This window comes from Myxocyprinus asiaticus, chromosome 11 (assembly GCF_019703515.2).
Source record: "Myxocyprinus asiaticus isolate MX2 ecotype Aquarium Trade chromosome 11, UBuf_Myxa_2, whole genome shotgun sequence".
In the NCBI taxonomy this organism is placed as follows: domain Eukaryota; kingdom Metazoa; phylum Chordata; class Actinopteri; order Cypriniformes; family Catostomidae; genus Myxocyprinus; species Myxocyprinus asiaticus.
The window spans coordinates 4,732,106-4,852,796 of record NC_059354.1 but is presented as its reverse complement, the minus strand read 5'-3'; the positions used below and the strand labels follow the sequence as shown (position 1 = coordinate 4,852,796).

The 120,691-nt window shown below is 38.3% G+C and overlaps 2 protein-coding genes and 2 pseudogenes across 7 annotated transcripts; 2 read left to right on the top strand and 2 right to left on the bottom strand.

The window, feature by feature from the left end:
* Window positions 1-2,138: 2,138 nt before the first annotated feature.
* On the bottom strand, window positions 2,139-16,219 carry LOC127447728 (plasma membrane ascorbate-dependent reductase CYBRD1-like; annotated as a pseudogene).
* On the bottom strand, window positions 15,975-19,199 carry LOC127448080 (DDB1- and CUL4-associated factor 17-like; annotated as a pseudogene).
* Window positions 19,200-20,131: 932 nt separating this feature from the next.
* LOC127448075 (tRNA N(3)-methylcytidine methyltransferase METTL2-like) lies at window positions 20,132-41,854 on the top strand. The gene is made up of 10 exons (XM_051710356.1): window positions 20,132-20,265; window positions 21,417-21,567; window positions 23,611-23,702; window positions 23,791-24,068; window positions 24,177-24,226; window positions 35,542-35,602; window positions 38,094-38,233; window positions 40,666-40,772; window positions 40,900-40,965; window positions 41,056-41,854. The coding sequence occupies exons 2-10, from the start codon at window positions 21,431-21,433 to the stop codon at window positions 41,199-41,201; spliced, it is 1,077 nt and encodes a 358-aa protein (XP_051566316.1). The 5' UTR covers window positions 20,132-20,265; window positions 21,417-21,430; the 3' UTR covers window positions 41,202-41,854.
* A 2,168-nt stretch (window positions 41,855-44,022) lies between these two features.
* Window positions 44,023-115,452, top strand: LOC127448062 (serine/threonine-protein kinase tousled-like 1-B). 6 transcript variants are annotated; one of them, XM_051710334.1, is made up of 22 exons: window positions 44,023-44,349; window positions 71,755-71,876; window positions 75,365-75,436; window positions 81,386-81,424; window positions 82,260-82,335; window positions 83,859-83,902; window positions 84,169-84,264; window positions 85,462-85,548; window positions 88,426-88,518; window positions 89,069-89,179; window positions 95,383-95,519; window positions 95,969-96,157; window positions 96,840-96,906; window positions 105,979-106,076; window positions 106,592-106,673; window positions 106,764-106,855; window positions 107,176-107,265; window positions 107,358-107,527; window positions 109,261-109,396; window positions 109,488-109,599; window positions 110,421-110,528; window positions 114,500-115,452. In XM_051710334.1, the coding sequence occupies exons 2-22, from the start codon at window positions 71,760-71,762 to the stop codon at window positions 114,638-114,640; spliced, it is 2,157 nt and encodes a 718-aa protein (XP_051566294.1). In that variant the 5' UTR covers window positions 44,023-44,349; window positions 71,755-71,759; the 3' UTR covers window positions 114,641-115,452. The 6 variants fall into 6 exon arrangements, with proteins under 6 accessions (XP_051566294.1, XP_051566296.1, XP_051566297.1 ...); XM_051710335.1 differs by lacking the exon at window positions 44,023-44,349 and adding an exon at window positions 60,088-60,229; XM_051710339.1 differs by lacking the exons at window positions 44,023-44,349; window positions 71,755-71,876 and adding exons at window positions 72,013-72,070; window positions 77,820-77,901.
* Window positions 115,453-120,691: the final 5,239 nt, after the last annotated feature.

Below are 120,691 nucleotides of genomic sequence, written 5' to 3'. Positions count from 1 at the left end.
TTGTGTGTGTTGTCTACTAAACATCTTGGAAATAGATAGTTATTTTGCATTTCAGTTCAATTTTTGTGTTAAAATGTCTTTTGGAACTTTTGGAAAGAGACATTAAAAATCACGACTCTTTACTTCAGGTTCAACTTTTCGTCAGGGGTTCCCCCTCCTCGACTGTTTTGCTGCTAAAATATGGGGCAGTAATATGAATCTACATCAGAATATTTGGAGATCATTAACATCATTTGTAATTTCAGTATAAAATGAGGAAAATTCCCAGCTTTTGTTTGCAAATCTGTTGGTTGGCATTAAACTTTACAAATCTTAATGCATGAGGAATAAAATTTTCCTTTATCTTTTAACATGTAAGAGATCATTGTGCTATAAAAAATATACTGTAAGTTTCAGAACTCAAAACTTCCTCCTCACTGCAAAAAGAGCATTTGATGAAACGGAGCATCCAAAAAAAACTCGTTCTCTTCTTCCTCCACATTGTGATGTCACACTGTTGTAGACATTTGCATCTGACCACCTCCACAACAACACATCAACGCCTACTTTACCTTATCACTTCCGTAGCCCTGCCCAGTAGCGGTGAGCAGTTAGAGAGCAGGTCAGTCAAGAGCAGAGAGCCAGTCAGAACAGTGGGTGTCCCTGACAGAGGGTCAGAATGAGGGTGGAAACTGATTATGTTTTACAAATATATGACTGTTTTGTGCAAAAAACTTTACTAATATTATAAGTGAACCTCAAGGAACATATTTAAATTATAAAAAAGGCATGTCATGACCCCTTTAAAATACTAGAAATGTTATTTCATATGTTTTCCTGGGGCCTGAAGAAATTGTCTTATTCTAATAAGGCAAATAAAAGAAATAAATATTTGAATGGCGCTCAATATAGTAAGTTACAAAACTACATTTCTTCTATGTATGGACTGCCGTTTCTTTTGCCAATTCTGTAGATCTGCTGTAGTCTTGATAACTGACACATAGAAGGAAAATTATTGCAGACAAACAGGAAACAGACATCTTACCATCTGTTTGTCTTCTGTTTCATTGTTCAGTTCACCGATCGGCACTAATACAACAGAAAATAAAACAATAAAACTTCTGCATGCTTTGTACATTTACCTGGTCATCCAACCATGAGTTTGGCTTTCTAAAGAAATGTAGGTAGCACTTTATAATACAGTTACATTTGTTAACATTAGTAAATTCATTAGGTATCAGGAACTAAAAATAAACAATATATTTTTACAGTATTTATTAATCTTAGTTAATGTTAGTTAATAAAAATACAATGGTTCATAGTTAGTTCATAGTGCATTAACGAATGTTAAAAAGATACATTTGATTTTAAAAATGTATTAATATACAGCATGTTGAAATTAACATTAACAAAGATTAATAAATGCTATAAAAGTATTGTTCATTGTTAGTTCAGGTTAACTAATGTTGTTAACTGATGTTAGCAAATGTACCTCATTTTAAAGTGTTACCAAAATATGGTACAAAATTACTGTATGATGCCCCTCATAAAATTTTCACTGAATAAAAAAATATATATATAATATGCTAAAATATTTAATGATTTTGAGTGCAGTTTCATTCAAAAATCATTATGTCAAATGATAAATAATTTTGCTAATAAAAATGAAGTACAAATCTTGGTTTTGATATGCTTCGCAGATATACAAAATAGCAAAAGTTTTACACAATTGTGTACATCTTAAACACAACCTTATGTGTTTAAACAAATGGCCAATGATGAGACATATAAATACTGCAGGTTATGACTGTAATAATGCATTATAATCTAACTGTAATAATGGAGAACAGTCTGTTGAATGCTGATACAGTGCAAATACTTAGAAATACCTAAAAAAAAAAAAAAAAAACGTTTTGAGTTTAAACAGTATACACAGCAGAACCCCTGTCAACTTTCTAAACATTACAGTACAAAAACGTAGTCAGACTAAAATGCCCTTCAAAGACACAATCAATTTGACTTCCACAATAACAAAAATGTTATCATTAGTAATAAGGTAATCCTTAGTCTGCTATAAAGCTCTTTAGAACAAGCTTTCAAATGTTTGGAAAATGAATTTTTGATATGAGATGATATTCGCTAAAATCCATAGATTTGTTTCAAAGCTCGTTTCCATTAGGTGTTTCATCCAGACTCTTCTGTTTTTCCATTGTGTCTGCGTGTCTCAGTGCGATTTGTTCCCTTGGCCTCTTCCAAGACGGGCGATTGGCAATTCAAACAACAAGAGCACCAAACGCAGCAATGAGTATCCCAAGAACATTAACCAGAACGGCCTCTGGTGCAGAGTCCTTATAACCCAGGTTTGTCCTGTAAGACATCACAAACAACATTTAGCAACAACAGCATTTGTAAGGCTGTGAATATTGGCTGATCTGCAACCTACAAACAACCTCTTACAGTGCAAATATGAGTTTCTCTGTGATGCCTATGAGAGCTGCGATCACACTGGTGAAGATGAACAGGCCACTGTAGATGTGTACAGGCATTAGAGCAGCACACACATACACTGGATTCACAGGTCTCAAATAGACAGCGACGCTCATAACTATCTAATTCATGAGAGAGAAGAGAAAGAGTTCACGACAAGAGAGCTCTGATCATACAAATGTTACAATGCACAATTTAATAAACTACATATGGGTGTTTCACCAACTTCGGGCACTTTTAGCACTGTGGACATTGGACTTCCTGTTCCTGCTGCTGCCGGCACGCTGCACGCGTCTGTGTTTGTAGCTTGCTAGCCTGCTTAGCATTGCTTATTCTTCTTATATGTTCATTGTTTAATCCTTTACCATTTTACCACGTGCATCATTTTTTCCGCTTTACTACTGTTTCAAATGCATGTATTTTACCTCGCGCACCCATTTTCGCTCTTTTTTATTTTCTTTTTTCACGCTTGTCTACATCTCGCCGTCTCAACTGCATGCATTCGTTTTCTCCTCTGTGTTTTACACGGATTATTGCATCAATCTCAAACCTCTGCTGATCAGGAACGACATCAAACCACATTGATCTCAATCCCTCGCCACTCAAGAACAACCATAACAACAACAAACAATTGCGCTAAGTCATGGCATCCGCTTGTGTTATTTCTTCCTGCATTGCAGACACATGTCTACTATAGCTTCTTCTATCAGCAGTGAGGGGTTTACATGTGATAAATAAGGAATTAGTCAGGTTGATGAGTTAGAGACATGCATCCGAACGCTAGTGGAGGTCAATGAGAAAGAGAGCCAGTAGATACTGTTTCGGATGTGGGTAGTACAGTGAGCAACACACACACTTTGGTTATGGATCTAGAGCCCCCACAGCAGGGCGATTGGGTGACATCTCGGTGGCATACTCGCTCAGAAAAGCGACACCACTCTCCCGTTCCTGTTAGGGTTTCCAATCGATTCTCCCCACTCAGTGATGCACCCACTGAGATTCATTTAGAAAGAGCCTTGGTCATAGGTGATTCTATTGTAAGAAATGTGGAAATAGAGACTCCAGCCACCATCGTTAAATGCATTTCCGTGTCTCGAGCATCTGACATCAGATCAAATTTACAAGTGCTGGCTAATGCTAAATGTAGATTTTCTAAAATTTTTATTCATGTTGGTACTAATGATGTCTGGCTTTGCCAGTTGGAGATCACTAGATATAATGTTTAAGAGGTGTGTGAACTTGCAAAAACTATGTCAGACACTGTAATATGCTCTGGCCCCCTCCCTGCTCATTGTGGTGACGTGGTTTATAGTAGATTAGTGTCACTGAATGGCTGGATGTCTGAGTGTTGTCTGGTGAATACCATAGGATTTATAGACAATTGGAGTTTTTGGGGAAAACCTGGCCTGCTAAAGAGAGACGGACTCCATCCCTCCCAGAAAGGTGCCACTCTCCTCTCTAGTAATTTGGCTCATAGTCTTAGGTCAGGAAGCAGACAAACTGGCTAATCCGAACGTCTGCAAGCTGCCTTGAGACGTCACACAGGTTGCATAAACTACAACACATAGAGACTGTATCATCTAGATATTACATAGAGACTGTGTCTCCTCCCCGAACTACCAAACACAAACCCCTCACTAAATAAAAAAAAAAATAAAAAATTATTAAGGTCAAACTTGGAAAAAAAAAAATTGAAGATAAACATCATTTAAAAGGTAGGGCTACTAAACATTAGATCTCTTTCAACCAAAGCCCTAATTGTTAATGAAATCATTACAAATCATAGTTTGGATGCGCTCTGTTTGACTGAAACCTGGCTTAAACCATTTGAATATATTAGTTTAAATGAATCTACTCCCCCAGGTTATTGTTATAAACATGAGCCTCATCTGAAGGGTCGAGGAGGAGGTGTTGCTACAATTTACAGTGAAGTTTTTGCTGTTACTCGGAGGTCAGGATATAAGTTTAAGTCTTTTGAACTAATAATGCTTAATGTGACACCATCAGATACAAATAAAAAACTCTCTGTCATTTTTTGCCCTTGCTACAGTATATAGATCACCCAGGCCATATTCTAATTTCCTTGGTGAATTCACATAGATAACGAAAATGACACATTGGGATTAGCATTTATCGATATTCTCAACTCTCTTGGAGTCAGACAAAATGTGACAGGACCAACTCATCGCCATAATCATATGCTAGATTTAACTCCGTCATATGGATTTGATGTTGATACTATAGAAATTCTACCGCAGAGTGATGACATCTAAGATCATTACCTCGTCTCTTGTTTGCTGCGATCTGCTAATTTCACTCAATCTACCCCACACTATCGTTCAGGAAGAACAATTCTTTCAACCACTAAAGACAGCTTCACTAAATATCTTCCAGAATTGTCTCACATACTCAGTAAGCCAAAATGTCTTGAAGAACTTGGATGTAATAACAGAAAATATAAATACAGTCTTCTCTAGCACTCTGGATAGTGTCGCCCTACTTCGATTAAAAACATTTATGAAAAAAGCCCTGCATCATGGTACAATGATCACAATCACGCTCTCAAGAGAGCAGCTCGGAAAATGGAACGCAAGTGGGAGAATACAAAAACCACAACAATCCTAGGTGTTTATTCAGTACTGTGGCTAAATTGGTTAGGAATAAAGCATCGACTGAACCAGATATTCCGTCGCAGCACAAGAGTAATGACTTCATGAATTTTTTTTACTGATAAAATAGAAATCATCAGAAATAAAATTGAAATTATGCGATTGCATAACAGTCACAGCACCTAAGAAAACAGTGTCTCATCATTTTCCTCATGAGCAACTTCAATCCTTTGCTGTCATAGGTCATGAAGAGCTAAAAAATCAAGTCACAACATGTATGTTAGATCCAATACCAACCAAGCTCTTAAAAGAGATATTCCCTGTAATCTCAGAACCTCTTCTTAATATTATTAACTCCTCGCTATCCTTAGGACATGTCCCAAGAAACTTTAAAATGGCAGTTATCAAACTGCTTATTAAGAAGCCTCAGCTTGATCCTGGAGAATTAGCTAATTATAGACAGATTTCAAATCTCCCATTTATGTCGAAAATACTAGAAAATGTAGTGTCCTCTCAACTATGTTCTACAGAGAAATGGTATATATGAACAATTTCAGTCAGGATTTAGGCCCCATCACAGTATAGAGACTGCATTTATCAGAGTTACAAAAGACTTGCTCTATTCATCTGATCACGGCTGCATTTCTCTTCTAGTGGTTTTAGACCTTAGTGCTGCCTTCGACACCATAGATCACGACTTTCTCTTGAATTCTCTAGAGAATTATGTTGGCATTTGTGGACTTGCATTAGAAAGAGAGAGAGAACTGCACCAAGTTTTTGCACCAAAAACAGTTAATGAATTATTCATCTTAGAAGTTGAATAAAGGCTACAAAAGTGTATGATATGGCCCAATTAAGTTGATGCGTTAAATGTAGCAGTGTATCAGTGAACCTCTACCTGTACTGGGTAGAGTATGACAGCAGTCAGACCCACCCAGCTGTGCAGGCTGTACATGTTGGGAATATTTTTTGCATTGTGAAAATCAAACACAGCCATCACAGAAATGATTACCAGGATGAAAGCGAGAACATTCAGCCCTGCGTGGATGAACTTCATCATCTGTTTACTGCACTTCCAAGTCCATGGCACTCTGTACACCACAACTGCTGAAGAATAATATTACTAATAATACAATTATGAATTACCAAGTGTTTTTACAGGCACTTTTCTTTCTAATCATAATACCTAATCATTAGGTATTGATTCCTATTGAATTATTAATTAATGATTCTATTTTATATACATAACATGAAGTGATTCTCTTGTTTTCACTCGGGCAGGATTGTTCATGCTGAACCCAGCTTAATATGTCATGTAGTGATTATTGAGAGCTCATACTTGATGTTTTTGGTTGACATGTTTTTGTCATTTGTGGGTAAAATATTGAGGTCCATGTGCACTCAAAACAATAACTTTAAGATTTACACATTTCAGTTTCTCCGGTGTAGCTCAGAGATTTTAGATTGTGAGTCGTGATGGGAGTATTACAGCATTACAGCCGAAACATACTTCACGCATGTACGCAAACGCAGATGCAGACGCGAGCACTTGGCCAACGCGTGGTCCCGTTGTACATACATTACGTGCGCTCTTGCATTGCTCTGGCGGTTATAAACCTCAGACCACAAGAGGGCATTAGGTTTTTTAGGCGTGACCACGAAACCGGTGCTGCATCTGAAAACAGGAAAATGCTGCCTTCGTAGACTGTATATGGCGGCAGGATGAAAATAAGGAGCTTTTCAAACTGTTCGGAGACCAGTTTCCTTAAGAGTTCCATTCATTAAAAACAGCTGTTCGTTAAGCCATTAACTGATTAGGCAGCAAGTCAGCTGCCTACGTTTTTGGATGCAGCCTGTATGTGGTAGATGAGTCGATAGTTGAGGAGTGGGGAAGAGACATGGAGAAAAAACAAGTTTTTTTACATGGACCGGGGACAAAAAGTCATATAACTCAAATTGCTGCCCAAGTCCACCATGACAGTTGTTGATTGAAAGAAGAAAATCCTCTCTTGCACCTCTTGCCGCAATGCTGAGAATGCAGTGCGGATTTGCGTTGTGTTATGAATTGAGCGTTGACACATTTCACAATGCAACAACGTGTGAAATCGAGCAAACCTGTATATGCACACCAAAAAGAAACAAGCATTCAAATACACAATGGTTTTTACTATCAAAGCTATCTGCAAATGGGTTTTCAGAAATGTTTTCAGTTCATTAGTATTCTTTTTCTGTCTTTCACACCAACACAAACATAGGTTAACAAGCTTAATGTACACATACATGCCACACACAGCTAAGAAGGCTGTAGATAGCGGACACACACATACCTGAAGATATTACTACAGCATATTTGAGATAAGAAAGTTAAGTTGCATTTTTAGAAATGCACTGGATCTCTTTAGCCAAGTTGCTGTCTTTGTCATATTGCTGTAATTTGGTTAATATTTCAGTCAATATTAAAGTACTAAAAGAGCTATTAGTGTCACATTTGGGTTTTTTTTTCTCAGGTTTGATTGGTTTTAGAAAGTAACTTCAAAGTAAAGTAATTAGTAATCTAATTACTTTTCAGATTAATTAGTAAAGTCATTAATTTTTTCCCAAAAGTAATTAGTAATAAGTAGTGGAGTACTTTTTTTTTAAAGTAACTTACCCAACACTGGTGCAGATGGGTCCTGTAACAGAGCATCTCTGTGTGGGGTTTGTGATGCGCTGGCTGGGGAGGCGGAGCCAGGGCAGTCTACGTCAGTTCCGCGTCGGGATGACGTAAGGGAGGGGGAAGTCTGCTTTCCCAGCCCTTAGAGGATTCCCCGCCAGGGATTTCCCTCTGGAGCAGACGTGAGAGGAGACTCTTAGACATGCCTTTGACCAAGTGATAGTGATTGATGGTCAACGTCTTCAGCCAGACATTGCGCTCTCATATCCGTATTTTTACATTATAAATTATCTGTTGTATCAAGTGATGCAGGACGCTCAAACAAAAGAGGATACAACCCAGTTGTTGATACTGAAGAGCCATCAGGAAATGCTATTCCAGATGGCTCATCATAATCCGATGGCGGGTAACTAAGGGCGAGAAGAAACACTAAACCGTCTAATGGCCCATTTCTATTAGCCGGGCATTCATGGAGATGTTCGCAGGTGGTGTGCGGCATGCCGTTAATGTCAGCTGTTGAATCCACTGGCCACCAAGAGCGCCTTTGTGCCTGCTTCCTTTGATCAAGGTCCCCTTCGAAAGAATTGCCATGGACCTCGTCGGGCCATTAGAGCGGACGGCACGTGGGCATCGCTTTGTGTTGGTTCTGGTGGACTAGGCAACGTGATTTCTGGAAGCAGTGTCTCTACGCAACATCTTATCACGTAGTGTTGTGGTGGCATTCTTGAAGCCCAAAAATGCTGTCCAAGTAGGCAGCTCACTAGGTTTTAACCCCAAATTTAGCTCTATGATGCCTAAATTTCCTGGACATGCTTATGATGCCCGAAAATGCTTTCAAGGTAGGCAACTCTCTATGCTGTGACCCCAAATTTACACCTATGATGCCCAAAAATGCTGTCTAGGTAGACATCTCACTAGGTATTAACTCCAGACGTTACACCTATAATGTCTCTGAATCAACTGAATGTCTTCTCTTTATCTTATACACATGGCAGCAGAGTGTGTTATTTTTCTCCTGGAAAGTGTGAATAATAGTGTCTCAATCAAAATACACCTCATGACTGTACAGTGCATCCGGAAAGTATTCACAGCGCTTCACTTTTTCCACATTTTGTTATGTTACAGCCTTATTCCAAAATGGATTAAATTCATTATTTTCCTCAAAATTCTACAAACAATACCCCATAATGACAACGTAAAAGTAGTTTGTTTGAAATCTTTGCAAATTTATTAAAAAAAAATAAAAAAATAAAAAATCACATGTACATAAGTATTCACAGCCTTTGCCATGACACTCAAAATTGAGCTCAGGTGCATCCTGTTTCCACTGATCATCCTTGAGATGTTTCTACAACTTGATTGGAGTCCACCTGTGGTAAATTCAGTTGATTGGACATGATTTGGAAAGGCACACACCTGTCTATATAAGGTCCCACAGTTAACAGTGCATGTCAGAGCACAAACCAAGCCATGAAGTCCAAGGAATTGTCTGCAGACCTCCGAGACAGGATTGTATCGAGGCACAGATCTGGGAAAGGGTACAGAAAAATTTCTGCAGCATTGAAGGTCCCAATGAGCACAGTGGCCTCCATCATCCGTAAATGGAAGAAGTTTGGAACCACCAGGACTCTTCCTAGAGCAGACCGCCTGGCCAACCTGAGCGATCGGGGGAGAAGGGCCTTAGTCAGGGAGGTGACCAAGAACCCGATGGTCACTCTGACAGAGCTCCAGCATTTCTCTGTGGAGAGAGGAGAACCTTCCAGAAGAACAACCATCTCTGCAGCACTCCACCAATCAGGCCTGTATGGAAGCCACTCCTCAGTAAAAGGCACATGACAGTCTGCCTGGAGTTTGCCAAAAGGCACCTGAAGGACTCTCAGACCATGAGAAACAAAGATTGAACTCTTTGGCCTGAATGGCAAGCGTCATGTCTGGAGGAAACCAGGCACCGCTCATCACCTGGCCAATACCATCCCTACAGTGAAGCATGGTGGTGGCAGCATCATGCTTTGGGGATGTTTTTCAGCGGCAGGAACTGGGAGACTAGTCAGGATCGAGGGAAAGATGAATGCAGCAATGTACAGAGACATCCTTGATGAAAACCTGCTCCAGAGCGCTCTGGACCTCAGACTGGGGCGAAGGTTCATCTTCCAACAGGACAACGACCCTAAGCACACAGCCAAGATAACAAAGGAGTGGCTCCGGGACAACTCTGTGAATGTCCTTGAGTGGCCCAGCCAGAGCCCAGACTTGAACCCGATTGAACATCTCTGGAGAGATCTGAAAATGGCTGTGCACCGACGCTCCCCATCCAACCTGATGGAGCTTGAGAGGTCCTGCAAAGAAGAATGGGAGAAACTGCCCAAAAATAGGTGTGCCAAGCTTGTAGCATCACACTCAAAAAGACTTGAGGCTGTAATTGGTGCCAAAGGTGCTTCAAGAAAGTATTGAGCAAAGGCTGTGAATACTTATGTACATGTGATTTTTTTTTCATTTTTTATAAATTTGCAAAGATTTCAAACAAACTTCTTTCACGTTGTCATCATGGGGTATTGTTTGTAGAATTTTGAGGAAAATAATGAATTGAATCCATTTTGGAATAAGGCTGTAACATAATAAAATGTGGAAAAAGTGAAGCGCTGTAAATACTTTCCGGATGCACTGTATAGTTAAAAATGAATATATTGTTGTAAATTTTGAACATATGTTATAAATCCAAACAAACAATTGTAGACATATAAATGAAAAAAGTAATACCTTTGAATATATATACTGTATGAATAAAAAAGAATATATAGTAGTAAATCTGAATATATGGTTAGATATCCAAATCTATTGGTAAAAATAATTTAAATAAAATATATCTATATATTCAGGATTTACATTTATATAACGATATATTCAGATTTATAATTATATACACTACTGTTCAAAAGTTTAGGGTCACTTATTCTTTTTTTTTTTTTTTTTTTTACATTTTAGAATAATAGTAAAGTCATTAAAACTATGGAATAACATAAATGGAACTATGGGAATTATGTTGTGACTAAACAAAATCCAAAATAAATCAAAACTGTGTTATATTTTAGCATCTTCAAAGTAGTCACCCTTTGTCTAGAATTTGCAGACATGTACTCTTGACATTTTCTCAAGCAACTTCTTGAGGTATCACCCTGGGATGCTTTTTAAACAGTATTGAAGGAGTTCCCATCTATGTTGGGCACTTATTGGCTGCTTTTCATTATTATTTGGTCCAAGTCATCAATTTCAAAAACGTTTATTTTTTATTAAATTTTAGTTTAGTAATGAAATAAATTAATATGTTGGCACAATTATATTTTTGTCTACAAAACTAATTTCAAATATTTAAGCATACGCCTTCAGATCAAAAGATTTTTAAGATCATGAGAAACATTTCAGTTAAGTGACCCCAAACTTTTGAATGGTAGTGTATATTCAGAATTTATAACTATTTATTTTGGATCTATATCTATATATTCAGATTTACAATTGTATAGCCTACTCTAATTTAGAACTATATATTCAGGATTTATTCATATACATTTGGATTTATTTTTATTTTTGAGAAGCAACGTCACAAAACTGAAAAATATTTTTAGATGTAAACGAGCATTTACATGATTTTGAGATGGAGATATTAGTATATTTAACAGGTAGGTGACCAGATTCATGCTTGTGGAAAACGGGACAGCCCCCTCCCAGCAAAAATGAAATTGACGTATCTTTACCTAGGCGCAGATCAATGCGAAGTAGAGGATGCATTCGCATCTGTAACTGTTGTCACCTTGTACTTTTCGCTGGCAGCAATTTTTCTCAGTGTGCACTTGTCTTTCAAGAGATTATTGTAAAATGCAGAGCAGTCCAGTCCAAAATTAAGACCTACGAAAAGCATTGCCTTCATGACTGTTACACTGAGTCGAGATTTATCCGGTGCCCATGCAGTGTTCATTAATGAGAACACACGCTCCACAGATGCAGATGTCCCAGGCAGGCATAAAACAAACTCCACGACCTTGGCTAAGACTCCGAAGTTGATTGTCTTGCTCTCTAGCTCACGAAAAATGTCTGTCCATCTCTCAGACAGGGCTGTCTTTTTCATGTTCCACTCAGTGATGCGACGAGTGGCAATGTTTTTCATGCAAGCCCACTCATCAAAGAGCATGGTTTCATCAATCAAACTGAGAGCAGGGATACTGGAGTAGAAGTGTTTGAGGCTGCTCTGAATGTCTTTCCACTCTGGGATGTCGCTCAGTAATTCAAGTTGTTCTGTTTTCTCCAATGAGCGGCTCCAATTTTGGAGGTAATCCACCGATGCTGAATAAAAGTTTCTCACTGCACAAAAGAAATCATCTGCTCGCATGTCACCAGCTTCAACCAGGGCATTCAACTGCTTTTTAATGTCAGAGCGTATGAATGATTCCTCCAGCCTGGTCTGCAAGTCTTTTCTCAGGTCATGAATGTGCAAAGCCACTTCTGTGGCTGATATGTGGTCTCGCTCTACTATCTCCAGTGCACGGTTAAAAGAGGCTGTTTACTTGAGTACGAAGCCAATCCAAAGTTTAGTGCAAGGATCGCTGAAAATGTCTCTTAGAAACTTTGGGCATTTTTCTTGAGAAAGAAAGTATGCACGCAGACCACTGAAAATGTATAGTATTCTTTCAAGAGCTGGACCAAGAGAGAGGAAACGTATGTTGCCATGCTGCAGTAATTTCTGATGGTCCAGCTGCACAAAAGCGGGTACATTGCATATAACAGCTTCAGATTTGGTGCGGGCAGAAGAACATTTCGGATCATACAATTTCGGACCAAAAATGCCAATTTCGCAGTGCAGTCAGCCGATCGAAAACTATGGCCGTGCACAACAGTCCTTCAGATTCTGAACTTTGCTTCACAAAAAACACTTGGTGTGGTACACTTACATTTAGCAGCATCCACATGCTTTTTTGTAACATGCTGCGCAATATCGGTGGGCCTCCATGGGCGATGGAAATGTGAGCTCCACAAATCTCAAAGCTCATTTTACTAGGCTCTGTCTGTGACTCCTTTTTTAAAAATGTAAACTTTTTGAAGATCCTCATTAAATGTACATGCATGCTTCCTTTTCCAGATGCAATTTAATCTGTGTGCTCTTTCAAACTGATTCTTCAATCAGTTCACTAACTGGACATCTATTGATTGGGGATTGTGAATGGATAGTTTAATCCAATAATGTACTTCAAATAACATGGTGTGATTTTATTGGTTTTACAAGCCGTATCTTTAGCTACCTTTCTCACGTGACTGAGAAAGCCGCATAGGCGAGAGAAATTTTAGGAGAGGGGAAATACGGGACAAAACACGATTTTTCCAGAATAAGTCAGGACACTAGAAAAAGGGCTTAAACACGGGACTGTCCCAGGACAAACGGGACGTCTGGCCACCCTATTTAAAGGGGTCATGACATCCTCTATTTTTCAAATTTTATTATTTTCCCTGAGGTCCTCCTATAATATTAGTAAAGTTTTAATGCACCACAACAGTCATGATTTATATACATGATCATTTTAAACCCTGTCTCTGGTTCTGTGACTGAAACGCTCGTTGTTTGACTCTGTTCCTCTTTAAGACTTCAATTAAACACCCAATGTTATGCTACAGCCATACATATACATTTTAAAACTCAATCAGAAGAGAATAAACCAGCTCCACGACAACAAAAACTAAATTTCAGGTTTTACACACGCCACATCCGACACAAAATATCAATAGAAACAAAGTCAGTGAAATGCATTGCATCTGAATTTATCAAACAGTTTCCTCAAGCCCGGCTCCACATTACACTTTGAATATCAAACAGTCATGATAAATGAAACATTCATGAGTTAAACTGTTCTTACGGTTTTGTGGTCGGGTCCAAAAGTGTTTTTAACTGGCCTTAATCTTGAACAACAGTTCCCCAGCAAAGCCTGGTTCATAAGCAATCCACGCTACAATGAGCCGCAAACACACAATTCTGCACTGATTTGATCAGGAACTGACATGAGGAATAACATTTTCCTTGGTCTTTTGACATATAAGAGGTTACTGTACCATAAAAACATACTGTAAGTTTCAGAACTCAAAACTTCCTCAATAGAAAAAGAGCATTTATTTAAGTCAGGCTCCAGAAATGGGCTGTTTAGAATTTGTGGAACTTGTGATGTCACAAGGACCAAATACATCTGCATATGACTGTCTCTTCAGCAAGACATCAATGCCTATTTTTCATCATGGCACCCTTGGCCCCACCCACTGGTGCTCAGTCACACAGGTGAAGAGGAGAGACATGGGCCTGTCATGGGAGATTCATCTACACCAAAGGGACACCTTCATGTGCCAATCTGGATTTAAATGTTTTTCTACACTAGATGAACAGCTTGGACCATTATCATACACCTTGTACCGCTTTTAAAAGACACGATGTCAAGTTCTAACTCTAAAAAGGAGACCTCCATTTGTTTCATTCAGCTGCACTGTTTCTTGCTGTTTTGAAGGCATCCTGGACCATTTTTGCACCCATTTGTGCTAGATTTAATTTTGGTATTTTGTAAACGTGCACTACATGGACGTCTTTGATCGTTTTGATGCGTTTCCGGTGATGTGCGCCGCATTTTAAGAGCGGTACAAGCGCAACTTTTAAAAACGTGTCTCATTCTGCTGCTGCCACTGTCTGGGAGAAACACATGCCGTTCTGTGTGTATACAAACACATGGAAGATGTGAGATGTGAAGACCAGCATCTCTGCTTTGCCCTGTTGAATCACCCAGCATCACCATGGATTGTATTATGTTTGCGTATTCAGAACATTTCAGCATGGACTGTATGTTTTTTCGGCTGATATGAGCGTGGATTGCTTGTGAACCAGTCAATACACGATTCAAGCTTTACAAAGGAACTGTTACTGAATAAGCATTATTAAAGATGGGGCAGTTAAAAACTCTATTGGACCCCCCGCTAAACCGTGAGTAAACAGTTTCATTCAAATATTTAAAATGTTATGACAGTTTTATAGTTAAGGTTCCACTGTGCTAATGTGTTCGGATGCAATGTACTGGGTGTACATTATGTGTAATCCCTGGAATTTAATTTTATAATGTTGTGGAGCTTGTTGTTCATTTTTTTCCAATTGCGTTTCAAATATGGCTGTATTTGAGGGGCTGCACGATGTTAGCCAATCATAACAGTGGATGTTTACATTGACGTTTAAAGGGCCAGAGAGCTTTAAACCGAGCGTTTCAGATAGAGGGGCAAGAGACAGGGTGGAAAATGGTTATATATTACTAAATTGTGACTGTTTTGGTGGAAAAAAAACTTTACTCTCATTATAAGTGGACCTCAGGGAAGATAATAAAATTTATATACATAAAAAAGAGTATGTTATGGCTCCTTTGTATTTCAGCCACTCTTTCCTGATGTTGGGATGCTTCCACAGAGGCCAAAGGAGAGACACTGGTCTTCACAGCCACATCATCCATGTCTGTTTAAACACAGGACAGGATGCTTTTCTCTCGCTCTTAAAACGCAACGTACACTGCCAGAAACGCATCAAAAACTGTCAAAAATGTCACTTTAGTGCATGTTCAAATAGACCAACAGTTAAATCAGCACAGATGGGCGCAAAAATGCTATCAAGATGCATTTATACTCAAAACAGCAAGACGCAGAATGGGGGTCTCCTTTTAAAAGTTATAACTTGAAACAGCGTCTTTTAAAAGTGGCGCGAGACGCATGACAATGGTCAAACACGTTGGTCTAGTGCATGTTAATATATACAAATAATTCTAAATAGTCAAGATGGGCACAAGAAGGTGTCTTGTGTAAGTCCCCTTTGGCCTTCAGGAATAGTTAGTAGGCCACTAGACCTGTCTGTCCAGCTCTCTCTCTGTTTTCAGTGTAAGTGATGACAGTGATGATGTAAAAGTAGGTGTTGCTCTCTTGCTGTGGAGACGGTCATGAATTAATGAGACCCCGTGTGATGTAGAAAGGTTGCAGAAATAGAGAAGTATTTTTGAAGCTTGGTTTCAGTAAATGCTTTATTTGCATTGGGGATGAAGTTTTGAGTTCTGAAACTTAGAGTATGTTTTTATAGTACAATGACCACTTATAGTATGTTAAAATATCAAGGAAAATTTCTCATGTCATGGCCTCTTTAAGTGAGCACATTTGTATTGGCCGTCTCTTGTGTCACATGCTTTTATGTCACTTCCCCCCTCTTTCCATTAATATTTTGTTGCATTATTCGAAACCGTTGACACCAGTCCTGTGCTGAAAGGTCAGAACTGTCATTGCACGTAACTCTACAGTAAATATATATATACACACATGTGTTTACCAGAGCTCCATCAGTGATAGCACAGATATGATGTGTTCCTCTGTGTCTCTTGTGGTTGGGAATGTAGATGTAGTGCCAGGGATGACCTCCGATCTGAACCCCGTTCTCGAAGTACGACATCTCAAACAGAACTGGAGGACACTCTGGATAGATGCACGTGATGGCTCACTTACAGTGATAACGCTCATTCATCTGTTATTGACACAGCATCTACACACCACCCAAACAAAACCCCACATATTCAACAATCAGTGAATTCAATATCTAAAATCTTCTCAAATGTAGTTCAAACTCACTCCAACTCTCTTCAATACAAGCATTACAGAGTCTAAGTATGCATCTTTGAAAAATGAAGTTACGCCTTTTCATGCATGTTTCGAACGGTTCAACAAACTAGTCAACAAAACAACTACTTCTTGCTTTTATTTCAGATAATTTTGGAAACGTTAAGCAGTTAATAGTAGCGTTTTTTACATTCGGGACCTCATACAGTGGAGGTAACTACAGCTTTGTTACATTTATACAGGATATTGTTTGTTGACCGGAATCCCGTAAGGAGCTTCTTCTACAATTCCTCTCGCACCATTCAGATCACGCTGCTGTCCCAGAGCCAACTCCTCAATCTTAAACTAAACAAATCACTATATATTACATGTGAAATGACAGTACAAACACTTTCAGTACACAAACAGGGTCAAAGTCAATAAACCAGGATAAACATCCAATTCAATTACCTTATTAAGAATGTACTCTAAACTGTAAAGCTTGGCGTGTTTTGAGCTGTGTGACACTGCTAAGACTCCCTGTGACAGATATTACTCTTTTATTTTATCTCCAGCATTCCTACAAGCTCCAGAGGAAAGACTTGAAACATGGCCAAGCGCATGAGGATGTTATTATCAACACCAGCCTGAGGGAGAGGAAGACCCAACTGCATATGTAATAAATAAATAAATGAGATGAGCACAGAGCATTGATGTCTAACCTATCGTTCTAGAGTCGTCTGTTTGCTCTGAATGGATTTGACATAAAATGTCTCTGGGAAGGAGTCCCAACTCAAAGACCTGTTAATGGACAGTTATTAATACAACAAAAATAAAACACACTCAAACTCATAGACTTTCCAAAATTGGAAACAGATGGCCTTAGTTCATTTCATATGGTGCGTTAATAACATTACTGTAAATGCTTTTGGCAGAAATTAAAGCGCAACATTAAAAAATAAACAACTTTTTATTGTTACCAAATTTATTAACACTACTTCCTTTCTTTAGAACTGAATCTTTTATATTCCTTTTCTCTAGTGTAGGTGGAACTGTATGGTGCTTGATTCAGCCACAGAATAAAACAATAAAGTTATATTATACAATATAGTTAACAAAAAACTCAGTGGGAAAATACGCTGGCTACCACCCCTGGAGTTCGCTAGCTCGCTAGTTCGAATCCCAGGGTGTGCTGAGTGACTCCAGTCAGGTCTCCTAAGCAACCAAATTGGCCCGTTTGGTAGGAAGGGTAGAGTCACATGGGGTAAACTCCTCGTGGTCGCTATATTGTGGTTCGTTCTCGGTGGGGCAACTGGGATTTGTCCTCCGCCACACGGACTAAGGCGAATCACTACCACGAGGACTTAAAAGCACATTGGGAATTGGGCATTCCAAATTGGAAGAAAAAGGGGAAAAATCCCCCCCAAAAATAAAATAATTAATTACAAGGTATAAAGTCGCAATTAAGTGATATAAACTAGAAGAATTAGTTGCAATTGTGAGTTTAAATCTTGCAATTACAACATAATTACTTGTGATTATTTATAATGCACAATTGCAAGATTATACCTCGTAATTACGAGAAATAAAGTCACAATTGTAAGATGTAAACCCACAATTGCAAGAAATAGTTGCAATTGTGAGTTTAAATCTTGCAAATTGCGCATTTCTTGTAATAATGAGATAAATTCACAAATGTTTATAACTTTTGTAATAAGAAATTAAGTCGCTTGTAAGTTTATATCTTGTAATTACAAGAAATAAACTCATAATTGTGAGACATGAAGCCGCAGTTAGGTGATATAAACTCGTCTTTGCATGAAATAAAGTTGCAATGAGAGTTTAAATCTTGCAATTGTATGTTTATGCCTCATAATTAAATAATAAAATCAGAATTCCCTCTTCTATATTTTGAATCAGTGGTGGAATCCGCCTTCTATAATAGTGTCAGGACCAAATCACCTGAATTTAAAATGAGAGGAGAGGTAGACCTGCTGCAGAGTCTTTCCTGTGTCTGCTGAGAGCCCATATAACCAGTTGTTAGCTGTAAGAGCCAACAGACATGGTTTCTGGTCTGAAGCATTTAATAAAACACTGTCCTGCAAAAAAATTTAATAAATTGCACATGTTAGACAAGTTTAGTGGTCCTATTCTCTTGGATATGTTCATGAATGATGTGCAGCAGATGGTGTAACTCACTAGAGGACACTGGCAGAATAATGAATCTTCAATCTTCTCCGTTTTGGGAGCTTTACGGAGCTCGTAAAGCCATTCTGGTTGTGGCAAGAGGCTGTGATTGGTTGTAAAAAAAAAATTCACTTATAAGTAAATGAGAACAATGACAATATACAGGTCATATTTTAGCATCAAAAATAAGTAAATAGTTCCATAAATTGCTAAAAGAAAGTATAGATAATGAAATCAGGCTTTATATTTTACCTGCTATAACAACATCTGTAATTATTAAAATCCACCCACTTTCATAAGAAATGACAGACTTGGAGGTCCAAACCTTTATGAATTCTGTGTCATCCTATAAAGTCATGATATAATAAAAAATAAAAAAAATAACCTCAGGTAAATTATAAAAACAGTAAAAGACATTTAACAGACATTAATGCTCACCTGGTGAATAATATTTCTAAGGATCTTAAGATTTGCTCCCAATATTTTGCCAAAGTCATTGGAGGAGAGTCCATTTGACCTTAAGGTCAGGTGTGCACTCATGTGGGTGCTGCGCCCATGGAGACGGGAGCGCACACATGAGCAAGGATCCCTGGCTGCAGCTTGCAGAATGGGGCGGGGCAACACATTGAGGCGGGGCTACACATGTTGCTCCACCCATAACGTACTCTCATTGGCTCGGTCATCTTTTATTGGTGTACATTATAGGAGATGCGTTTTTAAAATTGTGTAGCCCCATCATTTTTATTATAGTGCTGTGGCTCGTAAGTGATATGAAATTGTGTTGTACCTCATGGTTCATTTCCCGGTTTCTGCCATAACAGCTCATCATCGTGAGTGATTATTTTGCATGATTAATAATAGTTTCTTTCACTGACCAAGTTTGCTTTATGCACGCTGTCTGTATCTGATCGATCTATTGATTACTCTGCATTTTAGGAATTTAGTCATTTTAATTTATGCCATCAACAATAGCAAACAAGAGGCTGATGAACTATTGGAAATTGTTATGCCATTCTTGTGATAGTTGCGGTGCTTTCACTCGTATTCTATATTGTTTCTTATTAATTTCTTTGAATGATTGTAAACGATTATCTCTCCTCCTCGTTCAAAAAGTGTGTGCTTCGTTATCTCGTCTGCCTAAAAAATACTTTCTAACTGGCATGCACACAGAAACCAACACCAGTCAATAAATAGTCCGTTACAGTGGAAAATAAGGAATATTGCATGAGGCATACAGGCATGAGCACCAAACCCAAAAACACATAAACATGATTTTCAGTTGGCATTTGTTTAAGAACATTTTCACGTCAGTTTCAGCCTTTATAAATACCGATTTGTCCCTAAATTTTAACGTATGGATAAAATCCATGGCATTTAGGATTGAATATCACATACAAGTACTAAGCACTAAGATCAAATGGTTTGGCTCAACTATTCAATTTCTCTCCAACGATGATAACACACCAGTAACGATGATCACATCTCCTATCATGCATGTCTATGAAAGATGAACGAGCCAATGAGACTATAGCTTATGTTACGGGCGGGGCGACACGTGTAACCCTGCCCCATGTACAGCCCCGCCTCATTCTGCAGGCTGCAGCCAGGTCCTTCTCCACATGAGGGAAGATACTCACGCCCATTCATTTAAATTACACTGGATCTCACAAAACTGAGCGGAATAAACTTTACAGATATCATCTTATTGAGTGCCAGGTAAAATAAATTCTTTAACTTAGTATACACCGAGCTTTGCAATCATTGCAGTGTTACTCAAACTTTATATACCAATTACAACAACTAACTAAAACAAATGTAGTGCAGCACATTTGAGTTTAGCGATTTAAACAATACGTAACAGTCGTGCATATGGTAATTGTTTACTCTTATTAAAGGTTTAGAGACAGTACTTGCTAAAATGCTCATTTCCATTGTTTCAATACATCCGCGTGTCAGGCATTTCCAAAACGCATCTGTGGCTGAATTATATATAAATTCACAGAAAACTCACAATTGTCTCTCCTCGAAGTGGCACATTTTTTTGGTTACTTTGAAATTATTGGATAAACACTGCTCACATGTGTTTACATACATTTCCGGGCATGCGCCGTCTTCGTCATCATCACATTGCATGCTGGGAAATGTAGTTTTATGTACAATAGTTAATATTTATAAGAGAGTTCTTCATTCATAAAAAATAAAATGGTCCGGCTCCAAACGATTTTTTTTTTTACTTTAAAAATTATTTCAAACAATATTTGTTGTGTTTTCTATAAATGTAAAGGCAAATATTTTTAGAGCATGTAAAATTGTTAGTAGGTCTAAGTACCCTTTTCCTCTTTGTTGTTATGAATTGTTTTTTTTGTTTTTTGTTTTGTACTCTATCACCTGTTTATTGATTGTTTTTTGTTATTTTACATTTGAATGAACATTTCTCTTTGCATTGTATGCAGCAATAAATGAAAAACTAAATGATTCACATGTATCTGATATTAGTATTTCTCATGAAGCATCTGACAGTGTGTGTTTGTGTGTGTGTGTATATATATATATATATATATATATATATATATATATATATATATATATATATATATAATTTAATTAATAGAAATTCAATTATAATCATACCACTTTGATAACAGATGAAAGCATAACAGAATTTCTATGTAATTGATACATCCTAAAACTTTTCTTAGTAATTTTACATCATAAAATTTTTGGCGATACATTTGTAAAATTTTCTTCAGCTTTCTTAAATTTTTTTGGTTCAAATTACTGTAGATTTTGAATCTGAGATTTCCAATGTGAGACATTTGGACCCCACTGTAGTGTGTTTAAAAATCATTATCAATTGATCTGGTCAGGTGAATGTGGAGAGATGAGAGGGGTCTTGAAGCTGACAGTCCGTGTTGTGAGCTGTATTCACTGCAGGCTGTACTGTGGACGAAGACCACCAGCCCCGTTAGGAGGAAGAATCCTCACCAATCCTGATGACATCTTTCAGCATAACATGTGGTACAGATTTCTATGTTTGATGCATCATTCTCATTAGCTGCACTGAGAAACCTTTTTTTTTCCTCCCCAGTTAGACAGTATAATTTATTTAAAAAAGCTTAGAGCTAATCAAAGTACTAACACTAACAGAAAAGTACCAAAATGTATTGTGGTACTACCATGTTTTTTGGACATGTACTGTGGTTGTACCATAGAATCCTTTAAAGTACTATGTGGTACATTAAAATGGTATATTAATTAGAGGTTGATCGATAGTGAATTCTGCAGATAACGATAACTAAGGTGATGAAAAAGGCAGATAACCAATTAAACGGCAGATAGTTAAAAAAATAAATACAAATCGTAGTCTTTCCATACTGTGACGGGTAGAGGCTACAAGAGTCCAAAATAAATAAAATCCCAGATGCAGTTTATTAGTAAACCAAAATCCCAATAAAAAACAGGGGAAAAAATCAGATTTGGTGCATAACACGGGATTTTTAACTAAAGACAAGCCTGAAAAACACACCGGTACCCTTAGTTTGAAATGACAGAGACTTGGCTCCTTTACAATGCTCTATATTTAAGTGTTTACCCAATTAAGCCTTTTATATATTCACCAGATGATGGGTTTTGTGTGTGTGTGTGTATATACAGTATATATATATGTATACTCCGATCAGCCACAACATTAAAACTAATATTGTGTAGGTCCCCCTTGTGCCACCAAAACAGCACCAACCCGCATCTCAGAATAGAATTCTGACATGATATTCTTCTCACCACAATTGTACAGAGTGGTTATCTGAGTTACTGTAGACTTTGTCAGTTCAAACCAGTCTGGCCATTCTCTGTTGACCTCTCTCATCAACAAGACATTTCCATCCGCAGAACTGCCGCTCACTGGATGTTTTTTGTTTTTGGCACCATTCTAAGTAAATTCTAGAGACTGTTGTGTGTGAAAATCCCAGGAGATCAGCAGTTACAGAAATACTCAAACCAGCCCATCTGGCACCAACAATCAACCATGCAATTATCTAATCAGCCAATTGTGTGGCAGCAGTGCAGTGCATAAAACCATGCAGATACGGGTCAGGAGCTTCAGTTAATGTTCACATCAAATTTGATCTCAGTGATTTGGACCATGGCATGATTGTTGGTGCCAGATGGGCAGGACTCAAGCTGAAGTGTGTAATTTTTTTCTGATGTTAAAACACTTCCTCCCATCCCAGCTTAATATGCAGAGACAACTAAAAGTAAGCCATTTGTTTGTTGATTTCTGCAAAAACTATCAAAACATTGCTCTGTTTGTTAGAACAGACCTACCTCCCAACACTGCAACATTTCTGGCGGGACTATCTGTTTAACCAATTGAAGACAGGGGGATCGTTCAGGAAAGTTGTTTGAAAACAATCATTATTCTTGCAATTCCTTTTGGTGGTGCTAATGGTGCAGAAGTTACACACTTCAGGGACAGTTTACCCAAAAATAAAAATTCTGTCATTGTTTACTCACCCTCATTTTGTTCCAAACATGTATGATTTTGTTTTTTCTTCTGTGGGACTCAAAGGCAAATGTTAGGCAGAATGTTCAGTCTAAGTATCCTCTCACTTAAAAAATGAATGGTGAGGCTGTCCATCCTTAACATTCTACCAACATCTCGCTTTGTGTTCCACAGAAGAATAATGTTGTTTGAAGCAACATGAGGGTAAGTAAATGATGCCAGAATTGTCACTTTTTGATCAGCAATCCCTTAAAAATTGAACTGGGAAAATACATGGTGACCAGTCGCAGCACTTAAAATATACACTTTCCCTTATAACCCTATAATATAATATATCTCATCCCACATTATGACTGAAATAAATAAAAACAAACAAACATTTTGTTTTAGATTAAGAAGTGCAAATGCATATGCATATTGGTTTTATTTATCACCCAGTTGTTCTAATTCATTCTTTCATATTGAAATTTCAGCCTTATCTGTTTTAACAAAACACTGAAAATAGGGGTGAGATGAGTAGCCAATTAGAATGAATGCTCATACTCTCCACTGTGCTCCAGGGATCATGTGCAGTGGACAGAAGAGGAGAGAGAGAGAGCTCAACAGAAGGCAGAGGAGAACTCTAAATATAAGATTCCTGTGGAGGAGCAGTGTAAGCATTCAAAAGCCCAAACAAGTGTGGTAAATAACTTGGATATGTGGATGCATGTCACCAACACTTTTCGGTTCTCTCTCTTTAGGCAAATATGACAGGGACGCTAATAAATACTGGGACAGATTTTATGAGATGCACCAGAGCAAGTTCTTCAGAAACCGGAGTTGGCTCTTCACTGAATTCCCAGAACTTCTTCCTCCAGATGCTGTTGGGATTTGTAGCCCAGAGGAGAGGCAGGGCAGCGGGATGGACTCACAGTCAGAATCTGAGGACAGAGAAAAACACAAGCCCTACGGTTCCAGTACACTAACCAGTGATTCAGATGCATTCCCTGGACAGCACGCTGTTTTCAGGATACTAGAGGTGCTCTGACCTTTGTGTCATTATGCAAGAACAATATCTTTGGTCTGGTTAAGATTAAGAACTTATCTTGTTTAGCAGTATGATGTTTGATTTGTGTGTGTTGTGCAGGTGGGCTGTGGTGCAGGTAACAGTGTGTTTCCCATCATCAACACCATCAGGTAATAGCTTCTGCTCTATAGACCGTAGTCAGGGTAGATGTGATTAAAAACAATGTTCTGTGTGTTCAAAGTATAAAGTAAATATATTTGTGAGGATTTTTTAATGTTTGTTGTAATGTATCATGTACCATAATTTAATCGTGATTGATCACAGAAAGCTGTGTGGTTAATTTTATACCATGGGTCTGTTGAATGCTTGATTCTGATTGGTTGACAGACATTCTAAGGTGTGCAATTATTCTCCAGTAAACGCACGGCTATTAAGTAGTTCCAGGTCTTGACTGCATAACAGTTCCATATCACCTTGCCAAATTACTTGAAAATTAAGGCCATTTCAAAGAGCCATACAGTCAACCACAGCAAAATAACCAATTAATACTAAAACACTGGCTAAGTGCATTGGATAAGAATGACAAACAATGTCTATAATAACCTAAATATATGTAAATTTCAGTTGAAAAGCACCCTCGTGCTCCCGCTCTCTCTTTCGCAAACATCTCACTCACACATACTGACATGCATACATACACTATATTGCCAAAAGTATTCGCTCATCTGCCTTTAGACGCATATGAACTTAAGTGACATCCCATTCTTAATCCATAGGGTTTAATATGACGTCGGCCCACCCTTTGCAGCTATAACAGCTTCAACTCTTCTGGGAAGGCTTTCCACAAGGTTTACGAGTGTGTTTATGGGAATTTTTGACCATTCTTCGAGAAGCGCATTTGTGAGGTCAGACACTGATGTTGGACGAGAAGGCCTGGCTCGCAGTCTTCGCTCTAATTCATCCCAAAGGTGCTCTATCGGGTTGAGGTCAGGACTCTGTGCAGGCCAGTCAAGTTCTTCCACACCAAACTCGCTTATCCATGTCTTTATGGACCTTGCTTTGTGCACTGGTGCACAGTCATGTTGGAACAGGAAGGGGCCATCCCCAAACTGTTCCCACAAAGTTGGGAGCATGGAATTGTCCAAAATCTCTTGGTATGCTGAAGCATTCAGAGTTCCTTTCACTGGAACTAAGGGGCCAAGCCCAGCTGCTGAAAAACAACCCCACACCATAATCCCCCCTCCACCAAACTTCACAGTTGGCACAATGCAGTCAGGCAAGTACCGTTCTCCTGGCAACCGCCAAACCCAGACTCGTCCATCAGATTGCCAGATGGAGAAGCTTGATTCGTCACTCCAGAGAACGTGTCTCCACTGCTCTAGAGTCCAGTGGCGGCGTGCTTTACACCACTGCATCCGACGCTTTGCATTGCACTTGGTGATGTATGGCTTGGATGCAGCTGCTCGGCCATGGAAACCCATTCCATGAAGCTCTCTACGCACTCTTCTTGAGCTAATCTGAAGGCCACATGAACTTTGGAGGTCTGTAGCGATTGACTCTGCAGAAAGTTGGCGACCTCTGCACACTATGCGCCTCAGCATCCTCTGACCCCGCTCTGTCATTTTACGTGGCCTACCACTTCGTGGCTGAGTTGCTGTCATTCCCAATCGCTTCCACTTTGTTATAATACCACTGACAGTTGACTGTGGAATATTTAGTAACGAGGAAATTTCACGACTTGACTTGTTGCACAGGTGGCATCCTATCACAGTACCACGCTGGAATTCACTGAGCTCCTGAGAGCGGCCCATTCTTCCACAAATGTTTGTAGAAGCAGTCTACATGCCTAGGTGCTTCATTTTATACACCTGTGGCCATGGAAGTGATTGGAACACCTGAATTCAATTATTTGGATGGGTGAGCGAATACTTTTGGCAATATAGTGTACGTGCACGCCAACACACACAGATGTAAACGAGCCGCAACTTGATCAATACAACAGTTTCTATATTATCTGAAATATCTGTGGGAAGCACCCTCGTGCTCCCCCTCCCACTCTTTTTCGCTCTAACACACACTCTAACACGTGGACACACATATACGAATTACACACACTTACTCGCGAACGAAAACAGAGCCGTCATGTCAGCGCACACCTGCATCTCAGTGGGGTTGAAAAGGTTTACAACCGAAAGCTACTGTGACAAGGAGGAGGGCGTGGCCGGGACGAGAGGATTCATGCCCAGCGCTGAGTTGCCCAATCAGCAGGAGAGAGATAAAAAGAGAAGTCGGGGATGCCAGAGAGAGAGAGAGAGAGACACACGCAGCAGTGTTTCAGTTCAGTGTTTTATGTTGAATTAAAGTCTTTTTGATTGTTAATCCAGTACCTGCTTCCTCCTTTCCCGATGAACGAGAGGCTTGTCTGCCACACTGGTGACGAAACCTGGGACTGGAGGAAGACGTGCCGTCAGAGACCCCTCGCTGCTGATGGAGGATCGTGACGCTGAGGAGAGGAGTGGTTTGATGGTTCTGGAGCAGTCTGCCAGGAGACAGAAGAGAGGCTACAATCTGCCAGGAAGCGGAGGAGCCATTGAAGTCCGCCAGGGGACTGAAGAGTCACTGCCGTCCGCCGGGAGGCAGCGGAAACACTGCCGTCCGCCGGGAGGCAGCGGAAACTCTGCCGTCCGCTAGAAAGCGGAGGACCCGCTGCCGGGAGGCGGAGGACGTGCTGCCAGCCGCCAAGAGGCAGAATCCAGTGCCATCGCTCTGCGTCGCGGAGGATTGCTGGACAGCTGGCTGAGGACCAAAATGGCGGTGTGGTCGGGAACCAGAGTTTTTTTATTTTCTTTTTTCTCTCTCTCTCCCTCTCTCTCTGTCTCTCCCGCTATCTTTCTCTCTCTCCTCCCCTCCCCTCGTCCTACCCAGGTACCCAGGAAGACCAGCAGGCAACGGAACGGCCAAAGGGGCAACTCCTTCCCTCCAAGAAGGGAGGGGGGGAGTAAATCTGACTGGAGGTTTCCCCGGCCTGAGTTGCCCAATCAGTGGGAGAGAGATAAAAGGAGGAGCAGGGGATGCCAGAGAGAGAGAGAGAGAGAGAGAGAGAGATGCACGGAGCAGTGTTTTTTGTGTGCGCTTTTGTTATGTTTCAGTTCAGTATTTTATGTTGAATTAAAGTCTTTTTGACTGTTAATCTGGTTCCTGCATCCTCCTTTCCCGATGAACGAGAGGCTTGTCTGCCACACTGGTGCCGAAACCCGGGACTGAAGAAAGACGCGCTGTCAGAGACCCCTCGCTGCTGATGGAGGATTGCAACGCTGAGGAGAGGAGTGGTTCGATGGTACTGGAGTGGTCCGCCAGGAGACAGAGGAGCGGTCCACCAGGAGACTGAGGAGCGGCTGCCGTCCGCCAGGAAATGGAGGAGCCGTTGCCGTCTGCCAGGGGACGGAGGAGTTGCTGTCATCCCCTGGGAGGCAGAGGAACCGCTGCCGGCCACCAGGAAGCGGAATCCAGTGCCATCGTCCGGCGTTGCGGAGGATCGCTGGACAGCTAGTTGAGGACCGAATGGCGGCATGGTCGGGAACCAGAGTTTTTTTCTTTACTTATTTCTCTCTCTCTCCCTCTCTCTCTTTGTCTCTCCCGCTATCTTTCTCTCTCTCCACCCCTCCCCTCGTCCTACCCAGGTACCCAGGAGGTTCCTGCTTCCTTCTCGGTGAACGAGAGGCTTGTCTGCCACAGCTATATACAAAAATGGTGACACTCGCTGCTTCTGATAAGTGTGCATAAACTTGCATCTTGGCAATTTTTAAGTAATGTTACTTCTGACGAGAGCTGCAACAAATAAAGGTAATTCCACACGTGATCTCTCTGTCTCTCTTTCGATCACTCAAATACAAACTGACACATAAACGCACATGCACATCACACTACCTTGTTACTCCAGTAAGTGCTCCAGTAAAGCAGCGCAAGCATCACAATCCTCCGTTGCTAGTTCTAAAGTGAAGTTTTCGAAGTAGCAACAAAGGCTCGGACTGTATCAAAGCAAGCCGCTGAATCTGAAAAATATTGCACACCTTAGGTGTAACGGCCGCTGCACTGCACGTCATGGCAACATTACCACTTCGGGTGTGCATTATTTTTCAATAATTCAACGGTCTGTCATCAATAATTCCTTACATATATATATACAGTATATCTCAGTGGCATGCGGTGCATAAAACAGGTACCCCTTCGGTGTGCAGTGCATAAACTGGGTACCCCTTCAATCCTTGACAACCGTCACTCGCATCCGGTGTAGACAGGGTGTTAGTCAACATAGGCCAATTGTCAATCACACTTTTTCTGTTATGTTTCTTGCATACCTTTTTATTTGGAAGCTGCACTCAACGGAGGCCATTGACACCGATTATGAGAACAAAGTTTCATTGACATGGCAATAAATTAAGATTGCGCACAGCACAGGAAAGTTGTCAATTTGTCTGCTTCTTTGAAGAAAATAATGTCATTCGGATTCTTCGTTGTAAATCATCCCCGGATTTCAGACTGCTTGCTCTGCCTGTGACTGGGATATGTCCCACTGTTCATCATAGCCTAAGGTAGAGACGGAAACACAAAGCTGTGAAGGTGCAGATTGCTGACGCCCAACCCCCAAGGTGAAAATAAAATTTGACTGGTCAGACTTTCTGTCACTCTGCTAATACAAATTAATTACAGAACCCTTCAAAATCTCCTGTGAAGGGGGACACAGTAACATAGAGCTACAGTGTGTTAATGAGCAGTTTGATTGGCTTACACTTACTTACACTCTGTCAAACAGGAACAATGTGAATATATTTATGGTCTATATTACATTTAAGTTGTTTTTGAAGTTGTATATTTATACATTTTAATGTATTTATTTATTTAATGCACACACATTGTTAAATAAGTGGCGGAAAGGACATTTAATAATTTGAGTAATGTTTCCATTTGAATTCATGTCACCCCTTCTATGAAGGGTTTGAAGGGACTGACTGAATGCCACTGATCTCTGGAGGGGAAAGCTTGGATGTAAACTAAGGGATGTTTCTATCCTTGAAACTGTTGTGAAAGGAAAGCCCCCAGACCCGAGTCAGAAGCGTCTGTCTGTAAGATAAATGGATTGGAGAAAACTAGTGCGTGATTTGACATTACGGCTTTCTTCAGGGCCTGCAATAAAGCTTTAGCCTCTGTCCATCTTACTTTCTCTGGCTTCTCCTTCTAGGTCAGGTCTGTAAGAGGGCAAGCTAAAGAGAAGTTAGACACAAAGCATCGATAGTATCTGGCCAACCCCATAAAGGCACGCACCTGGGTCTTGGTTGTCGGTTGTGGTAAATCCTGTACGGCCTTAATTTTCTCCTCTTGGGGCATGACTGCACTGCGGCCAATTCAAAATCCCAGGTAGCATGCCACGGACAAACCCTGCTGACACTTCTTGATGTTGGCTGTTAGTCCAACCCCACGTAGCAGCAACAACACCTCTCGGAGATGGTGGAGATGATCCTCCCAGCTCTCTAAAAGGACTACAACATCATAAATGTATGCGGCGGCATGGGACAGTGCGGCCGAAGGACGATATCCATCAACCTTTGGAAGGTGGCTGGTGCCCAGTGCAGCCCGAAGGGAAGGACCTGGTACTGCCAGTGGCCACTATGGGTGGAAAAGCCTTGGGAGACAAATGCACCTGCCTGTAACCTTTTGTGAGGTACAGCGTTGATATGAAATGGGCCCTTTCTAACCGCTCGCTGAGTTCATCCACTCTGGACATGGGGTAGCCTTCAAAGCTGGAGATTTTATTGAGCTTCTTGAAATCATTACAAAACTTAAAGGTGCCGTTGGGTTTGGGACCATGACAATAGGGCTGGACAAGGAGTTGTGGGACTCCTCAGTAACCCCAAGGTCCAACATCCTTCTTGTCTCCTTCTCAATAGCTTGTCAGCGAGCCTCTGGAATTCAAAAGGGCCACTGCCAGCCAGTAACGGCAGGAGGTCTCCTGATGTGGTGTTGTATCACGTTAGTCCGGCCCGGGGTATCTGAAAAAACATAGAAACTCATGATAAGTATTCTGGCCCTGCCAGTGTTTAGTATTTGGCTTCCCCCACTGGCCATTTAATTTACTGCAGGTTTAAGCATCATTTATTCAGTTTCTGGGTTGACGTAATGCAATCGTTGATTGACACCATTGTAATCCTGTTCCTTCTTGTATTAGCAGAATTTAAGGCACTGCCTGTAAGTATAGCATGATGTTGTTATAAGTTTCCAAATATTTCATTTTGTGATTCATGAAGAATTGCAGTACAATAATTGTTTTATATGTATCAACACAGGTAGTTACAGTATCTAAAAGGAATCTGTATTTGCATGTAATCATATTTAATGTGTATTCATATGCTTATATATGTTGAAAGTCAGTGAAGACCACATGTTTGATGTAATAGTTTATTAATACAATCTTTGTATTTTGTATTACATTTTAACACTATTCATTCAGTAAACTTCTCATAGACAACTTCCTGGTCACGAGTATTATTTGAGTGAATGTGTTTAGCTTGCTGGGTATAAGGCCAATATAATAAGTGATAAGTGACTAATGATAAGTGATTTGGAGAGAGCTGTTCTGCCATGTGTACCACCACTGGTTCCCCCTTTGTGTATGCATTACTCGGTCGATCCGTTCTATCATGTTTCATGGTGTGGGAAGACTGTCGTTCCTATGCTTCACGGGCAATATCCAACAGACCCCGTGGCTATCAGCCAAACAGGTGTTCAAAGGGGGTGAAACCTTTGGATGCTTGGGGAACTTCTCAAACTCCAATAAACATGTACGGGATCATGAGGTCCCAGTCGCACCTGTCGTAACATCCTTTACAGGGTTTGGTTGAACCTCTTCACTAGGCCGCCTGTTTGCAGATGGTACACCGAGGTGTGTAGGTGGTGGACGTGCAGCAGCCAGAAAAAATGACGACACAATGGGTGTTCCTTGGTCTCTAAGGATCTCTTTTAGCACAATAACCTGACTGAAGAGTAGGAATTGTTCTTTAGCTGTGTTTTTAGAGGTGGCTTTACGAAGGGGAATGGCTTATGGGTATCTGGTGGCATAGTCTGAAATTACCAGATTGTGCTCATGACCCTACCAGATCCATACCTATGTGCTCAAAGAGCACCTCAATGGAAAGGTACGGTTTTGGGATGAGAACTCTTTGGCCTTGTGGTGGAAAAGCAACTTTTAATGACACTGACCTGATTCTAGCGGTGCTTGAGGTGCTTGTCTTCTCTTTGTTCCTTGGCAAAGGTTCCCCCGGTGGTAACCTGTCAGAAGAGATCAGAGAAGTCATAAGCATTATAATCACTGAACTCACATTCTCACTTTTGGTTGCCAATCGTGTTGGGAGCAGGTGGGGCTTCCACGGCGCTAGGCGTGCAAGTCTTCTGATGGTGGATTGCACGGTTGAGAAGAGGAGCCGATCAAAACCTGGCCAGTTGTGACTCAACAGGAGGGGTACTGGAATGTTCTTCACTATTCCCACATCCAAAACTGACAAAGGAACTCAGGATCCTGGTTCAGCCTGGATGGACATGGCCCAGGCTGGAAAATAGCAGGTTTCACTGTGGACACAGGTGATGGGCAACAAGGTCTTTCCGGCTGGGAGGAGTTGGTGCTGAGCCAGGGTGATGGAGCTGCTGGAGTGAAAGAGAGCCTGGACCTATTTTCCATCAGCATACACCTCCTTCACTGGAGCTTGTGGAGGGGTTTTATGATATGTTGTGCATCCCGCCATCCAAGCCCACGCCACGAGTGAGTATAAATCAGTGGGCATGGGCTCGTCCTGGGGCCCCCTCCACAGAAAACCGAGCCTCCAACTTTGAGGTGCCCCCTTGTAGTCGCTGTTCTGGGAACCTCTCCGGGGTGGTTGGTGGCCAAAAGCCCTTTCCCCAGCGTCCCTGGCCTGCGCAGCATCTGCCAGCTCAATAGACTCAATAAGCTCCTCTAATGTCTGTGGATCCCTCTTTCCAACTGTCCTCTTCAATGCCTGGAGAAGGGTGTTATCCACTATGACTCGCTCAATGACTTGGATATCGGAGAGTGATTTCAGACAGGCGATGAATGGCTTCCTCCATCATCTGTGAAGGGCTTTCTCTGGAATAGAAGGAGATATATTTTAAGTGGGGGAGTCGGGTCTTGTTCCAATTGCCGCATTCTCCACCAGTGTAGCAGAATGAATGAGGCACAGACTTGTAATGCAGTGAACATCAATCCAGGGTTGCATTTTGTAGCCCAAGTAGATAGTAGAAACCATTGGTGCAAATGGTTTCTATGATCAATTTACTGTAAGCTTGCGATGCTTTTGGGAAATGCAGCCCAGGTTGTTTACCCCAGAGAGGATTTTATTAAGATAAGAGGATGTGAGAGGTAGTGTTCAGGGTATGGATAGTTGACCACGCTCCCGGTAATCTGTTGAATTGGTTTGGGTGCAAGGTAGGTGTCCGTTGACTTCTGGGAGATCACCAGGTTTGGACAGAGCAGCAGTCTTCTTCTGGTTACTCCGAACCTGGGAGAGAACATTAAGGGCCTGTTCTGAGATGAGCTCACCTGCCATCTGTGAACATGTATCTTATGTCACTGCTGGGCTGATGAGCAGAGTGATCTCAGCTGTCTCCAATCCTGATGCTTCTCCCCGAAGGATGTGGTTCAGGCTGCTGCATCCTGGGGTGATGCTGAAATCTTATGTGACTCACCAAAATATGTATATACAGTATATTTATACACCGATCAGCCACAACATTAAAACCACCTGCCTAATATTGTGTAGGTCCCTTTCGTGCTGCCAATACAGCGCCAACCCGCATCTCAGAATAGCATTCTGAGATGCTATTCTTCTCACCACAATTGTACAGAACGGTTATCTGAGTTACCGTAGACTTTGTCAGTTCGAACCAGTCTGGCCATTCTCTGTTGACCTCTCTCATCAACAAGTTATTTCTATCCACAGAACTGCCCCTCTCTGGATGTTTTTTTGTTTTTGGCACCATTCTGAGTAAATTCTAGAGAATGTTGTGTGTGAAAATTCCAGGAGATCTCGTCACTCCAAATTACAGTGTGCCAGAAGCTGTGAGGCATGTAAAGGTGTTGTCGGGCATATTGTAACCAGGCTTTTTTGTGGCATTGGCACAGTAAAGGCTTCTTTCTGGCAACTCAACCATGCAGCTCATTTTTGTTCAAATATCGTCGTATTGTGCTCCTTGAAACAACCACACCGTCTTTTTCCAGAGCAGCCTGTATTTCTCCTGAGGTTACCTGTGGGTTTTTCTTTGTTTCCCAAACAATTCTTCTGGCAGTTGTGGCTGAAATCTTTCTTGGTCTACCTGATCTTGGCTTGGTATAAAGAGATCCCCGAATGTTCCACTTCTTAATAAGTGATTGAACAGTACTGACTGGCATTTTAAGGCTTTGGATATCTTTTTATATCCTTTTCCATCTTTATAAAGTTCCATTACCTTGTTACGCAGGTCTTTTGACAGTTCTTTTCTGCTCCCCATGGCTCAGTATCTAGCCTGCTCAGTGCATCCACGTGAGAGCTAACAAACTCATTGACTATTTATACACAGACACTAATTGCAATGTAAAAAGCCACAGGTGTGGGAAATTAACCTTTAATTGCCATTTAAACCTGTGTGTGTCACCTTGTGTGTCTGTAACAAGGCCAAACATTCAAGTGTATGTAAACTTTTGATCAGGGCCATTTGGGTGATTTCTGTTATCATTATGATTTAGAAAGGAGCCAAACAACTTTGTGATAATAAATGGCTTCATATGATCACTATCCTTAAATAAAAGTTTTTTTGCATGATCAGTCATATTTTCAAAATCAATGCCAAAATTTCACAATTTCTGCCAGGGTATGCAAACTTTTGAGCACAACTGTATATATATATATAATATATATATATATATATATATATATATATATATATATATATACACACACACACACACTGGCGGCCAAAAGTTTGGAATAATGTACAGATTTTGCTGTTTTGGAAGGAAATTGGTACCTTAATTCACCAAAGTGGCATTCAACTGATCACAAAGTATAGTCAGGACATTACTGATGTAAAAAACAGCACCATCACTATTTGAAAAAAGTCAATTTTGATCAAATTTAGACAGGCCCCATTTCCAGCAGCCATCACTCCAACACCTTATCCTTGAGTAATCATGCTAAATTGCTAATTTGGTACTAGAAAATCATTATATTTTCTATGTTTTCTTGCCATTATATCAAACACTGCTGAAAGCTATTTGGTTTGTTAAATGAAGCTTAACATTGTCTTTGTTTTTGAGTTGCTACAGTATGCAATAGCCTGGCATGTCTTAAGGTCAATATTAGGTCAGAAATGGCAAAAAAGAAACAGCTTTCTCTAGAAACTTGTCAGTCAATCATTGTTTTGAGGAATGACGGCTATACAATGCTTGAAATTGCCAAAAAAATTGAAGATTTCATACAAAGGTGTACACTACAGTCTTCAAAGACAAAGGACAACTGGCTCTAACAAGGACAGAAAGCGATGTGGAAGGCCAGATGTTCAACTAAACAAGAGGATAAGTACATCAGAGTGTCTAGTTTGAGAAATAGACGCCTCACATGTCCTCAGCTGACAGCTTCATTGAATTCTACCCGCTCAACACCAGTTTAATGTACAACAGTAAAGAGAAGACTCAGGGGTTCAGACCTTATGGGAAGAATTGCAAAGAAAAAGTCACTTTTGAAACAGAAAAACAAAAAGAAATGGTTAGAGTGGGCAAAAAAACACAGACATTGGACAACAGATAATTGGAAAAGTGTGTTATGGATCTTAACCCAATTGAGCTTTTGTGGGATCAGCTAGACTGTAAGGTGTGTGAGAAGTGCCTGACATGACAGTCACATCTATGGCAAGTGCTACAGGAAGCGTGGGGTGAAATGTCACCTGTGTATCTGGACAAATTACTGAAGTAAATAACAGACAATAAATAAGACAGTATTAAACAAGAGAAAATATATACAGAGCAGTGGGACAATGGCTCTGTATTTACAAAACGAATTACTGCACAGAGAAGTGTTATAATATGTGTGCTTTAAGTATGTATACACCTACAGTTATTACACTGAGTAAGGTAGACATTTTAATATAGTTATTTAATATTGTTATTTTTGGGGGGCATTTTTGCCTTTTAATTTACAAGATAACATATAGAGACAGGAAAGGCATTTGAAAAGAGGATGGGAACATGACACAGACTGGACTCAGCTCCTTCCTGTTGTGAGCTTCTACACCACAGCTCTAACATTTTCCATTCTCAATATTCAGTTTTCTAATATGGGACTGATAATCAATCAGTTGTTAGAGAAATGCTTATTGGGACTTGCAAGTAAGCAGATGTATCTCTGTGAGATCACTGTGGTCACTCTGCATTTGATGTCATTTATAGGGGCAGTAAGGTGTTTCTGTACTGCTGTGACTTCTCATCTCGTGCTATTGAGCTCGTCAAGGTAAATTCTGTCACATGTCTCTGACCTGCCTTTACAGCACACAGAGTCCAACCCAGAGTGTACCCCCCCCCCCCAATTTAAAGTGAATATTGCTCATTGTCATTACTATAATTTGAAAAAATCTCATTCTTGTTAATGTAATGTGGAAAAACCTTGTTCTCTTAACTGTAATATGAAAAATCTCATTGTCATTACTGTCATGTGAAAAAAATCTTATTCACGGTACTGTACTGCAAAAAAGTCCAATTTAGTGTTATGTGAAAACATATCATTGTCATTATTTTATGTGAAAAAAATCTCACTGCAATACGAAAAAATCAAATTTTGTTTCTTTAATGTGAAAAAAAATCTAATTGCCATTACTGCAATGTGGAAAAATCTAATTCTCTTTACTGTAATGTGAAAAAATCTCATTCTCATTACTGTTATGTGAAAAAATATCTCATTCTCTTTACTCCAATTGTATAAGCCTAACCACTTGACCACCGACCCAACTCTATTTTCAGGTTAATCAAGTTATTATTCATTATAAAGAAATAAAGACAATTGAAATTATATTATTGAGACATTTCAGCCTATGATGCTTTAACATTGCAAATAAAATAATTCCACTTGCGATTTACTGCTCTTGACAAGTGTAATCGCCAGTTCCCATTCAAACCAATGTCCATAGGTAACCATGTTACCCTGTTAAACTGTTAAAATTACTCTTAAACTGTGTCAAATTCATTAGAACAGACATCGATGAAACAAAGCAATTTAATAATGTTACCACATTTTTTTTTGAATGTGCAAAACATCTTTTCTTTGTTCCTTGGCAATTCGCATTGAACAAACCTGCTGAAAAGGCAAGTGAAATTATTCACATGCACGCGCACGCCCCCAGTTAACACAGGTGACATTCATTGGCTAGGCATCAACCAATAAAATGACTTCATTGACCCCTCCCCCACCGAACACTGGTCTTGCTCTCTCACATCAGGATTTTACAAGTGCACAAGTGAGTATTGCTACAGGTTTTTTCTGCAAAAGTAGTTGCAAACGTCAAGGCATAAAGATTTAAAGTTGCAGTGCCAGATTTGAGAGGTTGTAAGTGCCGATTTGTGGTTGTACTGCGAAAATTAAAGTACAAAAGTTAATGTGTAATACAAGTTTGTGTCTGTAGTTGTATTTATGTGAATGTCATTTTACACATTTGTGACTATTTGTCTGCAATTGTGAATTCAGAATACAAGCTTTGAATTATTGTCTGTGAGTGCAGATTGCAACATTCATCTTTAAAATCAAACTTTTTATTTTACAAGTTTTCGCATCGGTGCTGTAAGTGTAAAGGTGCAGTATGTAAGATTCAGAAACCCTTGTTATTAATGACACCTGTGGCTGTTAAGTGAACTGCAGCCAGCTACCTGTTGCTCATGCTCGCACTCGTGCACACACTCCATAGGGACTCGAGCTAGCAAGCATCAGCCAAAACAAAGACATAACGTACAAAGAGACTGAACGTGATTCACTGACATCATGCTGACAGATGAGGTAGCATAATTAAAATTACACAGTTATGATTGTTTTACTACAAACTTTGAGACTGTATTATATTTGACTCTCCAGTGCTGGAACAGGACTAAAACAAAGTGTGGATAGAGGTCTGACTATACGAGACTGTAGTTTGAAGTAATCACTTTTCTTTGCATGATACATTGACTGCATTTATACGATAGCCTATGTCGGCATCAGCTAGCTAGCCAGCTTTATCAATAGCTGTTAGCTTAATTTGGTGGATGATGACAGTATCTGTTTATAAAATAGACTGTACATTATAAATACGTTGACACAATTCAGTATTGAAGTGACCCGCTCCCTTCGCATGAAAATCAGTCCACAGGCTTTAATAGGCAAACTAGGAAGTCCGAGAAGGGCTCATTTTTTAAGTTGCATTACAAGTCGTTCACACATTGGCAAAAAATAGGTGAATATTACATGAAAATTTTTACATATTGCACCTTTAAGTTTCAACTTACGTGTACAAATATTTATTGTACAAGTTATCAAATCCAAATATACAATCTCTCGAGTTTTGCTATTGATTTACCTTCATAAAAAAATCTCTTTCTTGTTACTGCAATGCGGAAAAATCTCATTCTCTTTACTGTACTGTGAAAAAATCTCATTCTCTTTACTGTAATGCGATTTAAAATAAAAAAATCTTCATAGGTTTTATTTTTTTTTATGCACGAAAAAATATATTATTTTTTTTCTATTGATTTTGGTGTGAAATATGAGCCAGACATTTCTATGTGAGATTCATCCTAAAAGTTATTTCATTCAGTGTATTTGAAATTTCATATTTGAATTTCAATCTCATAACATTCCTTAATTTTCTAATTGTGATATAATGTCCATAACTTAATTCCAGTAAATCCAACACTAAAATATACCAGTAAAACCGAGCAGAATTCGTTTGAGTACAATGGCATATGTTTTTTCCTTACAGGGACATCAAGACTGTGATCCTACAGTGTGTCATGCATTTGTGCGAGATATCTGTGACACAACGTCCCCATTTCCCTTCCCTCCTGAGAGTCTGAATGTAATTCTAGTGGTCTTTGTGCTCTCTGCCATCCACCCTGAACGGTATGAGAAAGTCACACATTTGCACTCATTCTCATTACTGTTATGCAAAAAAAAAGTTTGATTGCTCATATCTTAAAATGCATAAAGGCGTTTTCACGTTTTTTTGTGGTACTTGTACGACTTTTTGTAAACAACAAAATGACATCACAGTGACGTCATCGTGAGCAACAACTTGCTACAAATAAATAAATAAGTAAATCATAGCCTAAGTTTTCAATGGCAGCAAACTTACAGTTGAAGTTAGACGTTTACATACACTTAGGTTGAAGTCATTAAAACTCATTTTTTAACCACTCCACAGATTTTATATTAGCAAACAATAGTTTTGACAAGTTGTTTAGGACATCTATTTTGTGCATGACACGAGTAATTTTTCAAACAATTGTTTACAGACAGATTGTTTCACTTTTAATTGACTATATCACAATTACAGTGGGTCAGAAGTTTACACTAAGTTAACTGTGCCTTTAAGCAGCTTCTAAAATTCCAGAAAATGATGTCAAGCTTTTAGGCATTTAGCCAATTAGCTTCTGATAGGAGGTGTCCTGAATTGGAGGTGTGCCTGTGGATGAGGCCTACCTTCAAACTCAGTGCCTCTTTGCTTGACATCATGGGAAAATCAAAAGAAATCAGCTAAGACTTCAGAAAAAAAAATTGTGGACCTCCACAAATCTGGTTCATCCTTGGGAGCAATTTCCAAACACCTGAAGGTACCACGTTCATCTGTACAAACAATAGTAAGCAAGTATAAACATCATGGGACCACGTAGCCATCATACCGCTCAAGAAGGAGACGCATTCTGTCTCCTAGAGATGAATATGGTGTGAAAAGTGCAAAGGACCTTGTGAAGATGCTGAAGGAAACAGGTAGATAAGTATCTATGTCCACAGTAAAACGAGTCCTATATCAACATAACCTGAGGCTGCTCAGCAAGGAAGAAGCCACTGCTCCAAAACTGCCATAAAAAAAGCCAGACTACAGTTTGCAAGTGCACATGGGGACAAAGATCTTACTTTTTGGAGAAATGTCCTCTGGTCTGATGAAACAAAATGGCCATAATGATCATCGTTATGTTTGGAGGAAAAAGGGTGAGGCTTGCAAGCTGAAGAACGCCAGAACGTCATGTTGTGGGGGTGCTTTGCTGCAGGAGGGACTGGTGCACTTCACAAAATGGATGACATCATGAGGAAGGAAATTTATGTGGATATATTGAAACAACATCTCAAGACATCATCCAGGAAGTTAAAGTTTGGTCACAAATGGGTCTTCCAAATGGACAATGACCCCAAGCATAACTCAAAGTTGTGGCAAAATGGCTTAAGGACAGCAAAGTCAAGGTATTGGAGTGGTCATCATAAAGTCCTGACCTCAATCTGATAGAAAATTTGTGAACAGAACTGAAAAAGTGTGTGCGAGCAAGGAAGCCTACAAAACTGACTCAGTTACACCAGTAATGTCTGGAGGAATGGGCCAAAATTCCAGCAACTTTATGTGAGAAGCTTGTGGAAGGCTACCCAAAACATTTGACCCAAGTTAAACAATTGAAAGGCAATGCTACCAAATACTAACAAAGTGTATGTAAACTTCTGTCCCACTGGGAATGTGATGAAAGAAATAAACGCTGAAATAAATCATTCTCTCTACTATTATTCTGACATTTCACATTCTTAAAATAAAGTAGTGATCCAAACTGACCTAAGACAGGGAATGTTTTCTATGGTTAAATGTCAGGAATTGTGAAAAACTGAGTTTAAATGTATTTGGCTAACATGTATGTAAACTTCTGACTTCAAATGTAGGTGCTTCTCTTTCGCCATGTGGCCCAATTTATTTATTTATTTTTTTGGACCAGACGATTTACTTAATTATTTATGTATTTGTAGCAAGTTGTTTCTCAGGATGACGTCACAATGACATCATTTTGTTGTTTACAAAAAGTCATAGAAGTACGCCAAAAATCGTGCAAATGCCTTTATGCATTTTTAATGATATGAGCAATCAAACATAGTTGCTCTGTTTTTTTGGGGGCACCCTGTATATTCTGTATATATAATTTAAATTGTACAGAATAGTAGTGTTACTGTCTTTCAATTTTACTGTCTTTCAATTTATCCTGATTTGAATAAATCATTGTATTCATTTTAGTATTGTTTGCACTGTAATACAGCAAAATGACTGTATCACAGTATTGAGACTCTAAGCAGAATCACTATTGAGAATAGTGAGAATTCTAGAAATCTCAAAAGTAAAATGTTCAGATGCTGTATGACGGTAAAGAGAATTTTATCACATACAAACTTGCAAAAAAAAAAAAAAAGTGTTAAACAACTTTTGTAGCTTCACAAGGGACTGAGTAATTTTGCGGTTACTGTCTCTTTGAGCATTTCTGTTATTAATAAAAGATTAACCCTCTTCTGGTTTCGTTCTGCAGAGTTCAAGATGTGGTGAATTGTTTGGCTGGATACCTGAAGCAGGGAGGGATTATGCTCTTCAGAGACTATGGCAGATATGATCTGTCACAACTGAGACTGAAAAAGGGTGATAATGTCTTCTTTGATAAATTAAACTTTAACATATTGGACATGTAAATGATAGATAATCTAATTCAATTTGATTGTTATTGATGCTTGTATACCATGTATGACCAGTCATGAACTTTCTGTAGGTCAGTGTTTATCTGAAAACTTCTATATACGACAGGATGGAACATGTGTGTATTTCTTCACAAAAGGTAGAACCATTTAAGTGGATTTTAGAGATTGAAATCTATACCGTTTATGACTTCCATCATTCATGCTGCAAGGTTGTGATCTCTCCACAGATGAGGTTCATCATTTGTTCTCTAATGCTGGTTTGGAGATGATTCAGAATCTGGAGGACAGGAGAGTGCAGGTAAACAGAGGAAAGAAGGTGGTCATGCACAGAGTGTGGATGCAGAGCAAATACCGGAAACCTTATCTGTTTTAGCATCTGTAAAGCAGATAACACTGTGCTTTCTGAGAGAACTGGGCTGAAGGTCTTGACAGAAAAAACACAAAGACTTTTCAAGATTTTAAATGACATTACCTTTGTGAGAGACATCAAGAATGATGCATGATGAAGAGGACAATGTAAAAACATGAAGAAAGTCATTTCTTTTGGAGCAGTGTTAGTTTCTTAGTGTTACATAGAAATGACTGGCATCCCACGAATAGTTTTGAGACTGGACAATTATCATTATGTCATGAAAATGGTTGTTTATGCATAAGTGAACAAAGAATATTTTAGCATTGTTAATTAATTAATTTGACATAATATGATACAATTTTCAAGATCACTTTTTTTTTGCATTTAGCTTTTTATTGCAACAAATGTGCAAACCTTTCATTTACACTGATGGGCCAATTCACTGCTTGCATTGGTATTAACACATTTTTAAACGTATTTATTCCTTAAACATCTAAATTTTCCAACTTTTATAAAATTGTTGTGTTGCCTTGTGGTGCATTGATATAATGTTTTATTTTTAATGATTTGTTACATGTATGGACTGGCAGACTGGTGTACAAGGATGTACTGTACATCTGTGATAAAAAAAAAAAAATTCTTTTTATTGCAAAAATACTCTACATGCATAATGAGCAAATCAGATGTTTATCTTAAATAAAAAAGTTTCATCAAAATTTTAATTTAATTCCTCTCGTCCTTCTGTCTGTCTGTTTATCATCTGTCTGTACAACTACAGTACTGTCTAAGCATATATTTAGCCCTATAACAATGTAATTTGTCCTTTATGAAGCTCGACAGCTGCTGCTCACTATAAACTGTGATTCTATGTAATAGAGCTGCTTAAAATATCTATTTTATGTTCCAAGAAAAAACCCAGCATATGTTTTTTTTTTTTTAACAACATAAGGGTGAGTAAATGAGTGCATAAAAGTAAATATTCCATGTTTAGGTGAACTAGTCCTTTAACTGGTGGCTCTTTTTTTTTTAGCACAAACCTGACAAGACATACTCAATTATGTGAATTAATTAAAGATGTAAAGAAATTATTTAGAAAATCTTAAATTGATTTTGAATTATTACCTAATAATATTTGCATTGAGAATATATGACACTGTCCTTGCCAAAACCTAAAAGCACAATAGAAGCCACAAGTCGCAGGTCTTACCATGTTCTAGTTCTGATCTGGGTGATAACGATCTTTCATAGACAATGTCAAGAGAATTTTCTAAAAAGCTCCTTCAAAAGCCTGCCAGATTACCACATTCATTCAATTCCTTTATAATATACACACATTCGCTCTTTATCTTAAGCCTGACATGCTGAAAACTGCTCCGTTAATGTTTTCACATTCACAATTATGAATCACGTACTGTACACAGGGGCGTAGATTCCAGGGGGGATGGAGGGATGTAACCCTAATCAAAACAAGCATGTACACCCCCCCCCCCCCCACACATTATTTATACCATGATCAATGGAAATATGTAAATGCTTCAAACTGCAACTATGGGATCAAAATCCCGCCAAAACTATTGCGGTCACGGATCCAAAAATAATAAGCGTGAATCAAAAAATAATAAGCGCAGATAAAAAAAAAAAATAATAAGCACAAAAATAAATAAAAAGTGCAGATCAAAATAATAAGTGCAGATCAAAAAACAACAAGCATGAATAAAAAATATATAAACACATTTAAAATATGCTGAAAAAAACCCCCAGAAAAATTAAAGCAAAGTCATCAGAACTGCAAAAACAAAATCATGTTTTCCTTGGTTATATTACTGTTTTTTTGTGCTCTCTGACAATTTTGCTCATATGTACGCTTACGCTGTATTTTTCTTTGCTTTTGTTTCCAAGTTCTGCACTTGGTTTTCCAAAACTTGTGAGTAGAGTTTCATGTAAATCAGGGGGCGTTTTGCGTCCCCATTGGTCCACTAGTTCTTGATCGACAGCTCCTCCTCTAGCCAATCATTTAAAGAGGGGAGGTGACGTCACTCCAATGCAACTCCGACGGCTGCTGCTCAATATTATATTATTTGCGGTTGATAGATACGCTGCTTGTGTCTGTTTCGAGTATTTTCTGTCAGCTCTAGGAAACAATGTGTTGTCCGAGTAGGCCATTATCATAGTCTGTTAACACATGTATCGAATCAGCTTAGTCTTTAGTTTAGGCATTAAAAAGCAGATCAAGTTGGGTTCTGAACTCATGACTAAATTGGTACAGCTAGTAAAATCATGCCTCGCACATCCACACCAACAAAGCCTTGTTTTTTTAGATATGCAGCCAATAACCTACAAACGAGGAAGTCTATAAATAATGCCTAAACTAAAGACTCAGCTGACTCGATACATGTGTTAACGGATGTCAACTATGATAATGGCCTACTTGGACAACACATTGTTTCCTAGAGCTGACAGAAAATACTCAAAACAGACACAAGCAGCATATCTATCAACCACAAATAATATAATATTGAGCAGCAGCAATATTTCTGGCAGGATTTTGATCCCATCTGCAGCCCCCATCTGTTCATGACATATTTTCAATTCAAAACTGCGGTGAATAGTTTGCACCCTTGGAAATTTCTGTCGGTCGGTACAATCTGGCCATATCTGATTATTGGAGGGGGCTTGTCCCCATCAAAGTATTTTGTGGTATCTCGTCAAGATGACGCTTGTACTGTTAGGACAGTAATTTCTGAGTGGCCCATCAGGGGTCTCCCACCCACTGAGTGTGAAGTATCGCGACATTGTTTCCAGAGTGCAGCTGAATGCCCATTTCATCCTTATCCCCTTCGGAAGCAGCAGCCGCAGCAGCAGCTGGCGCCTCCAAACGCACTGCAGAGGGCGATGAAGGTTTGTGTGTCTGTCCCAAATGTTGACAGCTCCTCCTCCCCAAATGCTAAAAACATCATCATTCACTTAACCTCCCACAGTCTGTCTGATGTCGTTTGCGTGGACAGCTGATTGATGATTTGCTCTGAAGTGACTGTATGAGTGCGCAAAGTAACAGTGGAAGTTTGGACGGGGCGCCATCTTGGCTCCAGCAGTAGCAGCGGCTCTCGAGCGCGTCCCCGGCGCCGCTGTCACACACACACGGCGCGCCGCTCGCACCAGCCAGAAAAAGGTACAGTGTACGAGTTGATATTTGAAGAGTTTTGGTGGAAGATGCCTTATAGGGAGTTAAAATGTTGGGTTGCAAGTTACAGTATGATGTTAGCAGGCTGCGGTCGCGTTAGCCTTTTAGCATTTTAGCTTCTTTGCTGGTTAGTTCCTTACCTAGCTCGCATACTACCAGCATACTGTAGCATGCTAGCTTCTTTTTTAGCTAGCATACTAAGCGCATACCATAGCCATTTAACTGGCTAACGTATTAGCACCTTAGCATCTCGGCTAGGTAGCATGCTAAGCTCATGTACTGCACCCTCATATTATTCTCCTAGCATGCTAAGCTCATACTGTACTACAGTGCAACAGCTCTGTATTGTCTCTGTCAAATCAAAATAAGAGAGAGAGAGAGAAAAAAGAAGAAAAAACCCACTGACCATTAGTGCTGCAGAACATGCATTTATTTATAGATGATAGTTGCTGATGTGATGACTACATTTGGAAACTGGAGATTGTTGTCAGTAGTTGAAGGTTTCAGTGAACATAAGTGACACTTGGAGACTCAAGTGAAGATGTCTGATGACAAGCAGGGTCACTCATGCAGCGAATGAATTTGTTTAGCGGTTTTCGATCACGTATGTACATGCTTTGCTTGATTTATCCACTTTAAAAAAGTGTTCTTGTTGTCATTTTGGGAGATGTGGAGTGGAAATGACATCTTACTGCATGGAGTAAATGTTGCAATGCACATTACAGAGGTGTGTTATTCTTGAAAGAAAGAAATACATCAGTTGGAGCTTGGTCGTTTTCTTACTGTTCTTACTGTATACGATTATAGATCACTGGCATTGTGCTTGTTTTTACACTATAAAAAATGTCTGTAATTTTAATGGTAAAAGACTGTAAAAATTCTACAGAAATAAAACGTTAATTGATTAACGAATATTAACTGTAAAATATACAGTAAAACATTTTTAAATATATTTTCAAAGACAATACAGTAGTTTTTACTTTGAAATGTTGTGAATTTTTTTATATGTAAAAAGTATGATTTTCCTGTATAATTAATGATAAAAATTTACATTATGTTTAACAAGAGAGTACATGCACTTTTTACAGTAAATTATTGTTAAAATTACAGTAAAAAAACAATAATCGGGTGTTCCCACAATGCCCTGCATGACCCATCATATTTCATTATATTTTATGGGAATAGTTATGTTTCCTCTTATTTTTAATATCAGTTACATACATTGGGGTGTTCTGTTTTATATTTGATGTAGTTTAGTTAATGTTTACTGCATTATTTAAATTTCACATGTGTTACCCTGATGGTGTTTAGTGTTTGTGTGAGTGACACTGAGCACTGTCTCTTCATGTTTATTGGTCATTGCTCCTGGAAGAGACACTATTGATACACTTCATGTCATCATGTGCTCTTCTGTAACTTTTACAGTGATTAACAATACCTTATAAAGTAAAAAGCAGGTTTTTACAGTTTCAGAAGGTTAATATTTTATATCTATCTATCTATCTATCTATATATATATATATATATATATATATATATATATATATATATATATATAATTATTATTATTTCTGTAAATTTAACAGATTTTTATTTATTTATTTATTTATTTTTGGTAAAAACAACAGGATTTTTTATTTTATTTATTTTTTTACAGTGTAGGTGTCAACCTCTTCCACATGTGTTTAGGATAAAGTTGGAGTTTTTGGCCAGTTGTCATCTTGTGTCTGTCACCAAACCTAAAGATATTGTTTCTCCATACTCTGTTCCATGCTGTTGCTTCCGCATGTGTTGTTTTCATTGCAAAGAGTCTAAAGAAAAGTGATATTCCCCAAGGGAAATGTTTAGGTGAGCCTCTCAAGAGCTGTTAAACTGAAGAAACAGATATTCCTAATCTGCTCTGATTGTGTTGCACTGTAAGGATTGAAGATTATAAATCTGCTTTGTTATATTTACAGTGTGGAGCATAAACATATATGCAGCTTATAACTTGTAAAAATGTATCAAAGGGCACTTTGAAAAGAAAAAAATGGATGATCAGATCGATATCGTCTGATCTCAGTGTTAAAAAAAATTGGTGATCGGATGAGCATAAAATTTCACCACTAATTTAAAGTCAACATGAAGATGCATTCGCAACATATTTTACTTGTGTAACGGTAGCCAGCTGGTAGGTAGCTGTGCAGTGTGTAAACCTCACTCCCCTGGCCTCAAGAGGTGCACTAGCGACTGACGCTAGAGGCTGTAGCCTTTAGCCTCCTTGTTAGCATGACCACCTCCCCCAGCGGAGATACCGGTTCAAATCCCGTTCGGAGCGAGTCGAGCAGGATGTGGTGCCATGACCCGGATGGGAGTGAGGTTTAGGGGGGTGAGTGTAACGGGAGCCAGCTGGTAGGTAGCTGTGCAGTGTGTAAACCTCACTCCCCTGTCCTCAAGAGGTGCACTAGCGACTGATGCTAGAGGCTCTAGCCTTTAGCCTCCTTGTTAGTGCGCCCGCCTCCCACACCGGAGACGCCAGTTCAAATCCCATTCAAAGCAGGTCGAGCAGGACCAGTTACACTTGCATAATATGATTAGGGCAGATTTCACAATTTGAGTCGATTCTGATTTATTTGCATACAGTTCAGTTGTTGTTCATTTGTTCATTTTGCTCACATACAAAATCATTTTTGTCTCAGCTATGCTGTAAATTGTACAATGAACCTTCTAACTTGGTACATTAGGAAAATATTCATTTAAAAAAAATTAACAACACTGCCCAAACTGTGCAGTTCAATTTCTATCAATTAAACCGATTTGAAAGTAAATGCAACCGAAATCTGAAGTAAAGTTTAATGTAAAATTAAAGATTTGGATTTTCAATATCAGCTATCGGGATCATCAAATAAAGATTACAATGAATTGAAAAATCTATATTTCTACTCAGCACCGAATATGATGTATTTCTGAGTAAAACAAGATATTCAATGAAATGTAATTTTATCCATTAGAAAAGACTTGACTTTATCCATAAGGATAAAGGATGACTTTTCACAATCCAATTGATTGTGTCTCTATATGACACATGGAAAAATGTACCTATGAGGGTGTTGTATCATGAGTTAAAAGTAAAGATGACACACCTGGAGCCAGGGGTGCAGAAAATTATATTCGTCTTTGAGCTTCACAGTCAAAGTGAAAGTGGAGAGAAAGGAATTGAGCTTCAAGCTTTTCTATGACTATGTATGTATGTATGTATGTGTGTGTGTGTGTGTGTGTGTCTTCAGCCAAGAGCCTTGAGGCCTTGAAGACATCAGCTAAAAAGGAAAGTCGTTTTAGGAGCAAGTTATTACATTTGATTAAACATCAGGAAGCCCAATTTTTTTTTTTTTTTATTCCTCCCCCCCCCTTTCCCCAATTCCAGTGCGCTCTAAGTCCTCGTGGTTGCATAGTGATTCACCTCAGTCCGGGTGGTGGAGGACGAATCCCAGTTGCCTCCGCGTCTGAGACCGTCAATCCGCACATCTTATCACGTGGCTTGTTGAGCGTGTTGCCACTGTGACATAGCGTGTGTGGAGGCTTCACGCCATCCACCGCGGCATCCGCGCTCAATTCACCACGCGCCCCCCGAGAACGAACCACATTATTATGACCATGAGGAGTTTACCCCATGTGACTCTACCCTCCCTAGCAACCGGGCCAATTTGGTTGCTTAGGAGACCTGGCTGGAGTCACTCAGCATGCCCTGGGATTCGAACTAGCGAACTCCAGGGGTGGTAGCCAGCGTATTTTACCACTGAGCTACCCAGGCCCCTAAATGTTTTTTCTTTTTTTTCTTTTTTTCTTTCTTTGGAATACCGTACACTAATGAATCATGCACAATATGACCCCTGCATGTGTACCAAGAAAGTGAATTTTGATTTCATGTGACTTTAAAGGTAACAGTTAAGGATTCTTCACAAATAGTTATATTAGTAATAATAGACCATATCCATTGTGGAGTGACCATTTTACTAGTTGCAGTTCAGTTGTTGATATCAGTAATTGATATTTGCACAAGTGACAATGTAATTGTTAGGGATGGGACGATATGGTTATCTCACGTTTCGAAATACGATATGAGGTTCACGATTCAATATTATCTCGATTTGATAACACTTAAATTACAAAGTATGGCAGAAAATTGTGTTTGTTTTTTGAAAAATGTTTGTGCAAAATGCACATGATAATTTCTCATCAAAATAAAGTTCTTTAATACACAATATAAATCTTCAAAGTGTAAATAAAAAGAGTTTCTCATATACCTTTCACTATAAGAAAAGATCACAAACAAATGAGCCTTCAAAAATAGTGGGCTACATTCAGGCTAATCAGGTGCAGAACAAGCAACAGAACTGAACAGAACCTGTCCTGAAAAAGTATGTGAAAGTGTATATTAATTTTTTTAATAATATGTTTGTGTCTTGATTAATCACATTTTAACTGTAAAAATTCTACTTTCTATCAATTAATATTATTTCTTGAAATTGTACATTTAATAATGTTGAATGTACGTTGAATGAGCTGTCAATGTTTGAAATAATGTGTACAATTTACAAGTAATAACATTAAGTTTACATTCTTTTGTATAACAAGTGCTATAATGGTACTGTCACTTTAAGAGTTTAACGTGCATCACACAGACTCGCACAGGTGTTGTGGTTCGAGAGAGAAGTCTCAGTTTCTTAGCGCATCTGTGCTATTTGTGATTTAAAATGTATATTTATTTTTACTTTTTTATCTGACTGTAAAGAACAGAAAAGATGTTAAAAGACACATTATTCAGTGAAAGTGGAGAGCGGGATCTCATCTTTGATGGACACACATTACACAGAAGAAATGTTGTTTTAATCTTAAGCACTTTTCAACAAAACAAGGTGATTTTCCAGGTATTTCAGTTCTTACATTTCTAAAAGCTAAATTCAGGCACTTTAATCACTTCAAGGACCTTGTGTAAACCCTGTCAATGGTGTAGAAAAAAAAGTGCAGTAGAGTAAAATCAATTTAGAGAGATTATGATGTTTGACTGGTCATTTCATTTATGATCACAGAATGGACAGAAAACAATGTTTCAAATTTTGAAATATCGAGTTTTACCTCAATATGGTTCGTCATTTTTTTTTTGGTTCGTGATATATCAAAATTCTATATATAGTCCCATCCTTAGTAATCATTGATATGTAAAAATATAAATTTTACTAGTAAGAAGTACATAGATGTCGCAATCCTACAGTTTCACTATTAACTGCGATTAAAAATGTCACGGTTAATTTAATTTAGAATTTACAGTTAAAACCGTGAAATTATTTATTTACATGTGGATAACTTTATATATATATATATATATCCTAATATTCCTAATATTTAGGAGTTTTTCGGTGTAAGCCTACTGTATATGTAAGTCTATTTGGAATTTCAACTATTCCTCACCTTCTCCTGTTGGCCTCCATTTTGAACTCTAATGATAAACCTCCCCTGCAGTCCTGTTTATGCCTAGGCCTGATAACACCACTGATCTTTGCACTGCCATTTTGTGTCAGTGGGAATGCACTGGGCGTCCATGTTGGCTCTTGGTCCTCGAGAGAGAGAGGGAGAGGGAGAGGGAGAGGAATAGGAATAAGTCTGGTTAAAGGAATACAGCCAGACACTTTGCTGCCAGAGGGCTTCATACATCAGTGTCTGCTACAGAGATCTGGTTGAATTTTTTATGCCATTGTTTCAGTCCCATTCAGAGCAGAACAAATACACAATACGTATTTTACAGTGACAAGTCTTATGAAACTGAAGTCACACACAAAAATGTCTGAACGTCATTGTATGAAATACAAACTATCAAACCACAAAGTGGCATCGGCAAAGAAATGATCCTTTCTCAGAAATAACTTCACTTTTCAAGGCCACTCTTTTAAACAACCAACCGGTGTCAATGTTAGGTATAGGAATCGGAAGACTCTAGTCCTTCAGCAAGCAGACTACACTGGTCATGCTGCATGTTTCACACTAAAGACTCAAAAGAACCGTATGATTAATATGTTTGAGAATCGGACTACACTCAAGGTTCCACTTGTTTTGGACGAGTGGATTTTTGAAGGGGTAAGGGAAAGAAAATTTTACTTGCCGATGGGACAAGTAGCCTGATTAAAACTTCAGTAACAAAAAATTACAGACTCTAAGTGTGATATAACCTAGGCCTGTGTCACTTATTTAAAACTTTCATATTCTGCTGTTGAAAATGATCTAACAGGTCCTGAAATTTAACACAGGGTTGCAAGTAGCACGCAATTTTATTCATTCCTGCATGAGCCTGTCGCAATTTTTATTTATTTATTTATTTTTAATATTAACATTTTATTGATTCACAAAACAGGATTGAAGAAACGGAACATACACGCACCGAATCAAATTATATACCCCTCCCTCTGAATACAAACATCCAGTGGTCTAACACAAAATGAAAGTTTACACACAAATAAATACAAAAATAAATAAAAATACATTATAAAAACAGACAAGAGTAAACACTTATGATTAGATCAAAAAATAAAATCATATATTTAAAACTACAAATCTCTCTCCACTGCCCCTCCCTGAGAACCATCCAAAAAGGCCAAATAGTTGCCCCATTTTTTTTTATTAAACACATCCATGCTATCTAGCCTTCTATACAACATTCCCTCAAATGCCACCACCTTGCCCATCTCTGTATGCCACTCTCGAAACGAGGACACTCCAGCCGACCTCCATCCCCAAAGAATAATTTGTCTGCCAATCATAACACTGGCTAGGACCCAATTGTTTTATGTATTTAGCCCCTATATTAATGACCGCCCCATCACCTAAAATACAGAGTCTGGGGCAAAATGAAATTTGAGTTCCAAATATATCACACATAAAACTCTGAACCCTCAACCAAAATTCTTGGATCTTAACACACCACCAAAAAAATGGATTGTGTCCCCATCTTCTGATTGATATCGCCAGCAGGTGGCTGTCTTTAAGACCAAGCCTATACAATCTAGTGGGGGCCTGTCGTGATTATTAAATAATCTTCTGATTGTGGTTATTTGAGAACCACGATTATTGTGCACTTCAAATTCCAATAAAATTGGAATGCTCAAATAAAGGAATTTTAAATGAATATAGAAATGCCATCAACAGTGCATTTGTGTTATTCAGTTAAACATAGAGCATCACAGAGCCGCACCGCAGACGTCAACCAGAGCAGCGCCTGTCCAGAAGAGTGCGTGTAGTGCTTCTCAAGTGCCTGATGCACACACTGTCAGCAGAGGCTCACGACAAACTCCCACGAAAATATAATCAAACAAAAATAAACTTTGATAGTGAACGCAAAGTGCTCTGGCTTCAATTTAAATGATCGTACGATGGCAAATATTCCTGGTCATATCGGGTTTATACACGTAGTGTTAATGACATGCAGTGACACAGAGGAGGAGACGCATGCTTACTCTATTTCTGTGGAGTGATACAACAAAGAAATGAAATCTCAAAGGTTTTGCTTCATAAGAAATAAGGGCTCGTGGGTTTAATCAGAGCATTAAAATAAAGTGTAAAAGTGAAGAAATTAGGACAGAAATATTTTACTATTGCAATATATAGTTATCACGGTACCAAAATTTCAGTAGTCGGTACCAATACCAGTTAAATTTCACGGTTCTCTACCAATTTCGATACCACAGCCAAAATATGCCAATATGATAATGTTCTATTGAACACACCTGTTTAATTATTTTTTTAATAATTATTTTAATAGTATATTAATAATTATTTTTCAGAATTCTTTTTCATTTAATTTCATCATCAAAATGGAGCCTAATCAATTAATTCTTAACTTTATCAAGTGAAAATAGAACTTTTCAACATGCCATGCCATTGCATTTTTTTTTTTTTGTGCAAAACTTTTATTCAACAGCAGTCTTGCTTGTGATATATTGCTTAATTATTATTATTATAATTATAATTATTACAGTTAATATTACATTTTACTATACAGTTCCACATTTCAGGCATCTAGCTTTTAATTTAAATCATGCTTTTATTATGATGTTTTATGTGATTTTTGTTTTTTATTTTTTTTTATTTTTATTTTTTTTGCTGGAAGCTTCAGTTTTCAAGATAAACCAACACACTCTCATAAAATCATCAGGATTCGTACGACTTTGCTAAATTTGGCCAAATCATATGATTTCGTGCAACTGCACTCGTTTGAATTCCTATGACTTTCACTACAGCCAATGACGTCTCTGCACATCTTTCCATCTAATACATGACAATTACTTGCTTCTGTCACACAACAGCTTCCTATCATGTTTACACACTCTACTGAGTGGTTAGGTTTAGATAAGGGGTTTGGGTAAGGGCATAATAATATTAATAAGTATGTCCTTAACGCCTCGTGCGTGAAACTTGTGTTTACTTCCGCATTAGACATCCAGAAATTTGCACGTGATGAATTTGTACGAGTTTATGCAAACAACATCGCCATACGAAATAGCCAACTTGTAAATTATATATGAATTTTCGTGAGATCGGGTTGAGATAAACAGTTCTCGACACGGCGCAGTGTGATCATTGAAGACTTAAGTCATGTCTGAAATCTCATCTCTTTACACTGGCTTTTGAGTCTGACAAATGAAATGTAGGACACAGTTTTGGAGTGTTTGTATTTTAGATTACTGGTGTTTGTGTATGTGGCAAGGCCTGAAATTCATTTCTGAAAATGGGGGGGAATTCCTCCCTTACAAAGCTCATTTGGGGGGATTTACGCACTTTGAGGGGGAATAAAACTCGTAACACTAAAACCTCAATTCCTGTATACGTCAGATGGAACTAGGGTCAGAAACTCAGAAACTGGCATTTCTCTGTGCGGTCAACGCCTCTTCTATGAGTTGCGCGAAGTGTCCCGATCTAAGGGGGAGAGATTGAAACTGCACCCGGCTGAGGTACACTCTGTTGCGAGGACACTCATCCCTCGAGTGCGCGCGCTTAATGCAGCTAGATTATAACGTGATGGCAACTTATTGAATCATAATATATGTCACTGTGCATTTCTTAACATGAAGAAAATTGGCAAAACACAACTTTATTAATAAGAGAGAGTTTGTTTTTTTGTGAGTTAAAGATGGATTGAAGTGAGCAGAAAGGTCAGAGAGGGTAGTCTTCACCCCATTATACACTGCAACAAAATACATTTTTGATTTGTTTTTGTTTTGGCTTGTTTTCCAATATAAATATCTAAAACTCATTCAAAACAATGTACATTTACTTTAGCAGCTATACTGCAGAAGAAAAAATTGTTATCTGAGAATGTTGAATATAATATTAAAAATACAAATATTTTAAAATATCTAAAAATCCTTTAAAAAAGATGCATTCATCTGAGAAGCAGCATATAAGATGTTTAGACTTGCTTTTAGAGACTAGATCTTGAATATAAGTATATTTTGTCTTTACTGCACTCGCAGAAGTATAACCAAGTGAAAAAATACACTTATATACAAAATACACTTATATTTTAGATACATTCTCTTAGAGCAGGAGTCGGGAACCTATGGCTTGTGAGCCACAAGTGGCTCTTTGTTAAAAATCAAGTGGCTCGCCCGATGTCTCACCATTCACCAACATATGATCGTTTGAAACTTTCTAGAGATAATTTTCCTGCAGAAAGTGTGGGTGCGATTGCAAAGCTTTAAGTCAATGACACTGTTTTGATTTCCTTTCTCCCAAAATTGTCGTACAGCCTAGGTGTACTCCTGGAGAACAAGGTTTGAAATTAGCACCCACCAAATGCGGATTTTTCAAGTGCAACAGCGGGTAATTTTGCTGATGTACAAGCCACTGTGGAGGGCGATCTGTAAGACTTCTCGGAGTGATATATGACAAGAAATTAAACACAAAGACGCGCGTTTGACGAAACGTGTGATTATATTTTGAAGAACAGAGGAAAGAAAAGCCGCCGATGTGCGTCTGATTTGATATGTGTGCGCAGTGAGCTCTGCTATTCAAAAGTGCAACGAAAGCACTTCTCCAAGACACGCACATTCATAGAGTTCTGGGCCTCATTTCCCAATAACTATTGATCTTAGCAGTTAAGAGCATTTTCTACGAGCGATTTTTATGAACGTTCGTTATTTTTTATGTGCGCCCAGGGTGTGAAATAGCACCCAGCACACTCCAAATGTGACGAGGCTGAATTCAGTTCGCGAGCTCCTCGTTCAAATGCAGGTATTTCATGCGCAAGTAATTTTGCTCATCTACCCGCAACAGGCGGGCGACCTGTAAGACGTCTCGGATTAACACTTGACAAGAAATGCTGTTAGTCACAAAGACACGGGCTTGAAGAAACACACTATTATATTTTTAAGAACAGACAAAAGAAAAGTCGTCAATGCTCGTGTCTGATTTGCTGTTTGTTCAGAGGCATGCAGTGGGACCCTGTCTCGTGGAACAAGCACATGTAAAGAGTTTTTATCTCTTTTTTTTCTCTGTTTCATTTGTCTGAAAACTGTTTGCAAGAATAATGTTGTCTATGAGAATGCTGCAAATGATCTCCGATCATCTCGTGAGGTGCTGTGAGTATAGTTAGATTTAAAACATCAACAACGAAAAAGTATGTATACAGAACACGTTGTCATATCATTATAAAATAATTAATTTGTTGACTAGATGCTGCATTTGTAGAGAGCAGCAGTATGTTTGCTGACAAGGCTGAGAGGACGCTAACATTAAAGCTAATCTCAAGTGGTTAGAACAATGTGACAAAAATACACACAAGTCCTACCAAATGTTTAAATGTCACGACTGTTACCATCTATTACCATCTATTTGCATTCGTTTATATACAGCTGGTCACGTTAATGCATTCGCTAGCCAGCTAAGTTGCATATTTAAAGCTAGTGATGTGAGAAAGCAAATTAATATCTTCATGCAGCCAAGATAAACGTATAAACAAATCAGAAACACATCTGATTTCAATTCCATTTTTTTATCTTCACTGTAATATGATGACTTCAGATTGATCGCATTCTTACAGTTTAACAGAAGGTGTCTCAATATGCTTTTAAAGTTATTTTTAATTAGACACATCATCTAAAAAAAACAGCGCTCCTGCATGAGACGCTGAATAAACAAAAACGAAGGGAAACAAAGAGAGAAACAAAGTAAGCGTGCGTTTACATAGAAAAACAAAAGGATGGTTGCAAAAGCATGCAGTGTGAACAGCCCCTTACAGTTGGTGGAGGTCTTTGGCCGTTGCGTCTTGCTCTTGTATAAGCGTTTTTCAGATGAAGCAATGAGCTGTTTAAATGCTTCGTCAGGAAAGTTGTTCAACTTGGAAATGTGTATCTCAAGATCCTCACGTCGGTTCCAGTCTGCTGTGTTCCGTCTGATTGAACAGCCCCTGGCCTGGGCTCATAGTCCGAGCTGCTTCACCACCGAGTTCAGCCGAATACCACTGCTATCTGTGAAAATTGCTGCTCTACGTACAACTGTACTGAATAAAAAACAATGTTGTAGTTCGCTGTGATTTATGAAGCTTGAATCTGGAGTAGTAGGAGTCAGTGCAAGTGTAACAGCGTTTTCCCCTCTCATTTTAATTTTGACTTAACATTTGAGAATATGGATGACTAAAACTTTGTATTTATTTTATGCACATTAGTTGAAAATGAAACGCTCTTTTTTAACAGCCAGGATAGGAATGTTCTATGCAATAATATAACGGTGCTGAATGGTTTATGTATTTATTGCACCCTCTTGTGGAATAAGGAAACAACGTCAATGTAAAAATCAGCTGACTTTAAAATTTGAATATTAGTTCATATATATTAGTATTTATATATTTATTTCAACTATCAGTTGATTAATCGGTTATTGGCAGGTACTGTCCAACTTAGTTATCAGTAAAATCCACTATTGGTCGACCTCTTATAACAATAGGATATTTTTCAGTGAATTTTTTACTGAATTAAACTTAAGTTTTTTTTCCCCTTTAATTCAGTGAATGTCATTTTGTCCTCTGTATTGTTAGCAAGCTTGTTTAATACTACCTTTTAAGTCAGGGCACAAGCTGAATAATCGGTTAAGGGCTAATGATTAATCGTTGCAATTATCACTGAATAGTCGAATAATCATTCTAATAATCGTTAGATTAGTCGATTATCAAAATAATAGTTAGTTGCAGCCCTATTGCACTGTATGTTTCGCACTCCTGGTTCAAAAGTGATGCTGCAGTGTATTTTTAGCAAGGTGTCCCGTCCACATCGACAGGAGAATGGATGTCCAGGTCACATTAACAGAACTGACAACAGTCATGAAAACTTTTCTATTCTGGTATTTTTTTTAAATGTAACCCGTTACTGAATATGAACTGGTTCTTGATTCCCAACCCCAGTCAAGGTTATTTTAATAAATTAAGTCTTTAATCAAGTTGGAATGATTGTACAAGATGCGCACATGAATGCCACAACAGTAGCATAATTTCTGAAGAGAAACTCTGGATTTTCTTTCTGTTTTATTAAAGGATCATAGTGGAAGCACTGACTGGTATCAGATGAAATTAAGCTTTCAGTGTTTATATTGACTGTATATTTTGTACAAATTTTTCTGTTGATTAATAAAGAATGGTAATAAAGCTTTCCAGAAAATACAGCTCATTTATCTGGTTTATGAGGTGACAGACTTTGCGTGACAACTTTCCATAATCTTCAGTGGCAGCTTGACAGTGATTTTATACATAGATAAGGCATCGATTACACACCTAATGTGCATCCATTGCTCTTCATTTTGTTGTATAAATGCTAAAAAAGCTTCCATCATTGTTGGTACGTAAAAAAGAGAGAAAGAAATGTTACATTGCCCAATCTCTTTATAGTAAATGCCGCTTACTTTTATTGTTTTCAATCTAATGCAGTTAGGCTATATTTATACATTTTCAAGTGTGACTTAAGTGTCTAAAGTGTCTAAGTATGTCGCCGAGCCCGATAAATCTGCCGATATTCAGAATTTTTTTATTATCGTATCGGCCAATAAATATTCCCCTTTGGCTGATTTGTTTCTTGAGGGCACTGAGAATTGCCTGCTTGCATTTGAAGCGACTGAGACATGTAAATGACCAGTCACGGTTCATTTTGTTGTTACGTGCCATTGTGTTACTACAGTAATAGACCGATGTGCAACACAGTCTCATTTAAACGGTCCGTATATCAGAGCCACGGCAGATGCGTTTGAGCTCATAATGTTAAAGTGCTCACCTGTTTCATTCTCCCTCTCTCTCCTCAACAGTTCCCTGTAACATTTAACTGTCTTTTCTAATGATAAAAAGGCAAATATCAATCAAACTAATATCATATACCGTCTGCAAATATGCACATATCTCGTTTAAACAGATGTAATAAACCAACCTCACACAACTTAAGCATCCTGTGGAGCGCTCCTAAATCTTCCTCTGAAGCACGTATTCTAACAGTCTCTCCTCAGCACTTCTCTGTCACTTTAAACTTTCTTTTCTAATGATAAAATGCAAATATCAATAAAACTTTTATTATATACCATTTGCAAATATGCACATATCTCGTTTAAACAGATGTAATAAACCAACCTCACACAACTTCAGCAGATCCAGCACCCTGTGGAGCGCTCATAAATCTTCCTCTGATGCACGTATTCTATCAGCCTCTCCTCAACAGTTCCCTGTCACTTTTCTAATGATAAAAGGCAAATATAAATAAAACTATTATCTACTATATACCATCTGCAAATATGCAGATATCTCGTTTAAACAGCTGTAATTCACGAACCTCACAAAAATCCAGCGTTTTCGTCCCATCGAGCACTCATATCTTCCTCAGAAGTGCGTATTCTGTCAGCCAGAATAAAAAACTTCAGGATCAAAAGTTCCCCTGATTCACAAATCATGACGGTCAGTCCGTGACAATCCAAGCAGGCGATCCAGGACATTTAAACTGTCAGGAGAATGCTGCTTGCGCTGGATCCGCATGAGTGCCTGAGAGCATCTTCAAAGTAAAAACGCTTCTCGTGTGCTGTAAGTATATGTCATATTCACTATTTACTGTATGTACAATTGGTTTGATTTGGTATTTTTTTGAGTAAATGTGATTGCTAATGTGGACATGCCATCTATGGTTGCTGGACTACTCTGTGTACTGTTATTTCCTTCTTCCTGCTATATTAACAATTTCTTCATGTGCAAATAAATTATTAAAATTTGATGACTAAACAGAAATCAGAAGAAACTGCAATCTACCATTTAAAATACAATATATTTTTTTTAGATTATTTTTTACAAAGTTAAAGTTTTGTGTGAAATTGAGTAAATATAGTACTAAATAAGAGTATTATTATTATTATTATTTTTTAGCAATTTTATGTTTATGTTATTTACTATATTAAATTGTGTAATATATCGGCATTGTATCTGCCTAACGGCCACCCTGCTCTCTGGGCATCGGCCATTAAAAAACCCATATCAGTCAATCACTAGTCTAAATAAAGCCAACAATGTATGTTTGAATGAAATGTGACTGAGTCTGAAAGTATGTGCAGAGTGTCAGAATTGAGAAATTGTTTACTTTTACACTTTAATAGGCTGTCGACAAATTAAAATGAGAATCTATTAACATTTGCTCTTTCTCTCTCTCTTGTTTTCCATCCCGCTAAGTGACACTGGATAAATAGTCTGTCATATTTATGAAGTAACGGATCCTAACACTGTCTGTGTCTGCGCTGATTTAGTTTAGTGGCTGAGTAGATGGGAGTCTCTCTCCTGGACAGTTATCATTTACTCAACTGCAGTAAGTGTTGTATAGACCATTTCAAGATGGTTTAAGGAAGTTACTTTTTTTTTTGTTCGATGAACATTTCCTGCTAGTTGTGCATTCCAAATGGTATAAATCACCCTCCAAAGGGCACTTTGAAGGGAGAACAATCATGATAGTCATGCTGTAATATCGCTTCAAAGAGAATTTCCAATAAAAATTACTTTTAGCCTATCAAAGCTCTCAGAGTGGATGGTAAAGTCTTCGAAGTGCGTAGGGATGATTACTTATGAATAGAACGCACCCTCATTCAAAACAACAGTGCAAGGCGCTTCATTCATTGTGACTTTTACACGATTACTAAGCTCTGCAAGTCATTTACTTTGACATGTAGTCATTTAGCAGATGCTTTTATCCAGAATGAAGAGACAAGTATTTTAATCATTAAAAAAAGAAATCCTTACCTTGTTCATGGGTCGTGCGGACAGCTTCATTGAACAGCTTCATTGATTATAACCAGAGACTATTTAGCAGAGACAGGACACTTCAATTAAAATGAATGTGAGAAATTGGAGCGCCCAACAGTCATCAGTTGGAGAAAGCAAGTCCCGCCTTCCAGGTAAACAAGCCAGTCACCTTGTAGATACAGACATCATGTCAATCAACTCGAGAATGCCCAATTTATTAATTTTTTTAATCTGAGGTTAAGAAGCACAATTTATGATACCAGTGTTGTCAGATTTTATTGCTGATTTGAAATACGTTCTTTGATCGTAATCTTGACCAACCGTTTTGGGGATTTTGGTCTTTTCCCATTCAAGTAGATAGGAGCTGCACTTGTATGCCGCTTGTTAACATAGAAAAATAGCTGCTGGAGAGTGTTCCAAAGATGTCTGCCAAGTGACCTGACTTGCCTATAAAGACTTTGTTATAACAGGAGCGATCATTCCCGAGCTCTCTGCTGAGGAAATAATTGTGAGCTTCTAGACTACGATACGTTTTCATCACCTCTCTTGGGTAGACGCTCAGTATCAACAACACGTCTGGATAAGTCACTTCAGGTAAACATTTGATGTTATTTGAAGAAACTATGTTAACTCAGAGCCCTAAAGGATCTGCTAATGATACCGGAAGTGCTGCAGGAAAACCTGCGTTCGAATTCCTTGTTATTGTTTACATGGTTGAAATGGTCTATAGTGTCTGTTTAAATGGTGAACTCCTCATAAAACACATTTGTACTTTGGAGAAAGTTGTCCTTTGAGACATTGTGTAATTTTAGAGCTTTCAGAACTATTTGGGTTATTAGACTTCCTGTACATGATTATTGAGTGAAATGTCATGTTCTGATTGTGTGACATGACATATTTGAGGTTTCTCTGCACATCAGTTTGAGAGTCACAGCTTGCTGTGTCACTGCAGACCAGGTCCATACAATCTCACACTTCCCAAGACGTTTGAAATGTGAACATAGAGAGTGAGCAAATTAGATTGTATTTGATCATGTGTTGTGGTGTCTAAAGCAATTTCTAGTATGGGCACCTTCATTCTCTCAGCATGACACTAAATACTGTGCTCACACACAATAATGCAGTAATTAAGCTTTGTGTGTTTTTTTTTTTTTTTGTATATCGTACAGTAGTCGTGTATACTCTTCTCTCTGTCTCCCTCTCTCTGATCCTGCATGTCTTGAGGTTGTTGAGTTTTTCCATCCTTATATTTGTGTGCTCTGGCTCTGTTCTTCTAGAAAGGTACAGAAAAAAGGTCTGTGTGTGTTTTGTACATCCGCTTTATCTTTGCTTTGTCTTGTATGTCATACGTTTTATTTCGGGCTTCATGATTATAACAAAAATCATAATTGCTGATTATTTCCCTTAATATTGTTCTAATTGCAATTTAATTTTGATTTCTAGAATTTACATTAAAATACTTAGGCCTGTTTTATGCGGAACAACTACATGCCAAATTCTACATGTAGGCTACACATCCAAAACAAGCTGTGAACAGTGTTCTTGAATGACCTTATTGCTGTTTAAAGCCCTATTAGGACAGGATTTTATATGGGGTCTCGGGTAGTGTAATAATCATAGATATACATACGTAGATGCCCCATTCAGCTGGTTTGGGTACGTCAACCATGGCGCCATCTTGGAACGGTCAACAAGGGGACCTGGTTGAATGCAAGTGAATGGAAAAGAAGTCTCAGACCACTGCATAAACTGCTTTTGTGTGGAAATAGTTCATCATGTTATGAATGGACTAACAGGGTGCTAATTTTCAGTATGTTTGCCATGAAATTATCATTTGTAGAGGACTTTATTTGCAGTAAAGTCCTCTACCCTGTTTTAGAAGTGAAGTCAGGGATTTTTTATACCATCTAAAATATTGCCCAATTTTTATGGTAAGTCAGATAATCTGAAAGTTGGCTGGAAAAGACTCCAAACTGTTACAGACCATATCTGACAATTTACTTTAATTTGTTGACGGACGGCTCTTGACCTTTCCAATATGGCGGACGTGCCAACGTGTCGCAGCCCATAGGAATAGCTGCTAGTAAGGCATCTACATATATATATGGTAAGAATTGCCAGAGCTTCTCTGTGATTTTATTCTTGTGCGAATCGGTCATGTCAGGACTTTTTCCGGACTGAACTGTTTCCGCAGACTGATCTCACAGTGAAATCAGTAGGTTGACTTTTCTTTATCTAAAATCAGTCTGTGCTTTCTGAAATGCGAAACACTACCCCACAGTAAGTGGTGTTGGGCATAAGTGTGAGCTCCATGTTTTTACGAGATGGCATTTGGTCGGTGATTCGGCATAATGTGGACGATTCTTGGGTACTGAAACTCTCGGAAACAACATGTCGACTTTCCATTAAATAAATAATGGGTTCTAGCTCAATCATAATTTGTTAGCATAAATCTCTAGCTTGATTTGATTGCAGATGCCACTTAGTTTGATATTTTGTATCTAATGCAATGAAATTCAGACATTAGGTGTGACTTAAGTGTCTAAAAGTGTCCTAATAAGTCACATGAGTGCGTGGGAAATGAATGGGTGAAAATAAGGACCAAAACATATTTAGCCCTTATGTAGCTTTGGGGTCAGAAATGACCCCTTATGAGCTTTGCTTCCTTAAAACACATGGTTTCCTTCATCTCAGTGGCATGAGATTTGGTGACTTTTCCTACATTTGCTATCTATACACACACACAAAAAATTGGGCTGGATTGAGGTTGTGTGGTGGTGTGACAAAACAACTCACACTCGTGATGTTCGGGGTCAAATTTGACCCCACATAGGAAATGAATGGGTGAGAGGATAAAATGAGCATTTTTTTTATTTTTTATTATTTGTCAAATAAAATCAATAAATCAGCCACAATGCAGAACACACACACACACACAGAAATTAAGGGGTGATACTATAACATATTCACAAAGCGTAATGCACATGCTCTCTCACACACACACACAAACAATCACACACAGGGATGAAAAGGTGAGACTATTTTCTTATAGAATTTGTCAAATAAAATCAGCCACAATGCATAACACAAATATAAATGAAGGGGTGAGACCATAACACATCCAGAACGGAGAACACACACACACACACACAAACAAATTAAAGTGTTAGGCAATAATACTTAGTACACGCCAAGCATGCTTACATGCACGCACACCAACATGCACACGCAGACACACATGCACAGACACACACAGATCAAAGGCTGAGTTTTAGACCGTTTCTTTTTTTCCACTGTGATCAAGTTTACGCTTCGGGGTGGGAGCAAAATGTTTATTCTAAGTCTTATGTTTGCACACAAAATTAATTATCACTTCATTCCTGTCCATTTCTGTTTATTGCTGTTGGTTTTATTGACATTTTTTACTAATTCTATTGATTTATTGAATTGGGATGTTTGAAATAAATGATAGGTAACAAAAATGTTACTCTAAGTCTTCTCTTTGTAACACCATGGTTTGTAATCATAAAGTGGCATCATTTCAAAAACGGACACTTCAAAACACCGCAAACAAAATTAATGCTAAATTTAGACAAAAATAGTGCTTTTTTTTTTAATGTCTTTGATAATGTCTAAATATATATATTTGTGATAAGATAAAACAAAAACAAAAATCAGTTTGCTACAACCAGGCAAATGAGTGGACCTCTGCAGCAATCTACTGGTTATAATTGTATAATTAAGGTCATTTTAATTTGAGTTTTGTTTTTTCTTTTTTTTTTCTCCAGCAGATGGAAACAGTCTGCCCCTAATGCATGACACCTTTTTCATATTTTCTCCCTGAATTAAACTGAGAAATGTAGATCTTCACCGAAGTGAATGTGACATTCACTTCAGTATAATCCACGTGTCAGTCAGTCAAACAGCACGGAGGGACCGAAATGAAATCTTTAATCTTTAAGATTTTAGTTTCTTTCTCTACTCTCTTTTTCTCTTTGCCTGTTGACAAGAAATGAGAACCACATTCTTTTTGTTCAAAGATCAATCAAATGAAAATAGCAATTAATCCAGATATTTATTCATTTATTTATTTATTTATTTATGTTTTTCACCCAGCCTTTCTTATAGGCTAGGGTTTGGACAAAAGTAAACCCTGATATTCTATCCTTTTGAAAATAGGTCCTAATCAGCCCAATGCCCAAATACGCTCATGTTGGCGATACCAATTTATATAAATATTATATACTGTATAAATGCACAGGTAGTTCCAGTCAGTTTTAATCACTGTTTTATTTAATACGCCTACTCTACCTACTCTTGTTTGTTATGAGTGTGTGTGCTTGTGCTTATGCATGTCTCATTCCCAGACGCTAGATACAGCGCTCATCTGTGACAGATCCACTGTATAATTTCTTAAATGTGCCATTTTAGGTTGTGCTTGGACTTGTTTTATTCTCAATGCTGCAATGTAAGTAACAATGTACTATTTCACACATTCTGTTTGTTTCATGAAGCAATACGTGAAAACAATCGCCCCCATGTAACATAATAGGTCTGTCAAATTAAAATACGAAATTCAAATATTCGTCGCATTTTAGAATTTTTTTTTTTTTAAACTAAAACTGTGCATTCAAATTTTGGATGTGTGCCAAGAACTGGAGAAAACTTCAGATCGATCGCATTCTTGCACCAAACAAGGCTAGACACAGTGCAACAAATACAGAAACAGGTGTTTCAGTATTCTTTTAAAAGTTCTTTTTGATTAGAAACAGCATCTAAAAAACGGCTCTCCTGCACAAGACGCTGAATAAACAAAAACAAAGTGAAACAAGACATTCGTCTACAGTGTTGGGTAACGTTACTTTAAAAGTAACTCTTTAGAATATTGCATTACTCCTTAAAAAAAGTAACTTAATTAAAAAGTTATTTTTTATGGAAAGTAAAGCATTACGTTACTTCTGCGTTATTTTTGCGTTACTTTTTCTCACAGCCACTTTCTCTTCTGCTATCATATGCATTCCATACAAATAAGTCATGCATTGCATACAAGAGATATTACAGGTCATGCTAGCTACTTTACAATACTCATGTCAAAACAACATAGTAAACAAACAGATATTTAGAAAGTAGGTCTTCACATCATATGTATAATTAAAAATCAATAATATGAATATGCATGATTTGTTTTTCCATCAACATGGCAGCCAATATGAATAATGAAGAATAACCAGTATCTTACCAAATGCAACAAAGTTCAACACTTGAACCTGCATCATATCTGTCATCATGATCTGTGCCCATCGACAATGTCAGAGTCAATTTAAGATGTTTTTCAAAAGTCACTTTTCATCTCAGTGCACACTTGTTTTGAGTTGATCCATGGTGTGTAAAGATGCCACCACTTTAAAGGCGCATGTTTATACGACTTGAATGGAATCGTTTTTAATGCTTCCAAAGTGTCAGTAAAAGTGTCAGTTTGTAGTAAAAATTGTTTGTTTCATGAATCAAACTACTTGTTTATTATAAAACAAAAATGTAGAATCTATGTAGAATGTAGAAGACATTTTTCCTGCGTACACAGTCGATGTAGAACTTTGCTCGGTGCCACTGATCCAGAGTCAGCTTTTCTCACCCCATTCTCCCAGCTATGGGGAGCTGTAACACGGAGCAATTCGGCTGCATAAGTCAGTGAATTGAGCGAGTATTACACCCTGTGTATAATTTTTTTTTTTTTTTTTTTTTTTTTTTTTATGCTGTGTGAATTAACACATGAATCAATCGCGTTTCACTCAACCGAATGTTGACCTCATTTTACGCTAAAACATGAAATGCGTATGCACGTTAGCGAGTTGATTGAGAGGCAATGTCTGTATCTAAAATGTGATCTAAAAGATGGCTCTTTTACCTGCAAGGCGGGACTTCCTTTCTACATTCGTTGACTGTTGGGTGCTAAAGCTTCTTGGTTGGGTGTTCCAATTTCTCGCATTCATTTAAACAGAAGTGACTTGTCTCTGCTAAATAGTCTCTGGCCTCACACTTTAAAGAACTACTGTGCCTATCATGCACTAAGTCTCCTCCCCGAAGTCTGCACAATTTTACTCCTGATTTCCCGCAATACAGAGACAGTAGAGGTGTACAAAAGCAACGCATTACTTTATTTAAAAATTAACTCTGATATTATGGTCTAAAATAAAAAAAATATTGTGTTACTTTACTTGTTACTCAAAAAAGTTATCTGATTATTGAAACTTTTATCGCGTTACCCCCAACACTGTTCGTCTAATGTTTGTTTACATAGAAAAACAAATGGATGGTTGCAAAAGCTTTCCGTGTGAATAGCTCCTTACAGTTGGTGGAGGTGCTTGGCCGTTGCGTCTTGATCTCTTATAAGCGTTTCTCAGATTAAGCAATACGTTTTTAAATGCTTTGTCAGGAAAGGAGTTCAACTTGGAAATGTGTGTCTCGAGATTCTCGTGTTCGGTTCCAGTCTTTTGTGTTCTGTCTGTTTGAACAGCCCCTGGCCTGTGCTCATAGTCTGAGCCACTTCAACACCGAGTTCAGCTGAATATCACTGCTATCTGGGAATATCGCTACCCTACATACAACTGTAATGAATAAAAAACGATTTGCCATTTCGCTGTTATATAGTCAGGGGTGATATACTGTGGCATCAGTGCAAGTGTAACACAATGTGGACTGCCTATTGAAGCTTCCCCCCCATTTTACTTTTGACTTAACATTTGAGAATATGGACTGACTGAAACTTTATTTATTTATTTTATGCACATGAGTTGAAAATGAAATGCTCTTTTTTTAGCAGCCTGGAATGTTCTTTGCAATAATATAATGGTGCTGTATGGTTTGTGTTTATTGCTCCCTCTTTTGGACAAAGGAAACAATGTCAACTTAAAAATCAGCTGACTTGGGGCCTGGGTAGCTCAGCGAGTAAAGACGCTGACTACCACCCCTGGAGTTCGAATCCGGGGCGTGCTGAGTGACTCCAGCCAGGTCTCCTAAGCAAACAAATTTGCCCGGTTGCTAGGGAGGGTAGATTCACATGGAGTAACCTCCTTGTGGTCACTATAATGTGGTTCGCTCTCGGTGGGGCGCATGGTGAGTTGTGCGTGGATGCCGCGGAGAATAGAGTGAAGCCTCCACACGCACTATGTCTCCGCGGTAACACACTCAACAAGCCATGTGATAAGATGCGTGGATTGACGGTCTCAGATGCGGAGGTAACTGAGATTCTTCCTCCGCCACCTGGATTGAGGCAAATCACTACGCCATCACGAGGACTTAGAGCGCATTGGGAATTGGACATTCCAAATTGGGGAGAAAAAAAAAAAAAAAATCAGCTGACTTTAAAATTAGAATATTATTCGAATTTTGAAAATATTTAAGGTAAAAATTAGAATTTAGTTACTCTGCTCAATTGACAGCCCTATAACTTATATGTTTTTGTCACATTTTGAGCATTGTCTCATGAAACAAACAGAATATGGGAAATGCCATCGTTACAAACAGCAAATGACTAAAACCAGCCCCAAAACAATGTAACAAGGTGAAGAGATGTTGAAATAATCCTCACAGAGCAACATAAGCTTGGCTCTCACTCACACAGACACACTGTGTATGCACACGCGCACTGTCGCTTGAGACTGCCCTTGTCTCTGCCTGAAGGAAAGACGCTGCAGGCAGTCAGAGAATTTCAGCTGCAAGTAAATATACCTTAACAAATTATTGCCAAACATATCAGCAGCAATTCCATTATCGGCATGATAACAATATTTTGATTTTCCCGGTTATCGGCCAATAATATATTGGCCGCCGATATATCATGCAACCCTAATAATAATTATAAAACCATTTTATTATTTTCTTGTTATTAGTAGTATTATTGCTATTTCATTGAATATGAATTTTTTCTTTACAATAGTAATATTTTCTGTTGTAATGTTTTCAATTTCACGCATCCTGTTAAACAGAGCTTTTATTTTGGTGGAACTTTGAGTTCCTCCTCTGTGGTAGTTATAATAATGTCCACATTGTATATGAAACGCTGAAATGTTTGCGAGCTGATCTCTCAGAGCTGCACTGTAGGAAACTGTGTGAGTTTTCACAGCCGCTTGTATACTAAACAATGCACTGTGCAGCACGTGCGATCTGTTTGTGTATATGTGCGTCTGTGAAGAATGACAGAGTGCACAGCGGCACCTCTCGTTCATTCTGCGTGCAGCGTGTGTAGACTGCGTATTATTTAATATATCCAATAGGGCTTGTAAGGAAAGTATGGGTTGACATTCAGCTATGTTTTTTTAACGGAGAGAGAGAGAAAGAGAGAGAGAGAGAGAGAGAAGGAAATCGTGACCCATCAAAGGCATCTTCAGCTGTCCGGCAAAACGAGGCAAGACAATTTGAATTGTTATATAAATAACATCTCTGAAAGTCTGCAGGTTTTCAAAGCGTTTTGAATGGTTTTCCCTCATCATGCTAGTGCTCCTTTTACTACTCATGTCCGTAACGAAGCCAACCCTTCTTCATTCTGTGGCTATTATTATTTCTGGATTGTGCATTCAAATTCACAGATTTTTTACAATGTTTGGTCTCCAAAAAACCTGGTCTCATGTCCATTTTTCCAATTATTCGTACAGTTTTTTGTATTTAATTATTTTAAATAAATGTAATCTCACTGTTACTTTATCTCTGTGTCTGGTTTAGAATGGCCAGAATTCTAGATCTAATGAATAATACTGTAAGTGGGATCATCCACAAATGGCTAGATGTGTGATAAATGATTCTAATGCACTTCGCGAAGCGTCGTGTGGTTCTTTGCCTCCACAATGTGCATTAACACAGTTTAAAGGACACCTAGCCGTGGATTATCCCTTACACGGCCACTGATATATACTGTTCATCCCTTCTATAGACAATCACTTTCAACCTTTCCCATAAGATCTGTTACGGCTTTCTGTGGACTGCTCTTAGTGGTATATGAGTGTGTGTTGCAGTGACAGAGCTCCAGTGTGATTCCTGCACTGAGCTGCTTTAACTCTGGCAGAAGATGAGCCAAAATGGCTGCTCATTAGACTGAGATAATGACAGCGGGGTGAGTCCAGAGGAGACCGCCCAGACGAGAATGCCCGGAGGACCCTCACAGCAACACTCACTCATTTATCCCTCAGGGTCTGATAGAGAGAGCAGAAGTGAGGGTGAAAGAACATGAATGTGAAAGAGAGTTGGTAGAGAGAGATGGGGTGGTGTGCTGAGGTAGTTCTCACGTGAGCAATAGGATTTCTGTTCAAATGTCAGTTTCAATGTGCTTGTGTTTGGAAGTACTGCAGCATGTCACTGTAGTCTTCCTCACTGTATTATGCTCGCACAGATCTCTATGAACCCTAATGTGCTCCTCATTAAGCATCTCCTCCCTGCACCATGGGGTTTATTAGTTGTATTTGTATATTAACATGTAGCAGCCAAACATATTTGGAATTATGCAAAAGTGAAATTAAAGTGAATCTGGAGCGCTTTAAACAGGGGTGCTCATACTTATGAAATGTACATACACTGGCGATGCGTGTGTCTGATTTGCTTTTTTGTTCAGAAGTTTGCGTTTTGGCGGCAACGCTGCAGCGTGATCATGTCTCGCGGAATGCGCAAATGGCGAGTTCTCACTTCTTTTCCCTCTGTCAGTCATCTGGGAGAAGTTTGTAAGAATAGTGTTGTCTATGAGAACACGCATAGGATCTCAGACCATCTCAAATAACATATAAATAATGTATGCAAATAACATGCAATGACATTGGGGCTACAGGTGAAATGTCATGTGTGTCATAATTGAGTACCGCCCCAGAAATGTTTTTTGAACAAGTTCCAGTGGTCTCAGAGCAGTTCTGTGCTCGATACACATGATTTCCAGCTCGTGTTCTGATTGTTTGTTATATACAGAACAGCTGTGCTGTGCAGTTTGTGTGCATCGCTAACGTGCACTGACTGCGTTATATTTGCATAATTCCAAATATGTTTGGCCAACGGCCATTACAAGTTTCTAAACAAATCTAAAATAACCCCATGGCACCAGGGTTGTGTGGTTGAGGAGGAGATAAGAGCATTTCACCATGATTGATTTGACAACAGTTTTGTGCTCCTCCCAAACTAAAAACAGAATCAACAACATACACATTTCCTTTAGTTTTCCATCAAAATGAAGTTTTGAGACCATATAGCAATGCCACAAGCTAAATTATTACAGAAATATATTAGGGCACTGTGGATCTGCGTCAAGGTGTTAGATGAGAGAAGATTTGATGGTTTATGTGCTGTTGAAAGCAAAGTTTGGCAATACTTGTAATATTATGATTCTTATTTAATTGTACTCTATTTATATCCGGTCCTTGTTGGATTCAATGAAACCAACAGATGAGGATCAGCTTTTATTGGTGGAAAGAAAATGCAAAGCGAACTCGGAAGCTGATCAGACCCTTATGTGTGTATGTGTCTTACATTTCTGAACATTGGCAGAGGGCATTTTATAAATGCATGTACAGTTGAAGTTTACATGCACTTAGGTTGAAGTCATTAAATCTCATTTTTTAACCACTCCACAGATTTCATATTAGCAAACTATAGTTTTGGCAAATCGCTTAGGACATTTACTTTGTGCATGACATGAGTAATTTTTCCAACAATTGTTTACAGACAGACTGTTTTACTTTTAATTGACTATATCACAATTCCAGTAGGTCAGAAGTTTACATTAAGTTAACTGTGCCTTTAAGCAGCTTAGAAAATTCCAGAAAATGATGTCAAGCCTTTAGACAATTAGCCAGTTAGCTTCTGATAGGAGGTGAACTGAATTGGAGGTGTACCTGTGGATGTATTTTAAGGCCTACCTTCAAACTCGGTGCCTCTTTGCTTGACATCATGGGAAAATCAAAAGAAATCAGCCAAGACCTCAGACAAAAAACTGTGGACCTCCACAAGTCTGGTTCTTCCTTGGGAGCAATTTCCAAATGCCTGAACCACGTTTATCTGTACAAACAATAGTATGCATGTATAAACACCATGGGACCACACAGTCATCATACCGCTCAGGAAGGAGATGCATTCTGTCTCCTAGAGATGAACATAGTTTGGTGCAAAAAGTGCAAATCAATCCCAGAACTACAGCAAAGGACCTTGTGAAGATGCTGGAGGAAACAGGTAAGTATCTATATCCACAATAAATCGAGTCCTATATCGACATAACCTGAGGCTGCTCAGCAAGGAAGAAGTCACTGCCCCAAAACCGCTATAAAAAAGCCAGACTACAGTTTGCAAGTGTACATGGGGACAAAGATCTTAATTTTTTAGAAATGTCCTCTGGTCTGATGAAACAAAAATTGAACTGTTTGGCCATAATGTCCATCGATATGCTTGAAGGAAAAAGGTTGAGGCTTGCAAGCCTAAGAACACCATCCCATCCGTGAAGCATGGGGGTGGCAGCATCATGTTGTGGGGGTGCTTTGCTGCAAGAGGGACTGGTGCACTTCACAAAATAGATGGCATCATGAGGAAAGAAAATTATGTGGATATCTCAATTACAAACCTGACTCAGTTACATCAGTTCTGTCTGGAGGAATGGGCCAAAATTCCAGCAACTTATTGTGAGAAGCTTGTGGAAGGCTATCCAAAACTTTGACCCAGGTTAAACAATTTTAAGGCAATGCTACCAAATACTAACAAAGTGTATGTAAACTTCTGTCCCACTGGAGATGTGATGAAAGAAATAAAAGCTGAAATAAATCATTCTCTCTACTATTATTCTGACATTTCACATTCTTAAAATAAAGTAGTGATCCAAACTGATCTAAGACAGGGAATGTTTTCTATGGTTAAATGTCAGGAATTCTGAAAAACTGAGTTTAAATGTATTTGGCTAAGGTGTATGTAAACTTCTGACTTCAACTTTAGGTCTACATCACCTTTTAGGCTGTTTGGAAAGTTTGGAGTCCATCTAGACTGTGAGATGTGTTTTGTAAAACAGACAATTAAGCATCATAATCTCAATTACTTGTCTGACAATTAATCTTCAGCCAGATTTCATAATTGTGAAACCCCTATGTTTTTGTGTTATCGCTCAGGTGCTATGGAGGAGCTGCACAGTCTGGACCCACGCCGGCAGGAGTTGCTGGAGGCCAGGTTTCTGGGTGGTGTCAGTGGCAACACAGTGGGCAGCACCGGCAGTGCCAGCGGCGGAACCAAAGTAAGCGACAGAGTTTCTCCCAAGACTGTTATTTTACACGCATGTCCTTTGCAAACAGTGGCTGTGTATAAAACATGAGGTAGTTGTCTTGCTGCCCATTAAATAACAGTATTTTTGTGTTAAGGCACCTCTTAAGGACACTGGTTTCAGACAGGCTTCCACAACGTCTTGCGGTTGATCTAGAACAAATTCAAGTGAGCTTTAGAGAAAACCATGCAAATATTTAATGACTGTTTAGTTCAACCAGTCGCTGCACAGAGGGTTGATGAATATCAAATTGAGGTATACATCTGGGTGATTCTCACAAAAGAAAAAATGTCCAAGTTCTACTTTACTAGAAATTATATTTTGCATTTAGAAAATGAAACCTATATTTTTAGGACATTATTTTCATGACAGATACATTTTACCCACCAATTCTCATTACCCCAGTGTGAAAAAAGGTGGTTATACACAAAAAGAAGGTGGTTATTATGATATTCTCATCACCGCTACACAAAAAAGGTAGTTTTGAAATTCTCATTACCGCTACATGAAAAAGGTGGTCATTATGATATTCTTATTACCGCTAGACAAAAAAGGTGATCATTGTGATATTCTCATGACCTCTACACGAAAAAAGGTGGTCATTGTGATATTGTCATTACTGCTACACAAAAAAAGATTGTCATAATGATATTCTCATTACTGTAATGCAAAAAATATGGTTATGATATTTTCATTACCGCACGCGAAAAAAGATTGTCATTGTGATAATCTTTTTTCGTGTGCGGTAATGAAAATATCATAACCATATTTTTTGCATTACAGTAATGAGAATATCATTATGACAACATATGTTTGTGTAGTGGTAATGAAAATATCACAATGACCACCTTTTCTCATGTAGCGGTGATGAGAATGTCATTGTGATATTCTCATCACCGCTACATGAGAAAAGATGGTTGTTGTGATATTTTCATTACCACTACACAAACATATGTTGTCATTATGATATTCTCATAATGTCTATACAAAAAAGGTTGTCATTGTGATGTTTTCATTGCCGCTACACGAAAAAAGGTGGTTATTGTGATATTTTCATTACCGCTATATGAAAAAAAGTGGTCATTTTGATGTTCTCATTACCGCTACACAAAAAACGTGGTTATTGTAATGCTTTCATTACCGCTACATGAAAAAAGGTGGTTATTGTGATATTTTCATTACTGCTACACGAAAAAAAATTGGTTATTGTGATATTTTCATTGTTGCTACATGAAAAAAGGTGGTTGTTGTGATATTTTCATAACTGCTACCAAAAAAGGTGGTCATTATGATATTCTCATTACCGCTACATGAAAAAAGGTGGTCATTATGATATTCTCATTACCGCTACATGAAAAAGGTGTTTATTGTGATATTTTCATTACTGATACATGAAAAAAGTGGTTATTGTGAGATTTTCATTACTGCTACACAACAAATTTGGTTGTTGTGATATTTTTATTACCACTGCATGAAAAAAGGTGGTTATTGTGATATTTTCATTACCGCTACACAAAAAAGGTGGTCATTTTGATATTCTCATTACCGCTACATGAAGAGAGGTGGTTATTGTGATATTTTCATTACCGCTACGTGAAAAATGGTGGTCATTATGATATTCTCATTACCACTATGTGAAAAATGGTGGGCATTATGATATTCACATTACCGCTACATGAAAATAGGAGGTTATTATGATATTCTCATTTATGCTACACGAAGAAAGGTGGTTATTTCTATATTTTTGTTACCTCTACATAAAAAAGGTGGTCATCATGATATTCTCATTACCGCTACATGAAAATAGGTGGTCATTACAATCTTATCATTACCACATAGTAGTAACATAGTAGCAATCCCTTGATACTGTCTTTCAGTCCTTGTAAAGCAGCATACATTTTTACTGTAAAATAAATTAATGTTACAGTAATGAGAATCATCATTGAAAACATTGGGAATAGTAAAAGTTTAGGATGTGTAACGGTAATGAGAATGGGGGATGAAAATTTGCTTAAAGTGATAGTTCACCCAAAAATTCTCTCATCATTTACTTACACATCTGTGATGGCATGAGGGTATGACTTTCTTCTGCAGAACACAAATAAAGAGTTTTAGAAGAATATTTCAGCTCTGTAGGTCCATTCAATGCAAGTGAATGGTGACCAGAACTCTGAAGGTCCAAATATCACATAAAGGCAGCATAAAAGTAATCCATACAACTTCAGTGGTTTAATAAATGTCTTCTGAAGCGGTTTTGGGTGAGAACAGACCAAAGTGTAACTCCTTTTTTACTATAATTCTTGACAGCAGTCTCTTTGGCGATCATGATTTCAATCTTGATTACACTTTCTAGTGCCATGCAGTGCTCTGCAAATCCATCAGGCACTAGGAAGTGTAATTGAGCTTGAAATCATGATCGTGCCTAGAGTCTGCAATGGCAAGATGTACAGTGAAAAAAAAAATTATATTTTGGTTTGTTCTCACCCAAAACCAATTGGATAGCTTCAGTAGACATTTATTAAACCACTGGAGTCATATGGATTATGTTTATGTTGCCTTTATTTGATATATTGACCTTCAGAGTTCTGGCCACCATTCACACTGTATGGACCTACAGAGCTGAAATATTCTAAAAATCTTCATTTGTGTTCTGCAGAAGAAAGAAAATCATACACATCTGGGATTGCGTGTGGGTGAGTACATGATGAGGAATTTTCATTTTTAGGTGAACTATCCCTTTAACTGTCATGAGAATAATGTCACAATGCAAAATCTTAATTATCCTTAATGTAGGCTTTATTTCTATTATGCAAAATATCATTAAAGTGTGTGTGTGTGTGTGTGTGTGTGTGTGTGTGTGTGTGTGTGTGTTGATTTTGGGGTTAAATATGACATATGGCATTGTCTTGATTGGTTTTGTGAGAATCGCCCGACTAGGCTGCCTTCAGAAATCTGCATTTGAAATGTTTCAGTCACAGACAGTTTTACAGAAGATGCTCAATGTCTTCCTCCTTTAGTAACATAGCTTGGTTTCCATCCATGTGTTTTCTATGCAAATTTTGTGATGTCGCAAAAAAAATGCTTGATGGCAACACCAAGATGCAAATAAAATTTCTAAAATGTGCATGAAAATTATACGCTTGCTTTAGGGGGATACATTTTTTATTCGGTATTTACGATGGAAACAAGTGTTGGTTTTCTTCTCTTGAACACATGAAATGGAAACGCTGCTTTATTTTACCAATTGTTTTTGCAATATTATTATTATTTTTTTTTTTTAATGCATAAAAATTATGTTTGCAGTTTGGATGGAAACCTGACAGTAACGAAAACTGTAAATACAAGTTATAAAATTGATAATTCATGACACCTGTTGCATGAATGATCGCTCATTTGCCTGTACTCTCAGCTGGCTCATTTGAAATGTATGTATAAGTAAGTTATGTGTTTCTCCTGTACAGACCTTAACAAACAACGAGTGTTCCAATCACAGTTTTGGTAGTTTGGGCTCCTCCAGTGATAAGGAGTCAGAGGTGAGTGGTGCTTCACTTCTCTCTAACTGTACAGACACTGTAAACAAAATGAATTTCATTTGACTCATTTTAGGAGTTACATTTTATACTCATTCACACACAGTATGTGTTTGTGTTGTATAAGTTGTCATGTTTAAGATAATTCACTTTGAATTCTGTATGCATTGTGTGTGTACATCATAGCAATAAGCCAATCAAATTAGGTGTGTTGCACAGTGATTTTACCATGGTTAAGGGCTGTTGTTAGACGCAAAGCAAGTCCAGTTATAAAATGGTGGCAGCTGTAATGTAGTAAAGGACCCTAATGTTTAATAAATATGTTTATAAGTGATAATAATCAGAATAAAAAACAATTCCAAGTAGCACTGACTGTATATACTTTTCTTGGCAACTGTAAACGAACACTCAAAGATCATTCTATTAATAAATTATTAACACATTAATACAGAATTTAGCTGATGTGCGGTTGTAGGTGTGTGTATATTGAATATTTTACAGTGGGTTCAAATATGGATAATCCATCAAGATTATAGAGCCGTAACTATAAAGGGTCTTCAGTGACCCAACAAATTTAATGGTGTCTAAATATATATTGTGCTTTCATAAATTTTATGATTATTTAATATCTATACAAGTTGCTATCACAGAATATATATTTGGGGACTATATTCATACAAATAACTAGTGTATTATGTTGATTTTCTGTTGAACAATGGTGAATTATCGCGTGTACACATACAGTTGTGCTCAAAAGTTTGCACACCCTTGGAGAATTGGTAATATATGTACCATTTTTAAAGAAAACATGAGTGAGCAGGCAAAACACATTTCTTTTATTTCTTATGGGATTCATATTCAACTGTAGGTTATAATAAAATGGCACAATCATAAAAAAAAAAACATGGCAACAATGAAAAAAATTAAATGATCCCTGTTCAGAAGTCTGCATACCCTTAGTTCTTAATACTGTGAATTGCCCCCTTTATCATCATTGACAGCGTGCAGTCTTTTGTAATAATTGTCTATGAGCCCCCAAATTCTTGCAGGTGGTATAGCTGCCCATTCGTCTTGGCAAAATGCCTCCAGGTCATGCAAAGTCTTTGGTCGTCTTGCATGAACCGCACATTTGAGATCTCCCCAGAGTGGCTCGATGATATTAAGGTCAGGAGACTGTGATGGCCACTCCAGAACCTTCACCTTTTTCTGCTGTAACCACTGGAGGGTCAACTTGGCCTTGTGCTTAGGGTCATTGTCGTGCTGGAAAGTCCAAGAGCGTCCCATGCGCAGCTTTCGTGCAGAAAAATGCAAATTGTCTGCCAGTATTTTCTGATAACATGCTGCATTCATCTTGCCATCAATTTTCACAAGATTCCCCGTGCCTTTAGAGCTCACACACCCCCAAAACATCAGTGAGCCACCACCATGCTTCACAGTAGGGATGGTATTCTTTTCACTGTAGGCCTTGTTGACCCCTCTCCAAACATAGCGCTTATGGTTGTGACCATAAAGCTCTATTTTGGTCTCGTCACTCCAAATTACAGGCGTGTCAAGGTGTTGTCAGGCATATTGTAACCGGGCTTTTTTGTGGCATTGGCGCAGTAAAGGCTTCTTTCTGGCAACTCGACCATGCAGCTAATTTTTGTTCAAGTATCGTCGTATTGTGCTCCTTGAAACAACCACACCGTCTTTTTCCAGAGCAGCCTGTATTTCTCCTGAGGTTACCTGTGGGTTTTTCTTTGTATCCCGAACAATTTTTCTGGCAGTTGTGGCTGAAATCTTTCTTGGTCTACCTGACCTTGGCTTGGTATCAAGAGATCCCCGAATGTTCCACTTCTTAATAAGTGATTGAACAGTACTGACTGGCATTTTCAAGGCTTTGGATATCTTTTTATATCCTTTTCCATCTTTATAAAGTTCCATTACCTTGTTACGCAGGTCTTTTGACAGTTCTTTTCTGCTCCCCATGGCTCAGTATCTAGCCTGCTCAGTGCATCCACGTGAGAGCTAACAATCTCATTGACTATTTATACACAGGCACTAATTGCAATGTAAAAAGCCACAGGTGTGGGAAATTAACCTTTAATTGCCATTTAAACCTGTGTGTGTCACCTTGTGTGTCTGTAACAAGGCCAAACATTCAAGGGTATGTAAACTTTTGATCAGGGCCATTTGGGTGATTTCTGTTATCATTATGATTTAAAAAGGAGCCAGACAACTATGTGATGATAAATGGCATCATATGATCACTATCCTTAAATAAAAGACAGTTTTTTTGCATGATCAGTCATATTTTCAAAATCGATGCCAAAATTTCACAATTTCTGCCAGGGTATGCAAACGTTTGAGCACAATTGTACATTGTTTATGCTATTTGTTCCTCAAGGTGGAGCTGATGTTTCAGTGTCTGACTTGATTTACATTTGACATTGAGATTTGAAGATGTATCAACGTGGAAGTAAACTATGGCAAGTTCAACACATGAACAGTATGATATGACTACTGTCATTTGTGTGTACAGCTGAAATTATGTAAATTGTATGTCTATCTTTAGACTCAAAGTGAAAATACAGATGTGAAGCTTATGTGTTGTGTGTAGCTCAGTATGTGTTTGACAGCCAGTTGTGTCTCATAATATTTCAGTGTGGAGTTAATGAATCCTGTTCTATGATTTGTTGCATCATCTCTTTGATTCATTAAAAAGTAAACACCAAAATATAACAGAATATATATATTTTTTGATTATTTTCTAATTGTCTTGAAAATGCTTTGAAAGTCCAAATGTAATGATACAGTATGACATACGAGGTATGTAATATTGTTTGGTGAAACACCCATACATTTAAGGGTTAAGCAATAGTGACGTTTTTTTTAAATTATTTTCTGCACTGATTTTGAAGGAAATTCTGTGATATTTCTGTGATATTCAAAATATTTTATAAACGAACACTCAAGGAGTGTGTCATGTGCAGAACTTTGTGAATAATGGGATTTTAATTCTGCAGAAATCTGTGGAGCTTTCCACAAGCTGCTGGATTTAGTGCTTCTTTTAGCCAGTGAGATTGAACTAAATCACACTTTACCTAATAAACAGATGCAAGGTTAATTATAAATAAGATATTTTGCAGGTGTACTGAAGCATTTGCTTCACACTGTAATGGACTGTGACGATTCCAATTGCTTAATGAATGCTTAATGAATGCTGTTGTTAACTCAATTCATAGTTCAGCAGAGAATTTAGATGTTCTGCTGTGTTTCCTTTGAAACAAGGGGAAATTGATGCTGGTGTGACCATTTGATTCAGAGTGATGGAAAATGTTCCCTGTAATGAAACTCTGGCTCTGAGTGTGCTCAGGGCTGTCACTCTGCCTCATAGAGGAAGGTGTGTGTGCACGCGCGCATGCGTGTGTGCGTGTTTAGTTTTTGTAGCAGACTCAAGCTGGGTTGGCATCTGTCGTAACCCCCGATAGTTAAACCATCAGCAGGCAAAGCACTTCCATGTGTGCGCCCACACAAACACACATTAAGAATCTTAGTAAAGAGCATTGTCCTCCCCTCCCCCTGCACAGCACACCTGCTGTCTGTGCCATAAATCAGAGCAGGAGAGGAGGAGAAAGCCAATGGAGCGAGTTATGAAGGGAGAGAGAAAGTGAGAAATTATACACTCCTCTTGTGTGGCTGTGAGCTGCTTCTTATGCCAGATGTCAGACACCTAGATGCTACAGAAACGCACTAGAGATCGGTCTTGAAAGTCAACAAACAGACTGGTTGTATTATTTTATATGTTTTTATTTGAACACTAATCACAGTCCACCTGCAGCCTGAAGTATTGACTCGTTTAATGGAGGATTTGCATATTCATAATTGATTTTAATATACCTGAAATAATGTATTTAAAATTAGAATATAGTTTGAAAATTGGAAATATTTCAGCGAAAGGTTTGAATTTAGATTTCAGCCCTTTTGACAGCACTAGTACCACGTAATATCAAAGTAATTTGAGCAAATAGTTCATAGAGATACAATGCTGTGAAAAAGTATTTGTCCCCATCCTGATTTCTTCTGTTTTTGTGTATTTCTCTAATTGTTTCAAAAATTCAAACTAAATCTAACATAAAACAAATGCAATCTTAGTCAACACCAAATACATTTTTTAAATGATAATGTTATTTATTGTAGCAAAAAAGTTATCCAATGCCAACTGGGTCTGTGTGAAAAAGTATTTGCCCCCTTGGTTACTAAATCCCCAAATCTATGAAACTGCATTCATTATGGGGTTCAGCTGGATTAGACACACCCAGACCTGATTACTGCCAGCCCTGTTCAATCAAATCAACACCTAAATAGAACTTTTTCAGCAGCATGAAGTTGGCTAAAAGGTCTCACTCAGTAGCACACTGTGCCAAGTTCGAAAGAAATTCCAGACATGATGAGGAAAAAGGTGATTGAAGTACATCAGTCTGGGAAGGGTTACAAAGCTATTTCAAAGGCTCTGTGATTCCAAAAAACCACTCCAAATGGAGAAAACTTGGCACAGTAGTGAACCTTCCCAGAAGTGTCCGACCTTCCAAAATTCCTCCAAGAGCACAGTGACAACTCATCCAGGAAGTCACAAAAAAGCCAAGGACAACATCCAAGGAACTGCAGGTGTCTCTCGCATCACTGTTCATGATTCCACTATCAGAAAGTCACTGGCCAAAAATGCCATCCATGGAAGTGTGGCAAGGCGAAAACCACTGCTAACCCAGAAGAACATTAAGGCTCATCTGAATTTTGCCAAACACACCTTGATGATCCTCAAACCTTTTGGGAGAATGTTCTGTGGACTGATGAGTTGAAAGTGGAACTGTTTGGATGACAGGGGTCCCGTTACATCTGGTGTAAATCAAACACAGAATTCCACAAAAAGAACCTCATTTCTATGATAAAGCATGGTGATGGTAGTGTGGTGGTGTGGGGATGCTTTGCTGCTTCAGTGCCAGGGCGACTTGCAATAATTGAGGGAAACATGAATTCTGCTCTCTACCAGAAAATTCTAAAGGAGAATGTCTGGTCATCACTCCGTGAGTTGAAGCTCAAATGCAACTGGATTATGCAGCAAGACAATGATCCAAAGCATAGGAGTGAGTCCACTTGGATTGGCCTAGTCAAAGTCCTGACTTGAACCTGATTGAAATGCTCGTTAGGGCCACTGTGACATCACTGAGGGCTAATTATAAACACCAGCTTCACTTCTGTAGTCTGCAGCCCTTGACCTGCTCGCATCTAAAATCCTCTCCTCCCATTCTCCCCTTTCCTTTTTGCCATTTTCCCTTTCTCTTTTCTCCTTTTCCCTTTCTCCTTTCCTTTCCTTTTTTAATTTCATTCCCTTTCCTTCCATTTTCCCTTTTGCTTTTCATTTCCCCTTTCCTTCCCTTTTGCCTTTCCTTCCCTTTTGCCTTTCATTTCCCCTTTCTACTTTTATTTCATTCCCTTCTCTTTCTTTTCCATTCCTTTCCTTTTTTCCCATTCCATTCCTTTCCTTCCCTTTTCCCTTTCATTTCCCCTTTACTTTAGTTTTCCCTTTTGCCTTTCATTTCTCCTCTCCTCTAATCTCCTTTCCCTTTTTTATTCCTTTCCTTGTTTCCATTCCTTTCCTTTTTGTTTCCTTTTTTCCTTTCCATTTTCCCCTTCATTTTTTCCTTTCCTTCCATTTTCCCTTTTGCCTTTCCTTTCCCCTTTCCTTTCCTTTTCCCTTTCATTACCCCTTTCTCATTTCCTTTCCTTTTCCCTTTAACTATTCTTTTCCTTTCTCAATTCCTTTCCCTTTCCTTCCTTTTCCTTTTTTCTTCTCTACTAGTCTCTCTCATCCTTTCCTTCATTTCATACTCTCATCCTTTTCCTTTTCCTTTCAATTTTTCTTTTCCTTTCATTCTCTTCTCTCAATCTCTCATCCTATTCTTTGTTTTGCAGGGATCAGATGGGAAAAGAGGATGTTCTCCTGCCTATTCAGTAAGTCTCTGTCCCTGTCATGTGAGAATTGAGAAGAGACTTAAATGATGGAGGCTCTTGGTTCAGTCACATCAGCTGTCCTCTCTTTGGAGAGACGTGACATGGTTCCAGAAACAGACTGGTCTAGCCTTCATGACAGTTTATCATTTCTACAATAATCTCACATGAATCTTTGATTTTGAGTAAATTATATGAAGCAGCTATTTATAACATGCAGTCAGTTCCTGGATGTAGTTCAACAGCCTCTACTTTGAATGCTCTCTCTCTCTCTCTCTCTTTCTCTCTCTCTCTCTCTCTCTCTCTCTCTCTCTCTCATACCTATTAAGAGATTAGCATTTTAATCATCATATATAAATGAAGCATTGTTTCTTTTAATATATACATTGTATATGTAGGACACAGCTGATCTCTTAATAGTGTTCTTGCTGGCAGACTGGAAGGTTTCAGCCCAAGCCAGTGAACGAGAACTCATCTGATCAGAATGCAAAGATGCCTTTGGCAGCACACCCCTCTTTGTCTGAAAAGAGCAGCCTATTTCTGCATCCTTTCCCCAGCAAGAAAGACAATAGAATGTGATTATTGGTGCAGGCCCCAGATCATGCACTCTGACATTATGACTATTCTTGAAGTAATTTACACTCGAAAGTCATTAAATAATGTTTGAGGACTCACAATATGACTAGTTTTACTCTGGGCTGATATTAAAAGATTGTATTATTTGCTCTTTTTGGAGACTCCAAATGTAAATGTGGTGCTCATTATGTGCTGAGACCAGCACTTTTGTGCATCAAGTGCAAAATAATACATGAATAAATGTAATGTCTGCCTTCTATAGACTCCTGAAAAGAAGCACTCTGAATCATCACGGGCCAGGAAGAGAAAGGCTGACATCCAGTCAGAGAGCAGCCAGGGTAAACACTCTCTCTCTCTCTCTCTCTCTCTCTCTCTCTCTCTCTCTCTCTCTCTCTCTCTCTCTCTCTCAGTTCAATTCAATTCAATTCAAATGGGCTTTATTGGCATGACTCTGTAGTAGGGTTTTGCGGAAAAATTTAAAACAGTACAATATCATCTTGTTGTTAATTTCGGTACCATATTAAAGTATGCTGCCATTAACTTAACGCAAAGTGAGAGTTTTGAAATGAAATCAAAGACCATTTAAAAATAATAATATAAAAGCCTCTGTATGGTCAAGTGTGATCATTAAACAGCAGAAGGATGTCATTTAATGAAATAATATAAAGTCTCATGCACTGCGTGCCACAGTATGAATAAGAGGTGCCTCTCTGCCCTGTCATTTACACACACACACACACACACACACACAAACGCAACACACACTACTAATGCTTGATTTTCATGCAGTGTGTCCAATAGTATCCATCTTCAGAGCCACAGATCAGTGTGTTGAGTGTATAAACGCTTGTGAACTCAAATGAACTCTTTCTCCATTGCAGCTCGAAGATTTCAGCTCACGAGTTGCAGGAAGCTTGATATAATGAACCCTTCAAAAATGGGAAGAACTTCAAAGATCTTTCAAAATAAAAGTTCTGCTGAAATGAGAGCTCTATTCAACTAATTGCGTGAAATTGAAGACATAACGAATGTATAAAAGTGCAATATTCAAAGTCGAAGCAGTCGCAATAATACTCAAAGTAACAATTATATAATATGAAATGGTTATATTATTAGTATTATTATCTGTAAGCAATATCACGTAAGCATGTGCAAGTGTACTGAAAATCAGCGTGTTGTGATTCAGCTATGGCAGTCATTTGCCTCAGGTAATCATATTGTTTTCATTTAATGTTTTCATTAATACTGTAAAGATCTGTTGTGCATCTTTTTTTTTTTTAAACCAAAAATTATAAATATAAATATAAAAAAATAATATATGTATTAGTTGAAAAGTATTATATTTTCATTTGATTAAAGCTGTACAGTATGTATTTGATTAAACACAATTTGATCATAACATTTAATTAAAACATTTAACATGGAATCCAGAAAAATTAAAACAGAAAAGGCATATTTTGTATCTATAAGACTTTATGCAGTTCTTTTAAACAAGTAATTTTTTGTGTAATTTCATCAAAAATCTGAGTTTTTTAAATTTGTTGCCTAAGTATCGAAGTAGTAACCAGGGTTGGTATTGTACCAAAGCAAAAATGTTGGTATCGGAGCAACCCTACTCTGTAGATTAGTACAATGAGTAGTCAGATCCATTGAGTAATAGACATATTACTTACTTAAAAAAAAAAATGTATTTTCAATAAATAATAATAATAATAAAATACAAACAAATGACAAAGTAAATACAAAGATAAAGTCTCTCTCTCCCTCTCTCTGTGTGTGTTTTCTGAAATCTTCTTTACATATTTTTATCTTTTATGCTTCACTAACCTTTGGATTTCTTATTTTTTCATTTCTTTCACAGGGAAATCTGTCATTCGGGGACCCAAAATTAGTGATTATTTTGATGTAAGTATCTTTATATTTTGATAAAAATTATAAAAAACTTTTATTTGGAATAACGTGCACTGAAGAATTGTTTTTCAAGACATTTATCAAGAAAAGTAAATGGGGTCCATTTTGATTTCATGTTGTCTTTAAAGGAATAGTTCACCTAATAGAAGTTGTGTGTATCATAATTGAAATGAGCAAAAGGCAAGATTTTGTTGGGCAAAAACTCTTTCAGCTGTTTTCTCTTTATCTTATTCCCATTTTAATTTCCACCTTTTCTGCAGTTTCAGGGTGGTAATGGGTCCAGTCCAGTAAGAGGACTGCCATCCGTTATCCGCTCACCCCAAAACTCACATTCCCACTCAACACCAGGATCCAGTGTACGTCACAAACACATGCAATCCTTTCCATATGGCATCATAATCAAACAACTAACACTGTAAATGTGCCATCTGTGAACATGTGTACATATGCATGTCAAAAGTCACAAAAAAAAACAATACATACAGTACATGATACAGTATCAGTGTCTCGATTACTGAGTCCATTCGGTATCTATGGGTGTCTGATTGACAGGCAACTGCTTTCAAATAAGCACATGCTCTGTGAAGGGTGCTTATGCTTTGCGGTAATAATATGGCTGTACATGTGAGCGATCAAAATATGTGCCTTGGCGAGGTATTAATATAAGTTGGTATAATGTCGTGAATGTGAACAGGCAAGACAAAAATAAATCAGATTTGTGTCAAATGATCAGATCTGTATATTAAGCTTTGCATTGCAAATGCAACCTAATAGACCTGCTGCTGTCTAGTTTGTCATTAATAATAATCAAATAACAACATTGACAAGAAAATGAGAACCACTGTCTGCTCTTAATTTATTAATTCGTTTATTTTATTAATGACTGTTTACTTGAATAATTAAATTGTAAATATTGAAAATTTAATAATTGTTTGAAAAAATTCAAAGCTACATGACATTGTTTTAATTTAATTTGTTAATATTTACATGAATATTTAACTTTTCAAGTAAAAGATTGTGTTCAGTAGCATATTAGTTTTTGTTGTGGCATTGAAATTGGACTACGTTTATTGAGTACTGAAATTTTGGTGTCATGACAGCCCAGGTCACAACACTCCGATATTTCCAAAATAGTTTGTTCAATTCAATACAAACATCCAGTTACATACACACACACAGGGCCGTATTAACGCACAGGCTTACCGGGGCTTAAGCCCCAGGGCCCGCAGCAGTAGGGGGGGCCCGAACCCCCGTCGACGTTCTCGGGAAGACACGCATGAAAACACATTCAGCGGAAGACGATGATGTAAACACAGAGAAGGGGTGCAACGGTTAAATCCATCCGTGTAGCGCATGGTGATATGGTAATTGAGTGCGAACGTTACCCCTCCCACCCCCACTCCCCGCTCTGACGGCTGACAGAGGCCCAGCGAAACGTTAAGCCCTGGGGCCCCGGAGCACCTTAATACGGCCCTGTACACACACCTTGTGGTACCTGATGTTCCATCAAATGTTCTTTTGATGACGTAAAGTCCTGTAATTGTGTGTTTCAGACCCGGCAGAGCAGCTCGTCTCCCACCAGTCTGTGTTTTGGGGCCTCTGTGATTTCCTCTAAACAGGTGGCAGTAAAGAGCATTCAGGTGAGACCTCACATAAATACACTTACACTCACAAAACAACAATCTCATTGGCAGTCCTTTTACAGTTAGAACTGTCAATGGATTAAAGCAATTAATCAAGATTAATCTCTTTTTTCTTTTTTTCTTTTTTTTAGTAGTACACATTTTTACGACATTTTGAGAGCAACAGTTTTTGTTGAAATGACACCACAACTGAGGGACAGTTGTAATTTGTGCAAACCTTGACATAAATTGTTTTCTCACAATAAATATTAAAATGTTTACAAAGAGTGAAATGGTTTAAGTTGTCACTGTTTTAAAAAGGTAATGACAAATTTTGTATGATGGATTTTTGTAGTGTAAGATTGAAAGCGTTGGTCTGAGACAAGACTATAATAAAATCTACTAGGGATGGGATGATATGGTTATCTCACAATTCAGTTTGATATATGTAAAAAGTATGAATAATAAAAGTTTCTCATATACCTTTCTCTATAAGAAAGGATTCAGGCTGATCAGGTGCAGAACAAGCAATAGAACTGAACAGAACCTGTCCTGAAAAAGTATGTGAAAATGTTTATTTATTTTTTTATAATTTGTTTATCATCATTATTATAATCACAATTTAACTTTTTTAAAATATAAAATTTGACATTCTGTCGATTAATATTATTTATGTCAAGGGTCTGTTGAATCCTTGATTCTGACTGGTTCATGGACAAGGTGTGCAATTATTTTTCAAGTAAACACACGGCTATGAAGTAGTTCCAGGTCTTGACCGCATAACGGTTCCATATCACTTCGCCGAATGATTTCAGTTATTTCAAAGAGCCTTACAATCTACCACAACAAAATAACCAATTAAAACAAAGACATTGGTTAAAGGAAATCCGTTAAGATCGTCAATTTCTAAAATATCCTACATTTATTTAAATTTTGATTGAAAAGTGTCCTTGGGCTCCCTCTCTTTCTTTCTCTCTCTCTCTTTCGCTCTCGTCTCACCCACACACACACACACACACACACACACACCATACATACTACCACAGCAAAATAACCATATAAACAAAAACATTGGTTAAAGTAAATCGGTTAAGATTGTCAAACAATGTCTATAATGTCCTACCTTTATTTCGTTATTTTTGGTTAAAAAGAGCCCTCATGCTCCCTCATGTCCTCCACACTTTCACACGCTCACATATATACGCACGCACACACACACACACACACACTGTGACTCGAGTCGCGACCAACAAATAGAGCCGCACCCCCGCGACTTGATCAACACAACAGTTTCTATTATCCGAAATAACTTTTAATGTTTCAATGTATTTCGCCCTAATTAGCCACACATAGCTGTAGTGGAAAGCACCGCCACCCCCCCCCCCCCCCCCACGCACACACACACACATATACACAACCTTTTTACTCCAATGCCGAAAAGCAGCACATCCTCCGTTGCTAGTTCTAAAGCGATATTTTCAAACTAGCAACGAAGGCTCGGACTGTATCAAAGCTAGATACACATGATCAATACAACATTTTCTATATTATCTGAAATATCTGTGGGTAAAACCCTCGCGCTCGACCCCCACACACTCCCACACACACACATTATATGCATTATGCACATACTTACTCGTGAGAGAAAAAACAGAGCCGTCATGTCAGCGCACTCCTGCATCTCAGTGGGTTGAAAAAAGTTGTTACGGTTTACAACGGAAATATGGCGACACTCGTTGAGAAGTGCTTAAACTTGCATCTTGGCGATTTTGAAGCGATGTTACTTCTGACGAGAGCTGCAACAAAAAGTAATCCCAGAAGAAATCTCTCTCATTTTCTGAGTTTGTCTCTTTCCATCCCTCAAACACAAACTCACACACACACACACACACACACACACACACACACACACACACAACCTTATTACTCCAGTAAGTGCTCCAGTAAAGCAGCGCAAGCCTTGCAATCCTCCATTGCTAGTTCTAGTTCTCGGACTGAATCAAAGCAAGATGCTGAATCCGTGGCGAAAGAAAGAAGTTCCTCTCATAAGAGCGTTTTAGGGACAAAAACCAGAAAATGTCTTGAGATAAAACCCTGAAAGATGTCTTAATGTGTGGTAAACATGGTATAAGTGGAATAATTTACTCCGGCTTTGGGTGTGCATTATTTTTAAACAATTCAACGGTCCGTTGTCAATTATTCTGTACATCATGAAATTGAATATATAATGATATGAGCTGTGGTGTTTCCGTTCATTTATTAACGAGAAAGAAGTCTTGGGTTTTAGCGCATCTGTGCTATTTGTGATCAAATAATAATATTTAATCATTAATATTTATTTTTACATTTTTATCTGACTGTAAAGCACAAAGGATATTAAAAGACACATTATTCAGTGAAAATGGAGTGTGTGATCTCGTACACACATTAAATGTTGAAATGGTTTGTTTTAATTTAAAGCACTTTTCAACAAAAAAAAAAGTGATTTTTCAGGTATTTCAGTACTTAAATTTCTAAAAGCTAAATTCAAGCACTTTAAGGATCTTGTGAGAACCCTGTAAACAGTGCAGTGAAAAAACACAGTAGGGGTAAAATCAAGTGATGGAGAGATTATGATGTTTGATGGGTCATTTAATTTATGATCATATGGACAGAAAACAATGTTGCAAATTTTGAAATATCGAGTTTTGCCTTAATATGGTTCCTAATTTTTTTGGTTTGCAATATATCAAAATTCCATGTATCATCCCATCCCTAAAATATACAGTATGCATATAATCTATAGAAAAGGCATTTGAAAGTAGCAAAAATATTTTCTGAATGTGTGGTATCAAGTTTCCAAGACTTAGCACAATATAATATTGATTATGTGTTTGTATTTTGTTTTTCCTGGAGACTGACCTGACAGTGGTGAAACTGGCCACTATAGAGAGCAATAAAAACCTGGACCTGGAGAAGAAGGAGGGCCGGATAGATGATTTGCTGCGGGTGAGAGGAGAGATTGAGAGAGGACGGGAAGATAGGAGGACAGAAAGGGAAAAAAGGAGAAGAAAATATAGATGAGATGACTGGAATTAGACTTAATAAATATCAGATGGTTCATGATGTTAATCTGAGAAATCTGTTTTTGCTTTTATTTCCCAGAAAATAGTAATTAAACATGAGGGCTCATTTTATATCATCATTCTTTTGGCCTATTCACACCAAATGCACATTTTTGGTTAAGCGAAAATTTTTAGTCTAAAAATCTGCACTGCAATGATCTGTTTTTTTTTTTTTTTTTTATATGCCAAAGAACCTCTTTCAAGTTTTGCATTAAAGCACGTTAGGACATTTTGCTTTAATTTAGGTATGACACTGGTTTACGTGCCTATACGTTTAGAATGATGAAAATTCAGAGTCTGTGTAAATACCTTGTAAATTGTTTGGTCACAGTAGACTTGATGTGAACAGGCCTTTACCCCCCTGAACTTTCTTTTTAAAATATTGTTCTCAAAAACCTTGTCACAATTCTTGACTCTTTCCCTCATCTCTACAGGCAAACTGTGATCTTAGAAGACAAATCGATGAACAACAAAAGCTTCTAGAGAAGTACAAAGAGCGTTTAAACAAGTGCATCACCATGAGTAAGAAACTTCTGATTGAGAAGGTGAAGAATCCTCTTGATTTTTCAGAAATCACTCAGGGATGCGATTCTTCCAGATTAATCTTGAATTCCGTTTTTTCTGACCTAAAAATGTGACCCTCATGAATTGTGTAAATCCGTAAAAAAATAAAAATGGGGGTGGGGGGTTAATATTTAATGGGGGATTCATGTTATCGAAAATGTCCTGTCTGGTGCATTCTCGCTAAGCATTTTTCACCCAAAAAATTGTCATTCAATATACAGATTAATGTACAGATTTTGCTGTTTCGGAAGGAAATTGGTACTTTAATTCACCAAAGTGACATTCAACTGATCACAAAGTATAGTCAGGACATTACTGATGTAAAAAACAGCACCATCACTATTTGAAAAAAGTCATTTTTGATCAAATCTAGACAGACCCCATTTCCAGCAGCCATCACTCCAACACCTTATCCTTGAGTAATCATGCTAATTTGATCATTTGGTACTAGAAAATCACTTGCCATTATATCAAACACAGTTGAGAGCTATTTGGTTCATTAAATGAAGCTTAACATTGTCTTTGTGTTTGTATTTGAGCTGCCAAAGTATGCAATAGAATGCCATGTATTAAGGTCAATATTAGGTCAAAAATGGCAAAAAAGAAACAGCTTTCTCTAGAAACTCATCAGTCAATCATTGTTTTGAGGAAGAATTGCAAAGAAAAAGTCACTTTTGAAACAGAAAAACAAAAAGAAAAGGTTAGAGTGGGCAAAGAAACACAGACATTGGACAATAGATAATTGGAAAAGAGTGTTATGGATCTTAACCCCATTGAGATTTTGTGGGATCAGCTAGACTGTAAGGTGTGTGAGAAGTGCCTGACAAGACAGCCACATCTATGGCAAGTGCTACAGGAAGTGTGGGGTGAAATGTCACCTGAGTATCTGGACAAACTGACAGCTAGAATGTCAAAGATCTGCAATCTGTCATTACTGCATTGCTGATTTTTTGATGAGAAGTTCTGATTTTTTTTTTTCAAATTGTACTAGTAATTTTTCATGTTATTAATGTCTTGACTATACATTGTGATCAGTTGAATGACACTTTGGTGAATAAAAGTACCAATTTCTTTCCATAAGAGCAAAATCTGTACATTATTCCAAACTTTTGGCCGCCAGTGTATCTTCACATATATTGAACCGTTTGTCTGTATAATCATAAAACCTTGCAGATACAGTGCAGACATTTGAAAATTTTAAATTTAGACACAATTTCCCCCCGTTTAGATCGGTAAATAAACTTGGGTTACGGATGTAATGAAAATGGACATGAGTTTTTAGGAGACCACTCTCTGTAAAAACTCCAGAAATAACACTAGCCATATGATGGTGAGGGGTTGGCACACCTAAGAACATGCAATATTACATTTTTATTCATTGGCATTTTCACATTAGCAGCAGCACAGAAACAGTACACGTTGAGGGAAATCTCTTTAAATTCTGTAAACGTTGACCTCTGAGACATTGGTATATGACATGATATCCGGACCATCATGGAGTGAATTAAAATTGAAATCGCATTGTAGCCTTGCATGCTATATCTGCGTTTAACAGCCTGTATTAACTGCTGCAGTCAGCACTGCATGAGCTAGTGGCCCATTCTAGCGGCTGTGTGCGGAAAACACTGAGATGACAGCATCAGTATGAGATGATCCAGTGTTTATTATATTTAAATCCAAATTGCAAAGCTTATCAAAATGATCCCTTCCCAAATGTTGGCTATAAATTTATAACTTCTGTGCTCTGTTTGGGTGGTTTTGTGCTGACCAACAATAGCTATGTGTTTGTCAAGAATTATTGGTAACACTTTACAATAAGGTTTTATTTGTTAATTTATTAAAGTATCATGAACTAACAATTAACAATATTCTACAGCATTTATTAATCTTTGTTAATGTTGGTTATATACATTTTTAATTGTTAGTTCATGTTAGTTCCTATTGCATTAACGTCTGGTTACCTAGTGTAACCTTGGTTCTCTGAAGGAAAGGAGTGAGACACAGACCACTCTATGGGGAAGGTGCACCCTCACACGTCTGCTCTTGAAGCCTTTTGAAACATGCATTTAGGCAGCAGGAATTGGCTGCTGACATCGGGAGCCCCGCCCTTAAAATCAGGCAGCATTCCTCTTCAGAATAAATAGCTCTGAAAGATGAGCTGGGATTGCGGGGCCCTCCTGGTCTGTGTCTCACTCCTTTCCTTCAGAGAACCGAGGTTACACTAGGTAACCGGACGATCTTTCAGTCAAGTCGTTTCGGCACAGACCACTCTGTGGGAGATGTTTTGAACACACCTCACAATACAGTATTCATTATATATGCCTGTTATAATTGACAAATGTGTGAGAAGAGGCCCAGCTTGCAGCTGCGCAGATAACCTCAACAGAAATACCTTTAAATAAGGCCCAGGATGATGCCACAGCCCTGGTGGAATGAGCTTGAACACGATGTGAAAGTTCTTTCCCTGCACAGTGATATGCACATATAATGGCCTCGACTATCCAGTGCAAAAGGCTCTGCTTAGATAAAGCATGGCCTTTAACCGGCTTGAAAAACATACAAATAATTGATGACAAAGTCTAAAATCCTTAGTCCTGTCCATATAAATAGGCATGTACAGGGCAAAGAGCATGCAATCTCTGGCATTTTGCAGATGAAAAGGGAGGCAGGCAGAATGACGACAGTTGAAAAGACGAACATGCATAAGCCTTAGGAACTTTAGGTATAAAAGCAGCGTTTGGGTGTAAAATGACTACAGAGCCGGCAGCACTGAACACAGTATATGACGGATGCACCGACAGTGCATGAAGTTCCCCAACACGCTTCGCTGAGGCGAGTGTGAGTAAGAGAGCTGTCTTGTAAGACAAAATCTTTATATCCACCTCATTCAATGACTTGAATGGAATTCAAAACCTCTGTCAAGTCCCATTACAGAAACACTGATTTAGGAGTCGGGCAAAGCTGATGAACCTGTTTTAAAAAAGACGACACGCAAGTGGATGTTCCCCTGGTGTTACTCCCCTCAAAGCCCACATGACAGGCTGATATAGCAGACAAATAAATCTTCAATGTGGAATACGCTTTGCCTTGTTCAAACAATTCTTGCAAACATTTTCAAATGTCCACAATGGACACTGAAATGAAATAACATTGCGTCGGTTACACCAAGAATCAAACACATTCCACTTAGCGACACATAAGGGTCTAGTGGAGAAAACCCTAGTGCTTTGAATGGTTTCAATAACATTTTGAGGTAAACCTACCTCATGCAGTTTATTCCTCTCAGGAGAAAGGCCCATAGATTCCAAACGGCTGGGTCCGGGTGAAATATCTGCCCCCTTGCCTCTGATAGGAGGTCTCTGTACATCGGGAGGCGCCAGGGTTCCCCCTCCGGCATTCAGAATATTTCCACCGGCCGTGGGCGATTGTGCCACGACGGGGCCACAAATATAATCGTTAACGCTTGTTTGTGCACCCTCGCTAAGATATGAGGAATGAGGAGGGAATGCGTAAAGTAGTACATTCGGCCAATGGTGAGCCAGCGCATCTGTCCCCAAGGGCGCATCTCGGTCGCGAATCGAGAAGAACATCTCACACTGTGCCTTTTTGCGCGATGTGAACAGATCTATGGCAGCCCAAACCATGCCCAAATCATCTCTATCACCCGAAGATGCACTGTCCATTCCTGGTTGGAAAGTGAGGTCTGTGGGCATTTCTCTGAACTTTGCCATGTTTTCAACAGACCCCTCACTACAAGAGGGGATAACTTTGAATGAGGGGAGGCAGGACAAACTATCACTGGCCTCACTCCTCAGGGGACTGCGGGGCAAGCACGTAGCTACTCTTGCTTATTTTTCATGGGATGGTTGCGTCCCTGAGGTCTCTCCGGTGCAGGAGGATGAGGTTTCCTCACCCAAGCTCCTTGTGGGGCAGCAACATTAGAAGCATGCTTGGTCGGACAGGCTGTATGCTGAGGACATTTAGGAGGTGCCCAGCGATGGGGTGGGCATGCCGAAGTACTGTGCGCGGTGGGGGGAAAGAGAAACAGCTGTTGGCGCCGGAGTTTGTTTGTGGGGCAAAAGACAGCTAAAACCTTGTTCTCTTTCTTCTAAGACTAACAGCAGGCCTGCATAGCTGCCACCGCTTGGTTGGAGCATCTTGTCGTCCTCATGACAAAGTCCATTGCAGTGCGTATTTCAGTCCATAAGTCCTTAACCGGCTTACCCTCCTCAGTAGCCCCCCACATCAGCCTGCAACTTAGCCACATACGCAAGCAGTAAAGAAACAGAGTTCTGAGCTCTAACTACAGTACTTGTGCCTGGGACTTGTAGATTTTATCAAGAAGCTTGGTTGAGACCCTTGGCTGTCTGTGGGGCAGCTGAGGCACTGAATTCAACCCCAGATTCGTCTCAGGGGCCAAATAGGCGGCTAAAGACTGTTCCGCTTTAGGGCAATCCAAAAAGCCTCAGTTTATAGCATCCTCCATGTCCAAAAACACATTAAACCCTGCAACAGGCACTCGTGCAGAAAAAGGTTTATCCCACGTTTTCGTCATGTCAGGGAGGCAGTCCTCAAATGCCGGGTCGGTAGTTTTAGAAGAGGATGAGGACTGAGGAAGAAAGTTCCCATCCAGTCTGTTGATGGCCTGTATCGGGGGAGCCGCAGGCCATTCGACACCTAAGCGGTTAGCCGCGTGACGGCAAACTGTGACAAATAGGTCGCTGTGGGAATGACTCGCATCGCTTCTGCAGGGTTTGCAAATCAAAGCGGTAGCAGTCCAGGCATGAAACCGGGTCCTGTAGCACCACACGTGCGTACTCCAGTCCAAGACACAAAGCACAAACATGATGCGAGTCTTTCCTCTCAATATTGTTCCCACACACATTTGGGCAAGGCTGCACTGTGCAACGTGCTTTATGCGCGGTAGTAATCATGTCCGTCAATTGTAAGTGTCCCTATAGACAGCACAAACTCATACATAGCGAGCTGCAAGCCGAAGTGGCCACACAACTTGCAGTTAGCGTGAGTCTGAGAGGAAACTTTCTTTTCTCCGCACGGTCCTCAGGCAAGCCGAAGCAGCCAAGGTACCTACTAGCAATGCTAGTCGCGAGATTCATAATAATTTATCCCAACAACTTGTTCTCAAGTCGCAGCGAATAAGTTGAAGGACAAGCCAACCGGAATGTGATAAAATCAACCACAGAATACCACAATGCTCACGAAGTTGAGCGCAAACTGTTCTTCATTGAGCAGTTAAATTGCAGTATTTTAGCCAATCCAAACGACAAATCCAAGTAGAGCTTGTAGAGCAAGCCTTGAAGTGTGAAATTCTGAAGAGAAATTGAGCTGCTGCTCGATTTTATTCAGTAGGGCGGGGCTCCCGATGTCAGCAGCTAATTCCTGTATTTAAAAAGGCTTCAAGAGCATTAGCACGAGGGCGCACCTGTCCCATAGAGTGTCGAAACGACTTGACTGAAAGAGAACTAATGTTAACATATACAACATTTGATTTAAAAAAAATATATTATGTTGAAATTAACATTAACAAAGGTTATAAATTCTGTAGAAGTGGTTTTATTTGTTAGTTCATGTTAACTAATTTTGATAACTGATGATGGGGGGGGGGTGTCTTCAGTGCCCCCCACTTTGCTCGGTACATTTTCCTGCTTTTTTGTGCTTAGCCGATCACATGCCTGATCACTAATTTAGCACTCAAGATACGTCTCTGGTGATCCGATCACATGTGGTCAGACGAGACACATCGCTGTTTACACCTGGTCGCTTAAATGCATCTCCTGTGACCACTTGTGTTCGGATTTCAAGGGGAGGGTTTCCATCACTATGTCTTTGTGTTACTGCATGATGATAAACTGAAAAAAAAAATAATAAAAGACAAAGAAAGCACAAATAAAAGTGCTGTTTCTCCCAGATGCAGTTGAAATTCAATCTAAGCACAAACGCAACACTTGGAGCAGAATTATGTTTCTTAGGGGAAACGCATCTTGATACCAGGTGTAAACGGGGTGTAACAAACATTTATTTCTCATGATCTAAAATAATTGTTTAACCTCAAAGGTTGCATTTTAATGTCATTATGTAACTGCAAGCCTCTGACATTGTAGTTAATAGTCAAGACAGTACAATTCAGATCTTTTAAAAGGTGTGTGTGTGTGTGTTTGTCCAGAGCACACAGGAAAAGCAGGCATGTCGAGAGAAGAGCATGCAGGATCGACTGCGTTTGGGTCATTTCACCACCGTGAGACATGGAGCCTCATTTACAGAGCAGTGGACAGATGGCTACGCCTTCCAAAACCTCGTCAAGTAAGACACATTATGACTCTGAAACACACTGCTCACATACATCTACTATCTAGTGGCAATGTATAAAGGAATAGTTCACCCAAAATTGAAAAATGCTGTTATCATGTACTCACCCTCATGTTGTTCCAAACCTGTATGATGTTCTTTCTTCAGAGGAATAAAAATGGAGAAATACAGGAGAATGTCCTGGCTGCTCTTTTCCATACAACGATAGTGAGGTGGGGAAGAAGTATGGACTAATTTTATGATTCTTTTATTTCATTTTTGAAGCTTGACAGCATCTGTACCCTTTCACTTTCTTTGTATGGAAAACAGCAGCATGAACATTTTGCTAAACGTTTGTTTTCCACAGAAGAGAGAAAGTCATATGGGTTTGGAAGAACGTGAGGGCGAGTAAAATCATTTTCATTTTTAGTTGAAGGTGGTTTATCATTGTTTTTTTTATGCAGGCAGCAAGAATGGATCATTCAACAGCGTGAAGACATCGAGAGACAGAGGAAGCTGTTAGCCAAGAGAAAACCACCGTCAGCCAGCAGCTCACAGTCCCCCAGCACAAACACTGAGCCCAAACAACGCAAGACCAAAGCCGTGAACGGATCAGAGAACGACCCTTTTCTTAAACCCAGCCTTCCTCAGCTGTGAGTACCTACATCGCTGATCACAACTTTAATTCACCTGAAATGGGACTGTTGTTTCTTGTAGAGCCATAAGGCATTACCACTTTCACAGATTAACCCTCTGGGGTCTGAGGGTGTTTTGGGCCCTGGAGAAGTTTTGACATGCCTTGACATTTGTGCTTTTTCAGTTGCTTAAAAACATATTAATGGCTAAAGTCTGATAACCCTTCGAAGAGCTGTAAAATTGCCAGATTAGCGTACCGGTAAATAAACCACATATGCTATTCACACAGAGCAATATTTAAAAGTGTATATATATTTGATTTTTTATTTTTATTTAAGTCCGGTTCACGCATTTAAGAGCCCTTCAAAAACCATCTGTCACGGGTAAAACGTTTACAATGATATAATAAAATGCTTCCAGTTTGATATGTTGCCTGGGAAAAATGTATTTCGTCAGAAAGCAGGGTTGCTTTTGAATGACCGCCAGTGAAGTAACATGCTTTTTATAATCATAATTGTGTATTTCCGGCATCTACCCGCAGGGGCTAAGTGGGTGACCATAACTAGCCAATTCCTGACTTGTTGAAGTTAATACTCATACTGTTGTCATAACAGATTTTAGTAGATTAATCTTCTGTTTGTCATTGTTGCGAAATGTATGGAGTTTCAGTTTCTTCCTGTTGCTGTTACTGTCCTGCAGGCTAACATTAGCTGAGTACCACGAGCAGGAGGAGATCTTCAAACTGAGACTTGGTCATCTCAAAAAGGTCAGTACTCCAGCTCAGTAGATCCCTTATCATTCAGATCCTGATGCATTGACAACATTTCTTATACATTATTAATTTGGGGTTGTGAAGATATTTAAGGGGCCAATAGCTTTTTTTAAACAGAGCTGCATTGAACCTACACCACACCTCTACCTCTCTGTGTCGTTCTGCAAGTGTAATTCAATAGAATTTGTAGATTATTTAGCCACTGTACACCATACTGTCTTACGTACCGTCAAAACATCATACATATCGGAAAGTTGTGCTTGTAACTTCATAATACAAAGAAACATAAACAGAATATAAATGCAGCAGATGCTCCCGATTAAAACGAGCACAAATACCAGGGCCGGAGTGGCAGTCGGGAAGATAGGGAGAATTCCCGCTGGGCCGGTCAAAAATTGGGCCGGTTAGGTCCGCATGTTGATTGACAAACTTTCATCATGCATACAGTATGTCGCATAACAATTGCCAACAGTCAGTAACATCCGGTATTTAAAGGATCAGAATTGCGTTCCATATTATAGCGGACGCAGTCTGTATTTTATCATCTCTCACCCAAACAAATTAGAGAGTAGCATGTGAGAGACGAAACTGATGTTGCGCCGCTTCACTTGACAGCGCCTGAAGGATCACAGAAGATCCATCGAGAACAGATAGGCTGCTAATAGCTGAATGGATGAACGTGCTTCAGGTACAAGATCATCACAAGTTTAATACTGACTGCAGTCTTACAATCTCAATCAATTAATCTCTGAAATCCTCTTCCCTAGCAGTGCAGAATGATAATAGTAAAATTATTTTTTGTCACAAAATAACAGAATACTTGAAGTAAATGAATACAGATGCAACAGCATGACACAGTACGAAAATAAAGTGACTTTACAGCTCTCAAAAGATTAAACTCAACTAAACAAACTGCACAGAGTGCCTTCAGTGTTGTATAATGCAATAAAACCCTCTTAAAGAGACAGTAACCATTTTGCCTTTGTCCTGAACACCATACCATTACATTCCAAGTAAAAGAAAAGTACAAATGTGTTATTTTTAGTCTTTTATTTCACTCTTATCATTGTAAAATGGCACGTTTTTGAATGGCATGTAAAAAAGTAAAAACAGTTACTCAACTTTAATTGTTTTACTGGATCTGTTGATATTTTAATTATCTAAAATACAAAGCACTGACCATTTAAAGTGTGAGCCTGTACATCTTGAAAGAGTTATAAACATTTACAGTCCTATAGTGTTATTATGTGTTATTATGTTTAATCTGTGTCTTCAGAAGCGATATGATAGTTGTGGGTGAGAAACAGATCAATATTTAAGTTTTTTTTTTTTTTTTTTTTTTACTATAAATTCTCCTCCCTGCCCAGTAGGGTGCGATATACTTATGTAAATCACCAAAAACAGAAGAAGAACTCTTAAGAGAGAAGAGTGCTTATGAAAGTGAAAGTGGAGATTTATAGTAAAAAAAATGACTTAATTATTGATCTGTTTCTCACCGCTTCTCATTTACTTGCATTGAATGGACCAACAGTTCTTCTAAACAGCTTCATTCATGTTCTGCAAAAGAAAGTCATACACATCTGGGATGGCATGAGGGTGAGGAAATTATCAAATATCCCTTTAACATTCACTTATTTTTACAACGCATACAATGATGTCTTATGACAAAATGAAAATCTTAGTGAATGCCGTATGTGGGATAATGACATGGAAAGCTTAAATACATTTCAGGTAATTACATATATTGCATATTTTTGCTGTGATCTTGTTTTATTGTTATCATCTTCACCTCCAACCCCCCTTTTGGGTGTGGGCTGACTTGGACATAACACCCCGGGCTGAATACGAATCCCACTCCGGCCCTGACAAATACTATGTGAAATGCAATGTGATGGACTTCAGAGGATGAACTGATGCCAACTCCAACTGTAAGACATGGGATACTTCATATGCCATTGCCTGAACCTTGGATTTAGGATAGCCCTCACCGAAATTACCGGCCAGGTTGAACTGCGATGCACCCAGCTGATCTCTGCCTACATCACCTCGGTCTAATGACTACACTCTTGAAATGGAATACATAGACTATCAATTAATTGCCAACAAAACCCTTCATCAGCCAACTAACAAGGACAATTGCATCTATGAACTTCTGCAGTTAATCCAGGATGGACATTAGACTTTAATCTTACAGTTCATACAAAATTTTTGTTAAAACACTGGCCCTTAACACTTACTTAGTTTACTAATCTTAAACCATGACTTGCACTATACATAAGTAATATTGGCATTAAATTCATGCTGTTAGCCAGAGGGGAAGTGGCCCCCACAGTGAGCCTGGTTTCTCCCAATTTTATTTTTCTCCATTAACCAACATTGAGTTTTGTGTTCCTTGCCACAGTCGCCTTTGGCGTGCTCACTGGGGTTCTAAATACAATTATTATTTAATTATTTAATTTTGATACACAATTTACAATCATATTTAATCAAACTACACAATTATCACTCTAAGACTTTATAGATGTTACAGTTTCATGTTTTATTAATGCATGATTTTCTGTAAAGCTGCTTTGAATAGATGTGTGCTGTGAAAAGAGCTATACAAATAAAAATAACTTGAATTTGGGGCCTGGGTAGCTCAGAAAGTAAAGACGCTGACTACCACCCCTGGAGTCGCGATTTTGAATCCAGGGCATGCTGAGTGACTCCAGCCAGGTCTCCTAAGCAACCAAATTTGCCCAGTTGCTAGGGAGGGTAGCGTTACATGGGGTAACCTCCTCGTGGTCTCTATAATGTGGTTCTCGCTCTCGGTGGGGCAAATGGTGAGTTGTGGTGGATGCCGCGGAGAATAGTGTGAAGCCTCCACATGCGCTAGGTCTCCGCGGTAACGCAGTCAACAAGCCACGTGGTAAGATGCGCGGATCTACAGTCTCAGACACGGAGGCAACTGAGATTCGTCCTCCGCCACCCAGATTGAGGCGAATCACTACGCCACCTCGAGTGCATTGGGAATTGGGCATTCCAAATTTGGGAGAAAATCAACAAAAAAAAATGACTTGAATTGACTTGACTTGATATGCTATATAGATCTTAAAATCTTGGAGAAAATGCGAACTTACCTCAGATATCTTTAATATACACTACCGGTCAAAACTTTTGAAACACTTGACTGAAATGTTTCTCATGGTCTTAAAAATCTTTTGATCTGGAGAGTCACGTGACGTAATGCTAGAAGCAGACGTGTGAGCGACTAGCTCTGTGCACTTTGCTAGTTTTTAATTATTTTCATGTTTAATCCGGTGAGATTCGATACACCCAGTTACATATTTGCTCTTTGAGGTAAACATGGCAAAGAAGTAAAAATCGTCAGACTCTGGAGACATTAAAAGACACTTATGTTCTCTAGCTGAAACCTCTGATGGGCCTGCGAACCGGGGACTCGAGTTGGAAAGCGTGACGGAAGAAGATATTCAGCGTCAACTGTCCATCATCTCGGTGATGCTGATGAAGGTTATTGCTGATTGAAGGATCTCGCTGTAATAGGTCGATCTATTACAGCGATGGAAACTAAATTCTCTGAATTGGTCACAAGAGTCGCAGATGTTGAGAAACGAATCGATTATCTGGAGTCGTCGGAAAAGGAATTATCCGCTAATCCGCCCGCGTCCAAAACAGACTTGGAAAATATTTTGGAAAAATTGGAAGATCTTGAAAATAGGAATCGAAGGAACAATATACGAATTGTTGGAATTCCTGAGCATGAAGAGGGCAGAGATGTGAAATTCCTGGACGAGCTCTTCCCGAGTCTGCTCAACATAACAGGCCATAAACTGGAAATCGAGCGAGCTCACAGAGTCCCGGCTCGGAGATCTGCTGAGGGAGACCTGATCAATCCTGGCCAAATTTCTGAGATCATCCGATAAAGATCTCATGTTGCGCCAGGCGAGGAGCAAAGGAAAGCTTTCTTGGAAGAATCACAATATTTTCTTGTTCCCGGACTTTGCGAATTCAACGAGAGAAACGTGATCTGTTCAAGGAATGTAAGGAACTCTTACATCAACGGAAGATCACTTTTGCACTGATGTTTCCGGCCAAACTGAGAATAGACACCAAAGACAGCTGCAAAGTATTTTTATGCCCCAAAAAAGCACTGTCCTTTATAGAAACTATGGGTAAGTAAACCATTGCATGTTACTTATGTGAGTGGACTGACTTGCTGTTCAGTAACTCGATTGTCTGAGGAAGCTGGGTGCCATTTTTTGTTTCTTTTTGCGTTGGCTCCTCCTAGTGGCTGGAGTTTGTTTTTTGAAATGACACTTCCTTCAAGAAACTTTGCATTGACGGAAGATCGCTTTTACACTGAAGTTCCCGGCCAGATTTAGAATGGACACTATAGATGAACGCCAAATATCCACATGTCCACACAAAGATGTCTTTTATAAAGCTGACGGACTGAGTAAGTCATGATGTATTTTTTTTTATGCGGCCTGAATTTGACTCTTGATCATCCGAGGAACCGGGATGTCTATTTTGTTTCTTTTTGTGCTGGTTTCGCCTAGCGGCTGGAGTTTGTTTTGTTGAATAACACTGCTTCGGGACAGTGTTGTTGATGAATCTGTTTGTTCTTTGTGCTTATGTCTCCTGTTGGCTGGAGTTTGTTTTTGTGGAGTATTTTTAAGGGACATTGGAATGACTACATCATTGCTGCACTCATAACAGCTGGTTCACTGAACACTTGACACACCTGTTTGTCTGTCCGAGGAAACTGAACGGCTTTATATCAGCTGGAATTTGTTTTGTGGAGGAACACACCTTCAAGACAGTTCTGTGAATGAATCTACACGTTCTTTGTTTATTCTGCCTGTTGGCTGGGGTCTGTTTTACAAAGTATTTTCTGTTATGTACTTTTGCCTAACAAAATCTGTATAGAAGCACTGGACTTGAGCAATCCGATGGCAAAGTTGTCGCGGGGGTTCTCGCATGCGTACATGGACTCTTTGAGTTTAGAGGGATTGACGCCGGTTGGCGCTGTCGTGCGCGGGGTTAATGCACACGTTTTTCTTTTTTCTGTTTGTTTTGTTCTGGGGAAAGTTCGGGGTTTGATTGTTGCATTGATGTTGAAATGTTGTCTTTGTAATCTTGTTTTTGACACAATTTATTTTTTCTATTATATCAAATGTCAAATGTTAATATGAGTGGGATATCTTTCACCACATGGAATGTGAATGGGTTGGGGCACCCCATAAAAAGAAGGAAGGTTATTTCTTTAATTAAACTTAAGAAATATGATATAGTGTTTCTTCAAGAAACACATCTTTCTCAACAGGAAGCTGAAAAATTTGGGAAGATATGCGGTGGGCATGTTTTCTTTAGTGCTGGCTCAAGTATATTTATCATTATATTGATAAATAAACATCTACAATTCAAATGTCTCAAACAGATTAAAGATAAATCAGGAAGAGTCATTGTTGTTCTAGCAGAAATTCAGGGGCAAAGGTTGATTTTGGCTTATATTTACGCACCGAACATTGATGATCAGGGCTTTTTTAAAGATCTTGAAGGGATTTTGCAAACCGCTGGTACCCCTCATGATATACTATTGAGAGGAGACTTTAATCTTTTGATGGACTCATTCCTTGATCATAGTGAAGCAAAAGTATGTAAGCCCCCTAGAGCAACATTGACACTTCACATGATGTGTAAAATCTTGGTCTTGCAGATGTTTGGCGACTTTTGAACCCATCTGGTAGAGACTATACATTTTTTTCATCAGTCCATAAGATTTATTCTAGAATAGATTTTTATATATATATATATATATATATATATATATATATATATATATATATATATATATATATATATATATATATATATATCTAAGTCCCTCATTTCATCTGTTGTCGATTGCTCAGTTGGAAACATTTTAGTCTCAGATCACGCCCTGGTGAGCTTGGTGGTGTTGCCACATACGGAGAAAAAGAAATCATACAGCTGACACTTTAATGTATCCCTTTTGCAAAATCCTGATTTCCAAAAAATGTTAGACTGAAATCAATGTCTATATGGAGACCAACTGGTCCTCAGTATCCTCTGTGGGCGTGGCTTGGGAGGCACTTAAGGCTGTTCTTAGGGGTCGGATCATACAGTATGCCTCATTCACCAAAAAATCCAAAGCACGAGAACTAGTGGAGTTGGAAGGGAATATTAAAAGTGTCGAGGCAGAGCTGAAGCGCCGAATGTTGTCTAATGGCCTCAGAGAATTGACCCATTTGAAATACAGATATAATACTATTTTGTCGTGGAAAGTGGAGTTTTGGTTATTCAGGGCAAGACAGTCATATTTTGTGTCAGGGGACAAAGCAGGGACGCTTTTTGCTAGATATATAAAGCAGAGAGAGTCTTTTTCTACCATTCCTTCAGTGAAATCTGCTGGTGGTGAATTTTTACCTCGACCATTGATATTAATTATGCCTTTAAAGACTTCTATCTTGATCACTATAGTTCCACATCTTCGTCTACTGATGATGATATTAGAAATTTTGTGGAACCATTAGAACTCCCTAAATTGACAACTGAGCAAAAAAACTCTCTTGATTCTGAGATAACCTTGGAGAAACTTGACGAGGTAATTAAGGCCTTACCTACAGGCAAGACTCCGGGGCCAGATGGCTTTGCTGCTGAATTATTTAGATCTTATGCTACAGAATTGACTCCACTTTTGTTAGAAGTTTATTCGGAATCATTAAAGAATGGAAAGCTTCCGCCAACCATGACGCAAGCCCGGATCAGCCTGATTCTTAAAGGCAAATATCCAAGCGAGTGTAAGAGTTACCGTCCAATTTCCCTGATCCAGCTAGATGTAAAAATGTTTGCTAAAATTTTGGCCAAAACGATTATGTAAAGTTATGACATCTCTTATACATATAGATCAGGTGGGGTTTATTCGGGGCCACGGCTCTTCTGATAACATTAGGCATTTCAATATCAACATCAATATCATGTGGTCAGTGGCGAATGATCAGACTCCGGTCGCTGCCATCTCACTTGACGCCGAAAAGGCGTTTGATATGATTGAATGGGATTACCTTTTTAGATTTTGGATATGTATGGGTTTGGTTTGGATCAAGTTACTTTATAGACACCCTGTAGTGGCGGTACAAACAAATGGATTAATTTCAGATTATTTTACAGATTATTGTTCTGTCTTGCCCTGGAACCATTAGCAGCCGCGATAAGAAAGGAGGATCATTTTTCAGGGGTGGTGGTGGGAGGCATGGCATATAAGCTTCTGCTTTATGCAGATGATATTATATTATTCGTCTCTGACCCTTCTAAATCTATGCCTTGCCTCCACAGAATTATTAATTTATTTTCTAAATTCTCAGGATACAAAGTCAACTGGTCTAAATCCGAAACTTTGGCTCTGACAGTGTACTGTCCAGTAACGGCCTTCCAGTGACTCAAACAGGGCATTAAGTATTTGGGTATTTTATTTCCAACAAATTGTCTGATTTAGTTTGTTAATTTTGACCCTTTAATAAAAAGGATTTCGAGCGATGTAGACAGGTGGGCTTCATTACATTTATCGATGATTGGGAAGGCTAATGTTATTAAAATGAACTGTATTCCAAAATTTAACTACCTGCTACAGTCTCTCCCAGTAGATGTCCCCCTCTCTTATTTCAAGCAATTCGAGAGCATTGTGAAGTCTTTTATTTGGAGTGGCAAATGCCCCAGATTACATTTTAGTAAGCTACATAGACCGATTAACAAAGGTGGGCAGGCCTACCCAAGATTTTGTTTTATTATTATGCGTTCGGTCTCAGACATTTGGCTCATTGTTCGCTTCCACCTGAAAGAGCCCATCCTTGGTTCTGCATTGAACAAGAAGTTATTACCCCTATTTTGCCATTGCAAAGCCTTTCTGCCAATCTAACCAGAGAAGTTAAATCACACCCCGGTATTTCACATTTGCACTCAGTATGGTCAAAAGTGTCCAGAGTGTTTACTTCAGATATTTATCTAAATGTTGCCTCGAGCCTATGGCTAAACCCCAAACTATGCATTAATAAGTCCCCTTTTTGTTGGTCAGAGTGGATTGCGAGGGGGGTTAATACACTTGGTGATCTTTATGAGAGTGGTGTGATGAGATCCTTTGAAAATTTGGTTCAATATTTTGGGATCCCCAGATCAAATTTTTTTTAGGTATCTTCAGCTACGCCACTTGTTCTGTACTATTTTTGGGAATAGCATACACCCCCCTAAAGCAGCAGATACTCTAGGAGAGGTGATTTCTGCTTTTGGAAAAGGTAATGAGGCATCAGTTTATTGCTCCCTGCTAATTCAGAGTCTGGGGGACAACCACTCTCAAGAGATTTTGGGAGAAAGATTTAAACTTAGAATTGGAGGAGGGAGAATGGGCTAGGATTTAAAAAAAAAACATAAAAACTGCACCTTGAGATGCAAGGTTGCGCCTTATACAGTTCAAGATTTTACATCGGTTCTATTGGTCTCCCTCTAAATTGTATAGGCTTGGTCTTAAAGACACACCCACCTGCTGGCGATGCCAATCAGCGAACGGATATATAACCCATGTCTTTTGGGGGTGTATTGAAATACAAAAGTTTTGGTTAAAGGTGCAGAGTCTGGTGTGTGATGTGTTAGGCATTCAGGTATCATTCTGCCCCAGACTCTGTATCTTGGGTGATGGGGCGGTCATTGACATTGAAAGTAGACACATAAAGAGTTGGGTCTTAACCAGTGTCGTGATTGCCAGGCAGATCATTTTGAGGGGTTGGAGGCTGGCTGGAGCGCCCTCATTTCAGGAGTGGTGCTCGGAGATGGGAAGGATGTTAACTTCAAAAATAATGCGATTTAATCATGATTAACTATTTTAATCTACTGACAGTTCTCCTTTTGTATGATATGACTTTAATTGTATAATTAAATTGTATAATTTATTTTAAAATACATTTAAGCTGTATGTAATATCAGCAGACTGTTCCTGTAACTTTATTTATTTTGTAATATTTCTGTGGTATTCATGTTTTGGTGTGTTTGTAGGAGGAGGCAGAGATTCAGGCGGAGCTCGAGAGGTTGGAGAGGGTACGAAATCTTCACATCCGAGAGTTGAAAAGAATAAACAATGAAGACAGTTCACAGTATGTACCAGCACTTTTGATGACATCAGCCTCTGCATTTATTTATTTTCCTTTTTTGATTAATTCATACTGAACATTGATTACTAGTGGACCTCACTATAAAACTAGAGGGTCAGTTACTATGTTTTTCCCCTGAAGGCCACTGTAATGTTAGTCATGATTTCTTGCACCAAAATTGGTCATAATTTATTTTTCACGACCGTTTTCACCCTCTTTCTGAACCTTACAATTAAATGAACTGTTTTTGCTACTGTACCTTTAAGACTTTATGTAAATGACCTCTGTTATGATTGGATAACATCTTTGCATGTGAAATGAGTAACAATACCCCATGTGGGTGGTCCTATTTGAATGATCTTGTGCATGTGATGTCATAATGGTCAGGGTGAACTGGAAGGGAGCTTTGTGTTGTGAATGTTAGTTTGTCTTCACAGTACATCAAAGTTTCATCTTAAAAGAGCATGTCATGAACCCTTGAACATTTAAAAATGAAATGTTCCTGTTGATTTTTCCAGATTCAAGGACCACCCCACTCTGAATGAACGCTATCTGCTGTTACACCTGTTGGGCAGAGGGGGTTTTAGTGAGGTCTACAAGGTATATTTAACCCTCATTCATAACAGAAAGTGATACATGCTGACTTTTGAGAGATGAATGGATCATTTACTTTACCATTCTGTTCTTCAGGCTTTTGATTTAATAGAGCAACGGTATGCTGCTGTGAAAATACATCAACTGAACAAAAACTGGAGAGAGGAGAAGAAGGAAAATTATCACAAGTATGTTCCTCCTCTTTGATTCTGTTTAAGGAATATTCTGGGTTAAATTAAAGCTGTATTCAACCCGGAATATTCCTTTAAGCTTTGATAAACTCTTGTGTTGTTAACCATTTTTATAAGCCTTTTTCATGTGGTACTCAAACAGGTTTGCATCATATTGTGGTGTTCTGTATCTCATGTGCCGTTTTGTGAGTGTATTTCCATGTCGATTGGTATTCTGCACAGCACTTGAAATGTTTGGAAATCTGGTCTCTCGTGAGTCTGGCCGCCTGGGTCTCACCTCTGTTGCCCATGGTAACCTCTGCCTCTCTCCTCCGCAGACACGCCTGTCGGGAATACCGAATACATAAACAGTTGGATCATCCCAGAATAGTCAAACTGTACGATTACTTCTCACTGGACACAGACACGTGAGTTGCAGCCACGAAAATGTCACCTACAAAATATTGAAACATATCAGTGAGGAGAATTAAAATGACATGGCATTGTCTGTCCCCTGCAGATTTTGTACAGTTTTGGAATACTGTGAAGGAAACGATTTAGATTTCTACTTGAAACAGCACAAGCTGATGTCTGAGAAAGAAGCTCGGTCGATCGTTATGCAGATCGTTAATGCATTGCGATACCTGAACGAGATCAAGCCACCCATAATACACTACGACCTCAAACCTGGTGAACACACACTCTCACAGACACTCTGTATTTCTAAGCTATCTATTGCTCAAACTCCTTTCAAACTACAAGCTTTTTCCTGTGTAATAATATAGGCAATATTAGCGTTCGTGTGTGTGGGAATCTTATTATCTATGTAATGTGGTGTGTATGAGACAATTTGTTGGTAATTTTGTGCATTGTGGATTGTAATGTTTTGGCACATGACAATTTGATGAGATTTAAATTCAGATTAGTCATTATCTGATTCCAAAACGGTTCTAGATGCATCTCAGTTTTTCACAAAAATGCAATGTTTTTGAATTATATGATATTATAATTTTTTTATTATTATTATATTATTCTAATAAGAAGTATAATATTGTTATACATTAGTATTATATTCATGTATTATTATATTTATAATTATTTCATTTTACAAATTGAATTTTTTGTTGTGGGGCCTTTAAAAGCAAATATCGATGTGATTAGTTGTGATCAATTAATTGGCAAATCATGTTATTTGATTTAAAATTTTAATCAATTGGCAGCTCTTTTTATATATATATATATATATATATATATATACATACACCAATCAGTCACAACATTAAATCCACCTGCCTAATATTGTGTAGTTCCCCCTCATGCCACCAAAACAGCGCCAACTCACATCTCAGAATAGCATTCTGGGATGCTATTCTTCTCACCACAATTGTACAGAGCAGTTATCGGAGTTACTGTAGACTTTGTCAGTTAAAACCAGTCTGGCCATTCTCTGTTGACCTCTCTCATCAACAAGACATTTCCATCCGCAGAACTGCCGCTCACTGGTTGTTTTTGTTTTTGGCACCATCTGGAGTAAATTCTAGAGACTGCTGTGTATGAAAATCCCAGGAGATCAGCAGTTACAGAAATACTCAAACCAGCCCGTCTGGCACCAACAATCATCCATGCGATTATCTAATCAGCCAATTGTGTGGCAGCAGAGCATAAAATCATGCAGATACGGGTCAGGAGCTTCAGTTAATGTTCACATCAACCATAAGAATGGGGGAAAATGTGATCTCAGTGATTTGGACCGTGGCTTGATTGTTGGTGCCAGATGGGCTGGTTTGAGTATTTCTGTAACTGCTGATCTCCTGGGATTTTCACACACAACAATCTCTAGAATTTACTCTGAATGGTGCCAAAAACAAAAAAAACATCCAGTGAGCCGCAGTTCTGTGGATGGAAATGTCTTGTTGATGAGAGAGGTCAACAGAGAATGGCCAGACTGGTTTGAACCGACAAAGTCTACAGTAACTCAGATAACCACTCTGTACAATTATGGTGAGAAGAATAACATCTCAGAATGTTATTCTGAGATGCGGGTTGGCACTGTTTTGGCGGCACGAGGGGGACCTACACAATATTAGGCATGCACATACTGGTTTTATTAACACAAACAAATACACCATAGAGCAAATATTAATATTTGAGTAAATGTGATTTATGATATTTGATAAAAAAAAATAAAAATCAGATTGATAAGTTTACGTATGTACAATATCACCTGTAGTTAGGAGAATGGGATATATTAGCCACTTTGAATAATCAGTTTATCTGTAATTGCAGTATTGGTGTATTTGTATCATATTGCTGTTTCTGTTGTTTTATAAAAGCAATATAATATTTATACACAATCCATTAAAGAGAATGTTGTGCATGTGCTTGTGTCATGATTTCTTTGTGCTTGTGTGATTTATTTATAGGGAATATTTTACTGGTAGATGGAACTGCATGTGGAGAGATTAAGATCACAGATTTCGGATTGTCTAAAATCATGGACGATGACAACTATGGAGTAGATGGAATGGACCTGACGTCACAAGGGGCGGGCACTTACTGGTAACTTACACTCACTATGAAATTTTCTCACACATTCACTATTGTGTTTTTGCCTTACAAATATGTATCAAATGTGTCTTGTGGCTGTCAGGTATTTACCCCCTGAGTGTTTTGTGGTGGGTAAAGAGCCACCAAAGATCTCCAATAAGGTTGACGTCTGGTCTGTCGGTGTCATATTTTTCCAGTGCCTCTATGGACGAAAGGTAAGGAGGAGTTCTTGGAGTAAAATTAGAAAATTCTTAATACCATTTACCATAACAGAGGCCCAGTATACGCTTGGTGTTCATGTCCATTTGAGGTGATCCGAGCACAAGTGGACAGCCGAAATCCATTAAAGATTGCCGTTTATACCTGTTAATAACATGCATCTCAAACGCGTCTCCTGTGACCACTAATGTACGGATTTTGAGAGTCTCTGATCTCATGACTGCATACATCACCCACTACATCAGGGTGTTACTGCATGTTTATAAGGCACAAAAGACGTTTAAAAAAGAAGGAAGAAAGAAATTTGCCTCTTTATTGTATCGTGCATTATGCACATTAAGCCAACTATGCGTACTATCATTGCCTTATGTTTAAATTAAAATAGACTATGACAGAAATTAGTCCATCAGAGTGACAAATTCTGATTATTTGTATATCAACCTCTGATGATGATGTGTAATATTTTCACTGGACATTGTGTCCAACATTTTTTTTTTTTTTTCAGACATTGGGAACTTTTAAATCTAAAACCAGTATTTTTAAAGTGTTCACTTTTATCAACACCTCAGTTTGAGCTGTTGAAATACTTTGCACATTTTGTAAACTGTCCTAACTGTTTTAAGTGCTCTGCACACTTTGTAACTGTGTGTAGTTATTGTGCATATCGTTCATTCTTTGCATTATGCGTAAACATTCTCCTGCTTTGCCACCCAAGATTTGCTCTCATTATTACGCTCTGTTTGGTGAAGTTACAAAGTGATTACGGTAGATTTCATTTGGTGGGATTGAATTAACCAGTGTGATTTTGTTTCTCTAGCCATTTGGCCATAATCAGTCCCAGCAGGACATCTTGCAGGAGAACACCATCCTGAAAGCCACAGAGGTTCAGTTCCCTTCCAAACCAGTTGCCAGCAATGAGGCCAAGGTCAGATTTTCTCTGATAAATAATCAGTAAATATTATGTAGTTGACATGGCATGTCACAGCAGTTTCTGCAGTCTTCTCAAACTATTGGAAACATTTCTCATTCTTTTATAATTAGGAGGCATGCAGTTTTTATGACCTCATTAAAAATTCAGACAAAAAAACTGTCCAGTTAGGGCACCCAACATATTCACTTTCCCTGATGTACATGCATATTGTTATCTGTAGTTTGAACAGTTAAACACGTGAGCTGCTGTCACTAACCCTCTGTTGACTCGGTGCTGGAGTTGCCAACATCAAGATATGGTTTAGGTTCACAGTATATTAATTCTTGAGATCATGTCAAACAGGTGGAATCTGGCACAGTCGGGTAATTCTCATGAAACTGAGCCTCATGGTAGTGAGGATTTCTGTGTAAAAATAATTTTGAAATTCTATTCTAAAACTTAAACACAACAAATATACCTGTTATTCATCTTGCACATACAGTAAATATTACAAAGCATTTCATGTTTTATTTGAGATTTTTAAGGAATTTTCTGGTTAATTTCTCATTACCGTAACGTATCCAGATTCAAAATTAGGACCGTTTAATGTATCATAAAACAGAATTTAAAAAATAAAAACATTTTAAAAAAAAGTTGTAAATAATGTATGTTGTTCCCAAGATTACCGCCCCAGAAATGGTTTTTGAACAAGTTTACTCTTTAGCCTCCATTTATATGTTTCAAGATTATCATTATAATAATAGTAATAGCTTATGGTAATATGTTACATTTTATATTCAAAAATAAGTTTAATAATAATTCATGATATAATGTATGTATTTATTTGTTGAATACAAATGGACATAATGCAGCCTTATACATGGGTTCCTTTGCACTAATTAGTCAGGTTTAACACATAACGTACAGGCAACACATTTCATCTGAATGTATCAAACCGTTCACTGAAGCACAGCAACTATCAAACAGTCATGTCATTTGAAACATTAGTGAATTAAACTGTGTACTCACTGGTCCGGTAGTGTTTAACTTCCACATCTTTCAGTTCCTTTGCAAAGCTTGAATCATACTGTGGCTGGTTCACAAACAATCCACGCTGATCTGAACTATAAACATATACAATCTATGCTGAAATGTTCTAAATAAGCAATCGTAATACAATCCGTGGTGATGTTGGGTGATTCAACAGGCCAAAGCAGAGATGCTGGTCTTCACATCTCACATCTTCCGTGTTTATATACACACAGAACAGCATGTGTTTCTCCCAGTCAGTGGCAGCAGCAGAATGAGACATGTTTTTAAAAGTTACACTTGTCCTGCTCTTAAAACGCGGCACACATCGCCGGAAATGCATCAAATAAATCTAGCACAGATGGGTGCAAAAATGGTCCAGGATGCCTTCAAAACATCAAGAAACAGTGCAGCTGAATGAAACAGATGGAGGTCTTCTATTATATAGAGTTCGAACTTGACATTGTGTCTTTGAAAAGTGGCACGAAATGTATGATAATGGTCAAAGCCGTTCATCTAGTGTAGAAAAACATTTAAATCTGGATAGGCACATGAAGGTGTCCTGTGTAAGTCCCCTTTGGATGAATCTCCCATGAAAGGCCCTCTCTCCTCTTCACCTGTGACTGACTGAGCACCAGTGGGCGGGGCCAAGGGTGAAATGACGAAAAATAGGCGTTGATGTCTTGCTGAAGAGACAGTCATTATGCACATGTATTTCGTCCTTGTGACATCACAAGTTCCACAAATTCTAAATGGCCCATTATACTGTTTACAGTGATTTCAGACAAAAAAAATAAAATAAATCAAGTGTGATCTGAATGAAATCAGTATTTCTTGAGAATTACCCAATTAGGACATCAACTACTCTTAGCAAGTGATTTGATAAATGCATGTTGACCATCCACAAACCATTGAAGTGAAGAATAATATTGAGCTCTTACACCCTGTCTACACCAGACGCGAGTGGCGCGTCACTTTGCTTCAAAAGTAATAGAACCCCATTATGATCAATGATGCTGTCTACACTGGAAGTGTCCGTTGCACAACAATAAACAGGTGTCCCGTTCCATTTTGCACTGCATGCACTGGTGCTATTACACAAGATTAAATGGTTTAGAACGTTCGTGTCGACACGTCCAGTGTATACAGCCTCAAGCCATTGCGGCACGTCGCATCAACGGACGTGCCTGGTGTAGACAGGGTGTCACAGTGTGCCAATTTAAATAATAATAATAATCATTTGATAAAGAGAAAAATCTAGACCCTATTGGACATTTCATTTCCATGGAGTGTGTACAAAACATGTCAGAATTAAAAAATGTAATTAAATGAGTTCATTTTCACAGTAACATTGCCCATGCGTTGTACATGTCAAATTTAAAAAAGAAAATGCATTTGATGATTTGACATTCCATTTTCACTGCATCTCATGGCAAGCAATTATTACAATGAAAAGGTACAGGGAGGTGGCAAGGAAGATGTGTTTTTAAGGGTGTTAAGGGTTGATAAATTGGTCATCTGTTATGTGCTATTAATAATTTAATCAAACAAAAGACTTAGTCTTTGAATGAACTAAATGTGCAAATATCACCAAATGTGTTTGGAATAAACCATTCTTATTTCCAACATTATTTTAATGATGCATAGGTTCACTATTCCTGTAACTTAACCAATATATTTGGTTGGTTATAATGCATTCTATCAGAGCGGAAAAGCACTTTCCAGCAGGTTGTTTAATCGTGTGCTGCATACTCTTTGCTGAATGCTATATAAGAACTGTTTATTCCAAACTCAGTTTGTGATGTGTGGTGAATGCATTCAGGGTTCTTTAATTATTAACTATTAATAACTATTAGCCATTATTAATCCTAACTTCTAATAATTTATAAATATTTACATCCATGTTTAAAGAATATTCCCTTAAACACCATTCATAAACAGAATTTACATCTGGTCTTTGAAAATGAAAAAAAAAAAAAATGAAAGAGCACTGTCACTATTATTGAATAAACATTAGGAAAATGCTTTGTAAAAAATCGAATGACACAATTATTTTTTTATTTATTTTTTTTTTCACATTTGCCTTTTCATTGTAATAATTTTGCCTCGAGATTGCAGTGAAAATGGAATGTCAAATCATTAAGTGCATTTTAGTTTTTCATTTCAAAGGGACGATGCATTGTCACCATGAAAATTAAAATGAAGATTGAATCAATACTTCAAGTAATTAATAACTTAATACAATTTTTAATTATGGCACACGCTGTATGCCTACTATCCTTGAGTGATGCGTAACCATAACCTGACAATGAAAAGACAAGCTAATCAACCCAAACATAGAGTTCAAATGAAAATGGATGCAAACTAGTGCTAAAATGAAATACAAGTGACATTTATTTATTTTGTGATTTAATAATTAATTTAATTATTTTATAGTTTTAGAACGATTTCATTGTGCATTTATTGATATATGATAAATATATAAATATTTATTAAATGATTTTATTTTGAGAAATTTGGCCCTCCATAATGCTGTGACACTCTGTGGTAATAAAATGGCTACTTGGGTTTTGATTTTGTTTTTTATTTCATATTGGCATAGAATTAGCTCCATACAAGAAACTGCTATCTTACAATTACTTAATGATTAATTAGTGCAAAAGCTGATCAATTATGATGCTCTTCAGTTTTTGCATTTGTAATAAATGACCTGTTTAATATGTGAGGCAGTGTTGTAATTTAGGTTTTGATTTTAAGTCATTTTTTAATTAATTAATTTATTTTAGTATTGGCAGAGAATTCGCTCCATATAAGAAACCGCTATTTTAAGACTACTTGAAGATTATTTTGTGCAAAAACTGGTAAATTATGAATTCAGTTTTTGCATTTTTTTAATGAATAAGTGGTTTAATTTGTGAGGCAATGTTGTAATTATGGCATGTAACTATTTTCTGCAGGCATTCATTCGCCGGTGTCTAGCCTATAGGAAAGAGGATCGGTTTGATGTGCACCAGCTGGGCAGTGACTCCTACTTGCTTCCTCACATAAGACGGGCCAGTTCCTCAGGAAACCTGGCACCAAACTCTGTCTCATACTGACTTTCACTGACCACTCAGACTGATAGCCGTCTGATCTCCAGGACCATTTCCACAAAGTCATTAAAGAAAAGAAGTTGGCTTCCTCCGATTGAGTCATTGTGCTGCCTCGAGACACTGAGTTTACTAAGAGAACAATATAAAAGAATGAGAAAAAAAACAAAAAAACAATGCCTTGTGAAGATTTCATAAGTAATAGCTACTGTTCAGTACATTGAAATGGGACTGTTGGTTGTCATTTGATTTTTCACATGGTTGCCTCCGAGTTCAAAGGGGAGACCTGGCAAACCACTATAAATTCGCATGGTCTCTGCTGGGTTTTAATGAAGTCACAATTTTTGTTGAAGAGCCTACATTCACAGTTACTGTAACAGGCCTGAAATGGTTTCGTTCTTCACTTGGTAGTACTGTTGTGTGATTTCAGACAACAGTGTTTGCTTCCCTTGCTTTGTTCAACTAGCTATGAGAATGTAATTCTAGCATAGTAGGCCCTGCCAGCATACTAATGTTAAATGCACAAAAATAACCAAATGTAGACAAACGACAATGTACAGAATCCTATGCAGGATAAGATTTAAAGTATCCCCTCTGGAGAATTAATGTATATTTGCTGTACAGGACATTCATTTCAAATTCGACAGATTCGTTCTGTACTGAGGTTTAACATGTTTGCCCTTTTTTCTTGTAAACTTGTTTCCCTAGTGTGTTTCTTGATGTTGCTCTTTAAAAGCGCTGTATAATGTACTTGGTATAAATTGTACAGTACTGTTAAAAGAATAATTGACAATAAATGTCAGGAAGCTCAATGAAGTGCATTTTATTTGGTGTCTTGATTTTAATGGCTGTTCTGTGGCGCCACCCAGTGGCCTCTTAAAGTACAGCAGTCTGCACCTGAGCAAGGTTAACCTTCAAATCATGATTGGTATCGATATTTGTAATACTAATAACTTTCTTTTCTGATTTTGAAAGGCTGTTTGTTTGTTTTTTTACACAGAATGTTGAATCTTAGATAATACTTTTTCATGGCACAAAATCTATATGTATTTTTTATATGTATGCTGAGATTCACTGGGAGGACTCTTGTTGGGGGATATCTGAAGATTGTCATAATTCTGGAGCACTTTCAGATGACGAGAGTCTATTCAAATTGAAATCGAGAATATAAAACATTATATTTGATTTACATTATGACGTGCACTGATATAGACACATTGTCTCATTCGCTGCATGTACAGTATTCCTGGTGCATCCACGAAAGTCAGCATGAAACGTTGTTGCCTTTTTTATCTGAACTATGCTGTATGTGATTCATTTGATTCATTAATAGGTGTATAATTTAAAACTATTAAAATATCGATTGACAGCCCTAATTTGGACACTTTAATGTATGAATGTTATTGCTTTCGGTACAACTGGGGCTGTCAATCAATGAAAAATTGTAATCACATTTATTACATGGCACGCTGATTAATTAATCGCATATATCAGTATTCGCTGAGAAAGGCCCCCAAATAATATATTTCATTTTGATAGAATTACATAGCGTTACTGTGGCGGACAAGTAAAGCATTGATTAGGTAATACAAAAAGTGCCTTTAGAAGTCAATGTACTTTTTGTTTTATTTCCATATCATTGAACAAGCCTACAGTCAACAGCAATTCATTTTGAAATTGAGTGTCAATCTGCCAGTTCTCACAGGACGCATTCTTGCGTTTCATCTGTGTTATCGTTAAAGTCCTCTAACTAATGCACATATACACTGGCGGCCAAAAGTTTGGAATAATGTACAGATTTTGCTGTTTCGGAAGGAAATTGGTACTTTAATTCACCAAAGTGGCATTCAACTGATCACAAAGTATAGTCAGGACATTACTGATGTAAAAAACAGCACCATCACTATTTGAAAAAAGTCATTTTTGATCAAATCTAGACAGACCCCATTTCCAGCAACCATCACTCCAACACCTTATCCTTGAGTAATCATGATAAATTGATCATTTGGTACTAGAAAATCACTTGCCATTATATCAAACACAGTTGAAAGCTATTTGGTTTGTTAAATGAAGCTTAACATTGTCTTTGTGTTTGTTTTTGAGTTGCCACAGTATGCAATAGACTGACATGTCTTAAGGTCAATATTAGATCAAAAATGGCAAAAAAGAAACAGCTTTCTCTAGAAACTCGTCAGTCAATCATTGTTTTGAGGAATGACGGCTATACAATGCTTGAAATTGCCAAAAAACTGAAGATTTCATACAAAGGTGTACACTACAGTCTTCAAAGACAAAGGACAACTGGCTCAAACAAGGACAGAAAGAGATGTGGAAGGTGTACAGATGTACAACTAAACAACAGGATAAGTACATCAGAGTCTCTAGTCTGAGAAATGGACGCCTCACATGTCCTCAGCTGACAGCTTCATTGAATTCTACCCGCTCAACATCAGTTTCATGTACAACAGTAAAGAGAAGACTCAGGGGTGCAGGCCTTATGGGAAGAATTGCAAAGAAAAAAACTTGCTGCACGTGGAGGATTTTTTGATGAGATCTCTTTGTAGTTTAAATTTGCAGTTCAAATTGTAATAGTAATTTTTCACATTATTAATGTCTTGACTATACATTGTGACCAGTTGAATGACACTTTGGTGAATAAAAGTACCAATTTCTTTCCATAAGAGCAAAATCTGTACATTATTCCAAATTTTGGCCACCAGTGTACATAAACCAACAATTAAAGTGTCTCTCTGTTTTCAGCATCATACACGCAGGGTTTTTAAGGTAAATGTGGTTGAAACTTTAAGCATCACATATCGCTAGATCACTGCATTCTTTTGTACTTCTTCCAGCAGTCAAGAACAAAGTTTCTTTTATATAAGGAGATACCAACTTCCAGGACTACGAGACATTATTCATGCTAGTGCCATCTTTGATTTTTAAATGGAATGAAAATGAGACTGTGAAGGACAGACATACAGACTCTTTAATGGCACAAACGGTATAAAGCTGTTTAAAGCTCCTAGATCACATCTGATTTTCCACAACTCATGTTGTCTGGAGTTCTTTGAATACTGAATGTTCTTGGACAGATATTTTATCAATGTTTTGTCTGCGGAACAATCCAAAAACACTTTAAACTGCAGTACAGCCTGATTGAAGAGACTGTTATGTCTATCCCTCACAGCCTCGTTGTCATTCCAATTCAAAATCAAAGATGGCGCTGCTGTGAATAAGGTCTATAGAGCGCAACAGTCTGTTTCCGGTAGTAAAATCCCATGCATTTCATCCATATACAATGGATTTTCAACGATTACTTATGAACTTTTAAAGGCAGACCTACCTTAAGCTCCAAGGTTGTTCATCAATGGTAGGGTACAATGGGGCTAAAGGCTCTCCTTAAGGAAATGTTGCTTTTTTCTGGTCACAAAATGTAAAAAAAAAAAAAAAAATGTTTTTATTTTTATTGAATATTGATAAGAATTGATATGAAAATAAATTATAATGGAAAGTTTAGATTAAAATTCAGTTTTTAAAAAATGGTGATGAGGGAACCTATTACACCACACATGGGGTAAAAGGCCCCTATAGGGGGTTTAAAGTGATATTGTGTAGATACCGGGGCAATAGTTATAGGGCACAATTTGTCAACTAATGCAAATAATTTTGAGACAGCAAGATGCTTTTTTAAGTGACAAATTAAGATGATGCTTACTCAAAAGAACTTTTCAACCATTTCCTGTTAATTTCAAACACATTTGGCATTTTATTACATCTCAAGTATTCTATAAACAAACTAATCTCTATTATGATTGAATGAGTCAATGTGAGCCCACTTTGAACATTTTTCACAACAAATCTATTCGCCTCACTTAAGAAAAACAATGTGTTTAATAGGGACCTTTAGGCCCTGCAACAGGGGGGCATTTTACCCCAAATACTATCCTTTCACTTACTGGACAGTTATTGAAAAGTGTGATTTAATCACCTTAAACAAAAGTGAAAATAAGTATGTTGTCTCTTCAGAAATGTTTTAATTTCAGGGATTTTTATTAGCTACATAAATTTGCAACATTTTTTAAAATATTAAAACGAGATCAAATTGCCTCAAAATCAACCAGATCACACGCAAAGATCTCAAATGGAGCCTTTAGCCGCGTTGTACCCTATATGCTTCCTTTGAAGCCATCAGTCTGCATTATTTAAACTTCATTGTTTAAAAATCATGTTTGATAGCAGAATTCCTGATGAACAACTACATTACCCATGATCCAGCAGAGGAAGCTTCACCAGTCAGAGAACTGTGGCCGACAAGGCCCGCGAAACAGCCCAGAAGCAACCGCCCGCTCCAATGACGCAACCAAGTCAGTCTCCCTACTTGTACAGGTGCATCTCAATAAATTAGAATGTCGTGGAAAAGTTCATTTATTTCAGTAATTCAACTCAAATTGTGAAACTCGTGTATTAAATAAATTCAATGCACACAGACTGAAGTAGTTTAAGTCTTTGGTTCTTTTAATTGTGATGATTTTGGCTCACATTTAACAAAAACCCACCAATTCACTATCTCAAAAAATTAGAATACATCATAAGACCAATAAAAAAAAAACATTTTTAGTGAATTGTTGGCCTTCTAGAAAGTATGTTCATTTACTGTATATGTACTCAATACTTGGTAGGGGCTCCTTTTGCTTTAATTACTGCCTCAATTCGGCGTGGCATGGAGGTGATCAGTTTGTGGCACTGCTGAGGTGGTATGGAAGCCCAGGTTTCTTTGACAGTGGCCTTCAGCTCATCTGCATTTTTTGGTCTCTTGTTTCTCATTTTCCTCTTGACAATACCCCATAGATTCTCTATGGGGTTCAGGTCTGGTGAGTTTGCTGGCCAGTCAAGCATACCAACACCATGGTCATTTAACCAACTTTTGGTGCTTTTGGCAGTGTGGGCAGGTGCCAAATCCTGCTGGAAAATGAAATCAGCATCTTTAAAAAGCTGGTCAGCAGAAGGAAGCATGAAGTGCTCCAAAATGTCTTGGTAAACGGGTGCAGTGACTTTGGTTTTCAAAAAACACAATGGACCAACACCAGCAGATGACATTGCACCCCAAATCATCACAGACTGTGGAAACTTAACACTGGACTTCAAGCAACTTGGGCTATGAGCTTCTCCACCCTTCCTCCAGACTCTAGGACCTTGGTTTCCAAATGAAATACAAAACTTGCTCTCATCTGAAAAGAGGACTTTGGACCACTGGGCAACAGTCCAGTTCTTCTTCTCCTTAGCCCAGGTAAGACGCCTCTGATGTTGTCTGTGGTTCAGGAGTGGCTTAACAAGAGGAATACGACAACTGTAGCCAAATTCCTTGACATGTCTGTGTGTGGTGGCTCTTGATGCCTTGACCCCAGCCTCAGTCCATTCCTTGTGAAGTTCACCCAAATTCTTGAATCGATTTTGCTTGACAATCGTAAGGCTGCGGTTCTCTCGGTTGGTTGTGCATCTTTTTCTTCCACTCAACTTTCTGTTAACATGCTTGGATACAGCACTCTGTGAACAGCCAGCTTCTTTGGCAATGAATGTTTGTGGCTTACCCTCCTTGTGAAGGGTGTCAATGATTGTCTTCCGGACAACTGTCAGATCAGCAGTCTTCCCCATGATTGTGTAGCCTAGTGAAGCAAACTGAGAGACCATTTTGAAGGCTCAGGAAACCTTTGCAGGTGTTTTGAGTTGATTAGCTGATTGGCATGTCACCATATTCTAATTTTTTGAGATAGTGAATTGGTGGGTTTTTGTTAAATGCGAGCCAAAATCATCACAATTAAAAGAACCAAAGACTTAAACTACTTCAGTCTGTGTGCATTGAATTTATTTAATACACGAGTTTCACAATTTGAGTTGAATTACTGAAATAAATGAACGTTTCCACGACATTCTAATTTATTGAGATGCACCTGTACATATCGGAATATTTAGCAATAAACGTAAAAAAAAATATATGGTTTATATACTTATAAAACTATTCGTTTTAGGTTGTTGATTATATGTTCCCATCATTTTTTATTC

Excerpts from the sequence above, each read along its gene's own strand:
- LOC127448075 (XM_051710356.1), top strand. The coding sequence starts at position 21,431 with ATGAGAGGGGTCTTGAAGCTGACAGTCCGTGTTGTGAGCTGTATTCAC. Across the intron at positions 35,603-38,093 it reads GTGCTATTGAGCTCGTCAAG|GGACATCAAGACTGTGATCC; the intron begins GTAAATTCTGTC and ends TTTTCCTTACAG. Across the intron at positions 40,773-40,899 it reads ACAACTGAGACTGAAAAAGG|GTCAGTGTTTATCTGAAAAC; the intron begins GTGATAATGTCT and ends AACTTTCTGTAG.
- LOC127448062 (XM_051710334.1), top strand. The coding sequence starts at position 71,760 with ATGGAGGAGCTGCACAGTCTGGACCCACGCCGGCAGGAGTTGCTGGAG. Across the intron at positions 106,077-106,591 it reads AACAATGAAGACAGTTCACA|ATTCAAGGACCACCCCACTC; the intron begins GTATGTACCAGC and ends TGATTTTTCCAG. Across the intron at positions 106,856-107,175 it reads AAGAAGGAAAATTATCACAA|ACACGCCTGTCGGGAATACC; the intron begins GTATGTTCCTCC and ends TCTCCTCCGCAG.